Genomic DNA, 144,179 nt, shown 5'->3' on the forward strand with positions numbered 1-144,179 from the left:
CTGGAGCAACACCAAAAACGCCTGAACCTGCCCTGCCATCATCTGAAGCAAGAAGTGGTAACGAGGTGGAATTCAACCCTATATATGCTTCAGAGGTTGGAGGAGCAGCAAAAGGCCATTCAAGCCTATACAATTCAGCACGATATAGGAGGTGGAATGCACCTGTCTCAAGCGCAGTGGAGAATGATTTCAACGTTGTGCAAGGTTCTGCTGCCCTTTGAACTTGCCACACGTGAAGTCAGTTCAGACACTGCCAGCCTGAGTCAGGTCATTCCCCTCATCAGGCTTTGCAGAAGAAGCTGGAGACATTGAAGGAGGAGCTAACACGGAGCGATTCCGCTAGGCATGTGGGACTTGTGGATGGAGCCCTTAATTCGCTTAACAAGGATTCACGGGTGGTCAATCTGTTGAAATCAGAGCACTACATTTTGGCCACCGTGCTCGATCCTAGATTTAAAACCTACCTTGGATCTCTCTTTCCGGCACACACAAGTCTGCTGGGGTTCAAAGACCTGCTGGTGAGAAAATTGTCATGTCAAGCGGAACGCGACCTGTCAACATCTCCTCCTTCACATTCTCCCGCAACTGGGGGTGCGAGGAAAAGGCTCAGAATTCCGAGCCCACCCGCTGGCGGTGATGCAGGGCAGTCTGGAGCGACTGCTGATGCTGACATCTGGTCCGGACTGAAGGACCTGACAATGATTACGGACATGTCGTCTACTGTCACTGCATATGATTCTCTCCCCATTGAAAGAATGGTGGAGGATTATATGAGTGACCGCATCCAAGTAGGCACGTCAGACAGTCCGTACTTATACTGGCAGGAAAAAGAGGCAATTTGGAGGCCCTTGCACAAACTGGCTTTATTCTACCTAAGTTGCCCTCCCACAAGTGTGTACTCCGAAAGAGTGTTTAGTGCCGCCGCTCACCTTGTCAGCAATCGGCGTACAAGGTTACATCCAGAAAATGTGGAGAAGATGATGTTCATTAAAATTAATTATAATCAATTCCTCCGTGGAGACATTGACCAGCAGCAATTGCCTCCACAAAGTACACAGGGAGCTGAGATGGTGGATTCCAGTGGGGACGAATTGATAATCTGTGAGGAGGGGGATGTACACGGTGATATATCGGAGGATGATGATGAGGTGGACATCTTGCCTCTGTAGAGCCAGTTTGTGCAAGGAGAGATTAATTGCTTATTTTTTGGTGGGGGTCCAAACCAACCCGTCATTTCAGTCACAGTCGTGTGGCAGACCCTGTCACTGAAATGATGGGTTGGTTAAAGTGTGCATGTCCTGTTTATACAACATAAGGGTGGGTGGGAGGGCCCAAGGACAATTCCATCTTGCACCTCTTTTTTCTTTAATTTTTCTTTGCGTCATGTGCTGTTTGGGGAGTATTTTTTGGAAGGGCCATCCTGCGTGACACTGCAGTGCCACTCCTAGATGGGCCAGGTGTTTGTGTCGGCCACTAGGGTCGCTTATCTTACTCACACAGCTACCTCATTGCGCCTCTTTTTTTCTTTGCGTCATGTGCTGTTTGGGGAGTGTTTTTTGGAAGGGCCATCCTGCGTGACACTGCAGTGCCACTCCTAGATGGGCCAGGTGTTTGTGTCGGCCACTAGGGTCGCTTATCTTACTCACACAGCTACCTCATTGCGCCTCTTTTTTTCTTTGCATCATGTGCTGTTTGGGGAGTGTTTTTTGGAAGGGCCATCCTGCGTGATACTGCTGTGCCACTCCTAGATGGGCCAGGTGTTTGTGTCGGCCACTAGGGTCGCTTAGCTTACTCACACAGCTACCTCATTGCGCCTCTTTTTTTCTTTGCGTCATGTGCTGTTTGGGGAGTGTTTTTTGGAAGGGCCATCCTGCGTGACACTGCAGTGCCACTCCTAGATGGGCCAGGTGTTTGTGTCGGCCACTAGGGTCGCTTAGCTTACTCACACAGCTACCTCATTGCGCCTCTTTTTTTCTTTGCGTCATGTGCTGTTTGGGGAGTGTTTTTTGGAAGGGCCATCCTGCGTGACACTGCAGTGCCACTCCTAGATGGGCCAGGTGTTTGTGTTGGCCACTAGGGTCGTTTATCTTACTCACACAGCTACCTCATTGCGCCTCTTTTTTTCTTTGCGTCATGTGCTGTTTGGGGAGTGTTTTTTGGAAGGGCCATCCTGCGTGACACTGCAGTGCCACTCCTAGATGGGCCAGGTGTTTGTGTCGGCCACTAGGGTCGCTTATCTTACTCACACAGCTACCTCATTGCGCTTCTTTATTTCTTTGCGTCATGTGCTGTTTGGGGAGTGTTTTTTGGAAGGGCCATCCTGCGTGACACTGCAGTGCCACTCCTAGATGGGCCAGGTGTTTGTGTCGGCCACTAGGGTCGCTTAGCTTACTCACACAGCTACCTCATTGCGCCTCTTTTTTTCTTTGCGTCATGTGCTGTTTGGGGAGTGTTTTTTGGAAGGGCCATCCTGCGTGACACTGCAGTGCCACTCCTAGATGGGCCAGGTGTTTGTGTCGGCCACTAGGGTCGCTTAGCTTACTCACACAGCTACCTCATTGCGCCTCTTTTTTTCTTTGCGTCATGTGCTGTTTGGGGAGTATTTTTTGGAAGGGCCATCCTGCGTGACACTGCAGTGCCACTCCTAGATGGGCCAGGTGTTTGTGTCGGCCACTAGGGTCGCTTATCTTACTCACACAGCTACCTCATTGCGCCTCTTTTTTTCTTTGCGTCATGTGCTGTTTGGGGAGTGTTTTTTGGAAGGGCCATCCTGCGTGACACTGCAGTGCCACTCCTAGATGGGCCAGGTGTTTGTGTCGGCCACTAGGGTCGCTTAGCTTACTCACACAGCTACCTCATTGCGCCTCTTTTTTTCTTTGCATCATGTGCTGTTTGGGGAGTGTTTTTTGGAAGGGCCATCCTGCGTGACACTGCAGTGCCACTCCTAGATGGGCCAGGTGTTTGTGTCGGCCACTAGGGTCCCTTAGCTTACTCACACAGCTACCTCATTGCGCCTCTTTTTTTCTTTGCGTCATGTGCTGTTTGGGGAGTGTTTTTTGGAAGGGCCATCCTGCGTGACACTGCAGTGCCACTCCTAGATGGGCTAGGTGTTTGTGTCGGCCACTAGGGTCGCTTATCTTACTCACACAGCTACCTCATTGCGCCTCTTTTTTTCTTTGCGTCATGTGCTGTTTGGGGAGTGTTTTTTGGAAGGGCCATCCTGCGTGACACTGCAGTGCCACTCCTAGATGGGCCAGGTGTTTGTGTCGGCCACTAGGGTCGCTTAGCTTACTCACACAGCTACCTCATTGTGCCTCTTTTTTTCTTTGCGTCATGTGCTGTTTGGGGAGTGTTTTTTGGAAGGGCCATCCTGCGTGACACTGCAGTGCCACTCCTAGATGGGCCAGGTGTTTGTGTCGGCCACTAGGGTCGCTTATCTTACTCACACAGCTACCTCATTGCGCCTCTTTTTTTCTTTGCGTCATGTGCTGTTTGGGGAGTGTTTTTTGGAAGGGCCATCCTGCGTGACACTGCAGTGCCACTCCTAGATGGGCCAGGTGTTTGTGTCGGCCACTAGGGTCGCTTAGCTTAGTCATCCAGCGACCTCGGTGAAAATTTTAGGACTAAAAATAATATTGTGAGGTGTGTCGTATTCAGAATAGACTGAAAATGAGTGGAAATTATGTTTTTTGAGGTTAATAATACTTTGGGATCAAAATGACCCCCAAATTCTATGATTTAAGCTGTTTTTTAGTGTTTTTTGAAAAAAACACCCGAATCCAAAACACACCCGAATCCGACAAAAAAAATTCGGTGAGGTTTTGCCAAAACGCGGTCGAACCCAAAACACGGCCGCGGAACCGAACCCAAAACCAAAACACAAAACCCGAAAAATTTCAAGTGCACATCTCTAATTGCATGGACCCCAAATGTAGAGAATGTAAGAGATGGTTCTGGCGGTATAAGTTGGTATGTGTAGCTTGAGGGTAAAAGGATCCCAACACCACCAATTCTCCTCTAATGTACATGAACACCAGCCTGTAAAAAACCGTTTGGTAAAAAAAGGGGTTTGTTTGTTCCATCTGTTTTGTAAAATGTATTGTGAGTCTTTGTCTCAGATTGCAATTTGTTTAACAAATTTTTAATATGTTTATATGAATCGGTTACTGGATGCTATTTGAATTTTAACAGAACAATTACTTCAGTGTTACTTCAGAAATTGTTTTTCTTGTATTTATTTGAACCCTCTTCTAGCAAAAGGGTTATTCTAGAGGTGCAACCACAAAAATAGCGCATGATAAGGGTAAATTGTTTTATGTGTGTGTATATATATATATATATATATATTTCTCATACGTCCTAGAGGATGCTGGGGATGACATCAAGACCATGGGGTATAGACGGGATCCGCAGGAGACATGGGCACTCCAAAGACTTTTCATTGGGTGTGAACTGGCTCCTCCCTCTATGCTCCTCCAGACCTCAGTTTTAGAAATGTGCCCAGGTCGACTGGATGCACTCTGAGGAGCTCTACTGAGTTTCTCTGAAAAGACTTATGTTAGGTTTTTTATTTTCAGGGAGATCTGCTGGCATCAGACTCCCTGCTTCGTAGGACTTAGGGGGCAGAAGCAGAACCAACTTCCTCAGAGTTTCATGGCTCTGTTTATGGCTGACAGGACACCCTTAGCTCCTGAAGGGAACTGAACGCTAGCCATGTCTAGATGCTCATTCCCACAGCACGCCGTCACCCCCCTCGCAGAGCCAGAAGTCAGAAGACAGGTGAGTATGAGAAGAATGATCTTCAATCAAGTAAGTGATGGCTGAGGTGCGGCACAGCTGGCGGGAGTGCAGTGCGCCATTGCTGCCCACACACACAGGCACTGCAGGGTGCAGAGCGCGGGGGGGCACCCTGGGCAGCAAGAAAAATACCTCAAACTGGCTAAAAGGGGGCATAAGATGCCGCTGACACAGCCCTACCCCGCCATTATAAATATTGTCATGGATACTGAGGGGCGGAGCTTCTTCCTCAGGCAGCCAGCACACTACTCAGCACCATTTTCTCTCTCTCTCATCAGGCTGCAGAGAACACGCTGGTCCTCTCCTCCACTTCTGACAAGTACAGGGTGCTATAAAGGGGGGGCACAAAGCGATTGTGGTGCATTTGATAGTGTATATTACTATTTAAAAGCACTTTTGGGCTGTGGACATACTGTGTTCACAGGCAATACTGGCGCTGGGTTTGTGAACTGGCTGCTCCTATCCTGTGTCCCTCTGACAGATTTTATTGTGGGTCTGTCCCCAAAATAAGTCCCAGTGTGTCTGTGAGTGTGGTGTACACGTGTGAGGCATGTCTGAGGCAGGGAGTTCCTCCCCGGAGGAAGCCATTTTAGGGACACAGAGTTGTAATGTGGTGGCGCTACCGACACACCAAGAGCCTGCATGGGTGAAAGAGCTACGTGACAGTATGCATCTGATTAACCATAGATTAGATAAATCTAAATCTAAGGCTGCATGCTGGAGAAAATCTGTGGAAGATGTGATTTTTCAGGATGCTGTTATTCCTTATGCGGGTGGCCCCTCTGGGTCACATAAGAGACCATTTGCAAATGTTGTAAACACTGATACCAACACGGATTCTGATTCTTGTGTCGACAATAGTGAATCCAGAGAGATAGATCATAAATTGGCAAAAAGTATACAATATATGATTGTGGCTATAAGGGACGTGTTGGAGGTTACAGAAAGCACTCCTGTACCTCAGGAGAAGGCTTATTTATGTAAGGAAAAGAAATCCAAAGTCACGTTCCCTCCTTCTCACGAACTAAATGCTCTGTTTGAAGGGATGTGGGTGAATCCTGATAAAAAAATTTGTATTCCCAAAACGATTCACATAGCTTATCCTTTCCCGGTTGAAGACAGGAAAAAATGGGAGTCACCCCCTGTGTTAGACAGTGCACTTTCCAGGTTGACAAAGAAGGTAATTCTCCCTGCTCCTGGTATGGCTTCTCTTAAAGAGCCGGCAGACCGCAAAATGGAAACGACATTGAAATCCATTTATGTTACCAATGGTACACTGCTCAGGCCCACTATTGCCTGCGCATGGGTGAGTCGCGCTATTGAAAAATGGTCAGAAAGTGTGTCATCAAGAATTGACACGATTGATAAAGATGAGATACTCCTTAAGTTAGGGAATATCAAGGACGCTGCCGCCTACATGCTGGAAGAAATGAAGGATTTTGGAGTCTTGAGTTCACAAGCCGCTACCATGGCAGTATCGGCTAGGCGGGCGTTATGGATTCGCCAGTGGAACACGGATGCAGATTCCAAAAGAAACATGGAGGCTCTCCCATATAAAGGTGAGGCCTTATTTGGCGATGGCCTGGATGCATTAGTCTCGGCGGCTACCGCAGGTAAGTCAACATTTTTGCCCTCTGCGCCTGCACCGGCAAAAAAGACCTATCACCCGCAAAGGTAGTCCTTTCGGCCCAATAAATACAAAAAGGTGAGAGGTTCCCCCTTCTTTGCAGGTAGGGGAAGGGGAAGAGGAAAGAAGCCCATACTGGCTCCAGGTTCCCAAGAGCAGAAGTCTACCCCTAATTCTGCCAAATCCCCAGCATGATGCTGGAACTCCCTTGCGGGAGGCCGCTCGGGTGGGGGCACGTCTCAAACTCTTCAGCCAGGATTGGATTCTGTCTGGCCTGGATCCCTGGGTGTTGAAAATAGTATCCCAGGGATACAAACTAGAGTTTCAAGACGTTCCCCCATGCCGATTTTTCAAATCGACCGTGCCAGCTTCTCCACCAGAGAGAGAAGCAGTAACGGCGGTAATCCAAAAATTATGTCAAGACCAGGTTATAGTCCTGGCTCCGTTGTCACAGCAAGGGCTGGGTTTTTATTCAAGCCTCTTTGTTGTTCCGAAGCCAGACGGCTCGGTCAGACCGATCCTAAATCTAAAAGATCTGAATTTCTTCCTGAAAAGGTTCAAGTTCAAGATGGAATCACTTCGGGCGGTGATTGCCAGTCTGGAGGAGGGGGACTACTTAGTGTCGGTGGACATAAAGGATGCTTACCTGAATGTTCCCATTTATCCTCCTCACCAGGCTTATCTGAGATTCGCGATTCAGGATTACATAGTATCTGAGGTTGAAAAAAGACAATTGTCCATCGAGTTCAACCTATTTGTGGTGTCCTATGCATGATGATTTGACTAAAATTTCTGACTGATGCTGCTGTCAGCCATTGCATTTTATCCCTATTTATAGTAACTATAATGCATGACTATGCACCATACCCCTGGATATCCTTTTCCAATAGGAATTTATCTAACCCATTCTTAAAGGTGTTGACAGATTCCGCCATTACAACTCCCTCGGGCAGGGAATTCCAAACACGTATTGTCCTTACCGTGAAAAAGCCTTTACGCCGTATTGTGCGGAATCTCCTCTCCTCTAACCTGAGCGAGTGTCCACGAGTCCTCTGTGTTGATCTAACCAAAAACAGGTCCCGCGCAAGCTCTGTGTATTGTCCCCTTATATATTTGTAGATGTTGATCATATCCCCTCTTAGTCTCCGCTTTTGCAATGTAAACATGCCTAGTCTTTCAAGCCTTTCCTTGTATTCCATCGTCTACATGCCCTTAATTAGTTTGGTCGCCCTCTTCTGTACCTTTTCAAGCTCCAGGATATCCTTTTTGTAGTACGGTGCCCAGAACTGTACACAGTATTCAAGGTGTGGCCTCACTAGTGATTTATATAACGGGAGTATAATACTCTCGTCCCTAGCATCAATACCCCGTTTTATGCATGCTAATATCTTATTAGCCTTCTTTGCTGCAGTCCTACTTTGGATACTACTTCTTAGCTTGCTATCTATGAGGACACCTAAGTCCTTTTCCAGTACAGAATCCCCTAATTTTACCCCATTTAGTAGGTAGGTGTAATTTTTGTTCTTGTTACCACAGTGCATTACCTTACACTTGTCTGTGTTGAAGCGCATTCTCCATTTGGCTGCCCATGCTTCTAATTTAACTAAGTCGTTCTGAAGAGACTCGGCATCCTCCTCTGTATTTATAGCCTTACATAATTTGGTATCATCTGCAAAAATTGACACCATGCTCTCTAGACCTTCTGTTAGGTCGTTAATGAAAATATTGAACAATAGCGGTCCTAATACTGAGCCTTGCGGCACACCACTTAGCACTTCAGTCCAAGTTGAAAAAGATCCATTAACCACAACGCGCTGCTTCCTATTATCTAACCAGTTTTTGACCCAAGTGCATATTGTGCTTCCTAGCCCTGATTCTTGTAGCTTGTATATAAGTCTCATGTGTGGTACAGTATCGAACGCTTTGGCAAAGTCTAAAAAGATTACATCCACGTCTTTATCCTGATCTAGGTTTGCGCTTACTGTTTCATAAAAGCCAAGTAAGTTGGTTTGACAGGATCTGTCCTTCATAAACCCATGTTGATTCCTTTTAATGACCTTATTGGTTTCAAGGAACTTCTGAATACTATCTCTTAGAATACCTTCCAATACTTTCCCCACTATAGATGTAAGACTAACTGGTCTATAATTACCTGGTTCAGCTTTACTTCCCTTTTTGAATATAAGCACTACTTCCGCTATACGCCAGTCTTTGGGAACCATACCTGATATAACTGAATCCTCAAAGATCAAAGATAGCGGTTTTGCCAGTTCAGAGTGAAGCTCCATTAGAACCCTTGGATGAATACCATCGGGCCCTGGTGATTTATTAATCTTTAAATGTTTTAATCGGTCACAGACTACTTCCTCGCTTAAATAAGTACCTATCAGTGTGATATTGTCATTATTGAGATTGTGTGTCAGTCCCTGAATTGGGTCCTCTCTAGTGAATACTGTTGAAAAAAACTCATTTAGTGTGTCCGCTATGTCATTATCATTTTTGCTTAAGACTCCCAACTTGTCTTTCAAAGGGCCTATACTCTCCTTTTTTAATCTCTTGCTATTAATGTATTTAAAGATTTTTTTGGGATTCGCTTTGCTTTCCTTTGCTACTAGTTTTTCAGTTTCTACTTTAGCTGCTCTTATTTCCTTTTTGCAATTTTTGTTACATTCCTTATAGTGCTGAAATGACTCTGCATCCCCGTCAGATTTGTATTTTTTAAATGCTCGCCTTTTCTTGCCCATAAGTTCCTTAATCTTTTTGTTAAGCCACATCGGTTTATGATTTTTATTCCCTTTTTTGCTACTCATAGGAATATATTTGAGTGTATATTTAGCTAGCAGGAATTTTAGTACCTCCCATTTCTCCGTAGTATTTTTTCCTAAAAACAAACCTTCCCATTCAATATCCCTGAAAAATACCCTCATCATTTCAAAGTTGGCTTTGCTAAAGTTTAAAGTCCTAGTTGAGACAGTATAGGGCTGTTTGTAGAAACTGATATTGAATGTGACCATATTGTGGTCGCTGTTTCCTATGGGTTCCCCTACTATAATACCCGATACCAAATCCTGATTGTTTGTTAATACCAGGTCTAAGATTGCATTGTACCTAGTTGGTTCCTCAATTAGTTGGACTAGGTAGTTATCATTTAGTGTGTTTAAAAACATACTGCCCCTAGCAGTATCACATGAATCGTTTTTCCAGTTTATCTCTGGATAGTTAAAATCTCCCATCACTACTATGTCTCCTACTCCTGCTGCTTTTTCAATTTGCTTTAGTAACAATTCATCATCAGATGCGTTGATACCAGGCGGCCTATAGCATACACCCAATACTAACTTTTTTGTTCCTTTTTCCCCGCATGCAATTTCTACCCATAATGTCTCAACAGTGTCTACAGTCCCCTCCTGAAGATCTTCCCATATATTAGGTTTTAAAAACGGCTTTACGTACAGACACACCCCTCCACCCTTTTTATTTAGTCTGTCTCTCCTAAACAGTGTATAGCCCTCTAGATTGACTGTCCAATCATGAGATTCATCCCACCAAGTTTCAGTAATGCCTATAATATCATACTGTTTGCTTGCTGCAAGTATTTCTAGTTCACCCTTTTTACCAGTAATGCTTCTGGCGTTTACATACATACAACTAAGATAAGTATTTTCCCTTGCGTTAGGGACATCTTTCACCTTATGTGGCAAGGATGACCTGTAATCGTCATTGGTTAGTGCTTTGGTAAAATCCCTTTTAGTACCCATGTTAGTAACCTTACTGCCTGCTCTTACCCTCCCCCCAACTTCTCCCCCATTTCGTTTACTACCGCCGTCCCCACTATTCTCACTGCATGACCCGTAGTTTCTAGCTAAACCCTCCCCCCAGGCTCCTAGTTTAAAATCTCCTCCAACCTTCTAACCATCCTTCCCCCCAGCACCGCTGCCCCCTCCTCAGTCAGGTGCAATCCGTCACGACAAAAGAGATGGCGCCTGACTGAGAAGTCCGCCCAGTGTTCCAGGAACACAAACCCCTCTTTCCTGCACCAATCCCTAAGCCACACATTTACCTCCCTAATCTCCCTCTGCCTCCCTGGACTAGCGCGTGGCACGGGTAATAATTCTGAGAATATTACCTTAGATGTCCTTGCCTTCAGTTTCTTTCCTAAGTCCCTATAGTCTTTCTTAAGGACATCCAACCTTCCGCTAACTTTGTCATTGGTGCCAACGTGCACCAAGACCGCCGGGTCTTTGCCAGCCCCTCCCAACAATCTATCTACCCGGTCCGCGATGTGCCGTACCCGAGCACCCGGGAGACAACAGACTGTACGGCGATCACGGTCCCGGTAGCAGATTGCCCTATCTGCCTTCCTGATGATAGAATCCCCTACCACCACCATTTGACTAGGTACCTCTCTATCTTTTATCCCAACCGCGCCAGAGGGACCGCACCTCTGGATGCTAGAGGGAGCAGTCTCCTCCGGCACCGTCATTTCTTCACTATCATCCTCCGATTCTTCGTCCAATCGGGCAAATTTGTTCGGGTTTGATAGTTCGGAGATGTCGTGCCTCCCCCTCTTTTTCTTCCTTCTAACTGTGACCCAACTGGCTACCTGATCATCATCCTCTTCTACCAGTGACCCCTCCCGCAACTCCTCCACCGTTCTGTCTAAACTACGCTCGAGATTGTGAATCTCCCTCAGTCGCGTAACGGTTTGCTCTAGATCAGTTACCTGGGCTTCCAGGGCAACCGTTCGCACACACCTCGTGCAGATGTATTCACACTGGGCCGGTAGCTCCAGGTGTGCATACATCTTGCACGACATGCACTGAGTGAGGTCCTCAATCACAGCCCCTCCCATATTGTTTGCAAGGTCTAACTCCCTGTTACACTCAAAGAAAAAGCAGCAAAAATAAAAAATAGAAGACAAGCAATATCACTTATACAATAATTAAGCTGGCTTATACTTATCTATCTTTGTGCGGTTCTTGGTCCTTCACTTTTATGCAGCCGTAGTACTCTCTCCTGTGGCACCTATACTCCACTTAGCAGTTGCAGTTGTTCCAGCTCACTGCTCCTCCTTTTCACTCAGCTTCCAGCTCCTGCTAAGAAAAAAAAAAATGCCCCTCACACCCGCACAATCACAGCCCCTCTGCTACTCCAAGTAAGAGACCCTCTCACTCACTCACAAGGTCAGCCCCTTGCAGCCTCACCAGAAGTTTACTGGTACTGCAAATGTGTGTTCCTGATTGTGTATTATAAAACTCACCTTTTTACTGTTTCCAACTCACACTTAGAAATCCCAGCAGCACTTGGAAGAGACCAGCCCCACAGAGCAGGCTCAAAGAGTCCAGTCACTGCTTATATAGGCTCACCCAGCTGCTTCAATCAGCCCCTCCCCCTCCTGATTACTCCTGATTACTCACACCTGAGTTAACCCCTCTGGCTATCACCTCACACTTTATTTGTTTTTTTATTTTTTTCCCTCCAAAAGGAAAAAAAAACAAAAAAACCCAGTACAGATATATTAAAACAAAAAGAAACAGTATAGATACAAACAATCAATCAGAATCAGATTACTTTCTCTCACAAAATTACTATCTCTATATGGATAGACAGAGATTAATAAGAGTTCACCTTTTTACTGTTTCCAACTCACATTTAGAAATCCCAGCAGCACTTGGAAGAGACCAGCCCCACAGAGCCATTACCAATTCCAGACGTTACCTTTCGGTCTCTCCACGGCGCCGAGGGTATTCACCAAGGTGATGGCGGAGATGATGGTCCTCCTTTGTCAGAAAGGAGTCAATATAATCCCTTATGTGGACAACCTCTTGATAAAGGTGAGATCCAGGGAGCAGTTATTACAAAACATATCCCTCTCCCTGTCAATACTCCAACAACACGGGTGGATCATAAATTACCCAAAGTCACAGTTGGAACCGACGACAAGGTTGTCTTTCCTTGGGATGATTCTGGACACAGAAGTTCAGAGAGTATTTCTTCTGCTGGAAAAGGCTCTGGAAATCCAGAAAATGGTAAAACAGATATTGAAACCATCAAGTGTGTCGATCCATCAGTGCATTCGGTTGTTCGCGAAGATGGTGGTGGCCTATGAAGCCATACAGTTTGGCAGGTTCCATGCCAGAGTATTCCAGTGGGTCCTGTTGGACAAGTGGTCGGGGTCACACCTACACATGCACAGAAAGATAATCCTGTCATCAAAAACCAGGATTTCGCTCCTGTGGTGGTTGCACAGCTCTCACCTGCTAGAGGGACGCAGGCTTTTTTGTAGTGTGTACATACAAATATATGATTTTAGGGCATTGACGTCAGCGACCCTCCTCCTCCTACTTGTGCTCCCTTAAAAAATAGCTCCAGCCCCATACGATATCATTTCATCTTATCTTATTGTTTCATCGTATAGTGTGTATGCCTGATATCATAAATCTGGAAATTGTATACAATATCGCATGGGGAGCACATTGTACTAGTGTGTACTAGTGTGCACATAGTCCTAATTGACAGATAGACAGACAGAAAGACAGATAGATAGATAGATAGATAGATAGATTGATAAATAGTTATAAATAACTACTCTAGTGCTACTCAACAGTACTATGGATTCAGTATGACAAACCATCTGTCAGGATTCCGGCGATAAGGAGACCAATGCAGGAATACCAACAGCCAGAATACCGGCGGCAACTGCAGCATGTTCCCTCGCGGGCTCGCTGCGCTCGTCGCGCTACAGGCCGGTGGTGAACTTTGGTCACTACAGGATTATATTCCCACTCGGGTGGCAGCGTAGACCACCACCCGAGTGGGGATTCTGGGTGCCGGGATCCTGGCAGCCGGCAACTTGATTGCCCCCCAGTACTATTATAGCCTAAGAAGAAGAGAAAGACTCTTTTGTGCCACAGTTAAAATGTATATAAGTCCATTCATGGTGCAATATTTTGGATAGACTCACAAACTTAACAGCTATACATGTCTCAGATGTATCTGAGGAAAAGGAAGGTCTTACTGTCATATATAGTACATCTCAGGGGAGCCCTATAATCTGATTTAGGACAGGACTTCAGACACATAGAACAAGACTGACAGTACTAATTATCTGTGAACAGTAAAATCTCAGCAGCTTCTACTCTTGAGTCTTATCTTCCCATTAGTGTACCCCCCTCAAAGATGTGTATTTAGACCAATGGTACATGAACCTGTGGTACCAATAATCACCCAAAAGTTTTGCTTTGCTCATTACACAATATATACAGCAACTTGTTTTTGATCATGTAAAAGGGTATGTCATTCGCTGAGCTAACAATCTTATCGACCCCATAAACCTCTACCACATTTTTAAAGACATTTTCAAGAGTGTCACTGTTAAGTCTTTTTATGAAATACCTATTGGTAGTAGTGACTAGTCAGAGTCTTCACCAGGGCCTATAGAATCCTCATCCACTACGTCACTTATTAAAGATGCTGGGAGTTGGTTCATTCCCCAGAGCTGTTGACCCTAACACTTAGTAAACTGAACCTTTGTGATTGCAGGCAGGCTTGACATGATATTGTGACTGAAGAATGCAGAACTGGATATGCACTGGTAACTGAACAATGATAACTGAAGTAGCAAAGTGTTTGTTGTAGGTGAACACAGCCAGGTGGTGGTTAACTGCTGGGAAGCAAGTAGGTGCTGGGTATGTACTGTGATTGAAAGCAGAGTGCTGGTAGCATGAACCTAGTTGCAGAGAGAATTGCTGGATGAATAGTGACTCGGCCGCAGTCTGTAATAACACACAGTGGCTAAGCTGTGACTCGGGTACAGGTGTAGTGGAAATGGTGCAGACTTGCAACTACTGGCACTACTGTAGTGAATGCACTTTGCCACAATGGGTAACCATGGACACACAGGCTGGATGTACACAGAACTAGAACTGGGAGGATATATTCACAGAGACTTGGCAAGAACCTAGGCATGGATCAGAACCAGGCACGAGAGTAACTGGAGGGCCATGGCTAGACAAGGACAATGAGCAGGAATAGAAACTGGATAGCAGGTACAGGGCAGAATCCAATAGGGCACAGGTGCAGGACTGTCAAGGACAATACACAGAGGACTGAAGCAGGATACAGGAATGCAGGTACACAGAGGAAAGGAACCAGGACTCAGGAACAGACAGACTGGGGACTGTGCATGCTACAGGGACCATGTGATGAGCTCACTAGGTGCAGGAACTAGGGAATATCACTGGGCATGGCAGAACTGAACAGGATCCCTAATGAAAGGTAGACAGGCCAATCACAGGAGTCTTCAGACTGGGATCAGGTAATGAGTCATTCCAAACAAGTGTGATGCTGCACATAGCAGCCAGCATCCTAGTTGCTAGGAGACAGTCAGAATACAGACAGGAAAGAGCCACAGTGCCCACACAACAATTGCTCCTGTAGTCCCATTAGACAGGTTCCTACCTTGTTTCATTGAGTGTGTGGGCACCTACTGGCACTGTGATTGTACAGCATACTCTACAAATCTGCTGTGTATGAAAGAATGTGATGTAACCAATATCTTGGCGCTCAGGATTCCAATGGTAAATACTGGGGTTAATGTTAGGTTTAAGTACTAGGGAGAGAGTTAGGGCTAGGCTTCAGAAAAGGTTGGTTAGGGTTAGGCTGCGGGGGGGGGGGGGGTCAGGGCTAGGCTATGGGAGGGATGGATTAGGCAGTGGCGCAGAGAGTGGGGGAGCGGGTACAAATTACCTGGGTCCAGGCTGCCAGAGGGCCTCGGTGGGGGTCCATTACCAACCCCACCCACCACCCAGTAGTACACCGGTGACCAGCAGCAGCCATGCCATCTTCCCGGTAATCTCTTCGTGAAGATGGTGCCGCACAAAGACAGCAAAGACTCTGGCATTATCTTCCCAAATATGCCTGGGAAGATGGTGCTGGCCGGGGAGGAGGGACTCACTTCCTGTTCAAGTAAGGTAGGAAGTGGGTGCCCTCCCCCACACTTCTCCTCCCCCCCACCCCTGCCCTCCCATGTTAAAATTGTGCCCTCCAGTGGATTGCGCGGGCCACAATTATTTTATTATATATTGTTATAGTAATGGGCATCACCACACCCCCTTTTTTAAGCCATGCTCCGCTTTGCATCACCCCCGACCGTTCCAATCCTGCTTTATACATATTGTTACTAGCCAGGGAGCATCTCCTTCCTGCCTTAGGGCTGGCTGCCAGTTAAAGCCATAAACCATGTGTGAACAGACCAGTCCAAATTGTATAAACCCATCTGTCTGACTCCTGAAAACCACTTTACTGTAAAACAAAGGGATTTCATATAGTCTCAGTACCCAAGAAGTCCAAAGTTTTACTTGTGACATTTCTTGATGAATGTGCATAATTCTGTACAAATTGTGGTAGTTGCCAGTTTTGGGATTAACATTTCTTTTAATCTACTCTCCAGTGTCAAGTGGAAGAGGTTGGATCTTAGCAGTAATTATTAGAGATGAGCGGGTTCGGTTCCTCGGAATCCGAACCCGCCAGAACTTCAGTTTTTTTTACACGGGGCCGAGCGACTCGGATCTTCCCGCCTTGCTCGGTTAACCCGAGCGCGCCCGAACGTCATCATTCCGCTGTCGGATTCTCGCGAGGCTCGGATTCTATCGCGAGACTCGGATTCTATATAAGGAGCCGCGCGTCGCCGCCATTTTCACACGTGCATTGAGATTGATAGGGAGAGGACGTGGCTGGCGTCCTCTCCGTTTAGAGTGACTAGAGTACTAGAGAGAGACACAAATTTTGGGGAGCATATAGGAGGAGTACTACTTGCTGCTGATAGTGTGACCAGTGACCAGTGCCACCAGTTTAATTAATCCGTTCTCTGCCTGAAAAAAAACGATACACAGTGTGACACAGTCACACACACATACCATATCTGTGCTCAGCCCAGTGTGCTGCATCATATACTGTATATCATTATCTGACTGCACTTAAGTACAGTGCACACTTTTGCTGCCAGAGTGCCACTGCCAGTGTGACTGACCAGTGACCACTGACCACCAGTATTGTGATTGTCTGCTGACCACCAGTATATTGTGATTGTCTGCCTGAAAAAGTTAAACACTCGTCGTGTGGTGTTTTTATAAACGCATTCTGCAGACAGTGTCCAGCAGGTCCGTCATTACATAATATATACCTGTCCGGCTGCAGTACTAGTGTGATATATATATATATTTTAATTTTATCTCATTATCATCCAGTCTATATTAGCAGCAGACACAGTACGGTAGTCCACGGCTGTAGCTACCTCTGTGTCGGCAGTCGCTCGTCCATCCATAATTGTATACCACCTACCCGTGGTTTTTTTTTTTTCTATCTTCTTGATACTAGTAGCTTACTTTAGGAGTCTGCAGTGCTGAGTCTGACAGACAGTGTCCAGCAGGTCCGTCATTACATAATATATATACCTGTCCGGCTGCAGTACTTGTGTGATATATATATATATATTTAAATTTTATCTCATTATCATCCAGTCTATATTAGCAGCAGACACAGTACGGTAGTCCACGGCTGTAGCTACCTCTGTGTCGGCAGTCGCTCGTCCATCCATAATTGTATACCACCTACCCGTGGTTTTTTTTTTTTCTATCTTCTTGATACTAGTAGCTTACTTTAGGAGTCTGCAGTGCTGAGTCTGACAGACAGTGTCCAGCAGGTCCGTCATTACATAATATATATACCTGTCCGGCTGCAGTACTAGTGTGATATATATATATATTTTAATTTTATCTCATTATCATCCAGTCTATATTAGCAGCAGACACAGTACGGTAGTCCACGGCTGTAGCTACCTCTGTGTCGGCAGTCGCTCGTCCATCCATAATTGTATACCACCTACCCGTGGTTTTTTTTATTCTATCTTCTTGATACTAGTAGCTTACTTTAGGAGTCTGCAGTGCTGAGTCTGACAGACAGTGTCCAGCAGGTCCGTCATTACATAATATATATACCTGTCCGGCTGCAGTACTTGTGTGATATATATATATATATATATTTTAATTTTATCTCATTATCATCCAGTCTATATTAGCAGCAGACACAGTACGGTAGTCCACGGCTGTAGCTACCTCTGTGTCGGCAGTCGCTCGTCCATCCATAATTGTATACCACCTACCCGTGGTTTTTTTTTCTATCTTCTTGATACTAGTAGCTTACTTTAGGAGTCTGCAGTGCTGAGTCTGACAGACAGTGTCCAGCAGGTCCGTCATTACATAATATATATACCTGTCCGGCTGCAGTACTAGTGTGATATATATATATATATTTTAATTTTATCTCATTATCATCCAGTCTATATTAGCAGCAGACACAGTACGGTAGTCCACGGCTGTAGCTACCTCTGTGTCGGCAGTCGCTCGTCCATCCATAATTGTATACCACCTACCCGTGGTTTTTTTTTTTTCCTATCTTCTTGATACTAGTAGCTTACTTTAGGAGTCTGCAGTGCTGAGTCTGACAGACAGTGTCCAGCAGGTCCGTCATTACATAATATATATACCTGTCCGGCTGCAGTACTAGTGTGATATATATATATATTTTAATTTTATCTCATTATCATCCAGTCTATATTAGCAGCAGACACAGTACGGTAGTCCACGGCTGTAGTTACCTCTGTGTCGGCAGTCGCTCGTCCATCCATAATTGTATACCACCTACCCGTGGTTTTTTTTTTCTATCTTCTTGATACTAGTAGCTTACTTTAGGAGTCTGCAGTGCTGAGTCTGACAGACAGTGTCCAGCAGGTCCGTCATTACATAATATATATACCTGTCCGGCTGCAGTACTAGTGTGATATATATATATATATTTTAATTTTATCTCATTATCATCCAGTCTATATTAGCAGCAGACACAGTACGGTAGTCCACGGCTGTAGCTACCTCTGTGTCGGCAGTCGCTCGTCCATCCATAATTGTATACCACCTACCCGTGGTTTTTTTTTTTTTCTATCTTCTTGATACTAGTAGCTTACTTTAGGAGTCTGCAGTGCTGAGTCTGACAGACAGTGTCCAGCAGGTCCGTCATTACATAATATATATACCTGTCCGGCTGCAGTACTAGTGTGATATATATATATATTTTAATTTTATCTCATTATCATCCAGTCTATATTAGCAGCAGACACAGTACGGTAGTCCACGGCTGTAGCTACCTCTGTGTCGGCAGTCGCTCGTCCATCCATAAGTATACTAGTATCCATCCATCTCCATTGTTTACCTGAGGTGCCTTTTAGTTGTGCCTATTAAAATATGGAGAACAAAAATGTTGAGGTTCCAAAATTAGGGAAAGATCAAGATCGACTTCCACCTCGTGCTGAAGCTGCTGCCACTAGTCATGGCCGAGACGATGAAATGCCAGCAACGTCGTCTGCCAAGGCCGATGCCCAATGTCATAGTACAGAGCATGTAAAATCCAAAACACCAAATATCAGTAAAAAAAGGACTCAAAAATCTAAAATAAAATTGTCGGAGGAGAAGCGTAAACTTGCCAATATGCCATTTACCACACGGAGTGGCAAGGAACGGCTGAGGCCCTGGCCTATGTTCATGGCTAGTGGTTCAGCTTCATATGAGGATGGAAGCACTCAGCCTCTCGCTAGAAAAATGAAAAGACTCAAGCTGGCAAAAGCACCGCAAAGAACTGTGCGTTCTTCGAAATCCCAAATCCACAAGGAGAGTCCAATTGTGTCGGTTGCGATGCCTGACCTTCCCAACACTGGAAGTGAAGAGCATGCGCCTTCCACCATTTGCACGCCCCCTGCAAGTGCTGGAAGGAGCACCCGCAGTCCAGTTCCTGATAGTCAGATTGAAGATGTCTGTGTTGAAGTACACCAGGATGAGGAGGATATGGGTGTTGCTGGCGCTGGGGAGGAAATTGACAAGGAGGATTCTGATGGTGAGGTGGTTTGTTTAAGTCAGGCACCCGGGGAGACACCTGTTGTCCGTGGGAGGAATATGGCCATTGACATGCCTGGTCAAAATACCAAAAAAAAATCAGCTCTTCGGTGTGGAAGTATTTCAACAGAAATGCGGACAACATTTGTCAAGCCGTGTGTTGCCTTTGTCAAGCTGTAATAAGTAGGGGTAAGGACGTTAACCACCTCGGAACATCCTCCCTTATACGTCACCTGCAGCGCATTCATAATAAGTCAGTGACAAGTTCAAAAACTTTGGGCGACAGCGGAAGCAGTCCACTGACCAGTAAATCCCTTCCTCTTGTAACCAAGCTCACGCAAACCACCCCACCAACTCCCTCAGTGTCAATTTCCTCCTTCCCCAGGAATGCCAATAGTCCTGCAGGCCATGTCACTGGCAATTCTGACGAGTCCTCTCCTGCCTGGGATTCCTCCGATGCATCCTTGCGTGTAACGCCTACTGCTGCTGGCGCTGCTGTTGTTGCTGCTGGGAGTCGATGGTCATCCCAGAGGGGAAGTCGTAAGCCCACTTTTACTACTTCCACCAAGCAATTGACTGTCCAACAGTCCTTTGCGAGGAAGATGAAATATCACAGCAGTCATCCTGTTGCAAAGCGGATAACTGAGGCCTTGACAACTATGTTGGTGTTAGATGTGCGTCCGGTATCCGCCGTTAGTTCACAGGGAACTAGACAATTTCTTGAGGTAGTGTGCCCCCGTTACCAAATACCATCTAGGTTCCACTTCTCTAGGCAGGCGATACCGAGAATGTACACGGACGTCAGAAAAAGACTCACCAGTGTCCTAAAAAATGCAGTTATACCCAATGTCCACTTAACCACGGACATGTGGACAAGTGGAGCAGGGCAGGGTCAGGACTATATGACTGTGACAGCCCACTGGGTAGATGTATGGACTCCCGCCGCAAGAACAGCAGCGGCGGCACCAGTAGCAGCATCTCGCAAACACCAACTCTTTCCTAGGCAGGCTACGCTTTGTATCACCGGTTTCCAGAATACGCACACAGCTGAAAACCTCTTACGGCAACTGAGGAAGATCATCGCGGAATGGCTTACCCCAATTGGACTCTCCTGTGGATTTGTGGCATCAGACAACGCCAGCAATATTGTGTGTGCATTAAATATGGGCAAATTCCAGCACGTCCCATGTTTTGCACATACCTTGAATTTGGTGGTGCAGAATTTTTTTAAAAACGACAGGGGCGTGCAAGAGATGCTGTCAGTGGCCAGAAGAATTGCGGGACACTTTCGGCGTACAGGCACCACGTACAGAAGACTGGAGCAACACCAAAAACGCCTGAACCTGCCCTGCCATCATCTGAAGCAAGAAGTGGTAACGAGGTGGAATTCAACCCTATATATGCTTCAGAGGTTGCAGGAGCAGCAAAAGGCCATTCAAGCCTATACAATTGAGCACGATATAGGAGGTGGAATGCACCTGTCTCAAGCGCAGTGGAGAATGATTTCAACGTTGTGCAAGGTTCTGCTGCCCTTTGAACTTGCCACACGTGAAGTCAGTTCAGACACTGCCAGCCTGAGTCAGGTCATTCCCCTCATCAGGCTTTTGCAGAAGAAGCTGGAGACATTGAAGGAGGAGCTAACACAGAGCGATTCCGCTAGGCATGTGGGACTTGTGGATGGAGCCCTTAATTCGCTTAACAAGGATTCACGGGTGGTCAATCTGTTGAAATCAGAGCACTACATTTTGGCCACCGTGCTCGATCCTAGATTTAAAACCTACCTTGGATCTCTCTTTCCGGCAGACACAAGTCTGCTGGGGTTCAAAGACCTGCTGGTGAGAAAATTGTCAAGTCAAGCGGAACGCGACCTGTCAACATCTCCTCCTTCACATTCTCCCGCAACTGTAGGTGCGAGGAAAAGGCTCAGAATTCCGAGCCCACCCGCTGGCGGTGATGCAGGGCAGTCTGGAGCGACTGCTGATGCTGACATCTGGTCCGGACTGAAGGACCTGACAACGATTACGGACATGTCGTCTACTGTCACTGCATATGATTCTCTCCCCATTGAAAGAATGGTGGAGGATTATATGAGTGACCGCATCCAAGTAGGCACGTCAGACAGTCCGTACTTATACTGGCAGGAAAAAGAGGCAATTTGGAGGCCCTTGCACAAACTGGCTTTATTCTTCCTAAGTTGCCCTCCCACAAGTGTGTACTCCGAAAGAGTGTTTAGTGCCGCCGCTCACCTTGTCAGCAATCGGCGTACGAGGTTACTTCCAGAAAATGTGGAGAAGATGATGTTCATTAAAATGAATTATAATCAATTCCTCCGTGGAGACATTGACCAGCAGCAATTGCCTCCACAAAGTACACAGGGAGCTGAGATGGTGGATTCCAGTGGCGACGAATTGATAATCTGTGAGGAGGGGGATGTACACTGTGATATATCGGAGGATGATGATGAGGTGGACATCTTGCCTCTGTAGAGCCAGTTTGTGCAAGGAGAGATTAATTGCTTCTTTTTTGGTGGGGGTCCAAACCAACCCGTCATTTCAGTCATAGTCGTGTGGCAGACCCTGTCACTGAAATGATGGGTTGGTTAAAGTGTGCATGTCCTGTTTATACAACATAAGGGTGGGTGGGAGGGCCCAAGGACAATTCCATCTTGCACCTCTTTTTTCTTTAATTTTTCTTTGCGTCATGTGCTGTTTGGGGAGTATTTTTTTGGAAGGGCCATCCTGCGTGACACTGCAGTGCCACTCATAGATGGGCCAGGTGTTTGTGTCGGCCACTAGGGTCACTTAGCTTACTCACACAGCTACCTCATTGCGCCTCTTTTTTTCTTTGCGTCATGTGCTGTTTGGGGAGTGTTTTTTGGAAGGGCCATCCTGCGTGACACTGCAGTGCCACTCCTAGATGGGCCAGGTGTTTGTGTCGGCCACTAGGGTCGCTTAGCTTAGTCATCCAGTGACCTCGGTGCAAATTTTAGGACTAAAAATAATATTGTGAGGTGTGAGGTGTTCAGAATAGACTGAAAATGAGTGGAAATTATGGTTTTTGAGGTTAATAATACTTTGGGATCAAAATGACCCCCAAATTCTATGATTTAAGCTGTTTTTTAGTGTTTTTTTTAAAAAACACCCGAATCCAAAACACACCCGAATCCGACAAAAAAAATTCGGTGAGGTTTTGCCAAAACGCGGTCGAACCCAAAACACGGCCGTGGAACCGAACCCAAAACCAAAACACAAAACCCGAAAAATTTCAAGTGCACATCTCTAGTAATTATACATAATTCTCCAAATAACATATTCTGAAGTTTCTATGAATGCAATCTGATGTTAAAAACAATTCCCTAATCCATGCGCTATGTACTGTTACATTTCTACTGTATAGTGAAATACATGCTACATGTTATAATGACTACAAATCAGCTTTGGGAGTCTTGAAATAAACCAGGACTGACTCCATATGATAATTAAGATGTACGTGGGCATACTCCTCTGAGGAAGTCTTTATGATTAGTTATCTGAAAGAGTACTTGCCTGATAAGTAAAGCAAAAAGAAAACATTGTTTGGAAATCTTATAACAAAGAGACATTGGTAATATTATGTAGCTGAATATATTCTGCTAAATATCTTCAACTGTCTGCTAATATAGAATGACAGGATGCAGGAACATTGCCACACATAATGTTAATATCAGTATGTCTGTCCTCCATTCTGCACCTCTGCTAAACTGGGGGTGTTGGACATGTTGTAAACAATTCAAAATAACCTTAAATTGCCAATTCTCTAAAGATAATTTTAACATATATACAGAGTGTACTAATACTTAAAGAAACAATGGTCCTTGATCTGTTGAACTATTTTAGTATTTTATTGTTTCATTATTTCCTTTTATTACTAACATGCATTTGCATATATACAGTGTATTATACTATGTTGTACTTGGGAACAAAACAATAACAAAACAAGACTGGGTAATAATAGACAGACAGGTGTAAGAGGGCCCTGCTGGCAATGTTACAATATACTATATGTTGAAGTAGGATTTGATACACATGTGTACAATTGCTACATATTGCAAATTGGTGCAGCCAGAGGCAGAAGGTAGTGGACTATATAGTCCAGTCACACAGCAATGTTGTCTTGAGATCAGTGGCAGGGCCGGCTCCAGGCACATTCCAATAGAGTGGCCAAACAGGGCGCCACACTTAATGGGTGCCGCTAGCTCTGGCCGCCATATTTGAGGCTGGAGCCAGGTATGTCCCGCTGCCCGCCTCCAGAGACATGTGCGCACTGCTCAGAATAGGACAAGTACACCCCCTCCCTGCACATGATATGCCCTACAGTAGTGCCAGATATGCATTGGGGGCATATCTGGCACTGTGGGGACATGTGTATCTGGCACTGGGGCATATCTGGCACTGTGAGAACATGTGTATCTGGCACTGGGGGCATATATGTATCTGGAACTGGGGACATGTGTATCTGGCAATGCTGGGGGGAATATCATGTGTATCTGGCACTGGGGGGGGGGCATATCATGTGTATCTGACACTGCTGGGGGGCATATCGTGTGTATCTGGCACTCCTCGGGGGCATATCATGTGTATCTGGCACTGCTGCAGGGCATATCATGTGTATCTGGCACTGCTGTGGGGCATATCATGTGTATCTGGCACTGCTGGGGGGTATGTCATGTGTATTTGGCACTGCTGCGGGTCATATCATGTGTATCTAGCACTGCTGTGGGGCATATCATGTATATCTGACACTGCTGGGGGCATATCATGTGTATCTGGCACTGCTGGGGGCATATCATGTGTATCTGGCACTGCTGGGGGGCATATCATGTGTATCTGACACTGCTGGGGGGCATATCGTGTGTATCTGGCACTGCTGAGTGGCATATCATGTATTTGGCACTACTGTAGGGCATATCATGTGTATTTGGCACTACTGGGGGCGTATGTGTATCTGGCGCTGCACTACTGGGGTCATTATGTATATCTGACAATATACTAAAGACATTATGTGTAAGGAACACTACTGTGGCTGTTATGTGTAAGGCTGCTAATTGTGTGTGTGTAGAGGGGGTGAGAAAATATATGTATTTATAGTTTGATAATATGAAGTTGCGAGGTCACGCCCACTATTCCAGGAGCGCGGGGGGCGCTTCGAAATGTTTTCACTAAGGGTGCTAGTAGGCCTGGAGCCAGCCCTGATTAGTGGTATGTGTGAATGTAGAAAGAGGACATACTGTACTGTATGCAAAGTTATGTGGACTGTGCAGGGGGGAGGTAATTGGATAGAAAAAACACTTGTTTGTGATGTAGTTAGTGTTACGGATGCCAGATTAATACTTTATGGGGCCCTATGCAAGTTACTGGTCTGCCCCCCCACTCCACCCCCCTTCCATCAAAATATATAAATAAATCCAATCTTACATAAACTAAAAATGAAGGCAAAGATGAAAAAGGATAAAATTAATCTCTCTCTATATATAGTGGTCCATTTACTAAGCCTTAGATGGTCATAAAGTGGACAGAAATAAAGTATCAGCCAATCAGCTCCTAAGTGCCATATCACAAGCTGGGTTTGAAAAATGACAGGAGCTTGTTGGCTGGTACTTTATCTCCATCCACTTTACCTCTATCCAAGGCTAAGTAAATAGACCCCGCAGGGTGATCGTTGCCTGATGTGGTAAAGGTTAACTTGCTGCCTTACTATGGCAGTATTAAGGATTCATTTCCATATTGGAAACAAAACTATTTAAAACCTTTATACATTAAAAGTGACTTCAAGGTATAAAGCATTTGTTAAATGTTTTTAATCTGCTGAAAGGACAGGTATTGTGGTGAAGTAATAACACAATACTTGTGCTTGGGCTGAATAAGGGACAAGTAGATGAAGGAATATGGGTGGTAGAAGAAGGATCAGGGAAGAACAGTGGTTTGTGAGGTGCACAGACCCATCACCAATCTTCCCAACCCCAAGAGGACTGCTATGAGCGCCAGAGGCCACGGGCACCATTAGAGGCCCACCACTGGTGGGTGCGGGTCCCGCAGCCGCCGCATGGACGACCGGGGAACCCGCACCCTGCCCGCTAGTACCAAATGCGGCCAGGAATGCCCAGTCCACGGCACTCACATCGCTGTAGCGCTGCTCTCCCCCGTCTGTCCAAGGCTCTCCCCCGACCCCGTCTCTGCCTCTCCCTGTCCCCGCATCACAGTTACCGCACACGGCAGCATCCACCCGGCTCCAGCAAGGGAGGTCTCGCTTGCTGGAGCTGGGTGGACTCTGCTGTGAGCGGCTGCTGTGACACATCCTCCAGCGCTGCTCTCCCCAACTCCGGCGCTGCTCTCCCTGTCTCCGGCGCTGCTCACTCTGTCTCCGGCGTGGCTCTCCCCGTCTCTGCTCCCGCATCTCACTTCGACTTTTTTTAAAGTAAATTTGAGATGGTCGAAAAGGGGGCCAAAATCCGTTTTCGACACAAGCACGCGGATCGGCAGCCAGAGCCGGCCCTAACTAATATGATGCCCTAGGCAAGATTTTGGCTGGTGCCCCCTAGCACCACCGCTGGTTCCGCCTCTGACCTTGCACCTCTTTCCCAGCACCATCACCCCTCACCCATAACAGTCCTTATTTTGGTGTTTGTACCCCCTATATTTTAAATAGGAACAGTTTGCACATTTGGCGCACAGCCCAAAAAGGGGTGTGTTTTTACTGGCAAGGGGCATGGCCACACAATAGTACCCTCAATTCAAATTACGCCACACAGTACTGCACCTTTATTCACATTTGATCATGCGATAGTGTCCATAATTCACATTACATCCCACAGTAGTATCACTTTACCTTATAAATGTTACTCCTCGCTGTAGAGCTCCTTATTCACATTACATCACACTGAATTGCTCCTTATTTACATTACACCACACCCCATTGCTCTTTATTCACATTAGACGACGCAGTAGTGCCCTTTCTATACGCAATGCCACATAGTAGAGCACCTTATACACATAATGCCACACATTAGTAATGCATTTATACACATAATTCCACACAGTAATGCCCCTTACACATGAGACACATCATTAATGTCCTTAGAAACATAATGCACCTTGCACATTATGACAACCTTTATTAAATCCCTTTTACACATAATGTCCCTTACACATATGCCGCACGTTATTAATGCCCTTATACACATAATGACACACACAGTGCCCCCTACACATTTGCTGCACATTATTAGTGCCCCTATACACAAAATGACACACATACAGTAGTCACATATGCCGCACGTTATTAATGCCCTTATACATATAATGACACACATAGTGCCCCTTACACATATGTTGCACATTATTAATGCATTTTACATGACACACATAATGCTCCTTACACATATTCTGAACACTACTGCACAACCAACCCACTCACATGCACACAGCACTCACACTGCCACTAACACTGTGACCTCTGCCTCTGCTTGGATACAGATGTGTCCTCATAAATTTTGCCTCAATGCTAACATCGGGCACCTTTTTTTTAAATTAAAATGCATCTTATTTGCATTGCTATGTCGCTAGGATGCACAAGCAGATTCTGCTGATTAAAATCATATGCAGCATGCCTATATACTGTGTGATACTGTGGCTGTATCTGCAAATAAAATGCTACATACAGAATATAGGCATGCCGCATATCATTTTAATCAGCAGAAGCTGCTGATGCCACTAGGCATATCAAGTGCCCTAGGCAATTGCCTAGTTTGTCTATGCCTATGGCCGGCTCTGTCGGCAGCTATTCCCCCAATCCACGTGCTTTTCGACAAGTCGAATTCCTCGACTTCTCAAATATTTTGGGGATAGATTGAATAGGTCGGAACCCCTTCCAACCTAAAAAAGTTGAAAACTGCGGTCTTTTCGACAGACGGCAGCTTTCGATTTCAATTGAATATACCCCCAGAATGCAAGCCCTATGACACAATGGTACTCAGCCTTCCAAATGACAAGAGGATTATTTTCCCTCAAAACACTCCCTATAATGGCTGTCATAGCACTCCCATCCTCATCCTATTGATAGGCCGAGCCTAAACCAACGATAACACGCCAATACTTTTGATCTGCCTAGCAACAAGCCTAAACTAACCAATTACAAAAATCAAAGACCCTTATATGCTTCCGTGCCTATTTCTGCTCTCTCTCCTTTTTCTTCATCATACACATAAAAAAATTAAAAAAACAAATAAGAATAATTGTGGTGAGCTATAATCTAGCCCACCACAGCCACGTGACAATGTTATAGGATAAAAGTGCTCTTAAATTCATGAGGGACAGCGAGATGGGATAAAGGGAATTAAGAAAATATTGGGATGGCTACAAGAAGTATCTTCTTTCTTATATTATTGTCTTTATATGTAACATGAATCTTAATTGCTGAGTTCATGTTTGGGAGTTGCTGAGGCAGTAAATGCCCTGTCTCACTCAACGACTGTTACAGGGCTTGTAAAAAGTCCCTAATCCCAGAGCAGCTGTGCTCTGTTTTTACTAATATCTGACATGCCCTTTGGCCAGAAGCCAATTTAAACGGTACCCAAAATGTTGACGATATTTTTCACTTTATTTGTCACTGCTAGATGCTACTCATATATAATAAGGTGATTTGGCCATCCCTCAATTTAATACATACTTCCATCCTCATTATTTAATTAATATTGTACAGAGACTACAAGTTTGTTATTTCATTAATGTCCTAGACTCTTCCCACTCATTTGTCTAATACAGCGCACATTCCTAGCCGCAACACTCCCTTGTGTAAATGGCCATTATTGCATTGGCTTAAAACAGGCATTCCCAACCTCGGTCCTTTAAGGCTTACTAACAGTCAAGTTTTTAATGGGGCAGATGTATTAACCTGGAGAAGGGATAAAGAAGTGATAAAGCAGTGATAAGAGCAGGGGGATAATGCACCAGCCAATCATTACGGATTTGAGAAATGACAGAAGCTGACTGGTTGGTGCGTTATAACCTTGCACTTATCACTGCTTTATCACTTCTTTATCCCTTCTCCAGGCTTAATACATTTGCCCCAATGTTAGCCAGGCTTCAGCACAGATGGTTAAATCAAAATAACTGAGGTACTAATGAAGTCACCTGTGTTCAAGCATGGATATCACTAAAGCCTGGACTGTTAAGGTGCATACACACGGTGTGAGTTTACTGCAGTGTAATTTTTAAAATATTGCTACATTTTGGTTTGGCTCATATAGTGGTAATGTGTGTTTGGAGTGCCACATCACAGAGCAATTTATATATTGCATCTGTAATATTTATCCTTTCAATACAAAATGAAGATGTGTGTGTTTTTGGTTGGTAATGTTTTGTTTTTTTTTACTTGTGGCCTATGTCAGTGTCCTGTACATGTTTTCCTGTGTTGATTTAGGTATAGTGCATATGTCTATTGGACAATGTTTATTGTTTTTTGTTTTGTTTCCGGTCCTTATGTTTTTTTAACAAAAAAAACAAGCATTTCTTAAAGAACAATTGTTTATAAGCATAATGGGTGGATGTATCCACAATAGCATGAATAATTGTTTATTTTTTATTTAATACAGTGTTTGAAAAAAGCAGTACTACTCGTCGGCCAGTAACTCCTATCACATCTGATGATGATGACGCTGCGGAAGCAGGTAAAGTGTCCATTGTAGTATAGGGTATGTTTGTAAAGGAATGGCCATAACAAAATTGCACTTTCATTAAAAGGTCCATCAAAAGAAGTATGGAGCAGCAGAAGTGGCACTTCTGTAAGACATCACCACAAAAAACCTGTGGCCGAAAAGAAAGCAAGGTCGTATGTCCCGGGCCAACCACAGCAGGCTACCCCGCCACGAAGATTATCATCCATATCATCCCCCCACTCCAAATTTTGGACACACCTCCAAGACGTCATCCACACTCCCCTCATCTTGATTGTGAGTATCAAACTGAAATAAATGTTATAAATTTCAGAACGTAATCAAAAATTTTCATAACCACATTAAGGCAAAACACATCAAAAACTTAGATACTTACCTCAGTAAGTAAAAGCTGAAATGGAATCAAAGCTAAATGGCCTTGTCCACATCCAGTAAAGACATGTATGTCCACTTGAGCCATACAGTATGACATTGTGTGTAAGATGCTGCAACAAAAAAGCATGTTTTTTTTAATGAAAAAAGTAAGGTTGTTTTTCCAAATTTCACATGTGTGTTTGAGGTAACATTGCAAAATACATATAAAAACATTACTATGTTTGTTTGATAAAAGCTATAAGGTAACACATTATGGATTCCAATGTGTTTTTATGGTGGAGTATGTGTGAGCTACAATAAAACTAAAGTGTTTGCTTTCACAATTAAGTAACCAGACACATTTGCCACAAACAGGCATATGTATGTATTTAAGTTATGAGTGATGATGTTGCTAGGCAGAATAGTTGAAAGCAACAATGAATGACATGTGTTCCATGTGTAGTGATTTGTTTACATTTCTCAAACATATGGATAGCTAATGGAGATTTGTTTAACATTTCAGCTTCTAGTCCTGGGAACAGCATCCCTCTGCAACAAAAGCAACACAGTGACATGGAGGAGACAAACATCTTAGAAATGCAGCCATTAAGGCAAGGAATGAGCCCCCCAGCACCTGTGAGTACACCACCACAGCAAAGCACACCACCACCACAACACAGCCCAACAACACCAGTAACACAAGGCCCTGATCAGATGTTTTGGTCCATTTGGGCTAGACAGCAGGCCACTAATGAAGATTGCCTGCATAGGCAGACAAAAATGTTTGCAAGCCTACCATCTCACCTCAGGAGAATATCAAGAAATCTGAGTAGACAAAATAAACAAACAACCAGAATAGGCAATACCATGGAACTCATGCGTACAGACATTACACAGGTCATGGGCAACTTACAGCGCATAATGGAAGAACAGAACAGACTAATGGAAGAACAGCACAGACTAATGGAAGAACAGCACAGACAACAGCAAAGTTATATGAACATTTTTCAAAACAATCAAAAGATTAATGAAAGTTTGTTCCGAATTGCAGACAATCAAAATGCTGCTACATGTGAACTCAATGCCACCCTCACTAACCTGAATGAAACACTCAGATGCATGCACCAACAGCAAACAAGCAGCAGTTCTGGTACGACTACTCCAAATATCACGCCAGTCTCATCACCACCAAGACGCTCCACCAGAGCACGACAACATGACAGTGCTAAAGGCAAAGGGCAGGACAAGCAGCCACCAAAAAAAACGTGAAAATAATATAAGTTAGACATTTGTGATAAGTAACTCAAAATAGTTAGTAAGTGTATGTTTGGCAAAAAAATATATAACACTTAGCTCCTTGACAATTTTTACAACATCATTAATTATAAGTGGTACAAACAACAACATAAAATTTGTACGCACATTTATTCTTTACCATTTTTTTTGTATTGGATGAGGGAAATGTTGATGGAGCCACACATACATGTTAGCAGGAAGTAAACTGACCACTTGATTTTTTTCTAATCATTACTCTTTCTAGATTCCAATCATTCTCTTTTCCAGCAGACACAATAATTGGCAGCCAGGCAGAATGTCTTTAGCAGGAAGTAAACTGACCACTTGATTTTTTTCTAATCATTACTCTTTCTAGATTCCAATCATTCTCTTTTCCTGCAGACACAATAATTGGCAGCCAGGCAGAATGTCTTTAGCAGGAAGTAAACTGACCACTTGATTTTTTTCTAATCATTACTCTTTCTAGATTCCAATCATTCTCTTTTCCTGCAGACAATCCAAATTACAATGTTATTGATAACTATTTCACCTTTCTTCTTTATACAACATTACAAGAAGAACACAATTGAGTTGCGTAAAAAGCTTTTAATATGTTGCATTGAATTTTTTTAAAAACATTGACAAAATGAATGTCAGTATTGTTGGGACATGTTTGTGTGTGTTAAAAATTAGTAAGAATGTTATTACACATGATGCAGAAACCAACAAATAAGAACTTTTTAACCAAAAAACAAAGAATGTGTATAATAATGTATATATGTGCCAAACTGTGTATTTACTTACACATCATCAAGTTTACTGCATCAAACATTAGGAAATAAATTATTCCTGATTACAGTAAGTTTGTGTCTCTTAAATATGATGGAGCATCACACATAGGGACACATGTATTCCTCAAAGCTAACATATTATATGTTGAGGAGTGTTTTTGGGAACACAGGTTCTCAAACTCGGCCCTCAGGACCCCACACAGTGCATGTTTTGCAGGTCTACTCACAGAATCACAAGTGACATAATTAGCTCCACCTGTGAACCTTTTAACATATGTCTGTGAGTAATTCATACACCTGTGCTTCTACTGGGTTACGTGAAAAACATGCACTGTGTGTGGTCCTGAGGGCCAAGTTTGTGAACCTGTGCATTAGGACGTTACACACAATGATAAAGTGAAATACTAAATGGATTATGTGGGCTTGTAATAAATTAGCACTGCAAGTTTACGATCACTTTTCCAGACTTAATGCATGCCACTCATAATCTGTTGTTTTGAGTTTAAAAATACACACAATACACATGCGACATTTTTTTTGCATAAAGCGAGGGTATGTTTGTATGTGTCAAGGAGCCAGACACATTCTGAGTAATGGTTTTGCCAATAAAAATGGCAAAACATCTATTTATGATTACACAACAAATGAAATAAGCAAACCAAACTTACCTTAGAAATAGCGAGTGATGAGCTCTTGCCTAACCTGCCTCCCTACATCTGTACTCCAAGTATCACCAGATGTCTGTAATTCCTCTGCTTGCTGGCTGCTTTCTTCCTCCTCCTCCTCCTCCTCCTCCTCCTCAACATGTGGCAGATGTTGTTGCAAACACATGTTATGAAGAAAGCAGCAGCAGAACACAATTTGAGTCATCTTGGAGGGACTATACAACAAAAGGCCACCAGACTTATCCAAACACCGAAACCTAGATTTCAGCACACCAAAATATCTTTCTATCACATTCCGCATGGACTTATGTGCATGATTGTAATTGTGTTCAGCAGGGGTATCAGGTCGGGACAATGGAGTTAGAAGCCAAGAGAAACAGCCATATCCTCCATCACCTAAAAGACAGATATAGTAACGTGATACATGTTAAGATACAGCAACACATAAGTAACACACTGTGGGGCAAATGTATTAACCTGTAGAAGGCATAAGGAAGTGATAAACCAGTGATATGTGCAAGGTAATAAAGGCAGCAGACAATCTGTTCCTAAATGTTCATTTACATATTGGAGCTGATTGGCTGGTGCCTTTATCACCTTGCACAGATCACTGGTTTCTCACTTCCTTATGCCTTCTACAGGTTAATACATCTGCACCTGTATTTGGACAAAGTATACGCAGGCCTACACATATCAAATTACATACCCAGCAGCCATCCATCTGGCATTTGTCCGTCCTCAAACTTATCAAAGAGGGAGGACTGACTGAGGATGAAGGAGTCATGGCAGCCCCCAGGGTAACCAACAACAACACTCATTATTTTGAGATTTGCATCACAAACCACCAGCACATTTGTGGAGTGTTCGAAATGGCGATTAGTATATATGTGCTGCCTGCCCCTAGGTGGTCTCAGCTGAATGTGTGTGCAATCTATGGCTCCAAGCACATTGGGCATGCCAGCCAGCTCATAGAAATCTACCCTGACGGCATGCCACTGAGACTCTGGGTAGGGAAGCAGATTGAGGCCTCGATGTGGGGCTGCAAAACAGCCAACACCTGTGTGTATATTTTAAAGAACAATAAACATGAGATTTTAGGACAGAACTGGCCACCGAGAAATTAAAACAAACAAAAAACAGAAGAGGTAGTTAGGTATACATCACCTGTGTTAAGATTCTGGAAAATGAGGGCTGTGAGATTCCTATGACATCCCCAGACACAGCCTGAAAGCTGCCAGTAGCCAGACAGTGCAACACAGCCAGGAGTTTGTGCAGGCCTGAGACAGAGCGAGAGCGTGCTGTCTCAGGGTCTAAGCCCAGTTTGACAAGGTCATACAGATGGAAAATGTTGTTACGATTTAGACGGAACATCTGACCTTATCATCGGACAATGCGTTCAAGTTTAAACGCCCCCTAAAAAAACGAGGCCTGCGCAGCCTCCGCGGAACCTGTACAACCTGCTGACCATGTTCAGTTTCTTGGCCCTGGGTACTTACAGGCTGATGTCTGAGTCTGAGGAATCCCACAGCACACAAAATATCACTGGCCCACAGTCCTGCTGCCATTTCTGAGTGTAGGTGTATTGAAATGGGCCTAACATCCTTTTATAGGCATCCTAATTCAGGTGTGATTGATTTTTGAGTTGCAACACATGTAAACACGATTGAAAAAAGCAGGTCTATTTTTTTGCCGCTTTTTTTACCGATTCGCAAAAAAATACGACCGCAATTGAGCACTCAGAAACTAACACCCAAATACGAATGAATAGTAAATTCCCGTATTGTATGAAATAATAGCCGCGTTTGACCAATGGTCTATTCATTCATATTTCGGAACTTTGCAAATCAAACCATTACGAATAGTCCAAACACTGCCGAGATTGGTGCTTAGTGAATTCCCGGATTGGGACTTAGAAAAAAAAAACACAAAACGGACAAACTCGAATTCTTAGTAAATATTGGCCCAGGAGTGACAGTTAAGAGAGATCATCTATTAATTAATTATACAGCATTAAATTTAAGGACACAATAAATGTTTCTGTCACGTAATGTAACCCTTTATTAATATTTCACAACATGCAATATTTGCAGTATCATTTTCAATTTTGAACTACAGAATTAGGACTAGTGAGTTTTTATAAATCAGACTGTATGACATATCATTACACCCAAAAAAATAGTTAGCTCTTCCATATATATTCAGATGAAGATTGGAGTTTTTAATCTAGTTTGTCCTTAAGAATCTAGGATAAAATGGTTTAAACAGGCGTTATTATCTTACGTCATCTACACAGCATTTACACTTTTCTATTTGGGAAAACTCATCACAGCAGAATTAACTTTTTGGATGTGTCTTGCATAAAAGCTCTTCCAATGCATATTCCAAGTCAGCTATGAAAAAGATGTTATGGTATTTTTCCTTTAAACAAGTACTTCCACAGAACTGCATTATGTCATCACATCTGTTTAACCTTTAAACTCTGAAAACATTGCAGTTAATGCACGACAAGTCATCCAAAATGTATCATAAGGGCTACCAGATATAATTCTGGTCATCTGACATTGTTTGTAAACAAATTGTAATGCCACCACATATTGCTATAGATTTACCTCCAATGTCATTAAGAACTATCTTTAGCGTAAAGAAGAAGAACAAGGAGTCCTGGAAGTGCTGATATGGCCCCCACAGAGCCCTGATCTCAACATCATCAAGTCTGTCTTACATGAAGAGACAGAAGTATTTGAGCAAGCCTACATCCGCAGAAGCGCTGTGGTTAGATCTCCAAGATGTTTGGAGCAACCTCCCTGCAGAGTCCCTTCAAAAACTGTGTGCAAGTGTACCTAGAAGAATTAATGCCGTTTTGAAGGCAAAGGGTGATTTGTGTAAGATACTGAAATACTGATTGATTTAGATTACCTTTCTGTTCATTCACCTAGCTTCTATATTTGATAGCAAACTTTTCCTCAGTACTCCATAAATATATATATATTCAGTATATACTAGCTGTTTTACCCGTTCTTCGCATTTTCACGGGTTGGTAAATGTATAGAGATGTACATTTTAGACGTCTTAATGTAAGTAAATATTAATCCATGGTTCTTGGCGTTACCCAAGGAGCACCCATAGCAGAGACGGTAAAAAGTAACAGGACCATTTTTGTAGTTTATTACATTCTACACACTGGAGGAGCAATCCAAATTTTGGTCCATTTGGGCATTATTGTTCATGCAACCCAAGCCACACATCAGTAATGACGTCATTATGTCAACTCCTTTTCATCCCCTTAGGGGAGATTTATTAAAATTGTAATTATGTAGTTTTCCTATATCCCAACTGCAGAATACCTATGTTAAATTTCAGCTCCCTAACATATCGGGAAGTAGGAGAATTAGTGATTCAAGTGAGTGAGTGAGTGAGTGAGTGAGTGAGGGTCCATCTTCAAGTTTAATTTCACTACCCAACCCCTAAAAGAATTAGCGTGAAGATACATTACCTATATTTTAACGGACAGTCTAAGGAACGTATCAATTTTCAAAATGCGATCAGCTCAGCGACCCTGGCGGGGTCTGCAATGATGTCAAATGTGTGCGCGCCACACAGACTTCCCAGCTAACTCCCTGAAGGGTGTGCCACTACTATTGTATCCATCGCCAAGGCAACAGGCTGCAAAACAGAGCAGGCACAATTGTAGAAAAGCAATATATGAAAAGTATATTCCAACTGTCAGAGCGCATATCAGAGATATAGTTAAATAGTAGTGATGTGCACCGGAAATTTTTCGGGTTTTGTATTTTGGTTTTGGGTTCGGTTCCGCGGCCGTGTTTTGGGTTCGGACGCGTTTTGGCAAAACCTCACCGAAATTTTTTTGTCGGATTCGGGTGTGTTTTGGATTCGGGTGTTTTTTTAAAAAAACCCTAAAAAACAGCTTAAATCATAGAATTTGGGGGTCATTTTGATCCCATAGTATATTAACCTCAATAACCATAATTTCCACTCATTTTCAGTCTATTCTGAACACCTCACATCTCACAATATTATTTTTAGTCCTAAAATTTGCACCGAGGTCGCTGGATGGCTCAGCTAAGCGACCCTAGTGGCCGACACAAACACCTGGCCCATCTAGGAGTGGCACTGCAGTGTCACGCAGGATGGCCCTTCAAAAAAATACTCCCCAAACAGCACATGATGCAAAGAAAAATGAAAGAAAAAAGAGGAAGGTCAGGCATCGCAACCGACACAATTGGACTCTCCTTGGGGATTTGTGATTTCGAAGAACGCACAGTTCTTTGCTGTGCTTTTGCCAGCTTAAGTCTTTTCTTTTTTCTAGCGAGAGGATGAGTGCTTCCATCCTCATGTGAAGCTGAACCACTAGCCATGAACATAGGCCAGGGCCTCAGCCGTTCCTTGCCACTCCGTGTCGTAAATGGCATATTGGCAAGTTTACGCTTCTCCTCAGACGCTTTTAATTTTGATTTTTGGGTAATTTTACTGATCTTTTGTGTTTTGGATTTTACATGCTCTGTACTATGACATTGGGCATCGGCCTTGGCAGACGACGTTGATGGCATTTCATCGTCTCGGCCATGACTAGTGGCAGCAGCTTCAGCACGAGGTGGAAGTGGATCTTGATCTTTCCCTATTTTTTTAACCTCCACATTTTTGTTCTCAATATTTTAATGCGCACAACTAAAAGGCACCACAGGTATACAATGTAGATGGATGGATAGTATACTTATGGACGACGAGTGACGACACAGAGGTAGGTACAGCAGTGGCCTACCGTACTGCTATATACAGTATAATGGACCTGGTGGACACTGTCAGCAGACTGCTAAACTAGTACTACTAGTATAAAGAAAAAAAGCCACCACAGGTATACAATGTAGATGGATGGATAGTATACTTATGGACGAGTGACTGACGACACAGAGGTAGGTACAGTAGTGGCCTACCGTACTGCTATATACAGTAAAATGGACCTGGTGGACACTGTCAGCAGACTGCTAAACTAGTACTACTAGTATAAAGAAAAAAAGCCACCACAGGTATACAATGTAGATGGATGGATAGTATACTTATGGACGAGTGACTGACGACACAGAGGTAGGTACAGCAGTGGCCTACCGTACTGCTATATACAGTATAATGGACCTGGTGGACACTGTCAGCAGACTGCTAAACTAGTACTACTAGTATAAAGAAAAAAAGCCACCACAGGTATACAATGTAGATGGATGGATAGTATACTTATGGACGAGTGACTGACGACACAGAGGTAGGTACAGCGGTGGCCTACCGTACTGCTATATACAGTATAATGGACCAGGTGGATACTGTCAGCAGACTGCTAAACTAGTACTGCTAGTATAAAGAAAAAAAGCCACCACAGGTATACAATGTAGATGGATGGATAGTATACTTATGGACGATGAGTGACGACACAGAGGTAGGTACAGCAGTGGCCTACTGTACTGCTATATACAGTATAATGGACCTGATGGACACTGTCAGCAGACTGCTAAAATAGTACTACTAGTATAAAGAAAAAAAGCCACCACAGGTATACAATGTAGATGGATGGATAGTATACTTATTATTATTAATGGATGACAAGTGACTGACGACACAGAGGTAGGTACAGCAGTGGCCTACCGTACTGCTATATACAGTATAATGGACCTGGTGGGCACTGTCAGCAGACTGCTAAACTAGAACTACTAGTATAAAAAAAAGCCACCACAGGTATACAATGTAGATGGATGGTAGTATACTTATGGACGACGAGTGACGACACAGAGGTAGGTACAGCAGTGGCCTACCGTACTGCTATATACAGTATAATGGACCTGGTGGACACTGTCAGCAGACTGCTAAACTAGTACTACTAGTATAAAGAGAAAAAGCCACCACAGGTATACAATGTAGATGGATGGATAGTATACTTATGGACGAGTGACTGACGACACAGAGGTAGGTACAGCAGTGGCCTACCGTACTGCTATATACAGTATAATGGACCTGGTAGACACTGTCAGCAGACTGCTAAACTAGTACTACTAGTATAAAGAAAAAAAGCCACCACAGGTATACAATGTAGATGGATGGATAGTATACTTATTATTATTAATGGATGACGAGTGACTGACGACACAGAGGTAGGTACAGCAGTGGCCTACCGTACTGCTATATACAGTATAATGGACCTGGTGGACACTGTCAGCAGACTGCTAAACTAGTACTACTAGTATAAAAAAAAAAAGCCACCACAGGTATACAATGTAGATGGATGGTAGTATACTTATAGACGACGAGTGACGACACAGAGGTAGGTACAGCAGTGGCCTACCGTACTGCTATATACAGTATAATGGCCTGGTGGACACTGTCAGCAGACTGCTAAACTAGTACTACTAGTATTAAAAAAAAGCCACCACAGGTATACAATGTAGATGGATGGATAGTATACTTATGGACGATGAGTGACGACACAGAGGTAGGTACAGCAGTGGCCTACCGTACTGCTATATACAGTATAATGGACCTGGTGGACACTGTCAGCAGACTGCTAAACTAGTACTACTAGTATAAAGAAAAAAAGCGACCACAGGTATACAATGTAGATGGATGGATAGTATACTTATGGACGACGAGTGACGACACAGAGGTAGGTACAGCAGTGGCCTACCGTACTGCTATATACAGTATAATGGACCTGGTGGACACTGTCATCAGACTGCTAAACTAGTACTACTAGTATAAAGAAAAAAAGCCACCACAGGTATACAATGTAGATGGATGGATAGTATACTTATGGACGACGAGTGACGACACAGAGGCAGGTACAGCAGTGGCCTACCGTACTGCTATATACAGTATAATAAATGGACCTGGTGGACACTGTCAGCAAACTGCTAAACTAGTATAAAGAAAAAAAGCAACCACAGGTATACAATGTAGATGGATGGATAGTATACTTATTATTATTAATGGATGACGAGTGACTGACGACACAGAGGTAGGTACAGCAGTGGCCTACCGTACTGCTATATACAGTATAATGGACCTGGTGGACACTGTCAGCAGACTGCTAAACTAGTACTACTAGTATAAAGAAAAAAAGCCACCACAGGTATACAATGTAGATGGATGGATAGTATACTTATGGACGAGTGACTGACGACACAGAGGTAGGTACAGCAGTGGCCTACCGTACTGCTATATACAGTATAATGGACCTGGTGGACACTGTCAGCAGACTGCTAAACTAGTACTACTAGTATTAAGAAAAAAAGCCACCACAGGTATACAATGTAGATGGATGGATAGTATACTTATGGACGAGTGACTGACGACACAGAGGTAGGTACAGCAGTGGCCTACCGTACTGCTATATACAGTATAATGGACCTGGTGGACACTGTCAGCAGACTGCTAAACTAGTACTACTAGTATAAAGAAAAAAAGCCACCACAGGTATACAATGTAGATGGATGGATAGTATACTTATGGACGAGTGACTGACGACACAGAGGTAGGTACAGCAGTGGCCTACCGTACTGCTATATACAGTATAACGGACCTGGTGGACACTGTCAGCAGACTGCTAAACTAGTACTGCTAGTATAAAGAAAAAAAGCCACCACAGGTATACAATGTAGATGGATGGATAGTATACTTATGGACGACGAGTGACGACACAGAGGTAGGTACAGCAGTGGCCTACCGTACTGCTATATACAGTATAATGGACCTGGTGGACACTGTCAGCAGACTGCTAAAATAGTACTACTAGTATAAAGAAAAAAAGCCACCACAGGTATACAATGTAGATGGATGGATAGTATACTTATTATTATTAATGGATGACGAGTGACTGACGACACAGAGGTAGGTACAGCAGTGGCCTACCGTACTGCTATATACAGTATAATGGACCTGGTGGGCACTGTCAGCAGACTGCTAAACTAGAACTACTAGTATAAAAAAAAAGCCACCACAGGTATACAATGTAGATGGATGGTAGTATACTTATGGACGACGAGTGACGACACAGAGGTAGGTACAGCAGTGGCCTACCCTACTGCTATATACAGTATAATGGACCTGGTGGACACTGTCAGCAGACTGCTAAACTAGTACTACTAGTATAAAGAAAAAAAGCCACCACAGGTATACAATGTAGATGGATGGATAGTATACTTATGGACGCCGAGTGACGACACAGAGGTAGGTACAGCAGTGGCCTACCGTACTGCTATATACAGTATAATGGACCTGGTGGACACTGTCAGCAGACTGCTAAACTAGTACTACTAGTATAAAGAAAAAAAGCCACCACAGGTATACAATGTAGATGGATGGATAGTATACTTGTTATTATTAATGGATGACGAGTGACTGACGACACAGAGGTAGGTACAGCAGTGGCCTACCGTACTGCTATATACAGTATAATGGACCTGGTGGACACTGTCAGCAGACTGCTAAACTAGTACTACTAGTATAAAAAAAAAAGCCACCACAGGTATACAATGTAGATGGATGGTAGTATACTTATGGACGACGAGTGACGACACAGAGGTAGGTACAGCAGTGGCCTACCGTACTGCTATATACAGTATAATGGACTTAGTGGACACTGTCAGCAGACTGCTAAACTAGTACTACTAGTATAAAAAAAAAGCCACCACAGGTATACAATGTAGATGGATGGATAGTATACTTATGGACGACGAGTGACGACACAGAGGTAGGTACAGCAGTGGCCTACCGTACTGCTATATACAGTATAATGGACCTGGTGGACACTGTCAGCAGACTGCTAAACTAGTACTACTAGTATAAAGAAAAAAAGCCACCACAGGTATACAATGTAGATGGATGGATAGTATACTTATGGACGACGAGTGACGACACAGAGGTAGGTACAGCAGTGGCCTACCGTACTGCTATATACAGTATAATGGACCTGGTGGACACTGTCAGCAGACTGCTAAACTGGTACTACTAGTATAAAGAAAAAAAGCCACCACAGGTATACAATGTAGATGGATGGATAGTATACTTATGGACGACGAGTGACGACACAGAGGTAGGTACAGCAGTGGCCTACCGTACTGCTATATACAGTATAATAAATGGACCTGGTGGACACTGTCAGCAAACTGTTAAACTAGTATAAAGAAAAAAAGCCACCACAGGTATACAATGTAGATGGATGGATAGTATACTTATTATTATTAATGGATGACGAGTGACTGACGACACAGAGGTAGGTACAGCAGTGGCCTACCGTACTGCTATATACAGTATAATGGACCTGGTGGACACTGTCAGCAGACTGCTAAACTAGTATAAAAAAAGCCACCACAGGAGTGTTTTTCAGGCAGACAAACGTATACTGGTGGTCACTGTCAGCAAAACTGTGCACTGTACTCCTGCTATAGCTGCTCCCCAGTCCCCACAATTAAGCAGTGTGAGCACTCAGCACAGATATATCATGCAGCACACTGAGCACAGATATGGTATGGAGCGTTTTTTTCAGGCAGAGAACGGATAAAAAAAAACTGGTGGTCACTATCAGCAAAACTCTGCACTCTACTCCGAGTCCTAACAGCTGCTCCCCAATCCTCCCCACAATTAGTAATAAAACAAGCAATCAACTGTCTCTTCTACAATTATAAACGGAGAGGACGCCAGCCACGTCCTCTCCCTATCAATCTCAATGCACGTGTGAAAATGGCGGCGACGCGCGGCTGCTTATATAGAATCCGAATCTCGCGAGAATCCGACAGCGGGATGATGACGTTCGGGCGCGCTCGGGATAGCCGAGCAAGGCGGGAAGGTTCGAACCTGCCTCGGACCCGTGTAAAAAGGGTGAAGTTCGGGGGGGTTCGGTTTCTCGGAAACCGAACCCGCTCATCACTATTAAATAGGTGTTAGCATACTGTCTATTACAGAAAACTACCTCAGAGCATAAATGCAATAGCAAACATACAGCAAAACCAGAGATAATAAATTCACATATGTAAAATAAAGCGCTGCATCATATTAAAGATTCAGAGATAATATATATACTATGCAAAAATAACATTAGATGAGGCATGGACATTATAATAGACCAAACTATTAATCAAAAAGGTAAATGTTAAATATTAAATTGTCTAGGCAGGATAAATGAACATGGACTTCTTATAATAGAAAAGATATATACAGTATAACCCACTACGGGTCTCAACAGGGGTACCTAAATGAATTTTAAAAACAGTTAGAGCTATTAATTTCATTTAAACCCCAATGTTGTAGGGTTTGTAGTGTGTCTATCCACTTGGTCTCCCACTGTAGCAATATTTTATATCTGTTGACCTGTCTGATAGAGTGTGGGATCTTTATATAGATGCACCTTGATAAAGACTATACCCAAGTTGAAACACGTTGGTGTGACATGTGACAGCCTAAGGCAGACCTTATACCGATTATCCAAGACTGAATGGTGAGCTATCCTGGTTGTTTTTTTTGTGATCTCTCCCATTTTTTCTTTTTTGGTGTTTATATTTGTATAACCAGTATCTGTCAGATAAAGGAAATTGTCTTCTTTTTAATATTTTTATACATCTGAGCTTTTGTGTGTTTTTATGGAAAAAAATATTTTTATAATTTCACCAACCTCCATTTTTGTGCTTAATACCGAGTAGGCTACGGGAGTATGAAGGAGGGGATGAAAAAACCATTATATGAACAGGAGGCTTATGTGCTGTACAGGTAAGCATATACTGTATGTGAGCACCAATTGGTGTGGAAGTAATTTACGACCAGTAGGGTGATGAATGACTACTGACTGATTGAATCTCCATATAAAAGATACCTTGATAGAATTTTTTTTGTTTGTATGCATGTAAGCATACATGCGAGCAGGATTTGCAATACGAACACGAGGGTGATCCCATACTTATTAAAGATCTATGACCCATTTGTTGGAGGAATTTACATATCCCCCAGTGGATTGTTTTTGTTAGGACTATCTGACGCATTACCGACACAACCCCTCTTTCATTTGTTTGTTCTTATCTTTTATGAGAATGATAAGGGGCAGAATCAACATGGACTTCACTCCCAGGACTGAGGAATTCTGGTATTGTTGGTGACATCTTTAAGACTGAACCTTATGTGAATGCAATAGAGGGTTTTCTCCAAATTGTAAAGGACAAATGTATGTATGACTTGTGGCAGATATTCAGGGGGAATTGGTGTTTGATTCTGGCTATGTTTCTCAGATGAAAGAATAAAGATTTGATTGTGGTTGATATCTGATGTTTAAGTGTCAAGCCACCATCCAGGACAACGCTAAGATTCCGCACATGATCAGTGTTTTATAATTCTGAACCCCCAAGTGTCAGTCCAGTTGGTTGGCTATGCTGCAGTCTTTTCCTTTGATGATGAGGTTCTATCATAAGGACCTCTGTTTTATCAGTATTCAGTCTCAGCCAGCTGGCACTCATCCACTCCTGGAGCTCAACTAGACAGACATTTATGGTTGTTATTGGGTTCTCAGTATCCGGAACAAAGGACATGTACAGTTGTGTATCACTATATATTTCATGTAAAGCAATAAATACAGCCATGGCAAACTGTGATTAGTAGGATAGTACCTATACATAATTGAGACTTACAATATTGGCTGAAACATACCTTGCATTTTTACACATTTTTATGTATTGTTTACCCTTTTTCAATTGTGACACTGTCTGTATCTCTTGCACATATGTATTTTTGTAATCTTGCTTTTGTGTAAACTTTGGAATTTTTGCAACTTTGCACACTGTGGCCCTCATTCCGAGTTGTTCGCTCGGTAAAAATCTTTGCATCGCAGCGATTTTCCGCTTAATGCGCATGCGCAATGTTCGCAGTGCGACTGCGCCAAGTAAATTTGCTATGCAGTTAGGAATTTTACTCACGGCTTTTTCATCGTTCTGGCGATCGTAATGTGATTGACAGGAAATGGGTGTTACTGGGCGGAAACAGGCCGTTTTATGGGCGTGTGGGAAAAAACGCTACCGTTTCCGGAAAAAACGCAGGAGTGGCCGGAGAAACGGGGGAGTGTCTGGGCGAACGCTGGGTGTGTTTGTGACGTCAAACCAGGAACGACAAGCACTGAACTGATCGCAGATGCCGAGTAAGTCTGAAGCTACTCGGAAACTGCTACGAGGTGTGTAATCGCAATATTGCGAATACATCGTTCGCAATTTTAAGATGCTAAGATTCACTCCCAGTAGGCGGCGGCTTAGCATGAGCAAATCTGCTAAAATCCGCTTGCGAGCGAACAACTCGGAATGACCCCCTGTGTTCTTTTGTATTTTTGCACAGCTTATATACTCTTGCACATTCTGTTAAGAACTACTCTTTAGCAGGCAGAAAGAATGTTTTACTTTTAATGCATATCAATAAATATATTATGTCTTAATACCAATAAAATACTTTTTTAAGAGTATCCCAACAAAGGTTCTTCTTTTCTTCTCTTCCTTACATAACTCTCCACTACTGTACAGTTTGCCCATGCACTGACACCATTTTGCTCAAGAGTATAGGCAATGGGCAGTTGATGCTTTATTTTCATAAGAAATGTTCCACCTCTCGGTTGAGATATTGGGGATAATTCCAAGTTGATCACAGCAGGAAATTTTTTAGCAGATGGGCAAAACCATGGGGGTAATTCCAAGTTGATCGCAGCAGGAAATTTTTTAGCAGTTGGGCAAAACCATGTGCACTGCAGGGGGAGGGGGCAGATGTAACATGTGCAGAGAGAGTTAGATTTGGGTGTGGTGAGTTCAATCTGCAATCTAAATTGCAGTGTCAAAATAAAGCAGCCAGTATTTACCCTGCACAGAAACAAAATAATCCACCCAAATCTAACTCTCTCTGCACATGTTACATCTGCCCCACCTGCACTGCACATGGTTTTGCCCAACTGCTACAAAATTTCCTGCTGCGATCAACTTGGAATTACCCCCCATGTGCACTGCAGGTGTGGCAGATATAACATTTGCAGAGAGAGTTAGATTTGGGTGGGTTATTTTATTTCTGTGCAGGGTAAATACTGTCTGCTTTATTTTTACACTGCAAATTAGATTGCAGATTGAACATACCACACCCAAATCTAACTCTCTCTGCACATGTTATATCTGCCTCCCCTGCAGTGCACATGGTTTTGCCCAATTGCTAACAGAATTCCTGCTGCGATCAACTTGGAATTACCCCCATTATCCATTATCAGATCTTAGATTCTTGAGTCTGTGACTAGTTTGATTTTCTACAAGTCTCTTGTAATTTGCAATCTTTTTTGCCACTTCAGATTTCTCTCTGATTAAGTACACTTTTGTCATCCTCACAAAGTTTTTTTTATAAATGTCATAAAGTATCTACTCACTGACTTTTCAGACATACTATCTTGAGTATATGTATACGTATACTGTATGTATATATATATATATATATATATATAAAAATACATTTATCTGTCTATCTAGTGTGTGTGTGTGTGTGTGTGTGTGTGTGTGTGTGTGTGTGTGTGTGTGTGTGTGTGTGTGTGTGTGTGTGTGTGTGTGTGTGTGTGTGTGTGTGTGTGTGTGTGTGTGTGTGTGTGTGTGTGTGTGTGTGTGTGTGTGTGTGTGTGTGTTAAGAAATTCCCCAGGTGTTTTTAATGATATGCTTGGGTGTGGTTCCTGTCTCTTTAAAAGAGTGGGACAGGGCCTTAACACATGATATAAGCATGCTGTGTATTTAAAATCCAAAAGATGCCTGTGAGCATTGCTCAGATTTGTGACCAAATGGGAATGGCCGTGAAGGGGCTGGTCAGCTTAACAAACTATTGCAATATTTTGGAAAGAACATTCCCTGAATTCAGATGAATTACAGTTTGAAGTGTTTGAAGTGTTAATATTAGGTGAGTGCTGAATTTGTATGATTTTTTTATTTAAATAGTGTGGTCACAATACCATTGGCACTACGGATGTATGAGTGCTGTGGGTTCTTGCCTATTGTATACATACATACATACATACATACATACATACATACATACATACTCTCACCCAACACAGGTAATGGCTGGGGTGCCAATCAAAGCCTGGCCCAATAAAGAGTCAGACTCATAGTACAATACAGAGTTCCTCCACATACAGTGGAAGACAGATAGCACTCTCCAGACTTGCGTAATAAGTGAAAACATCAAAGTAATTTATTCAAGAATTGGTTCCATCAAACTTCAAATCACAAAAATGGAAAAATGGAAAGGGCTCACCTTTCCATTTTTGTGATTTGAAGTTTGATGGAACCAATTCTTGAGTAAATCACTTTGATGTTTTCACTTATTACGCATATATATATGAAAAGTGATTATCCAGCAATAGTTATGAAAAGAAAAGTTGCTTGCTCCGGTGCCCTCCAGGGGATGGCAGTCCCAATGTGTGTTATCAGAATGGTGGCCCTCAGAAACTTCCAATGATGCAAACGTGCACGTTTGCATCATTGGAAGTCTTGGAGTGCCACCATCTCGGAGTGCAGCATCACTTTACTGCATCGGGGTCACTTTGCAGCATATGGGGGACCCGGCGCCCGGCAGTGGACACCGGCTCCCTGGACAGGTGAGTATGGTTTTTGGGGTTTTTTTTTCTTTTTTTTTTTCTTTTCACACTGTGATCAGCTTGTGTGTCCATCGGACACACATAGCTGATCACTATGCCGAATCCCCGCTCAGCTTTCTCTGCCAGGGTCAGAGAAAGCTGGGCAAATGCCAAATTATCGCAGTGCTGCCCTGTGAACTCGCCAGCCTGAGCTGGCGAGATTATCACAGGGCACACTGTGGTATTTTTTCACATTTTTTTTTTTTAGTAAATTTGGCCACATCACATTTCCCATTATAAGTATGGGGAATGCGATGTGGGTTACTAAAAAAAAAAGTGAATTAAAGGGTTTGGAGCAGTTTTTCATGAAAACTGCTCCAAATGCCCTTTAATACATTCAGGTGATACTAAAATAATGTGAAAAGGGTGTGAAAACACCCTTTTTCACATTATTTTAGTAAAAATAATGTTAATAAATAGATCATTATGTGCTGCCTTCACTCTGTGTTCTATAGCAGTCTGCACTACACATGTGCTTAAGATGGTGTTTGTATGCTGCTCTGGGCATCCTAGTAGCTTCAGATTAGTGTACTTAAGCTTTGTATGCTTGGGCCGATAACATATTGGAAATAATGTGTTTGGGTGTTAAGTTATATAGGCACACCCCAGTGGATGTCCTAAACTATAAACAGCCATGTTGCTTAATCAGGGGTGTTGGTTTAATGATAGAGATCAGTTTCAGCCATACTCACTGTTACATGTACTGAACACTGATGATAGAGTGGTCTTTCATATAACTCACCAGCCTGTGAGTGTATACTGCAAATGGGTAGAAGTGCAGGAACACTTTAAAACACACAAAATTCTCTCTAGAGCAAAGTAGTAGACTTCTGCCCCCTTCATGTCACTGTACACAGACTCACAGTCTCAAGGCAATATGACCCCTGCACATGCTCAGTAGAAATCTTGGTGGCCATCAAGGAAGCCTCTATGGACAAAGGAAGATTGGAGTCTGCGCAGTTGCGTACTCCACTTTAAGAAAAAATGCAAGATCTGCTGGAACTACATTCTCAGCTGTAAGATACCATCTATAGCTAACTTACTTTTGCCCACACCAACACCCGGGCATAGAACTGTAGACCTATGCACGCAGTGGGCCGGGTAACATAAACAGGAAGACTACAAGGAGATAGTCAGTTAGTTCAAGGAGGTTACCAGAGCCAAGGTAAGCACCAGTGATTTGTGGGAACTATTGTGTAAATTCATTAACTTTAGAATTTGGTGAGCCAGTGCTGGCAGGGGGTCCAGTAGTGATATAAGCAGCTGTCCATAGGGATAGAGGTCAACAAGTTAGTAGCCAGCAGAACTAGCTCCCTCAATATACCCAGAAGCCTACAGCATGGGAATCATGGCCGTCGAGAGCTCCGGTGGGTCCAGGTGCTGGTGTTGTGGCCAAATCCATCAGGTGTGGCAACGTCCAATGCGTAAAAAAAGCCAAAACACTGCTATTGTGGCATTACACGCATTCTTAAGGGGCAGGATGCAATTGCCCCCACATATAAAACCCCGTAAAATCATCCAGATAAAGCAACAGCGTGAGCAAAGATTCCCCCCACACACACACACTACATGCTGCACACAGATGCTTCCCTACCAGGAAAGTTGCACAATCAATAAGTGTGTGGTGTGGGAGCAAGCATGCTGCATTTCCTTAGACTAACTGTCCATCAATAGCTGCAGGAACAGAGAACTGTGCCTCCAGCGTGTGGACATCACTACATGTGGGCTCACCTGATGCCAGTCACCACTGAGACTGCTCCAGGCAGCGTGACCAGAGCCGGCCCTAAACAATATGATGCCCTAGGCAAGATTTTGGCTGGTGCCCCCTATCACCACTGTTGGTTCCGCCTCTGACCCTGCACCCCTTTCCCAGCACCATCACCCCCAACACATAGCAAACACATAGCAGTCCTTTTTTTTTTTTCCTTCCCCCTGTAATTTAAATAAGAACAGTGTGCACATTCGGCGCACAGCCCAAAAAGGTATGTGTTTTTGCTGGCAAGGGGCATGACCACACAATAGTACCCCCAATTCAACTTATTCCTCACAGTAGTGCAACTTTATTTACAATTTATAATGCAATAGTGTTCCTTATTCACATTACATCACACAGTAGTACCACTTAACCATATATACGTTACCCCTCACAGTAGTGCCCCTTTTTCACATTACATCACACTGAATTGCTCCTTATTCACATTACACCACACAATATTGCTCTTTATTCACATTAGACCACACAGTAGTACCCTTTCTATACGTTACGCCACACAGTAGAGCACGTTATACACATAATGCCACACATTGTTAATGCATTTATACACATAATACCACACAGTAATGCCAGTTACACATATGACACACATTATTAATGTCCTTATAAACATAATGCACCTTACACGTTATGCCAACCCTTATTAATGCCTTTATACACATAATTTTCCTTACACATATGCCACACATTGTTAATGCCCTTATACACATAATGACACACATAGTGCTCCTTACACATATGTAACATTATTAATGCCCTTATACACATAATGACACATACAGTTCCTGGCGTGAGTCAACTGGCAGCTCTGCTAACGTCGGGTGCCTATTTTTTTAATGAAAATGCATCTTATTTGCATTGCTATGTGACTAGGATGCACAAGCAGCTTCTGCTGATTAAAATGATATGCGGCATGCCTATATACTGTGTGCGACTGTGGCTGTATCTGCATACGAAATGCTACACACAGAATATAGGCATGCTGCATATCATTTTAATCAACAGAAGTTGCTTGTGCCCCTAGGCATACCAGATGCCCTAGGCAATTGCCTAGTTTGCCTATGCCTAGGGCCGGCACTGAGCGTGACTTTCACAATCCAGCTACTAGCAAGCAGCAGAATGCTGTGTCTGGCTGCTGCCGCTGAGAAGTGCAACTGGTGGCTCTCCTCCCCTGGATCTGCCTCTACCTCAGCAAACAGCTCAGCACAGCAGCGGCTGCAGCAGCGCTGACCACATAGTGCCACGGGGAACTGCTTAGCTAGCACATATCAACATACATGTTATCATATATGTAATATAGGCTGGCTGGTTCCACCGGGGGTCGTATGCGCTGAGTGTATCTGGAGCTGTGCAGCTCCGTGAATCACCATAAGGCTTCACACACTACTTTTGAGTCTTCCCCCAGACTCCCATTGGCTAGTTTCACAGGCGTCTGGGGACGAGCTTATGCGTGTGTGAAACCTTATTCTGATTCCTGGGAGAACATTTTTTTCTGATTAACTGCGGGGACACCTTCCACCAGTCAGTGAAGGAGCCCTGCTATTGTGACATTTATTTATTTATTTATTTATTTATTCTCTACATCTCTGCTTTTCCTATTTTTAGCAGAATAAAGGGCAGTGCTGGGTGGTAGATGGTTAAACATATTCCGTTGCACTTTACAATTAGAATAACAGTAATAGAAGAAAACTGGGCAAAAAGAGACAGACATAGAGGTAGGAAGGCCCTGCTCGCAAGCTTACAATCTATAGATATTGATGCCGTGTGAAAGTGATCACAGTGCTTAATAAATAGGGATACAACAAAATTACGTACTTAATATCCACAGTATCGCAGGAGGTATTTTGTCTGATTTGCTTTGCAAAAAACTAGGATCCCTAGAAATAAATATTTTCATAAATAACTTTTCTTACATATACAGTTTTTGTAAATAATATATATGCCATCTAAATGTATACTTCTTTACTTTCATCTAAAGAATTGCACAATATGAACAATGTGATCAATCATATAAAACATGTCAAACCACAAAGACAACATAATAATCTCCAATGTGTTTAGAATTTTCAATAATACCCTGCGTCTAAATGATTATATTTCCTTAGTTATGGAAGAATACTACAACTTCTCCCTAAAAGAATTACAATCATTTGTTTCACCATTTCCTTGACTAAATCAAATTAGGTGTTTCCCATGATAAATCTAGAAATCATTTTCAGTGCAGTGAATATTCTAGGAAACATTATGATAAATACACAACGGCCATGTGTCTTGAGATTTGGCACTGTCATGTCCTCCCTGAGTTATAGTAATACTCCCCTTCACCCCCTTTCTATTTATTTACATGGGGATCCACTTTATAGTTACCACATCTAAGCAAAGAGTTCATCTTTGAATTGATGTCGCCTGCAAAAACAAACCCAGATCCCAGCTCTGTGTGTGAAACACTGGATGAACTGCACTTTGTTTAAAGAGCCAAAGTATGTTTGAAAGGTGTTGATAGCATTTCTTTGAAACTCGGGCACACTACATTATCAATTCATTTGTAAACTATTTAATAGGTTAGATGAAAGTGTGTTATACTTGAAAGAGTAAAGAAAGTATATGAAACCACCTTATTTACATAGTTACATTAAGAAAATAGAAGCTGTGACACAAAGTGAAGAACCAGTTTTATTCCCTAGGACGTGAAAATTGTATAAACCTCTTTTTAACTTTGTTTCAAGAAAGTATGGAAACAAATATGACTTATTTCACGAACGTACAATTATATTATATGAGTTGACATAAACTGATAATAAGATACTTACTGTAACATAATGTAAAGTTGAGCAGGTAAATGCCAGATAATTGCAACTTGGATACTATAAAGCAGGGATGGGGAACATTTTTTTCTACCAAGGGCCATTTGGATATTAATAAAATCCTTCGGGGGGCCATACAAAAATTATCAATTTAAAAATTAGCCTGCCCCCAGTAATTATGCCCCCAGTCAGTAGTTATGCCCCCAATAGATATGCCCCAGTAGTTAAGCCCCCAGTACATGTGCCCCCAGTAGATATGCTCCCAGTCAGTTGTTATGCCCCAGTACATATGCCCCAGTACATATACCCACAGTCAGTTGTTATGCCCCAGTAGACATGCCGCCAGTACATATGCCCCCAGTCAGTTGTTATACCCCAGTACATACGCCCCCAGTCAGTTGTTATGCGCCATTTGATATGCCACCAGTCAGTTGTTATACCCCATTAGATATGCTCCCAGTCAGTTGTTATTCCCAAATAGATATGCCCCCAGTCAGTTATTATGCCTCATTTGATATCCCCCAGTCACTTGTTATGCCCCATTAGATATGCCCGCAGTCAGTTGTTATGCTCCATTAGATATGCTCCCAGTCAGTTATTATGCCCCATTAGATATCCCTCCGTCACTTGTTATGCCCCATTAGATATGCCCTAAGTCAGTTGTTATGCCCCATTAGATATGCTCCCAGTCACTTGATATGCCCCATTAGATATGCCCTCAGTCACTTGTTGTGACCAATTAGATGTGCCCCCTCTAGTAGCGCGACTTACACACACACACATAAAAAATAAAACACAATACTCACCAGCCCCGCTCCTGCTTCCAGACTGCTGCACACCGCCTCACAGCCCGCTCCTCGGGACTATGTGAGAGACGTCATGGTGTCTCTCTCATAGCGCACAGCCACACACTGTCAGGCTTTCTGCTGCTGCTGAGGGGAAGGAGCCGGTGCCCGCTGGTAACACAATCCAGGGCCGAAACTAGGGGGGGGCTAGGGGGGCAGGCGACCTGGGCGCCGGATTGGAGGGGGCGCCGAGACCCCCTAACACCCGCCGCGGCACTTTTATAACGTTGAAACCCCCTTCTCCCGAGTGTCCAGCTCGGGGGGCGGGGTTTCGCGGAATGACGCGATTGCGTCGTGATGTCACGGCGCAAACGCGTCATTCCACGAAACCCCGCCGGAGGAGGGAGAAGGGGGAGCCGCGCAGACCGGACGAGGAGGGAGAGGCGGCTGAAGAGCGGCGAGAACCGCTTCAAATGTAAGTCAGCCCCTCTCCCTTCCTCTCTCTCTCTCTCCCTCCACCACCGTCCTGCCGCAATGTGTAAAATGGGGACCTGTGCCTGCCTCAATGTGTAAAATGGGGACACTTTTTCCTGCCACAATGTGTAAAATGGGGACACTTGCCAGCGTACTGTGTAAAATGGGGACCAGTGCCTGCCTCAATGTGTAAAATGGGGACACTTTTTCCTGCCACAATGTGTAAAATGGGGACACTTGCCAGCGTACTGTGTAAAATGGGGACCTGTGCCTGCCGCAATGTGTAAAATGGGGACACTTGCCAGCGTACTGTGTAAAATGGGGACCTGTGCCTGCCGCAATGTGTAAAATGGGGACACTTTTTCCTGCCGCAATGTATAAAATGGGGACCTGTGCCTGCCGCAATGTGTAAAATGGGGACACTTTTTCCTGCCGCAATGTGTAAAATGGTGACACTTTTTCCTGCCGCAATGTGTAAAATGGGGACACTTGCCAGCGTACTGTGTAAAATGGGGACACGTGCCTGCTGCAATGTGTCAAATGGGGACACTTTTTCCTGCCGCAATGTGTAAAATGGGGACACTTGCCAGCGTACTGTGTAAAATGGGGACACGTGCCTGCCGCAATGTGTAAAATGGGGACACTTTTTCCTGCCGCAATGTGTAAAATGGGGACACCTGTCTGCCGCAATGTGTAAAATGGGGTCACCTGTCTGCCGCAATGTGTAAAATGGGGACACTTTTTCCTGCCGCAATGTGTAAAATGGGGACACCTGTCTGCCGCAATGTGTAAAATGGGGTCACCTGTCTGCCGCAATGTGTAAAATGGGGAATGGGGACACTTGCCTGTCGTACTGTGTAAAATGGGGACACTTTTTCCTGGATATGAAATTCATGTTAGAAAAGGCAATTTTTCAGGTAAAAAAGTTCTGAAAGAGATATATATATATATATATATAATATTTTTATTCATGTATTTATTTATTTTAATTTTTATTATTATTATTTTTATTTATTTATTGTAAAATATTTTTTATTTTTTTTGCCGGGGGGGGGGGGGGGGTGTCAAATGACTACCTTGCCCTGGGTGACAAAAATCCTAGTTTCGGCCCTGCACAATCTCAAAGGGCGCCCAGCATCTCCCTTGGTTAGATCAATTGGCTTTGCGGGCCTTATATAGCCTGCGGGACGGACGTTCCCCTCCCCTGATATAAAGTAATGCATTATGGCTCTAGGCACATCTAAGCATAGTAAGCATGGAAGTAGCAAATAGCACCTGCAGCCGCAATTATAATAAATCCATATACAAATAATACTGGGCTAGAAATTAACTGTGCAACATTCTGCCTCTCAGATAGTTGTCTGCAGGCAAATGCCAGAGTTTGAGAAATTGTCATTTATTTCCACGTTTATACACTTTCTTCTAAATTCTTACTGATCCAAGGGCCTAATTCAGACCTGATCGCAGCAGCAAAATCTTTCGCTAATGGGCAAAACCTTGTGCATTGCAGGTGGGGCAAATATAACATGTGCAGAGAAAGTTAGATTTGGGTGGATTATTTTGTTTCTGTGCAGGGTAAATACTGGCTGCTTTATTGTTACACTGCAATTAAAATTTCAGTTTGAACACACCCCACCCAAATCTATCTCTCTATGCACATGTTACATCTGTTCCACCTGCAGTGCAACATGGATTTGCCCATTAGAGAAAAATGTTGCTGCTGCAATCAGGTCTGAATTAGGCCCCATGTACGTTGAACAACATGTGTTTGGACCTTTCATGTCTGACACATTTTCTCTCGAGGGGTTATGGACTCCTGATTGAACATATGTACATGTCCTTCAGATTGATTTAGCGGATGGTGATTGGACTAGGACCTTTCAGAATACAATTGTTGGTTTGGCTAGTTATTTTGTGACTGACACACAAATCAAAGTCCTATCACAATTTTATACATGTCCCCTTATTCTAGCTAGGATGTTTCCTGGGATGCCAGACACATGCTGGCGGTGTACTGTAGAGGTTGGCTCCCCACTGTCCATCTGGTGGAACTACCTGCTACTCTGCCCTTTCTGGGATCAAGTGATATCTATCCCCCGGTCAGTAGAGGGTGCAGGACTTCCCTCTGTCCCCACTTTCTGACTCCTTAATTCATACCCGGGACCTCTGGCTACCTTATTAAAGGTCCTCAATAAAGCTTTGAAAGCCGTGATCCCAGTTCGTTTGCAGTCTACTTCTCCTCCTACTCTGAAGGAATGATTCACCTGAACTGACATGTATATGTCTATGGAGGATCTTCAGACAACTACACAACTACTTGCCACCTATAGTTGTAATTTAAATCCCTACAATCGTACCTGTTGAATGCTACCAGAGGTCATTCTTTCCTCTAACTAAGCTTTTCTAGATGCCTCTGAAGAATGCTAGCCCTTCTTAGGTATCCTCGTATTCTGGGGCTCCACACTCTTCCTCACCCCCCCCCCCCCCCCCCACCTTTTCCTTCTTCACACATTTGACATTTCACAGAGTCACAGCACAGCTAAATTTTAAAAAACCCAAATATATACACAAAGCATGCACAATAATAATAAAATACAGAACATACAATATACTATGTTATATTCCACACTATTATGTACTGCAGTATCCAGACATCATTGAAAGCAACTATTCTTACATTTTGATTAATACAGGGATTATGGAGGAGGAGAGGGATGGCCTCCTGTGAAGAAATGAAACTTCAGATGCCAATTAAAGATTGCGAAAGATGACTAGAGTGGTATAGAAGGTATAATAAATAGGCACTGCTTGGGTGAAGGTCTTGCAGGTATACTGTAGATGGGCACTGTACTTCCCTAGATTCAGTAGTACTATAAGTAGTTTCTCCAAAGTCTATCTGAGTGACATTGCATCTCCAGACTCTGGACATGACTGAAGATGACTCATGAAAACAGAGGTTCTCTTTCTCTGGTATATTTATTAAGCAGGAATTAGGGACAAGTACAGTTAAAGTTCACTTAATTTCATTATTAATGCAGCAATGTGCATTTATTAGCGTTATAATGGGGCACTACCATTTATTATTTTACTAGTAAGGGCACTACTTTTCTACAGCTAAAATGCCTTTGCTGATATATATCTGCCCATTATTGGGAATATACGCAGTGGTGTTCAGTTTTGGTGCTCGTAGAATGTCCTTGGCTAAGTTGCTGTCTGGTAGCAGATAGGTAACATGAACCACATTTTGCTGAGTAGATATTGACTACTATATAGTAGTGAATTTAAATGAAGAGCTAAACTTTATGGGACTTAATGAAAGCTACAGTGTTGCAACACGTTTTAAAACAAAACTATTCTGTTACTATTCCATTACTGAACATGCTGGCAACATTATGCATGTTACGGAGTTGCCAATGTGTCTCTCTTCAGCTAATTCATCAATTCAGGGAAATGTGGGCAGGGCCAACAAGAATTTTTGGGTCCTGTTACTGGGGTGTCTGTGGCCAACTGTGTGTACTGCAGGTGTGTATATGTGTGTGGGAGTGATGGGTGTTAGACATGGTCATATCCTGTGTAAATGCTGAAAGGAGCATGATCATGCTTTATTGGATTTGTGGCTGCGCCTCTTTAACTGGCCTGGAGCCCAGACAGAGCTCCACTTGGGTGCTTTGGACCAGATTTCTCAAGCCTTGGAGAGTGATAAATTGCACGGTGATTATGGGGGACATGTACTAAGCAGTGATAAAAGTGGAGAAGTGAGCCAGTGGAGAAGTGGCCCATGGCAACCAATCAGCATTGGCGGAACATTTAGAATTTGCATACTATAAATGTATACAGTTCAGCGGATTGGTTGCCATGGGCAACTTCTCCACTGGCTCACTTCTCCACTTTTATCATGGCTTAGTACATATCCCCCAAAGTACCAGCCAATCAGCTCCTAACTGCTATGTTACAGGCTGTGTTGGGAAAATGACAGTTAGGAGCGGATTTGTTGGTACTTTGTCACCGTGCTATTTATCACTCTCCAAGGCATGATAAATTTGGGCCTTTGTACTTGTCCCCACCTTAGAACACACAATTGTCCACAAGTGCTGGAGGTTTATATGTGGTTCCAATATATCTGAGTAAATAATGCAAAAGGGTTTGTAATTATCTGGAGAAAATCCTGATAAATAATAATAGCCCCCTAATTTCTGTGTATAATAAAAGTGCATGGCTGCAAAGAAAGGAAAAGACACTTCACAAATAAAACAGTTAAACGCTTTTTATGCAAGCAGACCACAAATCTTATTAAGACTTCTGCATTAGTCACTACAGAAGGAAACATCATCTGATTTATATTTTATTAACATACATAGGGGAATATTTAAATGATCTATTACAGGCACAGGGAATGTAAATTAAACGCCTGCTAACATGTTAAATTAAGAAATGAAGCAACGAGGTGACATTACTACTTTATATTTCTAGTAAAAGGCTAAACTTTACAACTACATCTCATTCTCAAAGGAGATAGGCTTACAGTTTATAATAGAAAAAATGTGCATAAACAATACTAAAACATGATTTTGTCAGGTGGTCGGTAAGATCTCTTTGGTATTCCATTGAGTCTATTTATCATTGACATACTGACAAGGGAAAATGTGAGAGCTAGGATTTTTTGTTACTATATACAGAATATTTCTCTGTTATTGCATAGATTTTGTCCAAATATTCAAGCCTTAAAAGAAATATATAGATAAACCAAAAGTTGTTATGACAAATTACTATGTAATGTTTACAATTATCTAAGAAATTTGAAGCAAATACGTTTTTTCAACCATCTGTGTGTTGTGATCAGTACTTACATGCTGTATGAGAGATCTGCTTTGCTAAAGGGTACATTCCCATACAAACTTTTGGAGTGAATCTGAAGCATTTTGAAGTTTGACATTCACTAAAAAAAAAATGTATCCCAACACTGTATCTTAAGGCCCCCATACATCTGCAATATATTGGGGCAATCCTCCGTTCTGGAGAAGATTGCCCCAATAAATCAGTGATGTATGTGCTCCTCATATTGGTGATCCCAATCAAAAAAGTGATCTGGATCGCCAAATCAGATTTTTTAAAATGTTTTAAAATCTAGATTTATTGGGGCTTTGTTTCCTGGTGTATGGGCGAGGATCGTCAGACAGGCTGCCCATTTTGCCAACTGTGGGTAGGGCTTGTGGATCATGTAGGGAAAAGGGTGGGAGCAGAGGCGGTAGTGGGGTTCGGTCTTTGCAGGCACCTTTGTATAGTGGCAGCGGCAGTAGTGGGGTGTGCGGGGCCAGGCGTCGATAAGTGTGGGTACCTGTATACAGCATCTGCGGCATTCCCGGGATCATAATTACTGGAATTTCCTGATTGGCTGCTCTGCACACTTAAAAAATGGTCACGCGAGCCATCATTGGTTCACATGCAATGACATTCTTAAAATTCAACACACTCCAATGGTGGAGGAGTAGCTGAGAAGAGCTCCTGAAAGTGAAAATGCTGGTGGAAGCAATGTAAAAGAGCCTATAGTCCGCCGCTTTCCCCAGATGAAGATGCTGGAGAAAGCCCGAGGGAGGCAGTGGTCATGTAAAAGAGCTTAAAGGCTGTCGACATGTGACACTTGTATATCTGTGTGCAACTGAGTCTGCATATGTATCATAATGGAAGTTTCCACATTGAACTGCCAGGCATAAAATAACAGTACAATCAAGAGAGGTCATGGTCATACCAAGTTCAAGTCAAATGAATATTGATTAAGGTTCAGCTATGAAACAAAAAAAATCTTATTATTTGGGGCCTTCAGAAAATACATCACTAGATGCCTCTTTAGAATGAATGATAGCTTTAGACACACTGGTGTTCAACATTTTTTCTACATCACAGGAGTTTAAGTATTTATTGATTGCAAAAGGGTATGTTGATTTACCTTCATTCCCGACTGCCATCCGAAATACAGTAGAGTTTTGAATTATGTCCTGAAAGTAAAATAGGAAGTAACTAATTTTAAAAGGAAGGGGAGGGGGATTTTCTGCTGCATTTGACAAATAGATCTCTACTTATTAAAACTCAAGGATATTCACTGAAACTAGGGAGAGGGAAGTTTAGAGGAAATCTAAGGACAAATTACTTCACAGAAAGGGTAGTAGATAAATGGAATAGCCTCCCATCAGATGTAGTAGAGGCTAAGGCAGTAGAGCAATTTAAACATGCTTGGGATAGGCATATGAATATTCTTCCAAAGAACGCAGGATCAAAATGTGTTGAAATGATCTAAAGGATAAAAAAAAGGGGCAGACCAGATGGGCCAAGTGGTTCTTATCTGCCGTCAAATTCTATGTTTCTATGTTTTTACTGCTAAAAAGATATAAGAATATTATCTAACATGGTCAAAACAAATTTTGGCGTTTAGATCTGCTCAGAGCTTACGGATCGATGACTGCAGAAAAGTGTCTTGAAATACTGAAAACACGTTTGCATGAGTTTAAAGTGATTCTTGACAATAATATTGTTGCAATAGACACAGATGGTCCAATTGTAATGGTACAAGTTGGATAACTTATAGTTGCTTAACACCAATTGTGTAATCTAGTCATAAGCGCATCTAGGCACGGGCAAGCCGGGCTGGTGCCCGGGGTGCTGTGGGCCTGCGGGCATGGCCGCAGTCACACCTCAAGCGCCTGCCACCCATCCACATCCCGCACCCAGCACTCCGGCTGCAGCAGGCACCGCGGGGAGTGTGGGCGCCCGCTGCAGCCGGCGCTATTGTCAGACGCTAGAGGTCCTAATTGACCTCTAGTGTCTGTGCAGCGCTATGGGAGAGACGTCATGACGTCTCTCCCATAGATCCGAGGAGCGGGTTGCCAGAGACGGAGGGCGGCAGCGGTCGGGAAGCAGGAGCGGGGCTGGTGAGTATTGTTTTTTTGGGGGGGTTTGTGTGTAAGCGGCGCTACTAGGGGGCACATCTAATGGGGGCACATCTAATGGGGCAAATCTACATGGGGCACATCTACTGGGGGCACATCTACTGGGGGCACAACTACTGGGGGCACAACTACTGGGGGCACAACTACAGGGGACATAACTACTGGGGGCATAACTATGGGGGCATAACTACTGGGGGCATAACTACAGGGGGGATATCTACTAAGGGCTTAACTACCAGGGGCATTACTACAGGGGGCATAACTACAGGGGGCATAACTACTGGGGCATAACTACAGGGGGCACAACTATTGGGGGCACAACTACGGAGGCAAGTCTACTGGGGGCACAACTACAGGAGGCACAACTACTGGGGGCACATCTACCCAGGGCACAACTAAAGGGGGCATAACTATGGGGGCATAACTACTGGGGGTGTATCTAGTGGGGGGCATAACTACAGGGGGCATTACTACTGGGAGCATACCTACAGGGGGAATAACTATGGGGCAATACTAAATGGGGGCATAACCACAGGGGGCACTACTAATGAGGGCATAGGGGCACTTAATAAGTGCAATGTGTATAAGGGTCTACCTGGTGCAATGTGTATAAGGGAGCTACCTGTCACAGTGTGTATAAGGGGCTATCTGTCGTAGTGTGTATAAGGATCTACCTGGTGCAATGTGTATAAGGGTCTACCTGGTGCAACGTGTGTAAGGGGCTACCTGGCATAACACGTATAAGGGTCTACCTGGTGCAACGTGTGTAAGGGGCTACCTGGCGTAACACGTATAAGGGTCTACCTGGTGCAATGTGTGTAAGGGGCTACCTGGCGTAACGTGTATAAGGAGCTCTGCTCTACTGTAAGGAGCTCTAACATAGTATAAGGGGTACTACTGTGTGATGTAGTGTGACATAATGTGACTGACGGACACTACTGTATGGTGTAATGTGACTGATGGACACTACTGTGAGGTGTAATGTGAATCGGTACTATTCTGTGGCCACAACCCATCCCTATGAAGTCATGCCCTTATTCTTTGTTGCGCGCCTTCGACGCGCACTAACCCTATTTTGCCTTTCAGGGGGGTTGGCAAAGGAAACTTTCGCCCTGGACTCTATAAGGTCTAGAACCGGTCCTGAATCTAATGCACTGCCTTCAGTATGCAGTATGTGATGTTCTCTGCAAAAAGGACACTACTCAACCTTCACAACCTACAGAGACCTCTTCATCTATAACAATGGCAATGATCTTCATGTAATTCTGCCTAATATAGATGATGGTGATAAGTATGACACAGGCACAGCTGAAAATTGGCGGGTGGTATCACAGCTGAAGATATGGACATGGGCTTAACCATATTTAGTGCAGCGTCTGAACGTGTTTTCTCTGCACCAGGGTATATGGGAAATAAAATCCAAAAACAAATTAGAGATGAATGCCCTGCTTTTTCTTAGATCATACTTTCATCAAATGAAAAAAGTCTTGACATTTTTTTGAATATAGAGATTTTCATTACATCATCAGTCTAGTCAACCAACTTTCAATTTCCAGTTTAGAGATTTGAGAATTTTTACCATTTTGTGTTATTTTATTTTACCATTTTTATCTTACTCTCAATCCCAATTAGAATTCAGGTAATCCTGAAATCCTGGGACTTGTAAATATTTTCAGGATTGGAATCCCTGGTGGTTATTACTGGGTGGGCTACAGCCCTGTATCCCCTAGGTAAAATACACCACTGGTATTATGGTATGATGGTATTATCCACAGCCTGAAGGGTCATATACAAAAAGTGCACTAGATTCCTACTATATGTGTAGGTGAAGGATAAATTAATAGTGTTGGCAGTGCATTTCCCGAAGTTGCATAAACTTAGATCTAGTGATGAGCGGATTCGGTTTTACTCGGTTTTACTCGGTTCTCAAAACCGAATCTTATTGGCTCACTGATGTCACGTGTTTTGGATAGCCAATAAGATTCGGTTTTGAGAACCGAGTAAAACCGAGTAAAACCGAATCCGCTCATCACTACTTAGATCTTGAGTAAGAGCAGTGTGAGAACGCACAAGATATGTCTGGAAAACTGACTGTCTTTCAACGCATCATCCACCATATTGTGTTCTGAATAAAAGTTCATAGGGCGCCTAATAATAATGTGATTGGCATCTCTTTATTCTGCCAGTGTGGACATACTGTAGAATGGAGAAATAAAACCTGAAAAACTTAAAAAAGCAATAGTAAAATAAGGATTTAGGATGAGTGAAAAAATAAATAAAACTAAATCATATAAGAAAATCATAATAAATGTCTTTAATTTGCATTTCATATAGATATTAGATAATAAGACAAAAAAAACTGACAATAGATCTAAATTCTCCTAAAGGTTTTGGATCATATTAATGGGCGTATATTCTTAAATATTGTTATTTTTCAAGATCTGAGTGCAATCTTGTGTTTTTTTATTACCTGGATTATATCACAGATTTTTGCTTCTGTTGTCCAAATACTTTTGCTTAAATTCATCTTTACAGCTGTCCTAAAATGTACTAATATATAACACTCCAGCTCTTGAACAAAAAGAAAGCAGCCAGTTCTGAGGAGCAGGAAAACATTAATCTGCTGCTAAGAATGCGTAGCACATGTGTGCAGTCACTTAGAGCAACGTCTTAACATCCTTCATACCTCATACGTGTAATTAAACAGGCCTAGATATCCAAAGCGATCGAAGCAGGATGTGCAACAGAATTATTGCATGTTTATTAGGTCATAGAAACATAGCAGACCTTCAGTTTGACTGGAGATATTGTAGATAGGAGAGTATAGGGCCACCTGGTAATGTTGGTGTTTTTACTTGAAGTATCTTTAAACAAATTACTACTTCTTTATTAAAGTTTTTACTAGAATGTTTTTATTGTGTTTAGATGAATATTATTTTCTAATAATCAAACATCTATATTAAAATTAGCATTTGCCCACGGCTTTGCTCGAGTGGATGTCTGTTGTTGCTCAGCTGAACTAATTTTACGAAGACAGTAGTGCCATCTGATGAGCTGATTCGGTTTTACTCGGTTTTACTCGGTTCTCAAAACAGAATCTTATTGGCTATCCAAAACACGTGACATCAGTGAGTCAATAAGATTCTGTTTTGAGAACCGAGTAAAACCGAGTAAAACCGAATCCGCTCATCACATTGATCACAAAATTTCTTTGTAAACATTATTTGCAGTTTTTCCTTCAGGGATTAACACAAAAAAGATGCTTGAGACTACTAACTCATGAGCAAGCCACGTAAAGCTGCCCATGAGAGGAGCATCTGGTCCTGAGATCTAAGCTTGCAGTCCTGAACGTTTGCCCCTGTGACTTGTTGATCGTCATAGCGAAGCAGATGCTTACAGAAAACTGCAGGCACTTGAATTGAAAAGGAAAATTTTGGGTGGTAAGGCATACCTCCCAACTGTCCCGATTCCAGTGGCACAGTCCCTCAAATCGGACACTGTCCCACCCATGGGCCGCAGTGTCCCACAAGCGGGGAGGAAGTTGGGGGAGCCGTTGATCACCTGCTGCTCTGCAAAGCAGCAGGTCTGCTCAGGGAGAGCTGGGCATGCCACAAAAATGCTAAGAATGGGGTTGTGCCCTGAGGCCATGCCCCATTTATTCGAGATCATGCCCCCTCCCAACCTTCACTGTGCAGTATGTAAGCAAAAAGAACAAAAAGAAACATTTCAAAATACTTACTGAAATAGGTGATTCTAAAATGTAAAAACAGATTTTATACTCTGCGTATTTTTCTAACTGACAAACCATCTCATTACACTGGTGTAAAAACAAGGAGCACCTGAATGGTCCACTAAATGAGCTTCATAAATTTCCTTTACTGAGAACCAAACAGAAGTAGTCTGTATAACATTCTATTAGCAAAAATTGAGAAAGCACCTAATACCTCCTCTTATTTCTTTATTAAACAGGGTGTGTACACATGGTGAGATAAATCTGTGAGATTTTGACTATATCGTCAAAATCTTATGAAAAGTTAGTGCATATCTCATGGTGCTAGGCAGCTTGTGATACAGATTCGATCCCGATGCACGCTCCCGTGGGGTCGGTATCGTAAGGCTAGATAGACTGTGCAGGCATGTCAATCTTGACTATCTAGTGTACAATCTAGTACAAAGTATAGTCAAAATTGGCACTTAGTCAAAATCGTACATAGACAAAATCTCAAGCACAGAAAGTCAAAATCTGTACAATCTGTGCTATCTGGGCTCTGGGGGAGTTCAAGGGAAATCGCATAGTCAAAATCGAACATAGCAGGGATCTCACCGTGTGTACACACCCTTACACCCATTTAATACTAACTACGGCACAAGTGCTAGATGCAGAATCGGCCGGTACAGCATGTGTGTGTTCCTACAAAATGAATGTTTACATATGTGTGAATGCAGATTTGCTGACTGAGTGGAGAGGCGCAAAGGGGAAGGAAAGGGACATACAAACCCAGGTCGAGTATAGTAATTATGTAAACAGAGATGCAGTAGTTATGCCTGTCATAATCTTATCTGTTACAGGTGCCTGATGACTTTTACAAAGATCAACACCATAAGCACAAATCCTTGCAGTATATAAAGAAAAGAAAACACACACACACAAACAGAATGTTTACAGCACCGGGACTTACAGCCCGGTACAGCATCGGTTCTATCCAAAAAAACACAACACTAGTTTTTAACAGACTGGGCTTGTACCACTAGAACATTAAGACCTGCAGCATCAGGGTCCCTCCGTTCATACAGAGTGGTTACTGTAGTTAATTGTGAGACTGCACATTTGCGCTCATCACCACTAACTAATTCAGAGCGACTTTTTCCATGTTCTGACTAAGCAGAATGAAGCAGCTTTGATTTAAACCATATAAACACTCATGGGGGGTGATTCCGAGTTGTTCGCTCGCTAGCTGCTTTTAGCAGCATTGCACACGCTAAGCCGCCGCCCTCTGGGAGTGTATCTTAGCTTAGCAGAATTGCGAACGAAAGATTAGCAGAATTGCGAATAGAAATTTCTTAGCAGTTTCTGAGTAGCTCCAGACCTACTCACAAATAGCGATCAGTTCAGGCCGTTTCGTTCCTGGTTTGACGTTACACACACGCCCAGTGTTCGGCCAGCCACTCCCCTATTTCTCCAGACACTCCCGCGTTTTTCCCTGAAACGCCTGCGTTTTTCCGCACACTCCCAGAAAACGGCCAGTTTCCGCCCAGAAACACCCACTTCCTGTCAATCACACTCCGATCAGCAGAACGATGAAAAAACTTTGTTACGCCGTGAGTAAAATACCAAACTTTAGTGCTAATTTACTTGGCGCAGGCGCACTGCGTACATTGCGCATGCGCAGTTTGCGACTAATAGCTCCGTAGCGAAAAAAAATAACGAGCGAACAACTCGGAATGACCCCATTATCTCAGTCATATGACATGTGGACTGGATGGCACAGTCCTTTGCTGGTTTAAATCATTTCTTACTGGCAGATAAGAGAGTTTCGTCTGGAGTATACTCTTTCGTCACCAGTGCCATTGACTTGTGGTGTCCCACAGTGTTCTTTTCTATCTCCCATGCTTTTTGTAGTATACATGCTACCACTGGGTTGAAAAATCAGATGTCATGGCCTGGTCTACCACTGCTATGTGGATGATACACAACTGTACCTGACTTTTGCACCAGGTACGGCTTATCCAATAACATCCCTAAATGGCTGCCTAGCTGAGCTCCAGGAGTGAATGAGTGTCAGGTCACAGGACAAGTCTGCAGCATAGCCAACTGACAGGACTTACACTTGGGGGCTCAGAACTACAAAACACTGAACATGTGTGGAATCTTGGTTTTGTCCTGGATAGTGGCCTGACACTTAAACCTCAGGTATCAGTCACAATCAAATCCTCATTTTTCCTTCTGAGAAACATAGCCAAATCAAGCACTTACAGTAATTCCTTCAGAAGACCTGTGTAGATTTATGGAATCTTATATTATATTAATATCTTTATATATTAATGTCTGGGGTGCCAAATGCCAATTATTGAAAAGTGGACTCTTCAATAATAATACATGTATATTTTATACTATACGTTTATCATACATATCTGCAATATGTCAGTCTTACAGACTAGGTAGCTGATACATATATGCAGTTCTCATACATATGAATTATTAAATTATGATTCCAAAGTGAGTTCAAATATGGAATTCACAGCTCTTATCATCTGATTCTTTATTTACAGGAAAAAATCAAATCATACAGAATAGGATATTCACAGTAGTGATATATATACTAATTATATTTTATGCTTCCTTAATTATAGAACAAACATAACACTGTTTCACAAACTTAGACAATTATTAACGTAAAGTGTATACTTGCAAGTATAGTTACCATCCCAATATCATTTCTTATGGGTGGACATCCCTCCTCCTGCACTTAGGGGGTAATTCTGAGTTGATCGCAGCAGCAAGAAAGTTAGCAATTGGGCAAAACCATGTGCACTGCAGGTGTGGCAGATATAACATTTGCAGAGAGATTTAGATTTGGGTGGGTTATTTTATTTCTGTGCAGGGTCAATACTGGCTGCATTATTTTTACACTGCAAATTAGATTGCAGATTGAACACACCACACCCAAATCTAAGGGTGCATACACACGGTGAGATTCGGACTTATCCGATTCTCACCGTGCGACAGGGGGCCGGGTCGGCACTTAGCCAGTATCGCAAGCACATAATGAGTGTGCTTGCGATGCTGGCTATGTGCGATGTCAATCCTGACTTTATATCTGCCCCCCCTGCAGTGCACATGGTTTTGCCCAATTGCTAAAAAATTTCCTGCTGCGATCAACTTGGAATTACCCCTTTAGCTTCTTCTCAACTCTGTATCTTCTCTCCTTCTGACCTCTAACTCCTTCTCCTCCTCATGACTTCTTGACTACTCTACCACTGACTGAGCTCATGTATATATATTAGAGATGAGCGCCGGAAATTTTTCGGGTTTTGTGTTTTGGTTTTGGGTTCGGTTCCGCGGCCGTGTTTTGGGTTCGACCGCGTTTTGGCAAAACCTCACCGAATTTTTTTGTCGGATTCGGGTGTGTTTTGGATTCGGGTGTTTTTTTCAAAAAACCCTAAAAAACAGCTTAAATCATAGAATTTGGGGGTCATTTTGATCCCAAAGTATTATTAACCTCAAAAACCATAATTTCCACTCATTTTCAGTCTATTCTGAATACCTCACACCTCACAATATTATTTTTAGTCCTAAAATTTGCCCCGAGGTCGCTGTGTGAGTAAGATAAGCGACCCTAGTGGCCGACACAAACACCGGGCCCATCTAGGAGTGGCACTGCAGTGTCACGCAGGATGTCCCTTCCAAAAAACCCTCCCCAAACAGCACATGACGCAAAGAAAAAAAGAGGCGCAATGAGGTAGCTGACTGTGTGTGTAAGATAAGCGACCCTAGTGGCCGACACAAACACCGGGCCCATCTAGGAGTGGCACTGCAGTGTCACGCAGGATGGCCCTTCCAAAAAACCCTCCCCAAACAGCACATGACGCAAAGAAAAAAAGAGGCGCAATGAGGTAGCTGACTGTGTGAGTAAGATAAGCGACCCTAGTGGCCGACACAAACACCGGGCCCATCTAGGAGTGGCACTGCAGTGTCACGCAGGATGGCCCTTCCAAAAAACCCTCCCCAAACAGCACATGACGCAAAGAAAAAAAGAGGCGCAATGAGGTAGCTGTGTGAGTAAGATAAGCGACCCTAGTGGCCGACACAAACACCGGGCCCATCTAGGAGTGGCACTGCAGTGTCACGCAGGATGTCCCTTCCAAAAAACCCTCCCCAAACAGCACATGACGCAAAGAAAAAAAGAGGCGCAATGAGGTAGCTGACTGTGTGTGTAAGATAAGCGACCCTAGTGGCCGACACAAACACCGGGCCCATCTAGGAGTGGCACTGCAGTGTCACGCAGGATGGCCCTTCCAAAAAACCCTCCCCAAACAGCACATGACGCAAAGAAAAAAAGAGGCGCAATGAGGTAGCTGACTGTGTGAGTAAGATAAGCGACCCTAGTGGCCGACACAAACACCGGGCCCATCTAGGAGTGGCACTGCAGTGTCACGCAGGATGGCCCTTCCAAAAAACCCTCCCCAAACAGCACATGACGCAAAGAAAAATAAAAGAAAAAAGATGTGCAAGATGGAATTGTCCTTGGGCCCTCCCACCCACCCTTATGTTGTATAAACAGGACATGCACACTTTAACCAACCCATCATTTCAGTGACTGGGTCTGCCACACGACTGTGACTGATATGACGGGTTGGTTTGGACCCCCCCCAAAAAAGAAGCAATTAATCTCTCCTTGCACAAACTGGCTCTACAGAGGCAAGATGTCCACCTCATCATCATCCTCCGATATATCACCGTGTACATCCCCCTCCTCACAGATTATCAATTCGTCCCCACTGGAATCCACCATCTCAGCTCCCTGTGTACTTTGTGGAGGCAATTGCTGCTGGTCAATGTCTCCGCGGAGGAATTGATTATAATTCATTTTAATGAACATCATCTTCTCCACATTTTCTGGATGTAACCTCGTACGCCGATTGCTGACAAGGTGAGCGGCGGCACTAAACACTCTTTCGGAGTACACACTTGTGGGAGGGCAACTTAGGTAGAATAAAGCCAGTTTGTGCAAGGGCCTCCAAATTGCCTCTTTTTCCTGCCAGTATAAGTACGGACTGTGTGACGTGCCTACTTGGATGCGGTCACTCATATAATCCTCCACCATTCTTTCAATGTTGAGAGAATCATATGCAGTGACAGTAGACGACATGTCCGTAATCGTTGTCAGGTCCTTCAGTCCGGACCAGATGTCAGCATCAGCAGTCGCTCCAGACTGCCCTGCATCACCGCCAGCGGGTGGGCTCGGAATTCTGAGCCTTTTCCTCGCACCCCCAGTTGCGGGAGAATGTGAAGGAGGAGATGTTGACAGGTCGCGTTCCGCTTGACTTGACAATTTTGTCACCAGCAGGTCTTTGCACCCCAGCAGACTTGTGTCTGCCGGAAAGAGAGATCCAAGGTAGGTTTTAAATCTAGGATCGAGCACGGTGGCCAAAATGTAGTGCTCTGATTTCAACAGATTGACCACCCGTGAATCCTTGTTAAGCGAATTAAGGGCTGCATCCACAAGTCCCACATGCCTAGCGGAATCGCTCCCTTTTAGCTCCTTCTTCAATGCCTCCAGCTTCTTCTGCAAAAGCCTGATGAGGGGAATGACCTGACTCAGGCTGGCAGTGTCTGAACTGACTTCACGTGTGGCAAGTTCAAAGGGCATCAGAACCTTGCACAACGTTGAAATCATTCTCCACTGCACTTGAGACAGGTGCATTCCACCTCCTATATCGTGCTCAATTGTATAGGCTTGAATGGCCTTTTGCTGCTCCTCCAACCTCTGAAGCATATAGAGGGTTGAATTCCACCTCGTTACCACTTCTTGCTTCAGATGATGGCAGGGCAGGTTCAGTAGTTCTTGGTGGTGCTCCAGTCTTCTGTACGTGGTGCCTGTACGCCGAAAGTGTCCCGCAATTCTTCTGGCCACCAACAGCATCTCTTGCACGCCCCTGTCGTTTTTTAAAAAATTCTGCACCACCAAATTCAAGGTATGTGCAAAACATGGGACGTGCTGGAATTTGCCCATATTTAATGCACACACAATATTGCTGGCGTTGTCCGATGCCACAAATCCACAGGAGAGTCCAATTGGGGTAAGCCATTCTGCGATGATCTTCCTCAGTTGCCGTAAGAGGTTTTTAGCTGTGTGCGTATTCTGGAAACCGGTGATACAAAGCGTAGCCTGCCTAGGAAAGAGTTGGCGTTTGCGAGATGCTGCTACTGGTGCCGCCGCTGCTGTTCTTGCGGCGGGAGTCCATACATCTACCCAGTGGGCTGTCACAGTCATATAGTCCTGACCCTGCCCTGCTCCACTTGTCCACATGTCCGTGGTTAAGTGGACATTGGGTACAACTGCATTTTTTAGGACACTGGTGAGTCTTTTTCTGACGTCCGTGTACATTCTCGGTATCGCCTGCCTACAGAAGTGGAACCTAGATGGTATTTGGTAACGGGGGCACACTGCCTCAATAAATTGTCTAGTTCCCTGTGAACTAACGGCGGATACCGGACGCACGTCTAACACCAACATAGTTGTCAAGGCCTCAGTTATCCGCTTTGCAGCAGGATGACTGCTGTGATATTTCATATTCCTCGCAAAGGACTGTTGGACAGTCAATTGCTTACTGGAAGTAGTACAAGTGGGCTTACGACTTCCCCTCTGGGATGGCCATCGACTCCCAGCAGCAACAACAGCAGCGCCAGCAGCAGTAGGCGTTACACGCAAGGATGCATCGGAGGAATCCCAGGCAGGAGAGGACTCGTCAGAATTGCCAGTGATATGGCCTGCAGGACTATTGGCATTCCTGGGGAAGGAGGAAATTGACACTGAGGGAGTTGGTGGGGTGGTTTGCGTGAGCTTGGTTACAAGAGGAAGGGATTTACTGGTCAGTGGACTGCTTCCGCTGTCGCCCAAAGTTTTTGAACTTGTCACTGACTTATTATGAATGCGCTGCAGGTGACGTATAAGGGAGGATGTTCCGAGGTGGTTAACGTCCTTACCCCTACTTATTACAGCTTGACAAAGGGAACACACGGCTTGACAAATGTTGTCCGCATTTCTGGTGAAATACTTCCACACCGAAGAGCTGATTTTTTTGGTATTTTCACCAGGCATGTCAACGGCCATATTCCTCCCACGGACAACAGGTGTCTCCCCGGGTGCCTGACTTAAACAAACCACCTCACCATCAGAATCCTCCTGGTCAATTTCCTCCCCAGCGCCAGCAACACCCATATCCTCCTCATCCTGGTGTACTTCAACACTGACATCTTCAATCTGACTATCAGGAACTGGACTGCGGGTGCTCCTTCCAGCACTTGCAGGGGGCGTGCAAATGGTGGAAGGCGCATGCTCTTCACGTCCAGTGTTGGGAAGGTCAGGCATCGCAACCGACACAATTGGACTCTCCTTGTGGATTTGGGATTTCGAAGAACGCACAGTTCTTTGCGGTGCTTTTGCCAGCTTAAGTCTTTTCAGTTTTCTAGCGAGAGGCTGAGTGCTTCCATCCTCATGTGAAGCTGAACCACTAGCCATGAACATAGGCCAGGGCCTCAGCCGTTCCTTGCCACTCCGTGTGGTAAATGGCATATTGGCAAGTTTACGCTTCTCCTCCGACAATTTTATTTTAGGTTTTGGAGTCCTTTTTTTACTGATATTTGGTGTTTTGGATTTGACATGCTCTGTACTATGACATTGGGCATCGGCCTTGGCAGACGACGTTGCTGGCATTTCATCGTCTCGGCCATGACTAGTGGCAGCAGCTTCAGCACGAGGTGGAAGTGGATCTTGATCTTTCCCTAATTTTGGAACCTCAACATTTTTGTTCTCCATATTTTAATAGGCACAACTAAAAGGCACCTCAGGTAAACAATGGAGATGGATGGATACTAGTATACAATTATGGATGGACTGCCGAGTGCCGACACAGAGGTAGCTACAGCCGTGGACTATTGTACTGTACTGTGTCTGCTGCTAATATAGACTGGATGATAATGAGATGTAGTATGTATGTATAAAGAAGAAAGAAAAAAAAACCACGGGTAGGTGGTATACAATTATGGACGGACTGCCGAGTGCCGACACAGAGGTAGCTACAGCCGTGGACTACCGTACTGTACTGTGTCTGCTGCTAATATAGACTGGATGATAATGAGATGTAGTATGTATAAAGAAGAAAGAAAAAAAAACCACGGGTAGGTGGTATACAATTATGGATGGACTGCCGAGTGCCGACACAGAGGTAGCTACAGCCGTGGACTACCGTACTGTGTCTGCTGCTAATATAGACTGGATGATAATGAGATGTAGTATGTATAAAGAAGAAAGAAAAAAAAAACCACGGGTAGGTGGTATACAATTATGGACGGACTGCCGAGTGCCGACACAGAGGTAGCTACAGCCGTGGACTACCGTACTGTACTGTGTCTGCTGCTAATATAGACTGGATGATAATGAGATGTAGTATGTATAAAGAAGAAAGAAAAAAAAAACCACGGGTAGGTGGTATACAATTATGGATGGACTGCCGAGTGCCGACACAGAGGTAGCTACAGCCGTGAACTACCGTACTGTGTCTGCTGCGACTGGATGATAAATAATGATATAAAAAATATATATATATCACTACTGCAGCCGGACAGGTATATATTATATAATGACGGACCTGCTGGACACTGTCTGTCAGCAGAATGAGTTTTTTATTTTATAGAATAAAAAAACACCACACAAGTCACACGACGTGTGTTTGACTTTTACAGGCAGACATTCACAATACAATATAGTATACTATATACTGGTGGTCAGGTCACTGGTCAGTCACACTGGCAGTGGCACTCCTGCAGAAAAAAAGTGTGCACTGTTTAATTTTAATATGTACTCCTGGCTCCTGCTATAACCTAACTGCTCCCCAGTCTCCCCCACAATTAAGCTGTGTGAGCACAGTCAGATATTATACATAGATGATGCAGCAGCACACTGGGCTGAGCACAGATATGGTATGTGACTGAGTCACTGTGTATCGTTTTTTCAGGCAGAGAACGGATTATATTAAATAATATAAAACTGCACTGGTGGTCACTGGTCAGTCACTAGTATAACTAACTAATACTATCAGCAAAATTCTGCACTCTCTGTCTGAGTACTCCTCCTAAGCTCCAGTAAATGAAGTGTCACTGTCTCACTCTGTCACTAGTATAACTAACTAATACTATCAGCAAAATTCTGCACTCTCTGTCTGAGTACTCCTCCTAAGCTCCAGTAAATGAAGTGTCACTGTCTCACTCTCCTATCTATTTCTTCTCTAAACGGAGAGGACGCCAGCCACGTCCTCTCCCTATGAATCTCAATGCACGTGTAAAATGGCGGCGACGCGCGGCTCCTTATATAGAATCCGAGTCTCGCGATAGAATCCGAGCCTCGCGTGAATCCGACAGCGTCATGATGACGTTCGGGCGCGCTCGGGTTAACCGAGCAAGGCGGGAAGATCCGAGTCGCTCGGATCCGTGTAAAAAAAGCTGAAGTTCGGGCGGGTTCGGATTCCGAGGAACCGAACCCGCTCATCTCTAATATATATACCTATAAGTTAACATTTAGCTGGTATATTCTCATAGTGTTTTCAATGTAACAGCTAATTATAGGTTTTCCATTTACATTCTGAGGTGTCATTAAACATGCTCTGCTCCAAGTTGGATTATTCTGCTCAAGCAGGCATGGTGCCATAAAACGTGACATGCCCAACTTGGCCCACTCTGTCTCAAGCAAGCAGAGTATTGTAAAATCCGGAATGTCTTTTTATCCAAAGTTCTGTTGTATTGACAAGTTTTCCTGGGGTGGGTTACACAATGGCCCTCATTCCGAGTTGTTCGCTCGGTATTTTTCATCGCATCGCAGTGAAAATCCGCTTAGTACGCATGCGCAATGTTCGCACTGCGACTGCGCCAAGTAACTTTACTATGAAGAAAGTATTTTTACTCACGGCTTTTTCTTCGCTCCGGCGAACGTAATGTGATTGACAGGAAATGGGTGTTACTGGGCGGAAACACGGCGTTTCAGGGGCGTGTGGCTGAAAACGCTACCGTTTCCGGAAAAAACGCAGGAGTGGCCGGGGAAACGGTGGGAGTGCCTGGGCGAACGCTGGGTGTGTTTGTGACGTCAACCAGGAACGACAAGCACTGAAATGATCGCACAGGCAGAGTAAGTCTGGAGCTACTCTGAAACTGCTAAGTAGTTAGTAATCGCAATATTGCGAATACATCGGTCGCAATTTTAAGAAGCTAAGATTCACTCCCAGTAGGCGGCGGCTTAGCGTGTGTAACTCTGCTACATTCGCCTTGCGAGCGAACAACTCGGAATGAGGGCCAATGTTTTATCAATGGATATGATCTCTTTTCTTAGTAGCTAATTTATGGTCCCTAGCTTGGCCTATACTGGACAATAGACAAACCAGTTTTATGATTGCCAAAGGTATTGCAAATCTTGATTCTGATCTAAATGTAAGCACACCTGTGAATTCCAGTGTCCAAGTGACCAAAAGATTTCTCAGTCACATACCTAACTTCATTTATGGCCTAAAACCTGTTCAGACCACAATTACTCTTAATATTGCAGTAAAACACAAATATATACGATATATTTATATAAACACATATACAAATCATTATTTCCTGAATAATCTAAACATTACCTCATCTATTCAAACCTATTTCATATCTATTCCTTACTATATATATATATATATAGCCACCATGCTGCCCCGGCACTCCCAGTATCCACTGCGGGATATGTCCTGCTCCGGTGCCTTCCTCCGCAGAGGGCTTTGCTGGGGCCCCCTGAAATATTTCGACCAAAGAAAAGGCGGCACTCGGAGACTGTGAAAATAATCATATATTGGTGCAAAAAGCAATCATCAACGTTTCGGGGACCAGTTCCCCTTCTTCAGGATAAGTGTTAACAATGCACTACAAACATTTAAATACTTAGAGGTAGTACTTACCCCCCAACACACACCCATTCACCTGGCGTCTCCACTCGGTCACGCCGCCGGTCTCACCGCCCGGCGCCCCCGGGCGCGTCTGTCTCAGCCGGAAGTGACGTCGCGGGAGTCAGACGCGTTACCATGGAGACGCTGGCAACACAAACAGGAAAAACACAACCAACGTCATCTTAAAATACTGTGCAAAATAGAAACTGGTTAAAGTGCTAATACAGATCTACATACAATGCTAATACATATCTAAAAACAGTGCTTATTCACATTTTATATCAGTGCAAAAATAAACATGCAGCGTACTGCTGCTATTACCACATGCAGCTACTAGCCGTCCTGATTCTGATCCATGTCACAAATAAACATGCAATATAATACATATTCTGGAAAATATTGTGCTTAAAGGGAACTACTCTCTAACCATATGTCAGCACGGTCATCCGTTAGCTTCATCAATCCAGACCGATTGATCTATGTGGTCCCAACGACCTACAGCATAATCAGCTAAGGTCATATGACTCCTCCTCGCCTGTCCGTGCTGAGAAACAGCCAAAGTATACTAAACTCTGGACTCAATATCCATCACACCACGGACCTCATTACTCATCTATATTAGAGAAAATTAATGAGCCCCAAATTCTCATTAAGTCCCCCCGGTTTCAGGGTTTGCAGTCTATGTATCCACATGGATTCTAGCTGCAAAAGCTTTTTACCCCTATTCCGCGCCCCCCCCGGGCAGATTCTGGCACATGATCAATAATCCGATGTTTTAATGTCGCCATACTGTGTCTATACTCCACAAAATGTTTGGCAACCGGCTGTTTCCCACTACCGGCCGCCAAAGCGTTCCTGATTGCCTGTCTATGCTGTGCCATTCGTATTTTGAACTGGCACTCGGTCTTCCCGATGTAATAACGGCCGCATGGGCAAATGATGGCATATACAACAAACTTGGTGCTGCATGTCAAGGGCCACCTGATCTTAAAACTTTTTCCTGAATGGGGTGGGAAATGCTATCCCCTGGGGACATATGTGCACAGGTCGTGCAGCCAGTGCACTTGTAGTTGTAACACCCTTTTTTTCTACTCAAAAAATGATGAGTGGGGGCAACTTTTAACTTAGCCATATCAGTTTTGACAAGGAAATCTTTAATGCTACGCCCTTTGGTATAACTTGGCATGATCCGTTTATTCTTAAAGACTATTAACTCAGGGTCCGATGTTCCTAAGGGCCAAAGCCCCCGCAGTCTGTTCTTAACCTGTCCACTATTTACATCATATGCACTAACCCATAGTATACTGCTGGATGTATCCTTTGGTGGTACTGATTTGAGGGTCTCTTCTCCTCTAATGGCCGGGCTTACCGACAGTGTGGCGAGCCCAAATGAGCCCCTTGCGGGCTCGCTGCGCTCGCCACGCTACGGGCACGGTGGCGCGCGACGCGCGCCACACTATTTTATTCTCCTTCCAGGGGGGTCGTGGACCCCCACGAGGGAGAATAAGTGTCGGTATGCCGGCTGTCGGGCTCCCGGCGCCGGTATGCTGGTCGCCGGGAGCCCGACCTCCGGCATACTGAAGACCACCCATGCATTTGTATCATCACGCCTAGACTGCTACAATGCTCTCCAGCTTGGTCTCCCAGCAAAAGAATTGCACCACTTGCAGATGGAAAAATTTGCAGTTGCCAGACTATTAACCAACCAGCTCTGTTCCAGCCACATAACACCCAATCTCTACTCCCTTCACTGGCTGCCTGTAAAATGGCAAATTGTTTTCAAGATTGGCTCACTCACTGTCAAAGTCCTACATGACCAGGGCCCAAGGTAATTGAAACAGCTTCTGATTCGTTACTGTTCCACTTGATTACTACTATGATCTGTAGATGAAGGTCTATTAACAGTACCTAGAATCTCCCTGAATTAATATGGGGGTTGAGCTTTCAATTTTGTAGCTCCGACTCTATGGAACTCTCTTACCCAGGGCTGGTTCTACACCTTGTGGCGCCCAGTGTGAAAGTTTCCACTGGTGCCCCCCCACCCCGCGGCATAACAGTTAGTGTGCGGTGGAGGCGCGTGGCAAAAAAATAGGGGTGTGGCTTCATATGGGAGGGGTGTGGCCACAGTTATGCCCCAGTAGCTGTGCCCCCAGATTTGCCCCAAGTAGTTGTGCCCCCAGTTGATTTGCCCCCAGTAGATTTGCCGCCTTTAGCTATAGCTATGCCCCCAGTAGATTTGCCCCATTGCTGAGCCCCCTGTTGCTTTGCCCCCACTAGTTGTGCCCCCTGTCACTGTGCCCCCAGTAGTTGTGCCCCCGTAGCTATGCTCCCTGTAGGTTTGCCCCAGTAATTGTGCCCCCTGTTGCTTTGCCCCCAGTAGTTGTGCCCTCTGTTGCTGTGCCCCCTGTTGCTTTGCCCCCAGTAGTTGTGCCCCCTGTCGCTGTGCCCCTTAGTAGCCGCTTACAAACACACACAAAAATAAAAAAACAATACTTACCACTGCCCCGCTCCTGCCTCCCGCCCGCTGCTGCTACTGCTGCTGCTCCATCTGGCCTCCCGCGGCTCCTCTTAATGGGAGAGACATCATGACGTCTCTCCCATAGCAGCGTCGCACAGACACTAGAGGTCAATAATGACCTCTAGTGTCTGTCACTGGAACTGGATGCAGTGGACACCCACACAGCCCACGGCATCTGCTGCAGCTGGGGAGCAGGGTGCGGGTAGGCGGCAGTGCCTGCGGGGTGACTGCAGCCGCGATCCAAGGCCGCAGCGCCCCGAGCACAGGCACTGCTTGCCCGCACCAAGAACCGCTCCTGCTCTTACCCACACAGTTCGAGAAGTCTCCACTCTAGAATCCTTCAAGAATAGACTAAAGACTTACCTATTTACTCACGCATTTCACTAATATCTACTGGTAAACTTGTTTTGTATTTTAAGCTGTAAAGATAAATGTAAAGCACTTTGAGTCCTATTAGGAGAAAAGTGCTATATAAATAACATTATTATTATTATTATTATTATTATTATTATTATTATGTAATCGTTAGCATTACTGCCTTACAGCACTGAAAATATGAGTTTGATTGCCACCATGGCTGTAAATGTGTGGAGTTTGTACATTCTCCCCATACTTGCGTGGGTTTCCTCTGAGCACTCCGCTTTCCTCCCACATTCCAAAAATATACAGGTAGGTTATTGGGCTCCCAACAAAATAAACCCTAGTGTGTAAGTGTGTGCATGTAGATGGACCAAGTGTAATACGAATTACCGGAGGATATAAGACTGACACTGGCATCCCGATATTCAGAATCCCGACTCTCGTAAGTATGCTTCCCCCCCCAAACCCCCAGCCCTAACTCTTTTTCCCGCACCCTAACCCTCCCGCTGCAGCTTAAACTTTACCCTCCCCCCCCCCCTTCTCACAGCTAACATCTAAGAGACCCCGTCATGCTTACGTTCAGTATGCTGGCAGACAGGAATTCGACATCAGGATTCCAATTGGTGTTGGAGTTCTGGTGCAGGTATTTTGGCCACGTGTCAGGATTCCGCCACCGGCATTCTGACTGCATCTCCATGGGCCAAGTGGTTCTGTCAGTCATTGGTATTGCAGTGATTTTAGTTCTTCATGTGCCAACATACTAAAACAGTAAATGTAATCCTGAGGTTACTGAGACCTGTAGTGCTGATCTACCAATTTAATCTTCTTATATGAAGGACCCATGTGTTTTTGTGGTCATAATTCCACTACAGAAATTAGACCATTGCTTACACTCTAGGTGTGGTTGGCATTATGGGTAGGAACCCCATGCTGCATGTTTCCCTGTTACAGTGTCCAAAACAGAAACACAGTTGCTATTTGTGCTATTATTAATACTGTATATCTGTGTATATCTAGCAAGGAAAACATGTTGATTTTGTACATATTTTTACCAAAACATTTAAGCCTGTGATCAAGGAACCCCAATTTCTGAAGTCACAAAGTGGTTTTAATCTCAACTACACAATTATTATTACTATCTTTTATATGTGAATATACTGAAATCATTGAATTAACCATGTGAGACAATCGCTGGGCAGATTATCATAGAATTATGTTGCCAATGTCACTATTTTTTTTATTTTATTAATCCATCACTCTAATACTGTGAGTACTATACTGGGGAAAGTGGAATTAGATTGTCAGTCTCACAACATTAGTGGCAATTCTAGATAATATTATACTTAGTATTTAATGGTTATAGGCTTATCTTTCTTGAGTCTGCCCTATAGAAATCTATATGGGGGGTGGCCTGGCGCTGATCAGGGAAGAGGTGCCTTACTAGTGCTCCAGCCTATTGCCACCTCTAGAGCCCCTTATAGTGGTGTTCCCCTGGTCTTTTTCACCCCTGGAGACAGGTGCTGTGCTGGGGAGTGCTCTGTACTAGTGTTGCGGATCCGGGAGACCCGTAGCGGTCTCTGCGGGTTGCGGCCTATCCAGACCCCTGCAGCAGTGGCCTCACTTAGATCTCTGAACCCGCCGGTGGTGCTTAGCTGGTGCTGTAGTCGGCTTTTTGGAGCCGCGCTCTCACCTAGCGGTGCCCTGACAGCCTGTCAGACGTGGAGGCGCCGCTGGTTACTCTGCCCTCTCTTATACCTGCCCAGCCCTCTGGATGGACCTGCTTTGTGCCAGGACCCTCTGTGCTCCCCTGCTCTGTGGAGTGGCTGCACTTTTCATCTCCCAGCACCCTGGGCCTGCAGTGACTCATGGGAGGAGCCCTGCATGTACCTTCAAGTGCTGGGGACAGGTGTACCCCAAACAACCAGTGGCTACAGGATTTCCGACCCTGGATTGTCGCACCTGAAGGTAAATGCGGTGTAGTCCCCCCTTCACCCTACCTCCAAGTGTCAGTGGGAATCCACTGGGTCTCTGCTACGTGCTGCTGCAGGGACCAGAAGGTGAACCGTTGGACACGCGGGGAGGCAGCAGCTCTGTGTGACCAATGCCAGAGACTGCATTTCCCAGAGAGCGTGCTGTGGCCGCGGATCGTGTCCGGAGGTACTAATGCTGATACATAGTCTTATTGTATAGACATATCCAAGCGCTCTTCTACTCATAGATACATTCAGTCATTTTAAACTGGAGCAGCTACTATACCTATTGTCACAATCCCATGTAGTTTCTACTCCATGCCTGGGGTGGCGCTCTCTGCTCTGGTGTTCAGAGTTCTGCTCTGTATCTGCATCTTGATTAGTAGCTGCTACCACAGCTGTGAGCAGCACCTGTACTCACTACTTAGGCCAGCCACACAGGCTCCCTGGTGCCAGTTCATCAAGTCAAGATTGTTACAGCTCCTGGTCCTGGTCATGCTGATCTCTGCTGCTAAATCGACCAAAGAACTGCCAGTGCTCTTGTTCCCGGCGAGTTTCTCCGCAGTCTACCCCAGTGTCTCCGGTGCTTCCAGCATTAACTGCTGCACAGCTTCCAGCGTTCTCAAGCAGCTTCTGGACTTTAATGTGTCTCGGTCATCAGCGTGCTGGGAGTCAGTGTCTGCATCAGAGTCCTTAAGTGTTATTTTCAAGTTCCTGGAATCATCAGCGTCTTCAGTCACCGTGTACTACTCTGCAAACCATCAGTGTCTTTAATTGTTATTTTCAAGTTCCTACAATCATCATTTACAAGTTCCTTAACTCATCAGCATCTTCAGTCACCATTTACAAGTCTGCAAATCACCAGTGTCTTCAATCATCATTTACAAGTTCCTTAACTCATCAGCATCTTCAGTCACCATTTACAAGTCTGCAAATCACCAGTGTCTTAAATCATCATTCACAAGTTCCTTAACTCATCAGCACCTTTAGTCACCGTTCACAAGTTTACAAATCATCAGTGTCATCCTGTGTTCCAGTTACAGTGCAATCCTGCAACCCTGGTACGTGCATACTCTACCACAGTCTACATCATTCTCATGTACTCCCAGTTTCCTGGCATCCCATGTCCCCTCAGTTTTCCCTTTGTGTTCTCTAGTTATTCCTGCTTTATATTTATTGTTTACAGTTGTACGTTGCTTTAATAAACTAGTTATTATTCCGTGAACCTCAGTCCCTGCTAATATGTTTTCACACTGGGAGATCCAAACGAATTCTGACAGTATGAACTGGCACCCAAAAACAAACAGCAGGGGAGATAATTGCAGTCTGCCTGAGGGAGTTTTCTCACAGCTCGTTAACCCCTCAGCTCCCGTGACATCACCTTCTTTAGATTTGTTACAACTGGGGGTTTTAAAGGAGCAGTTAGACCAGCTACAGACTTTAGTGTCCGGTATTCTATGCGTTCTTCCTGAATTCCTGGGGAGACTGGTGGACCCCAGTAAAATAGCTCCAGAAAAGGAGTTTTCTTCTGACCCATGGACTAGGCATGATAGGGGCACCTCTCCTCCTCAGACAAGAGGCAAGTTCCAAAGTTTCCCTCGACCTAGCCTCTCTGAAACAGAACGCCAGTATCGAAGAGACTATAAACTTTGCCTGTATTGTGGGGGTCAAGGACATTTTATTTTAACCTGTCCCATTCGAAAACCAAGAAATGAGGGCAGAGTGTATCTCCAATCTTTAAATACCATCTGTCACAAAACTGGTCTTCCACCTAGAGTTTCCAAGCCTGTCGCCCCAGGAGGGGGTTCTTCAGAGTGTCCAGCCCCAGGAGGGGGTTCCGAGGGTCCAGCCCCAGGAAGGGGATCCGAGGGTCCAGAGCCAGAGGGTCTACAGAGTGCTGCCCAGCCAGAGGGTCTACAGAGGGCTGCCCAGCCAGAGGGTCTACAGAGGGCTGCCCAGCCAGAGGGTCTACAGAGTGCTGCCCAGCCAGAGGGTCTACAGAGTGCTGCCCAGCCAGAGGGTCTACAGAGTGCTGCCCAGCCAGAGGGTCTACAGAGTGCTGCCCAGCCAGAGGGTCTACAGAGTGCTGCCCAGCCAGAGGGTCTACAGAGTGCTGCCCAGCCAGAGGGTCTACAGAGTGCTGCCCAGCCAGAGGGTCTACAGAGTGCTGCCCAGCCAGAGAGCCTTCAGAGCGCTGCCCAGCCAGAGAGCCTTCAGAGCGCTGCCCAGCCAGAGAGCCTTCAGAGCGCTGCCCAGCCAGAGAGCCTTCAGAGCGCTGCCCAGCCAGAGAGCCTTCAGAGCGCTGCCCAGCCAGAGAGCCTTCAGAGCGCTGCCCAGCCAGAGAGCCTTCAGAGCGCTGCCCAGCAAGAGAGCCTTCAGAGCGCTGCCCAGCAAGAGAGCCTTCAGAGCGCTGCCCAGCAAGAGAGCCTTCAGAGCGCTGCCCAGCAAGAGAGCCTTCAGAGCGCTGCCCAGCAAGAGAGCCTTCAGAGCGCTGCCCAGCAAGAGAGCCTTCAGAGCGCAGCCCAGCCCCGTGAAGAGGGGGCTCTTGCCTCAGCCCAGCCCCGTGAAGTGGGGGCTCTTGCCTCAGCCCAGCCCCGTGAAGAGGGGGCTCTTGCCTCAGCCCAGCCCCGTGAAGAGGGGGCTCTTGCCTCAGCCCAGCCCCGTGAAGAGGGGGCTCTTGCCTCAGCCCAGCCCCGTGAAGAGGGGGCTCTTGCCTCAGTTCAACCCCGTGAAGAGGGGGCTCCTGCCTCAGTTCAGCCCCGTGAAGAGGGGGCTCCTACCTCAGTTCAGCCCCGTGAAGAGGGGGCTCCTGCCTTAGTTCAGCCCCGTGAAGAGGGGGCTCCTGCCTTAGTTCAGCCCCGTGAAGAGGGGGCTTCTGCCTTAGTTCAGCCCCGTGAAGAGGGGGCTTCTGCCGTAGTTCAGCCTCGTGACAAGGGGGCTTCTGCCTTAGTTCAGCCCCGTGACGAGGGGGCTTTGAGCATTATGTCAATTTCAGAAGAAGAATCTAGCACTCTCGTTTCTCACAACACAGGCCATATATCTAGACACATAGGCACTGTTGTAGTCCTGGGTTCCAATTCTACTACTAACTTGTTGGCTCACGATTTGGGTACAGCCCAGTCCCCCAGGACTTCCAGGAAGGACCAAATCCAAAAAGTACCATCCAAGCCTCTAATCCAAGTTCAGTTTGGATCATCATATATTTCTGACCAGTCTTCTGAAAGTCTGTCCCCTCATCAGTGTCCTGATGATCCATCTCCAGTGTTTCCAGAAAATCAAGTTTCCACTTCACAGAATTCATCCAACGCTCCATCTTTGGATTACTTTGATGGAGATTTAACGCAATACTACGCACTAGTTAATCGATATGTTTCTATGATGGAGACAGATCTTTCCCTCGGAATTACTCCATCCAACATAGTTAAACTTTTATTCCTGACCTTCAGAGGAGAAGCCGCGGCTTGGGCTAGTCCACTAATTGAGACCAATGACCCAGTTCTTCTTAATCTTGTGGCCTTCAGTGAAATGGTAATTAAGAAATTCAATTCATGGTCTTACCAGTCTTCAGTCCCAAATGAGGTTCCTGCCCAGCCGGGGTCATCCAAGGTTCCTATCTATCTTGATTCATCCGAGAATCCTGTTGCCAGCTTTGAGACTCCAGCAATCAGCTTACCTGTTGGTTTTCTTCAGCTCCAGTCTATTGTTCCTACTGGGAAATCCACTAAAAGGAGAAAGAAGAAAAAGGGAAAATCTAAGTTGAAAGCCTCTGTTGGACTTCCTTTGCAGCATGAGGATACCGTGATATGCCCTCTACCTTTTGATTCAGACTCTGACATGTGTTGAGCGTCTGGAATCCGCTCCTTAGGGAGGGGGTACTGTCACAATCCCATGTAGTTTCTACTCCATGCCTGGGGTGGCGCTCTCTGCTCTGGTGTTCAGAGTTCTGCTCTGTATCTGCATCTTGATTAGTAGCTGCTACCACAGCTGTGAGCAGCACCTGTACTCACTACTTAGGCCAGCCACACAGGCTCCCTGGTGCCAGTTCATCAAGTCAAGATTGTTACAGCTCCTGGTCCTGGTCATGCTGATCTCTGCTGCTAAATCGACCAAAGAACTGCCAGTGCTCTTGTTCCCGGCGAGTTTCTCCGCAGTCTACCCCAGTGTCTCCGGTGCTTCCAGCATTAACTGCTGCACAGCTTCCAGCGTTCTCAAGCAGCTTCTGGACTTTAATGTGTCTCGGTCATCAGCGTGCTGGGAGTCAGTGTCTGCATCAGAGTCCTTAAGTGTTATTTTCAAGTTCCTGGAATCATCAGCGTCTTCAGTCACCGTGTACTACTCTGCAAACCATCAGTGTCTTTAATTGTTATTTTCAAGTTCCTACAATCATCATTTACAAGTTCCTTAACTCATCAGCATCTTCAGTCACCATTTACAAGTCTGCAAATCACCAGTGTCTTCAATCATCATTTACAAGTTCCTTAACTCATCAGCATCTTCAGTCACCATTTACAAGTCTGCAAATCACCAGTGTCTTAAATCATCATTCACAAGTTCCTTAACTCATCAGCACCTTTAGTCACCGTTCACAAGTTTACAAATCATCAGTGTCATCCTGTGTTCCAGTTACAGTGCAATCCTGCAACCCTGGTATGTGCATACTCTACCACAATCTACATCATTCTCATGTACTCACAGTTTCCTGGCATCCCATGTCCCCTCAGTTTTCCCTTTGTGTTCTCTAGTTATTCCTGCTTTATATTTATTGTTTACAGTTGTACGTTGCTTTAATAAACTAGTTATTATTCCGTGAACCTCAGTCCCTGCTAATATGTTTTCACACTGGGAGATCCAAACGAATTCTGACACCTATAGTGCAGTGATTTTGTTTATTTTGTACATTGAAGCTACCGAGCAGTTTGGGACTCTGCTGGCTTGCTCCCAGTGGTCTCCTGTCAGCCCTTCTCTCTGATGCTCCATAGGTATGTGATCACTCCTTCCCCCATGTGTCTGCCTTCATGACGCCCGGGGACCTGGAGACCCCTCATATGCTCTCTCTACAATTAATCTGAACTTCAGCAAAGTGATTCATTTATGTATTTTTCCTGTGATTTACAGTCTCTGCTACTTTACCCTGGGACACAAGACCCCTTAAGGCGTTTTAGGCCCGCTATCTTGATTTCTTCATATACTCCTTCATACTCAACATGTCTAAAATCAAGAAGGCCTCCCAAGCCCCATCGGCTTCCTTTTTTTGCCCTAAAAACAAGCCGACTCCCCTGTCACCGGACCCCCACTCCTCTTCCAGTTTGCTGCCACCTACAGACGTTGAGATTGACCCACAAATACAAGCGGTTATGACTAATCTTCTGGAGGGAGTCAAAACGGCCTTTGCACAGGAACTTTCTAAAGCTGTCAACAACTTTAAATCGGAACTATCCTTGATAAAGAACTTTTGCGTTTACACAATGAGATCCAATCACTTAAGGAAAAGCAAAAGGACGAAGAGAATCATTCCCGACGGAATAATCTGGGGATACGCAATGTTACCGAGACCATTTCCACCTCTGAACTACAATCTTTTCTTGGTGGCCTCTTCCGACACATCCTCCCAGATCTGTCCGCAGCCCATTATTTGACGGATAGAGCCCACCGGGCCCTTAGAGCGAAACTCTCATCTGCTCAGCCTCCACATGACATCATTGTCCAACTGCACTATTACCGTACTAAGGAACGGTTACTCCAAGCCACCAGAGACACCCAGATCATAACTTATCAAGACATGAATAACCAGCTATATCAAGACTTGGCCCCCTCCACAATCCAGAAGTGTAGAGACCTCCAACCTATTACTCACCTTTTACAGCAACAAAATATCAGATATTGTTGGGGTTTTCCTTTCCAACTTCAAGTATTCACTGCCAATTCCCATACTCTGTAAAATCCATCCCCCAAAGCCAGGATCTCCTAGTGAAATTTAATTTATTACCTAAATCTTCGTCTCCACCCCCCTGCTTCACCCAAACCCCAACAATCACGCCCCCCTCCTCCGGAATGGTTTACCGTTAAAAGACGTCAGGATCGTGATGCTGCCCCTCCGTGAGACTGTGGGTTCCAACTCTTTGGCCTTCTCTAGGTACTGGATGCTTCCACCCACACCCTCCCCTTGGACGATGTCTTAGGTGGTTACCAACCTATGGCTGGGAAGTTAGATATTTTTTTACTGTTCTCTTAAGTTTCTCCTAGTCATGTTTAGTGCTTGGTGGACTTAATGTCCTTTTTTCAATATTTCAACTTCTGATGGTTTTTGTAGTTGTTATACACAAATGTATTGACATGTTTTCTTACCAAATATTTTTTGTTTTCTTTTTGCTGCTGTTCTATCTAGGGCCCCAGGTCCCAATGTGGGGTGTCTCATCACCCACTTTTCTATGACCAGCCTCCGACACACCCTGTACTTATTGTATGTTCTTTTCTATATCATTCTTCTCATTACACTGAGCCCTTCTCAGGTCACTAGGTTTAAGGGTTTATGCCCAACTGGGCTTCTTCCCCCTGTGAAAGTCGAAATTGCGTTTTACTCTCAGAATGCAATATTGCCTATATTAGCATGGGTACGTACGCATTTTTGCGTACTACGGTACTTTGCAGATTGCCGCATCTTACCCTTATTACGGTAGAACATGCAGTTGCTAATAAAAGCCATATTGTTACACATATTCATACTCCAAACTTACACATAATTTACACATAGTCATAAGATAACTTAATAACAGACTTTAGTATCTAGCAACATTAAGGTTAGATCAGGAGAAAGCATTTCACATAGCACAGGTTTAGAAGCATAATATCACAGCTTATTTTATATCATCATGTTCAGCTCTCCATTTGCTATACCCTGGTATGTGCGGACAGAATATTGCATATTGCGGGCGCACGCTATTGGGAGAAATGTATTATAGGTGAAATATTGTGCATTGTGAGGGGCGTGTAACTAGCCTGTTTGAGTTACCTTACCTTCACGGTGGGATCCTGAGGGCATCAACAGTCACATTCCTGAGAACAATACCTTTTAATGGACCAATGGACCACCGAGTTACGAAAATGTTTACATCACGGACCAATAACAACAGCGTGTTTATTATTGTATTGTGTGTGTTAGAAGCTACTGTATAAATACAGTTGCTTGGATCCATTCCAGAGATCTCCTATCTCAAAATTATCACGGTTATCTGCTGACGACTGTTGCCTGGATTCAGGGTGGCGCTTGTGTATTTATATCGGCTGTAACTTACTTTGATGGTGTGTATAATACTTGCTGTTTACGTGTATTTCTGTACTTGTGTTATTTTACCTTTTTTCTGTTAGTATTAAATCTGTATGTGCATTGGACCACATTACAAACATATATGGTTTCATATTGGGATTCCTTAAGGTAGTTGCGTGCGCATAACCGCTCTTAAGCTACGCTTCATATTTCAATGCTAAACGCATCCGCAACAATATACTTTGCTTTGTTATTAATATTTTTGAACTTAACACCCCTTTCCTCTTGTTTTTTCTCTTTTGTGGCTACTGTCCTTCTTTCTCTCTTTTCTGATTGTGTCTGGCTCGCTTTGCTCACAAAATGTTACTCTTGTTTCAGTATATGCTCCAAACCAGACTCAGGCATCTTTTTTTCTAAGCTGCCCATTACTCGCATTGAGCGACATGCACAGGGACATCTCCTTATAGCGGGCTAAGTTAATGTTATTCTTACTCCGAACCTTGACAGATCCACACCCTCCTCGCTTAAGTCATTGCCCCCTCGTTCAAAAGATGCAATAACTTTAACTTCCTTGCTTTAACAATATAATCTCTATGACTCCTGGTGTCTTAAAAACTTTACTGCTCGTGACTACGCCCTTTTTTCCCCACTGTACAATGGGGGTAATTCCAAGTTGATCGCAGCAGGACATTTTTCAGCAGTTTGGCAAAACCATGTGCACTGCAGGGGGGGGGGGGGGGGGGGGGGGGCAGATATAACATTTGCAGAGAGAGTTAGATTTGGGTGGGTTATTTTGTTTCTGTGCAGGGTAAATACTGGCTTTATTTTTACACTGCAATTTAGATTGCAGATTGAACTCACCACACCCAAATCTCTCTCTCTCTCTGCACATGTTATATCTGCCCCCCCCCCCCTGCAGTGCACATGGTTTTGCCCAAGTGCTAAAAAATTTCCTGCTGCGATCAACTTGGAATTACCCCCAATATGTATTCACGCATTGACCTGATTTTTGTCTCCCACTCGCTAACCTCCCTGACTACTCAGGCCAGAATTACCCCCCTTTCCTGAATGGATCATGCATGAGTCTTTATCCTCCTCGACCTTCTCAGACAGTATCCTTGACGACTCACTTTTATTACATCCGACTACCTTCTCAACAATCAAACAAGCTATCTCTGATTATTTTATGACGAATTCTACCTCGGATGTATCACCTGAAGTAGTTTGGGAGGCCCATAAGGCCACCATTTGCAGCCAACTTATTAGCTTCGCCTCTGCCATGCGTAAACGCGCTACCGGAGAAATTGCTCCTTTGGAGCATCGGCTTTCTGCCCTTCTAGACAGTCATAAATGCAACCCCACACCAACTCTACTGACTGAGATTACGTCCGTCAGAGGCCAAATTAATACCCTTCTTTCTAGAAGAGCTGCCATCACCCTGCAAAAACTCCAGCAGCACTTCTATGATAAGGCCGACAGGGCTGATTCTATGCTGGCCAAAAAACTCAGAAAGAAATGCTCCCTCAATTTAAATGAGAAAATTCGGTCTCCCCACACCAACTCCACCACATATGACCCGTACAAAATTGTCCATGAATTTAGAGAATTGTATTCCACTTTGTATAATCTCCCGAGCTCCCGTGCCGACCATTCCCTTCAATTTGACAGCTTGGAATCCTACCTTGTGAATTTTCCCCTTCCTAAACTTTCCCCAGAATCCTTTAAAAGCTCTTCTGCCCCTGGACTGGACGGTTTCTCAGGCCAATATTATATAAAATATACTGATGTCCCTATCTGATGGATTTCTTTAATAAAGTGTTAGACGGGGCATCCTTTGACAGTGCCACAACTACAGCTAATATAACCGTAATTCCGAAACCCGCAAAGGATCATTCACTTTGTTCTACTTATAGGCCGATTTCCCTTCTCAACGTCGATCTCAAATTCTATGCTAAAATCCTAGCTACTAGACTGAATCCCCTTCTACCTTCTTTAATTCATCCCGATAAGGTGGGATTTATCCCGGGTAGACAAGTCCCTGACAACACCAGGAGGACTATTGACCTGATACACTCCATTCATGAAGGAAAGATTACCTCATTGATTATGTCATTAGATGCCGAAAAGGCTTTCGACCACATATCCTGGCCGTTCATGTTTGTTGTTCTCGGGTCAATGGGCTTCTATGGCAAATTTCTGGAGTGAATAGTGGCCCTTTACTGCTCACCCTCTGCTACCGTCTCTGAAAACGGTCTGACCTCTATGTTTTTTTTATATTTCTAATGGCACACGTCAGGGATGCCACCTCTCTCCACTCATTTTCACTCTCATTATTGAGCCTATGGCTGCTAGAATCTGCCAATTCCAAAATATCTGGGGTCTGTGTTGGTTCCACAGAACATAGGGGGTAATTCTGAGTTGATCGCAGCAGGAACTTTGTTAGCAGTTGGGCAAAACCATGAGCACTCCAGGGGAGGCAGATATAACATGTGCAGAGAGAGTTAGATTTGGGTGTGATGTGTTCAATCTGCTATCTAAATTGCAGTGTAAAAATAAAGCAGCCAGTATTTACCCTGCACAGAAACAAAATAACCCACCCAAACCTAACTCTCTCTGCACATGTTATATCTGCTCCCCCTGCAGTACACATGGTTTTGCCCAACTGCTAACAAAGTTCCTGCTGCGATCAACTCAGAATTACCCCCATAATCTTGCACTGTATGCCGATGATGTTTTATTAACTCTCACTAATCCCCTCTCCTCACTCCCACCCACTCTAGCTGAATTGGATTTATATAGCCACTTCTCTGGTTACAAGATTACGCTAGATAAGACAGAAGTCCTTGATTTTTACATATCACAAATGGACAAGTCGTCCTTAGAACACCTTTTCCCATTCAACTGGGGTCTTCAGAAGATAAAATATCTGGGCTTTTTTATAACCAAAAAATACAACCTGCTGTTCCAGGCCAACTTCCCCTGCCTTCTTTGCCAAATAAAGTTAGATTTAGAGTACTGGTCTCATCAACTTATCTCCTAGATAGGCTGTATTAACACTGTAAAAATGACTGTTCTCCCTAAATTCCTTTATCTTTTTCGTACCCTCCCTATCTGTATCCCCCATATGTTTTTAAGTTTCTTCAGTTTCAGACTTCAAAGTTTATTTTGGCAGGCAAAAGGCCATGGGTTCATCTACGTACCCTCCAAAGGCCAATTTGGGAAAGGGGGGTCTGGATATTCCCAATTTTAAGCATTATTACCTCTCTGTGCAGCTCGCTCAATGTATTTTATGGAATCATGTTAATACCTCTAGAGTGTGGGTTCACCTTGATGCTGAGTCTCTGGCAGGGCCAGTGCAAGATTTTGCAACACCATAGACAAATCTTCAGTGCGACACCCCCACCACCCCAAATATCCAGCACCTCCGGTGAAAAAGTGTGGAGGTGGAGTCTTCTAAGTTCAACAGTCACTATATATTACACTCCTGTACGGATTTAGTATGGGATCCCGACGCCAGAATTCCGAAATGTGGGATCCCGACGGTGAGCACAGCGTGTCTTCTTGCGGGCTTTGGTCTTTGCTTGCCACACTAATTTATTCCCACTCAGGGGGTGGAGTGGGGATTCCGGGCCCCAGTCTGGACTCCAACCACCTGGTTCCTCTTGGCTGTCAGGATTCCGGCGTCGGTATCCTGACCGCCAGGATCCCGACAGCCCGGGAAACTAACTGCTTCCCTCTTGTACTTATGGGTGGCACTCCACAGATTTCAAAGAAGTATGCACATACGCTGAAATCACTTAACAACATTTCAGATGCTTTAATATTGCATCTTTGATACTGGATCTTTCATTGAAAGATGCAACATTAAAGCATCTGAAACGTTGATAAGCTATCTCTGCATATGTACACATTATACTTCTTTCAAATCTGTGGAGTACCGCCCATAAATACAGGAGAATGTTTGGAATTGGTAATTCCAAGGAAGGCACCCAGGTACATGCAAAAGATTAAGTGGAGTGCCAGTCTGTTCTGCTTTATTAGATAGATAGATAGATAGATAGATAGATAGTAAGTTTTATATATATATATATATATATATATATATATATATAGTCACACATCATTATTTTGGCAGCTTATTATGGCTATCTACAGGCAGCTGACACCTCTCAGGCACTAGAGAGGCACAGCTGCTGCAGAACCTCCTGCCGGTCACATGAATTTCAGCCAGCCGAGATGCGAGGAACTCACCGTAGTTGTCCTCCTGGCTGATGCTGTACTTTGTATGGGGGAGGACAGCCGGCGGATGTTGCCCTTGAATACCCTGTGCACGAGGTAGAGGCTGCTGGGCTTAGACTCCCTGTTTGCGCCCCCTGTCAGGCCCAGCTGGGATGGGGAGTACATCAGCCTGTGTTTGAGGAATGCCCCTGCTGCCCCCAGTCGTGGCCTCCAGTAGCTTCCTGCACAGGTCGTGATCCCGGCGATCCCTAGTTATCAGGTCGGGGCAAGGGTGGAAGAGAGCGAGAGACGCAGTAGGGGAGGCGGGGACAAGCCCCGGACATACGGCTCCAGACCTGGCAGATCCAACATGGGTGAGTATGGTGCGGGCACCTCACGGCGAGCGCAGCACACATCCTATCACAGCCTTTGTTTGTTGGTTCTACTTGGCTCCACCCTTCAAGTGCCAGCGCCCATAGGCAGCTGCCTAAAGCTGCCTAATGGTGGCGCCGGCCCTGGTATCTGGGATTGCTTTCCCCAGCTTCCCTTCTTGGGATTCCTTGAGCCCTTCGGCCAAAGCTGGTCCGCGATCATCCCATTGTTTCCCATTCTTTATCGATCTGGGACTTGTCCATTTGTAAGTTTGGTCTATCTCCACCGACAGTCTCGGTTATCCACCTATTCAAACTTGTCAGTTTGGTCCCTCTGGCATTTTTCCCATGGCTAAAAGGGGATATCAGATTTCTCAATGATATATCTCATGATCACGCATTTCCCCTTTTATCCGACAGCCTATCTAAATTTGATATCCCTTAAAAAAATTCTTCCAATACCTACAGCTACGTAATTTTCATAGTACCACCAAGCATCGTCTTGTTCCCCCCCCCCCCTTACATCTTTTGAGTTGCTTTTCATCCATCAGTCCTCCACATCTAGTCTTATTTCTTCCTTGTACTCAAAACTGTCATCTTCCTCACTGCCCACACATGACCCTTTTGAGCTGTCTTGGGAACGGGATTTGGGTGAGTCCTTAGATCCCGAAGATTGGGATGATATTAGAGGGGGAGCAGTGTCCAGCTCAATATGTGTTACAATAAAAGAAAACGTCTACAAAATTCTTTACAGATAGTATTAAGTTCCCCCCAGAATAGCTAGGATATTTCCTGAGGCCTCTAATCATGCTGGTGAGGTTGCAGGTTGGAAGGCTAATTTTTTTCATATTTGGTGGAGCTGCCCCAAGCTCTCCGGCTTTTGGTCGGATATTAGGAACCTTATCTCCTCACTCCTGCAACTCTTGCTTCCCCTAGATCCTAAATTTTTCCTTGTACCATTGCCTTTCCCAGAAGCAACCTATCATCATAATAAACTTATTAGGCATGTCCTTTCAGCGGCCACCTGTCATCTGGCAGCTGATGGAAGCAGCCCCTCCCACCCACTCTCTCATCACTTATTACCAGGGTTTGGTCAGTTCATCGCATGGAGTTTATAACCAGTGTCATTAAACATTCTTCTAAATCTTTTGACAAAAACTGGGGCCCCTGGCTGTCCTTCTTTAGAGCTAGTTCTTCTTTCACAAAAGCCCTTTTTTTTTTTCCTCAATTGTTCTCTCTTTCCTTTTTTCCTTTCTCTCTTTATGGTTCTAGCCACGCCATTTACTTTTACTTTTCTTTTCTTCCCCTCCTTTAGGGGTCTATTTACTAAGTCTTGGATGGAGATAAAGTACCAGCAAATGAGCTCCTAACTGGCATTTTTGAAAACACAGTATGGGACATAGCAGTTAGAAGCTGATTGGCTGGTACTTTATCTCAGTTGAATTTATCTCCATCCAAGGCTAAGTAAATAGACCCCTAAGTCTATTGTTTTATGCTGTTTTTGTTTCTATGTTTTTAGATGATTCTTTTGCTGATAAAATTTGAAAATTGGGTCTTGCAGTGGCACATATTATGGGGTATATGCAATTGCGGTCGAATTCCCGAAATTGTCGAATTTCGGGTCATTTTCGCCAAAAAAAAAAAATCGTCAATGCAATTCAGTGCTTTCCGTCAAAAAAACGGACTTTCAAAATTCGACTTTTTGCAAATTCGACTTTTCTGCAATGATACAAGTGCTGCAATTCGACAAAAGCATATTCAATTCAAGTTTGGAAATTCGACAGCAGTGCTTTTAGACAGTAAATTCGTCATTTTCAATCCGCCACACTTTGGAGGGTGAAAACAATAAAAAAAAATTTAAACATGTTTTTTTTGGATTTTTTTTTTTGGGAAATAGCATATCTATTTATATTAGAAGGGATTAGGTACTTTTTTTTTTTTTTTTTTGGAGGCACAAGTATTATTTATATATATTTTAAATATTTTTTTTTTTTTTTTTTAGTGCTGGAACGGTAAAATTAAAAAAAAAATGGCGTGGGGTCCCCCCTCCAAAGCATAACCAGCCTCGGGCTCTTCGAGCTGGTCCTGGTTCTAAAAATGCGGGGAAAAATTGGGCAGGGATCCCCCGTATTTTTAAAACCAGCACCGGGCTCTGCGCCTGGTGCTGGTGCAAAAAACACGGGGGACAAAACGAGCAGGGGTCCCCCGTATTTTTCACACCAGCATCGGGCTCCACTAGCTGGACAGATAATGCCACAGCCGGGGGTCACTTTTATACAGTGCCCTGCGGCCGTGGCATTAAATATCCAACTAGTCACCCCTGGCCGGGATACCCTGTGGGAGTGGGGACCCCTTCAATCAAGGGGTCCCCCCCCCAGCCACCCAAGGGCCAGGGGTGAAGCCCGAGGCTGTCCCCCCCATCCAAGGGCTGCGGATGGGAGGCTGATAGCCTTGAGTAAAATGACAAGAATATTGTTTTTTCCAGTAGTACTACAAGTCCCAGCAAGCCTCCCCCGCAAGCTGGTACTTGGAGAACCACAAATACCAGCATGCGGGAGAAAAACGGGCCCGCTGGTACCTGTAGTACTACTGGGAAAAAAATACCCAAATAAAAACAGGACACAGACACCGTGACAGTAAAACTTTATTACACACTGCCGACACACACATACTTACCTATGTTCACACGCCGACATCGGTCCTCTTCTCCATGTAGAATCCACGGATACCTGAAAAGAAAAGTTCAATATACTCACCTCAGCCAGGGTCCAGAGATAAATCCACGTACTTGGCAAAAAAAGAAAACGGACACACGGACCACCGGACTGAAAGGGGTCCCATGCTGACACATGAGACCCCTTACCCCGAATGCCGGGACACCACGTGACTCCTGTCACTGAAGTCCCTTCAGCCAATCAGGAAGCGCTACTTCCGTGGCGCTCACCTGATTGGCTGTGCGCTGTCTGTGCTGTGACAGCGCATCGCACAGCTCGGTCCATTAGTTTCAATGGTGGGAACTTTGCCGTCAGCGGTGGGGTTACCTGCGGTCAGCCGCTGACCGGCGGGTGACCTCACCGCTAGCCGCAAAGTTCCCACCATTGAATATAATGGACGGAGCTGTGCGATGCGCTGTCACAGCACAGACAGCGCACAGCCAATCAGGTGAGCGCCACAGAAGTAGCGCTTCCTGATTGGCTGAAGGGACTTCAGTGACAGGAGTCACGTGGTGTCCCGGCATTCGGTGTAAGGGGTCTCATGTGTCAGCATGGGACCCCTTTCAGTCCGGTGGTCCGTGTGTCCGTTTTCTTTTTTTGCCAAGTACGTGGATTTATCTCTGGACCCTGGCTGAGGTGAGTATATTGATCTTTTCTTTTCAGGTATCCGTGGATTCTACATGGAGAAGAGGACCGATGTCGGCGTGTGAACATAGGTAAGTATGTGTGTGTCGGCAGTGTGTAATAAAGTTTTACTGTCACGGTGTCTGTGTCCTGTTTTTATTTGGGTATTTTTTCCCCAGTAGTATTACAGGTACCAGCGGGCCCGTTTTTCTCCCGCATGCTGGTACTTGTGGTTCTCCAAGTACCAGCTTGCGGGGGAGGCTTGCTGGGACTTGTAGTTCTTCTGGAAAAAACAATATTCTTGTAATTTTACTCTAGGCTATCAGCCTCCCATCCGCAGCCATTGGATGGGGGGACAGCCTCGGGCTTCACCCCTGGCCCTAGGGTGGCTGGGGGGGACCCCTTGATTGAAGGGGTCCCCACTCCCCCAGGGTACCCCGGCCAGGGGTGACTAGTTGGATATTTAATGCCACGGCCGTAGGGCACTGCATAAAAGTGACCCCCGGCTGTGGCATTATCTGTCCAGCTAGTGGAGCCCGATGCTGGTGTAAAAAATACGGGGGACCCCTACTCTTTTTGTCCCCCGTATTTTTTGCACCAGCACCAGGCGCAGAGCCCGGTGCTGGTTTTAAAAATACGGGGGATCCCTGCCCAATTTCCCCCCCGCATTTTTGGAACCAGGACCAGCTCGAAGAGCCCGAGGCTGGTTATGCTTTGGAGGGGGGACCCCACGCCATTTTTTTTTCGTGTTTTTCCCGTTTTTCCCCGTTTTTTTAAATTGCGTCAAAATCCGGCAAATCGGCTGTTTTTCGCCCGCGGGACTGTCGAATCCGTTTTTCATTGAATATGGTGAATTCCGGCAGCCACCTGCCGGAATTCACCTGTCGAATTGTGTCGAATTTAAAAACGGCGATAATTTGCCGCGATTCGCCGTGAATTGCATATACCCCTATATGTTGTTGGCCGATCTAACCTTTGTCTCCACTATTCACTCAACTCTGCTGGTTTCAGACTTAATGCCTCAACATGTATTACCAGAAAGTGTGTTTTTTTATGTTGGACTGTGTTTTGCTTTGGCCTTCAATAAAGATATCCCCCCCCCCCCCACTCACCCCCACCCAATAAAAAAAAGAAATCCATACAGTGCTCATATAAATGCCTACAATAGATTGTATAAAATAATATTTTTGGGAGACATTCTACTGCAGCCTGCAATTAAACTGCCAAGCTTACTAATTCAATTATAAACAAATTAGTGTGACTATTATTTATATACACTATATATTAAAGAAAATATATTGACACCATCATTTGTAGGAGTCCAATTGCAGCAATAATGAAAAGATTGTTGTACCCAAGCAATTGTCATTGGTTTCTTTATACTTTATAATTACCATCTAAGCAGGAATCTGTATCATATTGTTTTCCAATCTTACGTATGGATAATAAAATGGGGAAAACTTTAATTTTACTAAGCCTCATATGATCAGGACACATTGTGTAGAAAATTAAAAATTTAATGTATATTATGACTACATTGTGTGTGTTGGATGTGTTTATTTCTCCCAATTGCAATTTTGTCATAAGGCTCATTTTAACATTCACAAATTATCTTTAATTTCCTCTTTATAACATCACTATATTTTTTATTTGCAGTATTATTATTATTATTATTATTATTATTATTATTATTATTATTAATAATAATAATAATAGTTAAGGGTACATATTGTTAAGTTTTATATCCTAATGTGTGTGCCCCAACATAAGAATACTAGTTTTTTCTTAGACAATCTTTCAATGAGAAACTTACACCATCTCACTAGGGCTTATGCAGTAAGGACCCTATGTACTAAGACTTGGAGAGAGATAAAGTACTAGCGAATCAGTTCCTGTCATTTTTCAAACACAGTCTGGAACATGACAGAAGCTGATTGGCTGTTACTTTATCGCTCTCCACGGCTTAATACATTTTCCCCTTAGTAACAAAAATGGAGGTGATATACTGTAGTGTATGCAAAATTAGCATGCTTCCACCCCCAGAGTCAGATCTTAAAGCATGTACTAGCCAACACATGTTACAGACACTTGCACATATGCTGTCAATCTTTTATTTTATGTGCACCAAGTGTACGCAACATTAGGCCTCAATTACACTGCTAAAACCTTACTAATAGAGCAGAAACAACCCCTGCCTCACATACAAATGAAACAAACAAAAGAAAAAATTGCTTAAACACAATCACAAAAAAATAATCTATTCTGAGTAATGAAGAAAGCAGCCACAAAGAAAGGAGTGCTCACAAACAGCCATGGTGGAGATTGTCATCATCATCATCCACTATTTGTACCTGTTCCTGACCACCTGCAAATAATACGGCTTTGCAAAGAAGATTACAGGCAAACTCGGGGGAGGGTCTGGTTGCCAGGAAACTCCCTTCTCTTAGCCAGCCACATTATATAATAGGATTACAAGAGTTGCCATCACCATACAGTTTAATGGACAGAGCAGAGCTGCTGCACATGCCCAGTGGTAACAGCTTTTTCTAGCAGGTTTGTTGTGTGTGTGTGTGTGTGTGTGTGTGTGTGTGTGTGCGTGTGTGAGCATTTAGTCAGTGCACTGGACCAGAGTGTAGCTGCCAGGGAGAAGTGTCAGCTGCTTTACAATGAGGTGTGAGAATGTGTGCTTATAAAAGTAGAGTTCTGTCTCCTACTGGTTCTATTATGTTATTGTATTAGTATGGGATGTTTAACCTTTTCCTGATCACTTTTATTGTTTATATTATTCATATATGTTTGATACAGACTATAGTATGGACCATATATAGGGTTAATAATTAATAGTGTATCCCATATACTATTCAGTGTGTAAAAAAAATGAATGAGAAGTATAAATAAATCCAGGGCCAGTGTTAGGTTCTTCTACTGCTTCCCCAGACTCCTACCCTTGCTCTAATGTTCCGCAGAGAGGGAGATTGCATTTGGAAACACCCCTCTAGAAATCCTGCATTTGCCACAGGGTGTAGGTGCCATTCTCTCAGTAGTTCTGTCTTAATTCTGCAAAAACAACTTTACTGTGTTTGGACCACATTTTAATTCTTTCCCAGGCAGGCGTATCTAAGGAGCAGTGTAATGGGAAAAATGTAAATATTAATTTTAATGATGGGGATGAGCCAAATGAAATTGTATACCACACTTTGGGGGTCATTCCGAGTTGTTTGCTCGCTAGCAGATTTTAGCAGCATTGCACACGCTAGGCCGCCGCCCTCTGGGAGTGTATCTTAGCTTAGCAGAATAGCGAACGAAAGATTAGCAGAATTGCGAATAGAAATTTTTTAGCAGTTTCTGAGTAGCTCCAGACCTACTTACAGATTGCGATCAGCTCAGGCCGTTTCGTTCCTGGTTTGACGCCACAAACACGCCCTGCGTTCGGCCAGCCACTCCCCCGTTTCTCCAGACACTCCCGCGTTTTTCCCTGACACGCCTGCGTTTTTCCGCACACTCCCAGAAAACGGCCAGTTTCCGCCCAGAAACACCCACTTCCTGTCAATCACACTCCGATCACTTCAACGATGAAAATTCTTAGTTCGGACATGAGTAAATCTACTAAGCTTTGTGTTAAAATACTTTGCGCATGCGCACTGCGTACCATGCGCATGCGCATGCGCATTTTAGCCTTAATTGCTCCGTTGCGAAAATCGGCAACGAGCGAACAACTCGGAATGACCCCCTTTATTGCAACACTTTCACTTGTGTATAACACTTTCACTTTTTTATAATAAGAGTGAACCCACACAAGAGTCTTCTTTTTTCTCCATCCATGTAATATAGGCAGTGCCAGATTAAGGTCCACATGGGTATGGAGCTTAAATTTAAGAAGGGCCTATTGTGTGCCGCAGGGGTAGTGACCAGTGTTGTCGGGGTGTGGTTCAACAACCTAAATCTTCCTCACATCTTCACATACATTATAAAAGGCCCTGTTGTCATCGTCCCCGTTCCCCACAAACACATACACAATTTTGTAGGCCATAGTTGTTTCCTATGGGGGTGGGCACATATCAAACCCCCTTTTCCATGCACATGTGTTGCTGCCTTTAATACACTACAGTACTTGTCTTTACCCACCACCCACTGAAATACCTCTTGTCCATCAATCAGTGATGTATTCAAAACTTTTGACCCACTACTGCTCACAGATACTGTACCATCTGTCAAACACTCCCTGATCCACTGAAATACACCTCACTAACCATCACTCCCTGACCCATATTTCACCCTCTGTATTCCTGCTCACTACTCTCTCTCCCACTGACGCACAGAAATGCCCTCACTCACATCCGTTTCATCAGTGTCCAGTATTGTTCAGTCTCTCCCACCTCCTCTTCATCTGTGTCGTTCTGTGTCCCACACCTCATCTGTATCCTTTATTGCCCCTCTCATCTGTGTCCTTTATTGCCCCTCTCATCTGTGTCCTTTATTGCCCATCTCATCTGTGTCCTTTATTGCCCACCCACTTACCTGTGTACATTATTGTTTTTTCTCCCCTTTCTTTTCCATTTTTATGTTCTGTCATCCTATACTCCTATTCTTTGTCCTTTATTATGTTCTCTCCCCCTCCTTTGTATCCATTACTCTATTATGATGTATTCCTCTTTCTCTGTGTCAATTATTACAACATCGCCCTCCCCTCTCTGTTTCCAAATCTGTGTTCTCTTCCCCCTTCTTCCTCATCTGTGTCCATTACCCCCTCCCCCTCTCCCAATCTGTGTCCATTACAAGTAGTTTACTTACCTTTTTGCTCCTCTGTCTTCTTCTGCCTCGGGACGGTTCCTTCCACTCTCCACGGGATGTGTCTTCTCTCCAATGCCATCAGTACAGTCTGGGCGCAGCGATAGTCAGGACTCAGGAGGATACAGGGCATGCTCTTCAGGATCTGCTCCCGGCAGTAACTGTGTGACATCAATGCGGTGCTGCGGGGCTGAGGCACAGCACACAGTGCAGGCCGAGCTATATAAGCCTTTAATTGCAATGCTCTTTGGAATTATTTTATGCAGTCTGGGACTTGGAAGATGAAGAGGTTGGTTGTCCTGGGCAGGCGGAGGATAGTGGTGGGGAGTGGGTTTGAGTGGGCATAGCCGCTGGTGATCACAGAACAAAAAACTTTGCTGTCTCCAGCGATCCTCCTTGTGGCTTATGCCTATTTTAATGCAGCTCCACCCACCCCATTGTTAATCCGGCCCTGCACATAAGTCTAATGCAGATCTGATCACAGCAGCAAATTTGATAGCAGTTGGGCAAAACCATGTGTAGTGCAGGTGGAGCAGATACAACATGTGCAGAGAGAGTTAGATTTGGGTGGGGTGTGTTCAATCTGAAATCTAAACTGCAGTCTAAAAATAAAGCAGCCAGTATTTACCCTGCACAGAAACAATATAACCCACCCAAATCTAACTCTCTCTGCAAATGTTATATCTGCCCCACCTGCAGTGCACATGGTTTTGACCAACTGCTAACAAATTAGCTGCTGCGATCAGATCTGAATTATCCACAGTTATACACACTTACTCTGGGTGCACCACCAACCTGACTACAATAGGGGATCTTCCCCCCTTTATGGTTTATTTTGGTTTCTATACTCAGTCCCATACTATCAACCCCAGACCGGTGCGGGATCACCCACTTATTTGATAACACTTGCACTATTGTGTCCTACATTCACAATTGCTATAATCATGCACATTGGATAATATGCACACTTGCGTTTATATAAATCCACAAAAGTCTTGAGACCACCTGATTCCCAAATAATGACTTACTACACATAGAGATGTGTGGTTCAATTCTTCAGAAATCCAAATCCACCTGAATTTTGTGCATCCGAACCAAGCCATAACCAGGTCTGGATCCCCCCTAAGAGATCCGATCCTAAACGAGTAGTGTATTCAATATTCCCACAGTTTTTAATTTGGATTTACATCCACATTTTGGGTGTTGGATTGCAAAAATTACATGATTTCAGCTGTTTTTATTGATTTTTATGAGAGCATAGTTTTTGAAAACAAACCAAAATCCGAATTCAAACCAAACCACTTGAGGGTGGCTTTGCCAAACCCAAAACATGATGATGAAATAGAACCAAAACATGGTGGACTGCGCACATCTGTAATTACACAATTGTAACTTCAAAGAAGCAGGGGCGTTGCTATAGAATATTTTATAATATTGTTCATCTGTAAATCATTCATGTATTTATGAAATATGCTAGCACTAGATAAATGGGGAAAAAATGTAATACTAATAATAATAATAATAATAATAATAATAATAATAATAATAATAATAATAATAAACATAATATAAAAACATAAATGAGCAGTGTTTACTGAAAAGTGATTGTTCACTTTGTATATGGCATAAAAATTGCAATCATAAATTCATTTTTTAATTTAATTTTCTTTCTTTAAGTATTTTCTTTCTATATTACTTTGAAAACACATTTTTTTCTGAGTTTAAAATGCTATTGTTTATTCTTTGCTAATACTTCAAATAGTGCAGGCTTTACTAAGGAATAAAATGAACAAATTGAACAGCCAAGTTTCACAAGTGGAAAAACGGCAAGAGCTGTGTAGCGCCATCTGGTGTCTACAATTATCTTCTCTCACAAGTATAAGAATACTTCATTCAATTATGAAAATTGTTGTCAAAATCATTTCGAAGAATAAAATTATGTCAACAACAATAAGTACAATATATATATAGAGAGAGAGAGAGAGAGAGAGAGAGAGAGAGAGATCTGTCTATCTATCGATATGTGTGTGTGTGTGTGTGTGTGTGTGTGTGTGTGTGTGTGTGTGTGTGTGTGTGTGTGTGTGTGTGTGTGTGTGTGTATTACCCTAGATATGGGACAAATTCCAGAATCTGCAAATACAGTATTTTTTTCTAATTGAAAAGAGAAGGATAGCATCAGTACATACTCCACTACAATCCTCTTATCACTATCACCAATTTGTTGCTAAAAATGTAACAGCCACTTGCCAAATTACTTAATAACACTGTATAGAATGCGTATCTGTTCTCAAAGATTGCATGTTTTAGCTTTATTTATGGCTTAAATTAATCATGTGAGTCAGAGGACATCGGAACCAGCTATATTACAAATAGCATAATTGTGTGTTTGGTGCTGTTTTTACATTGCTCAATTTGTTCCTAGATGGGGAATGCACAGAATGTGGCTCAGTGACCCAAGGTCAGATTTATTAAGCCTGGAGAAGTGATAAAGTGGAAGGTGATAAAGTACCAACCAATCAGCTCCTAACTTCTATGTTACAGGCTGGGTTTGAAAAATGACAGTTAGGAGCTGACTGGCTGGTGCATTATCAACTTACACTTTATCACTTCACCAGGCTTAATAAATCTGCCCCACAATTACAAGGGTGGTTCAGTAAGTAAGGTAACAAGACCTCTCACGTATGGCCGGAGCAGGTAGACCACTACTTCCCATTCACGGCCATTAGACTGCCCCTCATATCAGTCATACCCTCCTAACATCTGTTGTAAGATGGCAGGGCTGGTAAATACATGGGCAAACATTGAGGTGTGTAGTGTGATCAGATTTCTGCATTTAAAGGGCACATCAGCAGCTGAAATTCATTGGCAACTTGTCTACGTGTATGGACCCAGGTTTGGTTTTGGGCACTGCCTGTGGTGGATTGGCTTGGCCAGCCAGATCGCTGCTCATCTTGAACATTTGTCCTGCCATTATCAAAGGCAGCAATGCCACCTCCAACTGCATCTTTAATAGGCCCATAGGCAAATAAAGCTGCTAAGAATCTCAGAGCACTAATATATATATATATATATATATATATATATATATATATATATATATATATATATTACAGTGGCAAATGCAGGATTTCTAAAGGGGGTTTCTAAATGCAATCTCCAAATATCCCACTCTGTGGAACATTATAGATGATCTATAGTATAGGCTGTAATAAACATATTTAAATTATATAAATAATATAAGTGGTCAGGAAAAGGTTAAACATACTATAATAAAGGCACAAACATTATGGAACTAGTACTGCACTTTCTAAGCACACATTCTTCCACCTCATGGTAAGGCTCTTGTCTCTTCTTTCTGGTAGCTACTCTTTGGTCTAGTGCACTGAATGAGGGCTCAGAACCACACACACAGCAAACTTTGTAGAAAAAGCTGCAACTGGGCATGTGCAGCAGCTCTGCATGACACGGCAGAAGCTCTAGTAATCGTATTATATACCATTACTATTGTTGTCATAATTTGCCACTTGCCAAGGGGAGGGGGGTTTCTGGGCAACCAGAATCCCCCCCTGTGTTTGTCTACGATATATATATATATATATATATATATATATATATATATATATATATATATATACAGGTTGAGTCTCCCTTATCCAAAATGCTTGGGACCAGAGGTATTTTGGATATGGGATTTTTCCGTATTTTGGAATAATTGTATACCATAATGACATATCATGGTGATGGGACCTAAATCTAAGCACAGAATGCATTTATGTTACATATACACCTTATACACACAGCCTGAAGGTCATTTTAACCAATATTTTTTATAACTTTGTGCATTAAACAAAGTGTGTGTACATTCACACAATTCATTTATGTTTCATATACACCTTATACACAAAGCCTGAAGGTCATTTAATACATTATTTTTAATAACTCTGTGTATTAAACACAGTTTGTGTACATTGAGCCATCAAAAAACAAAGGTTTCACTATCTCACTCTCACTCAAAAAAGTCCGTATTTCGGAATATTCCGTATTTCGGAATATTTGGACATGGGATACTCAACCTGTATATATATATATATCTATATATATAGTTACGAGTATAGCGGCACTCTCAGGTCTTCATTCAAGAAAAACAGGACATCACCCCGTCAAGCAACGTTTCGGTTTTATTCCAAAAAACCGTCTTCAGGCTTACATAACAATACACAAACAAAATTCTTACCTATATAGCAGCATATCACCATGTGTGAATCGTGCCAGGTGTGCACAGCGTCCATTTCCGCCAAAGCGTCAATTTCCGCTGACATCACCTGGAACGCAAAACTAACACTGTGTATTAACCCTTCACCAAAAATCAATTTCAAGGGACAAAGACATGGACACATGTATCTCAAAAGTCAATAAACACATCAGTGCAGATTAACTAATTCATTATGACTATATACAAAGTCAGACATATAAAATTGCTTATGCAACTGTAATTGTTGTTTATAGTTGAAAACTAGAACATAAGTCATTACAACCAACTTTTAAAACAAAAAACTAGAGAAAGACAATGTTTCGTTTAATCCATGTGGGGCTATGGTATTTAGAGAATAGATCCACCTGGTTTCACAACGCAACAACGCTTTGTTACGATCACCCCCCCTGCGTCCTTCAGGGATGTGATCGATCATTTTATACCTTAAGCTGGATAAATTATGACCCTTAGCTTTGAAGTGCTTGGCAACAGGTTGTTCCGAAACCCTGCCTTCTAGGGCTAATTTAATGGCACTCCTGTGTTGTGCCATCCTCTCTTTAAAGGTACACGAGGTTTTACCTACATAAAGAAGTCCGCATGGACACTTTATGTAGTATACTACAAAACGAGTGGTACAAGTTAGACAGTGTGTTATTTTAATTGCTTTACCCGAATGCGGGTGATAACAAGTATCACCTGTTTCCAAGTAAATACATGTTGTGCAGCCTAGGCATCTATAATTGCCAGGCTTTTTGCTCAAAAAGTTACTGGATTGTGGAGATGAAAAATCTGAGATATCCGAATGAACAAGCATGTCACGCAGATTCCTACCCCTCCGATAACAAGGTAACAGCTTGGTATTGGATAAAGATTTTAAATCGGGGTCAGCTTGCAATATCGGCCAGATCCTTTTTGCCTTAGAGGTCAGCTTTTTGCTTGCAGTAGTAAATTTACTTACATATACTAATGCTTCTTGGTCACCCTTACTCTTACTTGTTGACTTACACTTGGGGGTAGCTAGTACCTTCATTTTAGCTTGTTGTAACAACTTATTTGGATAGCCCCGTTGTAAGAATCTCTGGATCATCAAATCCATTTGATTCAGCTTATCTTGTTCATTGCTACAGATGCGATGCACTCTGAGCAATTGAGAATAAGGAAGTCCCCTTTTTAGGGGTTCTGGGTGAAAACTGGAAGCTAGTAAATAATTGTTACAATCTGTTGGTTTTCTGAAAATAGAGGTGATAAAGCCAGTAGTAGATCTATTAATACTGACGTCAAGGAAATGGATATTGTCTTTCTGAATGTTAAATGTAAATTTAATGTTAGGATCTCTCATATTAATCTCTGTCATCATTAGAACAAAGGACTCCCGAGTGCCAGTCCATAGTAAAAACACGTCGTCTATGTACCTAAGAAAAAACGGAATGTACCTCTTATATTCCTCTTTAGCAAAAAAAAAAAAGTTGTTTCTCAAGGTCAAACATAAATGCGTTCGCATACGCGGGGGCCACAGGGGACCCCATCGCGCAGCCAAGCACTTGCAGGTAATAACACTTATTGAATAAAAAATAATTGCGTGTGAGAACCAAGTTAAGAAGGTCAATAAAGTGTCCATGCGGACTTCTTTATGTAGGTAAAACCTCGTGTACCTTTAAAGAGAGGATGGCACAACACAGGAGTGCCATTAAATTAGCCCTAGAAGGCAGGGTTTCGGAACAACCTGTTGCCAAGCACTTCAAAGCTAAGGGTCATAATTTATCCAGCTTAAGGTATAAAATGATCGATCACATCCCTGAAGGACGCAGGGGGGGTGATCGTAACAAAGCGTTGTTGCGTTGTGAAACCAGGTGGATCTATTCTCTAAATACCATAGCCCCACATGGATTAAACGAAACATTGTCTTTCTCTAGTTTTTTGTTTTAAAAGTTGGTTGTAATGACTTATGTTCTAGTTTTCAACTATAAACAACAATTACAGTTGCATAAGCAATTTTATATGTCTGACTTTGTATATAGTCATAATGAATTAGTTAATCTGCACTGATGTGTTTATTGACTTTTGAGATACATGTGTCCATGTCTTTGTCCCTTGAAATTGATTTTTGGTGAAGGGTTAATACACAGTGTTAGTTTTGCGTTCCAGGTGATGTCAGCGGAAATTGACGCTTTGGCGGAAATGGACGCTGTGCACACCTGGCACGATTCACACATGGTGATATGCTGCTATATAGGTAAGAATTTTGTTTGTGTATTGTTATGTAAGCCTGAAGACGGTTTTTTGGAATAAAACCGAAACGTTGCTTGACGGGGTGATGTCCTGTTTTTCTTGAATGAAGACCTGAGAGTGCCGCTATACTCGTAACTATACATGCAATTGATTTTGCTCTTGAAGGCACTGGGCGTTTATCTTGAAGTATCTTAGGAGTGCCGGGTCTGGAACTGTCTATCTATATATATATATATATATATATATATATATATATATGATGCAGTGGTAGACAAGAAAAAAAGTGCGGTAAAGAATGTTAATTTAAAGAAAGCAGTTCCACTAGGAAATAGACAAGAACCCCATGTCATACAAAGTTGCACTGCATTCAGTGTCTAGCACAATCTGTGTGTATTGATAAATTGTGTGCAAGGATCGCTGTGTCTTATTAAGTGCAGGCACATTTTTCACACATTCTATAGGAGAGACAGGTTTGTATTTGACATATTAAAAAAAAAAATTTGACCTCCATCACAGAGGCCATCTCCTGAGGAATTTATCTTATCAGTAATCACACTGGGCACTGATCTGTTTTACCTTAACTTCCTTAATACAGCCAGGTCAAGGAGAAATAAACACTAGGGTTGTCATTCCAACAGAAGAGTGCTTAATTATCTTCTGTAATTGGTTATGAACACACTTAAGATTGTATATTTGTCTCGTCTTTTGCCCATGTTAAGATGAATGTGTATACATTTCTCTATAACATTGGGTCAAACTGAAGTTAATGCACTATCACCTCATACTTAATAATGACATTGTAATCAGTAAATAATCAAGTCAGAAATTATGTTATGTTACTAAAAGAGACTAACTTACAGTATAGAATTTTAAATGTTATACTTGTGTCCAGCCCTGCCACAAGAATAAGGGGGATGCATTTTAATCACCCAAATCAGTTTTGTGTCATCTACACTTAAAAAAAACAACTTACATAAATGTAATTTATGACTTATTTGATAGCTCTGTTTGTATTGACTATTGTTTCCAATTTTTGTGGCATTTTTTATCGGATAAGGTTTTTCTCAGTGAGCTGTAATGCTGTGGGCAAAATCTACTAAAAACACATTTAAAATCAATAATTGGCCTCTGCATTTTACTATGTAGCAGTGCTGCTCACAGTAAGTGTAGGCTGATCATATAATACTGACTGCTGGCATCAATGCATGTTGTAGTTGTAGTAGTTGTTGTTGTTGTTGTTGTTGTTATTATATATAGGCACCACTGTACAGAGAATAAGGAATCATTCACATGTCCTTTTAGAACTTACCATTGAAATTTCCTGTCACACTGACAGATGTAATAGGGTCGTTATTTTTCAGAAATCAGTTAACCTTAATGGTAGGTAGGTAGGAGGATACCCACACTTAACGTGCTTTCAATGTTACTTTTATTACTTTTTAAATGATCTCAACTCTATGCGTCATAGTTATCACCACTGGCATTTCTATTATGGGTGCAGTGTGTGCGGTGCACACGGGCCCCCGAGTCCAGAGGGGGCCCCCACCGCACACACTGCACCCATTTGTAAAATACTTACCCCTCCGAAGTCCAGCGCCGGCATCCGCAGCGCCGCTAGAACACAGTGAAAATGGCCCAGCGGCCATTTTCACGGCGTACTGCGCATGCGCAGTAGAGAGATCTCAGGGGAAATGGCCGCCGCGCCATTTTCCCGGAGATCTGTGCATGCGCAGTAGAGTCTGAGCCCTCTAGTGCTCAGACTCTATGGCGCTCCGGGCAGAGAGGAGGGGGCCCGACGGAGGAGGCTGAACACGGGCCTCCTCCTCTCTTAAAACGCCCCTGGTTATCACATCCCTCATTTTAAACCATACAGCATTGCAACTTCCTGGTGTAAAAACAGGGCAAACATACCCACAGTCCTAATGGGTTGGGGCTGAAATGCCGGTGGGCTGGAATGCCGGAAAGCTGAAATGCCGGAGGGCAGTATGCCAGATGTCCGAATACTGAATATGTGGTTTCCCCCTATACCCACAGGGTCAATTGGTGATGACCCTTGTGCACTGGCGTTTCTATAATGGGTGCAGTGTGTGCAGTGCACACGAGTCCCTGAGTCCAGAGGGGGCCCCCACTGCACACGCTGCACCCATTTTTAAAATACTCACCCCTCTGGAGCCCAGTGCCGGCACCCGCAGTGCTGTGAAAACACAGTGAAAATGGCTCAGCGGCCATTTTCACAGAGTTTTGCGCATGCGTAGTAGAGGAATCTCAGGGAAAATGGCCGCCGCACCATTTTCCCGGAGATCTGCGCATACGCAGTAGAGTCTGAGCCCTCTAGTGCTCAGACTCTACAGCGCTCCGGGCAGAGAAGAGGGGGCCCGAACGGAGGAGGCTGAACACGGGCCTCCTCCTCTCTTAAAGCGCCCCTGCCCTTGTTGTTTTTCTAATTAATCGGTTCCCACCTTCGGAATGAATGGAGCCGAGTGTCTCCATTCACTCTTATGTGCAAACCCCGTTTGGCTGAGCCCTGGGAGAGCAAAGTCAATCAGGAAGCTGTTGCTATGGCAGTGGCTCCTGATTGGCTGGCGGGTCCGTCTAATGACTTTAGTCACGTGGAGGGCTCGCATTTACGTAGTAGAAGTGTATATGTAAGCATACACTTTTACATTTCCGTTATGGTCCGGGATTCTTTCAGTTTATTATTTTTAACCCAGTGGATGCCTACATGGACAGAAGAGAACCAATCTACACTGGAATAAGGGGAGTATATTTTTTTTATAATAGGTGATTTGTGGATTCTACATGGACAAGTGTACAGATTCTCTACGTGGGATGTAGTTAAGTATCTGTGAGTGTGAGCAGGGGCGGATTGGCAACTAAAAGTGGCCCTGGAAAAATTTAATGAAGTGGCCTCATGTGGGTGGCATCAAATCAATGATAGGTGGAACCAACACCAAAGTAGGTGAGATTAGTACATTTTGCCATAACTAGAGAGGTGTGATACGTGCCGTAGCGAAGGGTCCTGAGCGCAGCACACATTGTGGGTGTGTGACAGTGATATGCACCATGCATATCACTGTCATATGCCCCGCCTTCCCCCCCGTCACCTCCCATTAATCCAACCCTGAAATGGCCGGCATTAGGGTGTGCCTGTGCACATCCCATGCGCACTCCTATGGTCGCGGGTGCAGCGAATGGGGAGGAGTTGTGAGGGGAGAGAATACAGGAGAGGGTAGCCTGTGTATGCAGGACTACCATCAGAAATTGTGGGGCTCGGGACTGACAAAATAGACATGGCCCCCCTGTTGTTAGCCCAGGTAGCAATTCATACTTTGATTATGAATACTCTAGAATTGGTAAAGTGACTCCTCCCACTTAGCGCTAATCCAATGCTACACTTTTGGCAGGAACTTCTATTTTCTCAATAAAATGTAATGTACCGGCTTGATGTGAATAAAATAGGAATTTTAATACTACACAATGATTAAAAGTGAGACAAAAAACAGAACCCAACATGGGAAACAGAGTCCTACCAAGATGATAATCGGAGCCGCAGGTGTTATGAATAGTGATGAGCGGATTCGGTTTTACTCGGTTTTACTCGGTTTTACTCGGTTCTCAAAACGGCATCTTATTGGCTCACGGATGTCACGTGTTTTGGATAGCCAATAAGATGCCGTTTTGAGAACCGAGTAAAACCGAGTAAAACCGAGTAAAACCGAACCTCGCTCATCACTAGTTATGAATGCAAGATATTTCCCGGGAACAATACCCTGCATGTGGCTCCGTCAGGCGTGTTCCCCAGTGGTGCCTTTCACAGTCAAGGATGTCCAGAAGCACAGGAAAGTACTGGAAAGCAGGTGCAGACGTGTTTTGGGACATCAAAGTCCCTTTTTCAAGGCTGTATGCTTCCAGTGTGTCAGGAGGAGTTCTTATACTGTCAAAAAATGGAACTTCCGGTCTGCCGTCCACCGGAAACCGGAAGTGACCTCTGTTTGCGTTCCACCCGCAAAACCGGAAGTGGGGTGCGTTCCACTGACCCAGAGCCGGCCCTAACCAATATGATGCCCTAGACAAGATTTTGGCTGGTGCCCCCTAGCACTACCGCTGGTTCCGTCTCTGACCTTGTACCTCTTTCCCGACACCATCACCCCTCACCCATAGCAGTCCTTATTTTGGTGTTTGTACCCCCTATATTTTAAATAGGAACAGTTCGCACATTTGGCGCACAGCAGTAACCCCAATTCCAATTACACCACACAGTACTGCAACTTTATTCACATTTGATCATGCAATAGTGTCCATAAGTCATATTACATCCCACAGTAGTATCACTTTACCTTATAAACGTTACTCCTCACAGTAGAGCCCCTTATTCACATTACATTACACTGAATTGCTCCTTATTCACATTACACCATACCCTATTGCTCTTTATTCACATTAGATGACACAGTAGTGCCCTTTCTATACGCAACGCCACATAGTAGAGCACCTTATACACATAATTCTCACAGTAATGCCCCTTGCACATATGAGACACATTATTAATGTCCTTATAAACATAATGTGCCTTACACATTATGACAACCTTTATTAATGCCCTTTTACACATAATATCCCTTACACATATGCCGCACATTATTAATGCCCTTATACACATAATGACACACATAGTGCCCCCTACACATTTGCTGCACATTATTAGTGCCCTTATACACATAATGACACACATAGGCGCCCCTTTACACATATGTTGCACATTATTAATGCATTTTTACATGACACACATAATGCTCCTTACACATATTCTGAATACTACTGCACAACCAACCCACTCACATGCACACAGCACTCACACTGCCACTAACACTGTGACCTCTGCCTCTGCTTGGATACAGATGTGTCCTCATAATTCTTGCCTCAATGCTAATGTCGGGCACCTTTTTTTATGAAAATGCATATTATTTGCATTGAGATGAGGATGCACAAGCAGCTTCTGCTGATTAAAATGATATGCAGCATGCCTATATACTGTGTGAGACTGTGGCTGCATCTGCATATGAAATTCTACACACAGAATATAGGCATGCCACATATCATTTTAATCAGCAGAAGCTGCTGATGCCCCTATGCATATCAAATGCCCTAGGCCAGTGGTTCCCAAACTGTGTGCCGTGGCACCCTGGGGTGCCTCGGGACACTTTCAGGGGTGCCTCGGGTAGGTGGTCCAGAACAAATTAAAATTATGCATGGTCAATGTAAAAAGCAAAACCAGTGTTGTTGGCTGCCAATCAAAAAATATATAGACAATCAGAAGCAAATCTTGTCTTTCACCACATAAGTTACCCTAAGGATGATATATAAAGACAATTTACTTTATTTTATATTTATTTCTAAATTTTTCAGTAAGAAACTATTGTCTTAGGGAGCCATGAAAAAAAGTCTGATGCTCTAGGGTGCCGTGATTCAAAAAAGTTTGGGAACCACTGCCCTAGGCAATTGCCTAGTTTGCCTATGCCTATGGCCGGATCTGCACTGACCGGAAGTCAGTCACAATTCACTCCCTTTTTTTTTTTTTTTTTTTTAAACAGGTCCAATTTTAGATGTATTCCCGGCAGGTGGATTACATCTAAAATTGGACTTGGTTCAAAAAAAAAAAAAAAAGCAAAACAAAACGGGAGTGAATTGTGACTCGCTTCCGGTCAGTGGAATGCACCACAATTCCGGTTTTGCGGGTGGAACGCAAATAGAGGTCGCTTCCTGTTCCGGTGGACGGCGGACCGGAAGTTCCATTTTTGACAGTATAAGAACTCCTCCTGACACACTGGAAGCACACAGCCTTGAAAAAGGGACTTTGATATCCCGAAACGCGTCTGCACCTGCTTTCCAGTACTTTCCTGTGCTTTTGGACATCCTTGACTGTGAAAGGGACCACTGGGGAACACGCCTGATGGAGCCACATGCAGGGTATTGTTCCCGGGAAATACCTTGCATTCATAACACCTGCGGCTCCGATTATCATCTTGGTAGGACTCTGTTTCCCATGTTGGGTTCTGTTTTTGTCTCACTTTTAATCATTGCGTAGTATTAAAATTCATATTTTATTCACATCAAGCCGGTACATTACATTTTATTGAGAAAATAGAAGTTCCTGCCAAAAGTGTAGCATTGGATTTGCGCTAAGTGGGAGGAGTCACTTTACCAATTCTAGTGCATTTTTACCGTTTGGAGTTTGTAGGGAACTCCCAGACTACCCGCAGGCCTGCATAAATCCTTACAGCGCAACCATAAACCTCTATTATTCCTTTTTTGTTCTGATTATGAATACTGTCTCAATACAAAGCTTTTTCAGTGAATGCATGATAACTAGGAATAATAGCAAGTCACGCTGTGATATCAAACACTGGGCTCAATGTAAGTACATGGGACTCCTGGCCTGGGCTAGCAGTTTTACTATCCACGTGGACATCTATGGGGAATAGTAACCTGTGTTGAGCAGAGCGAGCCCGCTAGGGGACACGTTTTAATGTTCTTAACAAGTTTAATGATGGTTTGAAGTAGTTTAGTTATGCTAATCTAGGGGGTCTCATGTTCAGTACCTGAACCCCAACACTGTCCTACCACACAGTGTATTCAGTGACCGCACAATACTGTGATACCAAACAGAGCCCAGAGTGGAAATTTCCTTTGCACCCCCTCTACAAAAATCTAACATATCTCCATGTAAGCATAATGATACGTGGTGCTACACATGGCACATATTGCATCTCTAACCTTTTGCCTTTTTTACCCAGATTGTGTACTTAATTCAATAACAGTGTGCTAAGTACTTGGGATTAGTATTTTTTAGAGATGAGAGGGTTCGGTTCTCCGAGATCTGAACCCCCCCGAACTTCACCTATTTTACACGGTTCTGAGGCAGCCTCGGATCTTCCCGCCTTGCTCGGTTAACCCGAACGTGCCCGAACGTCATCATCCCGCTGTCGGATTCTCGCGAGATTCGTAGTCTATATAAAGAGCCGCGCGTCGCCGCCATTTTCACTCGTGCATTGGAGATTGAACGGAGAGGACGTGGCTGCGTTCTCTCTCTGAAAAGTTCCGTAATCTGTGCTCAGTGTGCTGCAAATATCTGTGCTCAGTGTGCTGCAAATATCTGTGCTCAGTGTGCTGAAAATATCTACTTTCTCTGCGTGAAAACGCTCCATATCTGTGCTCAGTGTGCTGCAAATATCTATGCTCAGTGTGCTGCATTGTGGGGACCACCAGTATATAATTATAGTAGTACAGTACAGTAGGCCATTGCTGTATCTTGCAGCTCTGTGTCAAGTATACTATCTCTGTGCTGCATTATTGTGAGCAGTAGATAGTAGGACAGTGCAGCATTTTGGTGACCAGCAGTATACATATAGTACAGTACAGTAGGCCATTGCTGTATCTTGCAGCTCTGTGTCACTTCTAGTATCCTGATCAGTGTTCAATATCTGCTGCATTGTAGTGACCAGTATGTATACTGTACTGTGCGACGTGTGTTATACACCTGGTGATTTTATATATCCTGTAATCTGTACTGAGCGATGTGTGAGATACACCTGGGATTATACACCCTATATACTGTACTGAGCGATGTGTGAGATACACCTGGGAATTATACACCCTGTATACTGTACTGTGCAGCGTGTGATACACCTGGTGATGATTATACACCCTATATACTGTATTGAGCGATGTGTGAGATACACCTGGGGATTATACACCCTATATACTGTACTGAGCGATGTGTGAGATACACCTGGGGATTATACACCCTGTATACTGTACTCAGGGCTGTTTCTAGCCAATTTGGCTCCCAGTGCAAGATTTCAAAATGCGCCCCCCCCCACCCATTGATATATATATATATGCCCCCCCATAGATGGAAAAAGAAAAAGCAAGTGCGCGCCGAAGGGTGTGTGGCCTCATTAAAATGGGCGTGGCCTCATCTGATCTCATCATCAAGGCCACCACAGGAAAAAAAGTCTCCATTTTACACAGTACTGCAGGCAAGAGTCCCCATTTTACACAGTATTTCAGGCAAGTGTCCCCATTTTACACAGTATTGCAGGCAAGTGTCCCCATTTTACACAGTACGGCAGGCAAGTGTCAAGTGGGGGGAGAGGGAGGGGGGGGAGAGAGAGAGAGACTACTTACATATAGTATGAAGAGGCTCTCCCCGCTCTTCGGCCCGCGCCGGCTGCCTCCTCCTTCCAGCTGGCTCCCCCTCCTCTTGTCATCGGTACTCCTGTTCGGGGGGCGGAGTTTCGCGGAATGACGCAATTGCGTCGTGACGTCACGATGAAACCCCTCATTCCGCGAAACTCTGCCCCCCGAACAGAAGTACTCGGGAAGGGGGAGGAGGGGGAAAAGGACCTGCAAAGTGCCGCGGCGGGCGCCCCGTGCGGTTGCACGGCTCGCCCGCCGCTAGAAACGGCACTGACTGTACTGTGCTGCATGTGATACACCTGGTGATTATACATCCTGTAATCTGTACTGAACGATGTGTGAGATACTCCTGGGGATTATACACCCTGTATACCGTACTGTGCGGCGTGTGATACACCTGGTGATTATACATCCTGTAATCTGTACTGAGCGATGTGTGAGATACACCTGGTAATCTCTGTGCTCAGTGTGCAGCATTGTGGTGACCACCAGTATATAGTAGTACAGTACAGTAGGCCATTGCTGTATCTTGCTGTATCTTGCAGCTCTGTGTCACTTCTAGTATCCTGATCAGTGCTTAATATCTGTGCTCAGTGTCAGTGCTGCATTGTGGTGACCAGTATACTACAGTACAATAGTCCAGTGCTGTTCTCGCTGTTTAGTGTCAGTTCTCCGTAGTATCATCAGTGATCAGTATAATCAGTTCTCGGTATAATCAGTGCGCTCTTAGATGTGTGCCCGTTTTCCGCCATTAGTGCATTGGGATTTAAACAACTGATGAAGTTATTGTGTCCCCGGTACAAAATCCCATCTAGATTCCACTTCACTAGGCAGGCAATAGCGAGATTTTACCAATTAATATCAGTGATTTATAATTATTAATTACAGTGATCTTGACAAATAATTCCAGTGATTTTGTCATTTTCCTATGCTACTGACCAATCTATACCGTACACTACTGACCCCTCTATACCCTACACTACTGACCACTCTATGCCCTACTGACCACTCTATACACTACACTACAGCTGCCTCTAGTACTGCCCATCAAAAACATTGTTACATTATTGCCATAGAGTGCTCCAAAGTAGGTGTTATAGTAAAGTACCACCTCTGTTGGGAATCACTGCATCCATCATGTAACCCCACCACCAACACCTATCCCCATTATATCCCAGACCACACGTAACCATTCAGGCATGGTGGAATTTGTGGCTGTAAATCAGTGGTACAACAAGCTCCAGCATTCTGGACTTGTGTGGTGCCACTATGTTAATATCACAATGCTTACATAGGACAAAGGCTCATTGCAACAGTATATCACACAATGTCACCTGCAATAGGGTTGTCACTATATGCACCCAATACTACAGTAGATACATAGATAGTGGGGACTCACCCTGCTGCTGCTGTACAGATGATGGAACTTGTAAGTAAGCATCGCTGCTGTTGCATGTAGAAGCAGTGAGTTGAGTTCCTCCTATACAGTGTACTCTCAGAGCTGCTCCAATTCAGTGAGGAAACAGCCAGGAGGAATGAGGATCTCCCGCCGAACCGCTTTCAACTTACACTGAAGTCAGAACGTGGCGGCAGTTGATAGAAACACGATGGACGCCGAGGTGCAGAGCTCCTCACCCTCTCTGACTCTGCTCATCCCAGAGAACCGGGTCGGAGCCTGAGAGAGGTCAGGCATGAGGGGCTTAATTGAGAGACTGAGCAGTACTAAAGCCATAGTCTCAGCTGGTACTGATCGGACCAGGCAGCTGGAGCTGCAGACAGAAAGAGGCGTAGGCTGCCTTGAAAATAACAAGCACAACCGCAACACTGAACAGATCCCCGGCCCAGCACTGACCTTGAGCCAATCGCAGCTCACGGACCGGCAACTAATCAAGGCGGCCACTCGGATTGGCTGCAGCTCTGTGAGATGCGATTGACTTACGGTCGGCTCCAAATTTGAAATGATGCCACTGACTGATTGTTCACGATCTGCTGTGGGGCCCTATCTCTGTCCGGGCCCGGGACAGAAGACCCCGCAGCCCCCCTTGATGGCAGCCCTGTGTGTGCGTGGCGGGAAGGGGGGGCGGTTGGTCATGGGTGCCACAAATGGGGGGAGGGGGGTTTGGGGCTATAAAGGGAGAGATACAGGAGAGCGTAGCCCTTGTGTGTGCACGTGTGGGGGAGAGTCACGATTGCCGCGAATGGAGAGGAGGGGGGTTTGGGGCTCTGACGGGAGATAAACAGAAGAGAGTAGCCTGTGTGGGAGGGGGGGGTCGCAGGTGCTCTGATTGGGGGGAGGGGTAGGATGGGGCTCTGAGGGGAGAGATACAGGAAACGGTGGCCTGTGGGGGGAGAGGTCGCGGGTGCTGCACAAGAGGGAAGGGGTGGTTTGGGGCTCTGAGGGGAGAGAAACTGAAGAGGGTAACCTGTTGGGGGAAGGGGGGGTTTCACAGGTGCCGCACAAGGGGGGAGGGGTGGTTTGGGATTCTGGGGGAAGAAACACTGAAGAGGGTAGCCTGTAGAGGGGAGGGGGGGGGGTCGCCGGTACCGCACAAGGGGGAGGGGTGGTTTGGGGCTCTGAGGGGAGAGAAACCGAAGAGGGTAGCCTGTGGGAGGAGGGGGGGTCGGGGGTGCCGTGAATGTGGGGTTTGGGGCTCTGAGGTCAGGGAAACAGAAGAGGGTAGCCTGTGGGGGCATGGGAGGGGTGGGGTTGCAGGTGCCGCGAATGGGGGGAGGGATGGGTTTGGGGCTCTGAAGGGAGAGAAACAGAATAGGGTAGCCTGTGGGGGGGGGGTTGCGGGTGCCGCGAATGGGGGGAGGGGTGGGTTTGGGGTTCTGAGGGGAGAGATACGGGGGGGGTAGCCTATGGGAGGGGAGGGTCGTGGGTGCCATGAATGGGGAGGAGGTTTGGAGCTGTGAGGGGAACCTGTTGGAGGGGGTGTCGCAGAGCTTTTGGTGCAGTGGGAGGAGGGAGGAAAGAGAGCAGAGCAGGAAAGGAGAATCGAGGGTGGAGGGGGAGGAAACAAGGGGCCCTGGACGAGAGTGACAGGAACAAGAGAGGGCGGCCACTCACTGCATGGCCATGTGTCAGTTTCTGCTGCGCTGTTCTGTCTGGGTAGGTGCCGGCCGGGTACTGGAGGAACTCTGTCTCCAGTGTCTCACGGCTGCAGAAGCACAGAGCTCCCCCATGCTGCTGTCGGGAATTATAGCGAGTGTGACTTACGAGCCACTGGGGGCGGGAACACATGTGGTATTCGGCCCCGTGCTGCAGCCGGCCTCTTGGGGAACTTCCCGGTGACTTTAAGGGACAATCCTGCCCTGAGTGTGAGTGTGTAAGTATGTTCTATTAAAGTATTGCTATCACAGTGTGTGTGTGTTATCTTTATTTGCCCCAGTCAGTGACAGTTCCACACTGCTCACCCGTACGATGTCCCAGCCAGCTCCTCACTGTGCAGCATGATCCCCAGGGTCTCCAGCTACTGTACAGCTGGAATGCGTTGGCAGCAAGGAAGGGTAACTGCCTCACACAAGCACTTCAGCGGCAGCCGGAGTGTGGAGGGAGTGAGAGATGCGGCCGCACCACAGCATGGAGTAAGCAGGAACTCAGACGCCGACAGCCTGGAGCAGGGACGTCAGCTCAGTGCAGGCCGCGTGTACAGCCTCCAGACCCTGGGCTACTCAGCCAGGCAGCACCTATGTATAAGGGACACCGATGTGTTCCTGGTGCATTCCGGTTTAGCCATGACCCACTTACATCGCCAGCTCCTCACTCTTGGTTGCTGTCGGATGTCACGTGATGTCTGCAGCCCAGAGCACAGCAGAGAGAGCACCGAGATAGTCACAGAGGAGAAACGAGAGCTGCTGCTGATGATAGACCCTGCACTTGGTGGCTCCTCTTCTACAGCAACTGCAGAATGGGTACAAATGGAACAGGGGACAACAGAGGAAGTGTCCCCTTCTGGGTTGGAACCCAGTGGCAACAGACTCCATTGTCTCCAGCAGTTCTGCCCCTGGACAGACACATAGATAGATAGATAGATAGATAGATAGATAGATAGATAGATAGATAGATAGATAGATAATAGATAGACACATAGGGGTATATTTACTAAGCTCCCGATTTTGACCGATTTGGTGTTTATTCGGCAAAGTGTCATCTCCGGAATTTACTAAACTAAAATCTCGGCAGTGATGAGGGCATTCGGATTTTTCCGAAAGAAAAAAAATACGAATGAATACACCATCGGTCAAATGAGCCTGTTATTTTATACAACTCGGAAAGTTACTAAAAATTGTAATTCACAAATACTGCCGGCAATAGCCAAACACTGCAGTGAAAAAATACAAATCGTAAAAAAAAGCAGTTTTAAAATAAACCTGCTTTTTTTTACCGTGTTCTGATAGGCATGCACGGATCCGTGAGATCCGTGCATGTTTATCAGTGGGAAGGGGTGTGAAAGGGTTAAAAATCAGAAAAAAATATTGTGTGGGGTCCCCCTCCTAAGCATAACCAGCCTCGGGCTCTTTGAGCCGATCCTGGTTGTAAAAATATGGGGGAAAAATTGACTGGGGATCCCCCATATTTGAACCACCAGCATCGGGCTCTGCGCCTGGTCCTGGTGCCAAAAATAAGGGGGACAAAAAGCGTAGGGGTCCCCCGTATTTTTAACACAAGCACCGGGCTCCACTAGTCAGAGAGATAATGCCACAGCCGGGGGACACTTTTATATAGGTCCCTGCGGCCCTGGCATTAAATCACTAACTAGTAGTGATGAGCGGGTTCGGTTTCTCGGAAACCGAACCCCCCCGAACTTCACACTTTTTACACGGGTCCGAGGCATACTCGGATTCTCCCGTATGGCTCGGTTAACTCGAGCGCGCCCGAACGTCATCATCCCGCTGTCGGATTCTCGCGAGATTCGGATTCTATATAAGCAGCCGCGCGTCGCCGCCATTTTCACTCGTGCATTGGAAATGTTAGGGAGAGGACGTGGCTGGCGTCCTCTCCGTGTATTGTTGATGCAAATATTTGTGCTTGCTTTACTTATTGCTTAATTGTGGGGACTGGGGAGCAGCTGTATATTAATATAGAGGAGTACAGTGCAGAGTTTTGCTGATCAGTGACCACCAGTTTTATCCATTCTCTGCATGAAAAAAAACTCTCCTTATCTGTGCTCAGTGTGCTGCATAATATATCTGTGCTCACACTGCTTAATTGTGGGGACTGGGGAGCAGCTGTATTATATAGCAGGAGTACAGTGCAGAGTTTTGCTGACAGTGACCACCAGTATACGTTGTCTGTCTGAAAAATACTCCATATCTGTGCTCAGTGTGCTGCTTTATTGTGGGGACTGGGGACCACCAGTATAATATTATATAGGAGGAGTACAGTGCAGAGTTTTGCTGACCAGTGACCACCAGTATACGTTGTCTGCCTGAAAAACACTCCATATCTGTGCTGCATTGTAGACAGTATATAGTAGGAGTACAGTGCATAATTTTGCTGACCACCAGTTTATAATATATAGCAGTACGGTACAGTAGGCCACTGCTGTACCTACCTCTGTGTCGTCAAGTATACTATCCATCCATACCTGTGGTGCATTTCAGTTTTGCACAGTTTGCTGACCACCAGTATATAATATATTGCAGTACGGTACAGTAGGCCACTGCTCTACTTACCTCTGTGTCGTCAAGTATACTATCCATCCATACCTGTGGTGCATTTCAGTTGTGCGCAGTATATATAGTAGTAGGCCATTGCTATTGATACTGGCATATAATTCCACACATTAAAAAATGGAGAACAAAAATGTGGAGGTTAAAATAGGGAAAGATGAAGATCCACTTCCACCTCGTGCTGAAGCTGCTGCCACTAGTCATGGCCGAGACGATGAAATGCCATCAACGTCGTCTGCCAAGGCCGATGCCCAATGTCATAGTAGAGAGCATGTAAAATCCAAAAAACAAAAGTTCAGTAAAATGACCCAAAAATCAAAATTGAAAGCGTCTGATGAGAAGCGTAAACTTGCCAAGATGCCATTTACGACACGGAGTGGCAAGGAACGGCTGAGGCCCTGGCCTATGTTCATGGCTAGTGGTTCAGATTCACATGAGGATGGAAGCACTCATCCTCTCGCTAGAAAAATGAAAAGACTTAAGCTGGCAAAAGCACAGCAAAGAACTGTGCGTTCTTCTAAATCACAAATCCCCAAGGAGAGTCCAATTGTGTCGGTTGCAATGCCTGACCTTCCCAACACTGGACGGGAAGAGCTTGCGCCTTCCACCATTTGCACACCCCCTGCAAGTGCTGGAAGGAGCACCCGCAGTACAGTTCCTGATAGTCAAATTGAAGATGTCACTGTTGAAGTACACCAGGATGAGGATATGGGTGTTACTGGTGCTGGGGAGGAAATTAACAAGGAGGATTCTGATGGTGAGGTGGTTTGTTTAAGTCAGGCACCCGGGGAGACACCTGTTGTCCGTGGGATGAATATGGCCATTGACATGCCTGGTCAAAATACAAAAAAAATCAGCTCTTCGGTGTGGAATTATTTCAACACAAATGCGGACAACAGGTGTCAAGCCGTGTGTTGCCTTTGTCAAGCTGTAATTAGTAGGGGTAAGGACGTTAACCACCTAGGAATATCCTTCCTTATACATCACCTGGACCGCATTAATCAGAAGTCAGTGACAAGTTCAAAATTTTTGTGTGACAGCGGAAGGAGTCCACTGACAACTAAATCCCTTCCTCTTGTAACCAAGCTTCTGCAAACCACACCACCAACTCCCTCAGTGTCAATTTCCTCCTTACCCAGGAAAGCCAATAGTCCTGCAGGCCATGTCACTGGCAAGTTTGACGAGTCCTCTCCTGCCTGGGATTCCTCTGATGCATCCTTGAGTGTAACGCATACTGCTGCTGGCGCTGCTGTTGTCGCTGCTGGGAGTCGATCGTCATCCCAGAGGGGAAGTCGGAAGACCACTTGTACTACTTCCAGTAAGCAATTGACTGTCCAACAGTCCTTTGCGAGGAAGATGAAATATCACAGCAGTCATCCTGCTGCAAAGCGGATAACTCAGGCCTTGGCAGCCTGGGCGGTGAGAAACGTGTTTCCGGCATCCACCGTTAATTCAGAGGCAACTACAGACTTGATTGAGGTACTGAGTCCCCGTTACCAAATACCATCTAGGTTCCATTTCTCTATAAAATGTACACAGACCTCAGAAAAAGAGTCACCAGTGTCCTAAAAAATGCAGTTGTACCCAATGTCCACTTATCCACGGACATGTGGACAAGTGGAGCAGGGCAGACTCACAGACTATATGACTGTGACAGCCCACTGGGTAGATGTATTGCCTCCCGCAGCAAGAACAGCAGCGGCGGCACCAGTAGCAGCATCTCGCAAACGCCAACTCGTTCCTAGGCAGGCTACGCTTTGTATCACCGCTTTCCAGAAGAGGCACACAGCTGACAACCTCTTATGGAAACTGAGGAACATCATTGCAGAATGGCTTACCCCAATTGGACTCTCCTGGGGATTTGTGACATCGGACAACGCCAGCAATATTGTGCGTGCATTACATCTGGGCAAATTCCAGCACGTCCCATGTTTTGCACATACATTGAATTTGGTGGTGCAGAATTATTTAAAAAACGACAGGGGCGTGCAAGAGATGCTGTTGGTGGCCTGAAGAATTGCGGGCCACTTTCGTCATTCAGCCACCGCGTGCCGAAGACTGGAGCCCCACCAAACATTCCTGAACCTGCCCTGCCATCATCTGAAGCAAGTGGTGGTAACGAGGTGGTATTCAACGCTCTATATGCTTCAGAGGATGGAGGAGCAGCAAAAGGCCATTCAAGCCTATACATCTGCCCACGATATAGGCAAAGGAGGGGGAATGCACCTGACTCAAGCGCAGTGGACAATGATTTCAACGTTGTGCAAGGTTCTGCAACCCTTTGAACTTGCTACACGTGAAGTCAGTTCAGACACTGCCAGCCTGAGTCAGGTCATTCCCCTCATCAGGCTATTGCAGAAGAAGCTGGAGACATTGAAAGAAGAGCTAAAACAGAGCGATTCTGCTAGGCATGTGGGACTTGTGGATGGAGCCCTTAATTCGCTTAACCAGGATTCACGGGTGGTCAATCTGTTGAAATCAGAGCACTACATTTTGGCCACCATGCTCGATCCTAGATTTAAAACCTACGTTGTATCTTTCTTTCCGGCAGACACAAGTCTGCAGAGGTTCAAAGACCTGCTGGTGAGAAAATTGTCAAGTCAAGCGGAACATGACCCGTCAACATCTCCTCCTTCACATTCTCCTGCAACTGGGGTTGCGAGGAAAAGGCTAAGAATTCCGAGCCCACCCACTGGCGGTGATGCAGGGCAGTCTGGAGCGAGTGCTGACATCTGGTCCGGACTGAAGGACCTGCCAACGATTACTGACATGTCGTCTACTGTCACTGCATATGATTCTCTCACCATTAAAAAATAGTCGAGGATTATATGAGTGACCGCATCCAAGTAGGCACGTCAGACAGTCCATATGTATACTGGCAGGAAAAAGAGGCAATTTGGAGGCCCTTGCACAAACTGGCTTTATTCTACCTAAGTTGCCCTCCCTCCAGTGTGTACTCCGAAAGAGTGTTTAGTGCAGCCGCTCACCTTGTCAGCAATCGGCGTACGAGGTTACTTCCAGAAAGTGTGGAGATGATGTTCATCAAAATTAATTATAATCAATTCCTCCGTGGAGACATTCACCAGCAGCAATTGCCTCCAGAAAGTACACAGGGACCTGAGATGGTGGATTCCAGTGGGGACAAATTAATAATCTGTGAGGAGGGGGATGTACACAGTGAAAGGGGTGAGGAATCGGAGGATGATGATGAGGTGGACATCTTGCCTCTGTAGAGCCAGTTTGTGCAAGGAGAGATTGATTGCTTCTTTTTTTGGTGGGGGCCCAAACCAACCAGTCATTTCAGTCACAGTCGTGTGGCAGACCCTGTCGCTGAAATGATGGGTTCGTTAAAGTGTGCATGTCCTGTTTATACAACATAAGGGTGGGTGGGAGGGCCCAAGGACAATTCCATCTTGCACCTCTTTTTTCTTTCATTTTTCTTTGCATCATGTGCTGTTTGGGGACTATTTTTTTGAAGTGCCATCCTGTCTGACACTGCAGTGCCACTCCTAGATGGGCCAGGTGTTTGTGTCGGCCACTTGTGTCGCTTAGCTTAGTCACACAGCGACCTTGGTGCGCCTCTTTTTTTCTTTGCATTATGTGCTGTTTGGGGACAATTTTTTTGAAGTGCCATCCTGTCTGACACTGCAGTGCCACTCCTAGATGGACCAGGTGTTTGTGTCGGCCACTTGTGTCGCTTAGCTTAGTCACACAGCGACCTTGGTGCGCCTCTTTTTTTCTTTGCATCATGTGCTGTTTGGGGACTATTTTTTTGAAGTGCCATCCTGTCTGACACTGCAGTGCCACTCCTAGATGGGCCAGGTGTTTGTGTCGGCCACTTGTGTCACTTAGCTTAGTCACACAGCGACCTTGGTGCGCCTCTTTTTTTCTTTGCATCATGTGCTGTTTGGGGACTATTTTTTTGAAGTGCCATCCTGTCTGACACTGCAGTGCCACTCCTAGATGGGCCAGGTGTTTGTGTCGGCCACTTGTGTCGCTTAGCTTAGCCATCCAGCGACCTCGGTGCAAATTTTAGGACTAAAAATTAGAGATGAGCGCCGGAAATTTTTCGGGTTTTGTGTTTTGGTTTTGGGTTCGGTTCCGCGGCCGTGTTTTGGGTTCGACCGCGTTTTGGCAAAACCTCACCGAATTTTTTTGTCGGATTCGGGTGTGTTTTGGATTCGGGTGTTTTTTTCAAAAAACCCTAAAAAACAGCTTAAATCATAGAATTTGGGGGTCATTTTGATCCCAAAGTATTATTAACCTCAAAAACCATAATTTCCACTCATTTTCAGTCTATTCTGAATACCTCACACCTCACAATATTATTTTTAGTCCTAAAATTTGCACCGAGGTCGCTGTGTGAGTAAGATAAGCGACCCTAGTGGCCGACACAAACACCGGGCCCATCTAGGAGTGGCACTGCAGTGTCACGCAGGATGTCCCTTCCAAAAAACCCTCCCCAAACAGCACATGACGCAAAGAAAAAAAGAGGCGCAATGAGGTAGCTGTGTGAGTAAGATAAGCGACCCTAGTGGCCGACACAAACACCGGGCCCATCTAGGAGTGGCACTGCAGTGTCACGCAGGATGTCCCTTCCAAAAAACCCTCCCCAAACAGCACATGACGCAAAGAAAAAAATAGGCGCAATGAGGTAGCTGACTGTGTGAGTAAGATAAGCGACCCTAGTGGCCGACACAAACACCGGGCCCATCTAGGAGTGGCACTGCAGTGTCACGCAGGATGGCCCTTCCAAAAAACCCTCCCCAAACAGCACATGACGCAAAGAAAAAAAGAGGCGCAATGAGGTAGCTGACTGTGTGAGTAAGATAAGCGACCCTAGTGGCCGACACAAACACCGGGCCCATCTAGGAGTGGCACTGCAGTGTCACGCAGGATGGCCCTTCCAAAAAACCCTCCCCAAACAGCACATGACGCAAAGAAAAAAAGAGGCGCAATGAGGTAGCTGACTGTGCGAGTAAGATAAGCGACCCTAGTGGCCGACACAAACACCGGGCCCATCTAGGAGTGGCACTGCAGTGTCACGCAGGATGGCCCTTCCAAAAAACCCTCCCCAAACAGCACATGACGCAAAGAAAAAGAAAAGAAAAAAGAGTTGCAAGATGGAATTGTCCTTGGGCCCTCCCACCCACCCTTATGTTGTATAAACAGGACATGCACACTTTAACCAACCCATCATTTCAGTGACAGGGTCTGCCACACGACTGTGACTGATATGACGGGTTGGTTTGGACCCCCCCCAAAAAAGAAGCAATTAATCTCTCCTTGCACAAACTGGCTCTACAGAGGCAAGATGTCCACCTCATCATCATCCTCCGATATATCACCGTGTACATCCCCCTCCTCACAGATTATCAATTCGTCCCCACTGGAATCCACCATCTCAGCTCCCTGTGTACTTTGTGGAGGCAATTGCTGCTGGTCAATGTCTCCGCGGAGGAATTGATTATAATTCATTTTAATGAACATCATCTTCTCCACATTTTCTTGATGTAACCTCGTACGCCGATTGCTGACAAGGTGAGCGGCGGCACTAAACACTCTTTCGGAGTACACACTTGTGGGAGGGCAACTTAGGTAGAATAAAGCCAGTTTGTGCAAGGGCCTCCAAATTGCCTCTTTTTCCTGCCAGTATAAGTACGGACTGTGTGACGTGCCTACTTGGATGCGGTCACTCATATAATCCTCCACCATTCTTTCAATGTTGAGAGAATCATATGCAGTGACAGTAGACGACATGTCCGTAATCGTTGTCAGGTCCTTCAGTCCGGACCAGATGTCAGCATCAGCAGTCGCTCCAGACTGCCCTGCATCACCGCCAGCGGGTGGGCTCGGAATTCTGAGCCTTTTCCTCGCACCCCCAGTTGCGGGAGAATGTGAAGGAGGAGATGTTGACAGGTCGCGTTCCGCTTGACTTGACAATTTTGTCACCAGCAGGTCTTTGCACCCCAGCAGACTTGTGTCTGCCGGAAAGAGAGATCCAAGGTAGGTTTTAAATCTAGGATCGAGCACGGTGGCCAAAATGTAGTGCTCTGATTTCAACAGATTGACCACCCGTGAATCCTTGTTAAGCGAATTAAGGGCTGCATCCACAAGTCCCACATGCCTAGCGGAATCGCTCCCTTTTAGCTCCTTCTTCAATGCCTCCAGCTTCTTCTGCAAAAGCCTGATGAGGGGAATGACCTGACTCAGGCTGGCAGTGTCTGAACTGACTTCACGTGTGGCAAGTTCAAAGGGCATCAGAACCTTGCACAACGTTGAAATCATTCTCCACTGCACTTGAGACAGGTGCATTCCACCTCCTATATCGTGCTCAATTGTATAGGCTTGAATGGCCTTTTGCTGCTCCTCCAACCTCTGAAGCATATAGAGGGTTGAATTCCACCTCGTTACCACTTCTTGCTTCAGATGATGGCAGGGCAGGTTCAGTAGTTTTTGGTGGTGCTCCAGTCTTCTGTACGTGGTGCCTGTACGCCGAAAGTGTCCCGCAATTCTTCTGGCCACCGACAGCATCTCTTGCACGCCCCTGTCGTTTTTTAAAAAATTCTGCACCACCAAATTCAAGGTATGTGCAAAACATGGGACGTGCTGGAATTTGCCCATATTTAATGCACACACAATATTGCTGGCGTTGTCCGATGCCACAAATCCACAGGAGAGTCCAATTGGGGTAAGCCATTCTGCGATGATCTTCCTCAGTTGCCGTAAGAGGTTTTTAGCTGTGTGCGTATTCTGGAAACCGGTGATACAAAGCGTAGCCTGCCTAGGAAAGAGTTGGCGTTTGCGAGATGCTGCTACTGGTGCCGCCGCTGCTGTTCTTGCGGCGGGAGTCCATACATCTACCCAGTGGGCTGTCACAGTCATATAGTCCTGACCCTGCCCTGCTCCACTTGTCCACATGTCCGTGGTTAAGTGGACATTGGGTACAGCTGCATTTTTTAGGACACTGGTGACTCTTTTTCTGAGGTCTGTGTACATTTTCGGTATCGCCTGCCTAGAGAAATGGAACCTAGATGGTATTTGGTACCGGGGACACAGTACCTCCAACAAGTCTCTAGTTGGCTCTGCAGTAATGATGGATACCGGAACCACGTTTCTCACCACCCAGGATGCCAAGGCCTCAGTTATCCGCTTTGCAGCAGGATGACTGCTGTGATATTTCATCTTCCTCGCAAAGGACTGTTGGACAGTCAATTGCTTGGTGGAAGTAGTAAAAGTGGGCTTACGAGTACGACTTCCCCTCTGGGATGACCATCGACTCCCAGCAGCAACAACAGCAGCGCCAGCAGCAGTAGGCGTTACACGCAAGGATGCATCGGAGGAATCCCAGGCAGGAGAGGACTCGTCAGAATTGCCAGTGACATGGCCTGCAGGACTATTGGCATTCCTGGGGAAGGAGGAAATTGACACTGAGGGAGTTGGTGGGGTGGTTTGCGTGAGCTTGGTTACAAGAGGAAGGGATTTACTGGTCAGTGGACTGCTTCCGCTGTCGCCCAAAGTTTTTGAACTTGTCACTGACTTATTATGAATGCGCTGCAGGTGACGTATAAGGGAGGATGTTCCGAGGTGGTTAACGTCCTTACCCCTACTTATTACAGCTTGACAAAGGGAACACACGGCTTGACAAATGTTGTCCGCATTTCTGGTGAAATACTTCCACACCGAAGAGCTGATTTTTTTGGTATTTTCACCAGGCATGTCAACGGCCATATTCCTCCCACGGACAACAGGTGTCTCCCCGGGTGCCTGACTTAAACAAACCACCTCACCATCAGAATCCTCCTGGTCAATTTCCTCCCCAGCGCCAGCAACACCCATATCCTCCTCATCCTGGTGTACTTCAACACTGACATCTTCAATCTGACTATCAGGAACTGGACTGCGGGTGCTCCTTCCAGCACTTGCAGGGGGCGTGCAAATGGTGGAAGGCGCATGCTCTTCACGTCCAGTGTTGGGAAGGTCAGGCATCGCAACCGACACAATTGGACTCTCCTTGTGGATTTGGGATTTCGAAGAACGCACAGTTCTTTGCGGTGCTTTTGCCAGCTTGAGTCTTTTCAGTTTTCTAGCGAGAGGCTGAGTGCCTCCATCCTCATGTGAAGCTGAACCACTAGCCATGAACATAGGCCAGGGCCTCAGCCGTTCCTTGCCACTCCGTGTGGTAAATGGCATATTGGCAAGTTTACGCTTCTCCTCCGACAATTTTATTTTAGGTTTTGGAGTCCTTTTTTTACTGATATTTGGTGTTTTGGATTTGACATGCTCTGTACTATGACATTGGGCATCGGCCTTGGCAGACGACGTTGCTGGCATTTCATCGTCTCGGCCATGACTAGTGGCAGCAGCTTCAGCACGAGGTGGAAGTGGATCTTGATCTTTCCCTAATTTTGGAACCTCAACATTTTTGTTCTCCATATTTTAATAGGCACAACTAAAAGGCACCTCAGGTAAACAATGGAGATGGATGGATACTAGTATACAATTATGGATGGACTGCCGAGTGCCGACACAGAGGTAGCTACAGCCGTGGACTACCGTACTGTACTGTGTCTGCTGCTAATATAGACTGGTTGATAAAGAGATGTAGTAGTAGTATGTATGTATAAAGAAGAAAGAAAAAAAAACCACGGGTAGGTGGTATACAATTATGGACGGACTGCCGAGTGCCGACACAGAGGTAGCTACAGCCGTGGACTACCGTAATGTACTGTGTCTGCTGCTAATATAGACTGGTTGATAAAGAGATGTAGTAGTAGTATGTATGTATAAAGAAGAAAGAAAGAAAAACCACGGGTAGGTAGTATACAATTATGGACGGACTGCCCAGTGCCGACACAGAGGTAGCTACAGCCGTGGACTACCGTACTGTACTGTGTCTGCTGCTAATATAGACTGGTTGATAAAGAGATGTAGTAGTAGTATGTATGTATAAAGAAGAAAGAAAAAAAAACCACGGGTAGGTGGTATACAATTATGGACGGACTGCCCAGTGCCGACACAGAGGTAGCTACAGCCGTGGACTACCGTACTGTACTGTGTCTGCTGCTAATATAGACTGGTTGATAAAGAGATGTAGTAGTAGTATGTATGTATAAAGAAGAAAGAAAGAAAAACCACGGGTAGGTGGTATACAATTATGGACGGACTGCCCAGTGCCGACACAGAGGTAGCTACAGCCGTGGACTACCGTACTGTACTGTGTCTGCTGCTAATATAGACTGGTTGATAAAGAGAAGAGTAGTATGTATGTATAAAGAAGAAAAGAAAAAAAAAACACGGGTAGGTGGTATACAATTATGGACGGACTGCCGAGTGCCGACACAGAGGTAGCTACAGCCGTGGACTACCGTACTGTACTGTGTCTGCTGCTAATATAGACTGGTTGATAAAGAGATGTAGTAGTAGTATGCATGTATAAAGAAGAAAGAAAAAAAAACCACGGGTAGGTGGTATACAATTATGGACGGACTGCCGAGTGCCGACACAGAGGTAGCTACAGCCGTGGACTACCGTACTGTACTGTGTCTGCTGCTAATATAGACTGGTTGATAAAGAGATGTAGTAGTAGTAGTATGTATGTATAAAGAAGAAAGAAAAAAAAACCACGGGTAGGTGGTATACAATTATGGACGGACTGCCGAGTGCCGACACAGAGGTAGCTACAGCCGTGAACTACCGTACTGTGTCTGCTGCGACTGGATGATAAATAATGATATAAAAAATATATATATATATCACTACTGCAGCCGGACAGGTATATATTATATAATGACGGACCTGCTGGACACTGTCTGTCAGCAGAATGAGTTTTTTATAGAATAAAAAAAAACACCACACAAGTGAAGTCACACGACGAGTGTTTAACTTTTTCAGGCAATCACAATATAGTATACTATACTACTAACTATACTGGTGGTCAGTGTGGTCAGGTCACTGGTCAGTCACACTGGCAGTGGCACTCCTGCAGCAAAAGTGTGCACTGTTTAATTTTAATAATAATATGTACTCCTGGCTCCTGCTATAACCTATAACTGGCACTGCAGTGCTCCCCAGTCTCCCCCACAATTATAAGATGTGTGAGCTGAGCACAGTCATATATATACATAGATGATGCAGCACACTGGGCTGAGCAGTGCACACAGATATGGTATGTGACTGAGTCACTGTGTATCGTTTTTTTCAGGCAGAGAACGGATATATTAACTGCACTGTCTGGTGGTCACTGTGGTCAGTCACTAGTAAACTCTGCACTCTCTACAGTTCTACAGTACTCCTAAGCTCCAGTAAATCAGGTCAATCTCTCTCTCTCTCTCTTCTAATCTAAATGGAGAGGACGCCAGCCACGTCCTCTCCCTATCAATCTCAATGCACGTGTGAAAATGGCGGCGACGCGCGGCTCCTTATATAGAATCCGAGTCTCGCGAGAATCCGACAGCGTCATGATGACGTTCGGGCGCGCTCGGGTTAACCGAGCAAGGCGGGAAGATCCGAGTCGCTCGGATCCGTGTAAAAAAAGCTGAAGTTCGGGCGGGTTCGGATTCTGAGGAACCGAACCCGCTCATCTCTACTAAAAATAATATTGTGAGGTGTGAGGTGTTCAGAATAGACTGAAAATGAGTGTAAATTATGGTTATTGAGGTTAATAATACTATGGGATCAAAATGACCCCCAAATTCTATTATGTAAGCTGTTTTTGAGGGTTTTTTGTAAAAAAAACACCCGAATCCAAAACACACCCGAATCCGACAAAACATTTTCAGAGAGGTTTTGCCAAAACGCGTCCGAATCCAAAACACGGCCACGGAACCGAATCCAAAACCAAAACACAAAACCCGAAAAATGTCCGGTGCACATCACTACTAACTAGTCACCCCTGGCCGGGGTACCCTGGAGGAGTGGGGACCCCTTAAATCAAGGGGTCCCCCCCTCCAGACACCCAAGGGCCAGGGGTGAAGCCCGAGGCTATCCCCCCATCCAAGGGCGGCGGATGGGGGGCTGATAGCCAAGTGTAAAAATGAAGAATATTGTTTTTGTAGTAAAACTACAAGTCCCAGCAAGCCTCCCCCGCAAGCTGGTACTTGGAGAACCACAAGTACCAGCATGCGGGGGAAGAAATGGGCCCGATGGTACCTGTAGTTCTACGGCAAAAAAAATACCCAAATAAAAACAGTACACACACATCGTGATAGTAAAACTTTATTACATACATGCATACCGACACACACATACCTATGTTGACACAAAGCAGTCGGTCCACTTCTCCATGTAGAATCCATAGGGTACCTGTGAATAAAATTATACTCACACAATCCACTGTAGCTTGTGTCCTCTTTGTAATCCACGTACTTGGCAAAAAAACAAACCGGAAAACCCGAACCACGCACTGAAAGGGGTCCCATGTTTACACATGGGACCCCTTTCCCCACTGGCGGGACCCCCCGTGACTCCTGTCAAAGAGGGTCCCTTCAGCCAATCAGGGAGTGCCACGTCTTGGCACTCTCCTGATTGGCTGTGCGCTCCTGAGCTGTCAGTCAGGCAGCGTACGGCAGAGATACAATGTAGCGCTTAGGCGCTAGAGATGAGCGGGTTCGGTTCCTCGGAATCCGAACCCCCCCGAACTTCACCCATTTTACACGGGTCCGAGGCATACTCGGATTCTCCCGTATGGCTCGGTTAACCCAAGCGCGCCCGAACATCATCATCCCGCTGTCGGATTCTCGCGAGATTCGGATTCTATATAAGGAGCCGCGCGTCGCCGCCATTTTTCACTCGTGCATTGGAAATGATAGTGAGAGGACGTGGCTGGCGTCCTCTCACTTTGTTTCAGGGGGCTGCATAACCACAAAAGAGGTGTTTTTCACACCCCAACTCCCGGCGCAATTAAACCAATTATATTCAATTAGACTTCAGCTGCACACATATGAAAGGATTAGCTAAATCCTCAAAAAATTATTAGAGAAAAAGGGAGAGAAACAATGGTGCGCTCGAATTAAAATATATACTGTTTATAGTAAAAAAGTAGGTGTCCACTTCTATTCACTGCTGAAATCAGTAACAAAGAGTCTGCTTTAATTTATATACAATTCTTTTACTCACATAAATTGACACACATACATATATAAAATGAACTTAAAATCTGTACGTTCCACACACTCTAATAGAGGACAGATAGTATTCACTAGCACTGTGAAGGATTAGCAGCAACAGTGTAGTTGTATTCTTAATAGTAACAATGTATTTCTGTGACACTAAACAGACTCGACCAATCTGTTACATCCAGTTATGTCACATCAAAATGTATCAAATCTGTAACAACTGCCCACACGCTGTATCACAAGTCTCTCAGATCCTCCTGCTACTGGCGTCCCAGTGCAGAGGAGTGCTGTTGTAATCTTACCCGAGCCTGCGGGAATGTCCAATATTGAGATGCACGCACCCAGAGAGATACGGATCCTGTACAGCTTCCAAGGGCAGCGCCTACCGCCGGTATTTAGTTGTTAATTTCAGTACTGGCGGGCACACAGATTAGTATGGCTCCAAAGTGCCGCTTATAATGTGACCGCTGGAGATAGCACACTCTCTGGTCCTAGTAGGAGCTCCGGTCAGCGTCTCAGTTAGGAACGCCGCTTGCAGTGTGACCGCTGGAGATAGCACACTCTCAGGTTCTGGTAAGCGGACAACGGGAGCTCCGGTCAGCGTCTCAGATGAAAACGCCGAAAGCGGCACGTGTGGATACTTCCGTCAGTGTGTGGTCAGACAGACAGGGAGATGACGTCAACGCGTTTCGTCCCGTCACAACTCGGGACTTCCTCAAGACTATAGGGCTCATTCTGTCATAGCCCTTATTTAACTCCCATACGGACCGCCTTTGATTACAATTGTTTGCACCTATGTGCTTAAAGGTAGTCCTACAAAGTGCATGTTTAGTAACAGCACTATAACCATAAATAAAACTCTAAGCAGACTCTTTATTGTCACTGCAAAGCAATTAACTATATAATAATATGTAACCAGACATTCTAATTTGCACATCCTAATAGTGACCATAGAACTTTCCACGGCTACCAAACTTAATTAAATTATATCCACATAAACCCAAAAAGTTATTTCTAAAATTATTAATGACAATGGTATTATCATTATCTATATCACCATAATTCATTTGTTACTCCAGTGTCATTTTAAGAATTTATTTGTCAAGATATACATTATATAAATAAACAGGATACTAAAAATAATAATGAGAAACTATGTATACACAAAACTAGTCCAAACAGGTGTAATCAATAGCCTCATTTAACCCCTTTGGACTCAGGGTATCTAATTTAAATATCCATGCGGATTCTCCAATGCAAAGCTGTCGATATCTATTTCCTCCCCTCCTAGTATTACAATATTGTTCCACTACTGTCAGAGATAATCCCTTAGGATCCCCATTATGATATTTAGTAAAATGTCTTGAAACATTATGTTTAATAGATCTATTCATAATGTTGCGTCTATGTTCTCTAAAGCGACTTTTTATTGTTCTTATGGTCCTGCCGACATATTGCAGTTGGCACGGACACTGTAAAACATATACAGAATAGATAGATTCGCAGTTCAGATATTGTTTAATCGGAAAGGAGACCCCACTACTATTTGAAGTGACACTAACTGACCAATTTTTCATATACCCACATGTTAGACAAATGGATTTATTGCACCTATAGCTTCCACATGGTCTATTTGGAAGCCAAGATTTATATTGATCTTCATTCGATAATTTTATTCTCCTCAGGTCACTTGGTGCCAATAGATTCCTTAAATTTGTATTTTTCTTATAAATTATCCTTGGCTTATCATTTAAATGCTTATTCAGTATGGGATCTTGTTTCAATATTCCAAAGTTCGTATTAATAATTTTCTTTATCTTATTTGATTTAGAATTAAACTTGGATATAAATGTTACTTCTTCTGGTAAATAATTATTAGTAGATTGAACTGTTCTCATAAAAGATCTAGTTTGAATATCTACATTCTCAGACCCTCCATGGTTAGGATCTATTTCCTCTACTGCTTTTTTTGTTGTTGTAGCTTCTTTTATAGAGGACAATGCCTCTTCCAGAAGCTTCTGTGGATAACCCCTTCTCCTAAAATTACTCATCATGATATCTGATTGTTTAACAAAATCCTCATCTCTTGTGCAGTTACGCCTTATACGCATTAGCTGATTCTTAGGTATATTTTTAATCCAAGGTTTGAAATGGGCACTTTCATAATGTAAATAATTATGCATCCCTACAGGTTTAGTATAATTGTTAGATACAATCACCTCATCTTGAATAGAGAAGGTCACATCAAGAAAATTAATCACATCAAAATCAAAAGTATGTGTAAATGTGAGATTATACGTGTTGTTATTAACAAAATCAACAAACTCTTGCGCTAGTGAGGGACCCCCATCCCAAATTATAAACAAATCATCAATAAAACGGCCATATAGGACCAGGTTATCTCTATATGGGCCGCTCCATATATACTCCTCCTCGAAGCAGCCCATATAGAGATTCGCAAAACTTGGTGCGAACCTGGTCCCCATGGCCGTCCCAAGTGCCTGCAAATAATAAGTGTCACCAAACAAAAAATAATTGTGAGTAAGAATATACCAAATGGATTGAGTAATAAAATTTTGTCGCTCCATTGTCAAACTGTGATCCTTATTTAGATAATAATTCACTGCATCAATACCAGCTGTATGCGGAATGTTAGTGTAGAGAGCTTGGACATCCAGGGTGAGAAAACCCCACCCCTTCTTCCAGCTCTTACCTACCACTCTTTGTAAAATGTGCTTAGTATCCTTAATATGTGACTGTAAATTAACAACGTGATTTTGTAAGTGTACGTCAACAAAATGGGTCTCTTTTAACTCTCTCAATGCTAACCTCTCTTTTTTAGATAGATTATGAGTGAAATCATGATGACAAAAGGTTTGACCTTTCCTAGGTTTATGACATAAAGACTTGAAGTCACTAAGAGTTTTATTGTAAAAAATAGTAATAGCTGAACTTTTGTGTTCTAACGGAAAAAATTGTGATTTCTTCTTAAATTTAGGTAAACAGGTCGAATCATTTGCTGCGTCTATATCAAGTATTTTAACCTCCTCCGTAGTTTCACTCAATAATTGTTCCAAACAATATACACCCTCTTTGTCAGACTCATCAAGAATGATGGGTGTTTCAATAAATTCCTGACAATCAGGATTTTTATTAAGTTTTTTTGCTGCAAAAAAACGCTTCCTGCATAAATCCCTAGTGAATTTATTTAAATCCAAAAAGAGTTCAAAAAGATTAGGCTCTTTAGTAGGGGCAAAATTTAACCCTAGTTAGCATTGAGAGAGTAAAAAGAGACCCTCTCCCTTGTTATTAGACCAGCGGACAAGGGAGGGGGGATAATTATAAAGAATAGAGAGGACTATATATTGGAGGCAAATAGACAATTGCAAGATACCAAATACTACACCTCTCTGTCATTCAACCCCACATCTAAATTTCAAAGAGATTATCAGATCCTGTTTGGCTAGGAATGAGAAGACCATATCAGAAGATGAATTTTACTTTTTGGTATGTGCACATCCTATCACCCCTATATTTTATCACCTTCCCAAAATTCACAAAACACTTATTTCACCTCCTGGGCGTCCCATAATTTCAGGTGTTGGTTCCCTCACTTCTAATTTGTCACATTTTGTTGACGTACACTTACAAAATCAGGTTGTTAATTTACAGTCACATATTAAGGATACTAAGCACATTTTACAAAGAGTGGTAGGTAAGAGCTGGAAGAAGGGGTGGGGTTTTCTCACCCTGGATGTCCAAGCTCTCTACACTAACATTCCGCATACAGCTGGTATTGATGCAGTGAATTATTATCTAAATAAGGATCACAGTTTGACAATGGAGCGACAAAATTTTATTACTCAATCCATTTGGTATATTCTTACTCACAATTATTTTTTGTTTGGTGACACTTATTATTTTCAGGCACTTGGGACGGCCATGGGGACCAGGTTCGCACCATGTTTTGCGAATCTCTATATGGGCCGCTTCGAGGAGGAGTATATATGGAGCGGCCCATATAGAGATAACCTGGTCCTCTATGGCCGTTTTATTGATGATTTGTTTATAATTTGGGATGGGGGTCCCTCACTAGCGCAAGAGTTTGTTGATTTTGTTAATAACAACACGTATAATCTCACATTTACACATACTTTTGATTTTGATGTGATTAATTTTCTTGATGTGACCTTCTCTATTCAAGATGAGGTGATTGTATCTAACAATTATACTAAACCTGTAGGGACGCATAATTATTTACATTATGAAAGTGCCCATTTCAAACCTTGGATTAAAAATATACCTAAGAATCAGCTAATGCGTATAAGGCGTAACTGCACAAGAGATGAGGATTTTGTTAAACAATCAGATATCATGATGAGTAATTTTAGGAGAAGGGGTTATCCACAGAAGCTTCTGGAAGAGGCATTGTCCTCTATAAAAGAAGCTACAACAACAAAAAAAGCAGTAGAGGAAATAGATCCTAACCATGGAGGGTCTGAGAATGTAGATATTCAAACTAGATCTTTTATGAGAACAGTTCAATCTACTAATAATTATTTACCAGAAGAAGTAACATTTATATCCAAGTTTAATTCTAAATCAAATAAGATAAAGAAAATTATTAATACGAACTTTGGAATATTGAAACAAGATCCCATACTGAATAAGCATTTAAATGATAAGCCAAGGATAATTTATAAGAAAAATACCAATTTAAGGAATCTATTGGCACCAAGTGATTTGAGGAGAATAAAATTATCGAATGAAGATCAAGATAAATCTTGGCTTCCAGATAGACCATGTGGAAGCTATAGGTGCAATAAATCCATTTGTCTAACATGTGGGTATATGAAAAATGGGTCAGTTAGTGTCACTTCAAATAGTAGTGGGGTGTCCCTTCCGATTAAACAATATCTGAACTGCGAATCTATCTATTCTGTATATGTTTTACAGTGTCCGTGCCGACTGCAATATGTCGGCAGGACCATAAGAACAATAAAAAGTCGCTTTAGAGAACATAGACGCAACATTATGAATAGATCTATTAAACATAATGTTTCAAGACATTTTACTAAATATCATAATGGGGATCCTAAGGGATTATCTCTGACAGTAGTGGAACAATATTGTAATACTAGGAGGGGAGGAAATAGATATCGACAGCTTTGCATTGGAGAATCCGCATGGATATTTAAATTAGATACCCTGAGTCCAAAGGGGTTAAATGAGGCTATTGATTACACCTGTTTGGACTAGTTTTGTGTATACATAGTTTCTCATTATTATTTTTAGTATCCTGTTTATTTATATAATGTATATCTTGACAAATAAATTCTTAAAATGACACTGGAGTAACAAATGAATTATACGTTGTCTGCCTGAAAAACGCTCCATATCTGTGCTCAGTGTGCTGCATATATCTGTGCTCACACTGCTTTATTGTGGGGACTGGGGACCAGCAGTATTATATAGGAGGAGTACAGTGCAGAGTTTTGCTGACCAGTGACCACCAGTATACGTTGTCTGCCTGAAAAACGCTCCATATCTGTGCTCAGTGTGCTGCATATATCTGTGCTCACACTGCTTTATTGTGGGGACTGGGGACCAGCAGTATTATATAGGAGGAGTACAGTGCAGAGTTTTGCTGACCAGTGAACACCAGTATACGTTGTCTGCCTGAAAAACGCTCCATATCTGTGCTCAGTGTTCTGCATATATCTGTGCTCACACTGCTTAATTGTGGGGACTGGGGAGCAGCTGTATTATATAGGAGGAGTACAGTGCAGAGTTTTGCTGACCAGTGACCACCAGTATACGTTGTCTGCCTGAAAAACGCTCCATATCTGTGCTCAGTGTGCTGCATATATCTGTGCTCACACTGCTTTATTGTGGGGACTGGGGACCAGCAGTATTATATAGGAGGAGTACAGTGCAGAGTTTTGCTGACCAGTGAACACCAGTATATGTTGTCTGCCTGAAAAACGCTCCATATCTGATTATCTGTGCTCAGTGTGCTGCATATATCTGTGCTCACACTGCTTTATTGTGGGGACTGGGGACCAGCAGTATTATATAGGAGGAGTACAGTGCAGAGTTTTGCTGACCAGTGACCACCAGTATACGTTGTCTGCCTGAAAAACGCTCCATATCTGTGCTCAGTGTGCTGCATATATCTGTGCTCACACTGCTTTATTGTGGGGACTGGGGACCAGCAGTATTATATAGGAGGAGTACAGTGCAGAGATTTGCTGACCAGTGACCACCAGTATTATACATTCTCGGCCTGAAAAACGCTCCATATCTGTGCTGCATTGTAGTATATAGTAGGAGTACAGTGCATAATTTTGCTGACCACCAGTATATAATATATATGAGTACGGTACAGAAGGCCACTGCTCTACCTACCTCTGTGTCGTCAAGTATACTATCCATCCATACCTGTGGTGCATTTCAGTTTTGCACAGTTTGCTGACCACCAGTATATAATATATAGCAGTACGGTACAGTAGGCCACTGCTCTACATACCTCTGTGTCATCAAGTATACTATCCATCCATACCTGTGGTGCATTTCAGTTGTGTGCAGTATATATAGTAGTAGGCCATTGCTATTGATACTGGCATATAATTCCACACATTAGAAAATGGAGAACAAAAATGTGGAGGGTAAAATAGGGAAAGATCAAGATCCACTTCCACCTCGTGCTGAAGCTGCTGCCACTAGTCATGGCCGAGACGATGAAATGCCATCAACGTCGTCTGCCAAGGCCAATGCCCAATGTCATAGTAGAGAGCATGTAAAATCCAAACACAAAAGTTCAGTAAAATGACCCAAAAATCAAAATTAAAAGCGTCTGAGGAGAAGCGTAAACTTGCCAATATGCCATTTACGACACGGAGTGGCAAGGAACGGCTGAGGCCCTGGCCTATGTTCATGGCTAGTGGTTCAGCTTCACATGAGGATGGAAGCACTCATCCTCTCGCTAGAAAAATGAAAAAACTTAAGCTGGCAAAAGCACAGCAAAGAACTGTGCGTTCTTCTAAATCACAAATCCCCAAGGAGAGTCCAATTGTGTCGGCTGCGATGCCTGACCTTCCCAACACTGGACGGGAAGAGGTGGCACCTTCCCCCATTTTGCACGCCCCCTGCAAGTGCTGGATGGAGCACCCGCAGTCCAGTACCTGATATTCAAATTGAAGATGTCACTGTTGAAGTACACCAGGATGAGGATATGGGTGTTGCTGGCGCTGAGGAGGAAATTGACAAGGAGGATTCTGATGGTGAGGTGGTTTGTTTAAGTCAGGCACCCGGGGAGACACCTGTTGTCCGTGGGACGAATCTGGCCATTGACATGCCTGGTCAAATTGCAAAAAAAATCACCTCTTCGGTGTGGAATTATTTTAACACAAATGCAGACAACAGGTGTCAAGCCGTGTGTTGCCTTTGTCAAGCTGTAATAAGTAGGGGTAAGGACGTTAACCACCTCGGAACATCCTCCCTTATACGTCACCTGCAGCGCATTCATTATAAGTCAGTGACAAGTTCAAAAACTTTGGATGACAGAGGAAGGAGTCCACTGACCACTAAATCCCTTCCTCTTGTAACCAAGCTCCTGCAAACCACACCACCAACTCCCTCAGTGTCAATTTCCTCCTTACCCAGGAAAGCCAATAGTCCTGCAGGCCATGTCACTGGCAAGTTTGACGAGTCCTCTCCTGCCTGGGATTCCTCCGATGCATCCTTGAGTGTAATGCCTACTACTGCTGGCGCAGCTGTTGTTGCTGCTGGGAGTCGATCGTCATCCCAGAGGGGAAGTTGGAAGACCACTTGTACTACTTTAAGTAAGCAATTGACTGTCCAACAGTCCTTTGCGAGGAAGATGAAATATCACAGCAGTCATCCTGCTGCAAAGCGGATAACTCAGGCCTTGGCAGCCTGGGCGGTGAGAAACGTGTTTCCGGTATCCACCGTTAATTCACAGGCAACTACAGACTTGATTGAGATACTGTGTCCCCGGTACCAAATACCATCTAGGTTCCATTTCTCTAGGCAGTCGATACCGAAAATGTACACAGACCTCAGAAAAAGAGTCACCAGTGTCCTAAAAAATGCAGTTGTACCCAATGTCCACTTAACCACGGACATGTGGACAAGTGGAGCAGGGCAGACTCAGGTCTATATGACTGTGACAGCCCACTGGGTAGATGTATTGCCTCCTGCAGCAAGAACAGCAGCGGCGGCACCAGTAGCAGCATCTCGCAAACGCCAACTCATTCCTAGGCAGGCTACGCTTTGTATCACCGCTTTCCAGAAGAGGCACACAGCTGACAACCTCTTACGGAAACTGAAGAACATCATCGCAGAATGGCTTACCCCAAATGGACTCTCCTGGGGATTTGTGACATCGGACAATGCCAGCAATATTGTGCGTGCATTACATCTGGGCAAATTCCAGCATGTCCCATGTTTTGCACAAACATTGAATTTGGTGGTGCAGAATTATTTAAAAAATGACAGGGGTGTGCAAGAGATGCTGTCGGTGGCCTGAAGAATTGCGGGCCACTTTCGTCATTCAGCCACCGCGTGCCGAAGACTGGAGCACCAGCAAACACTCCTGAACCTGCCCTGCCATCATCTGAAGCAAGAGGTGGTAACGAGGTGGAATTCAACCCTCTATATGCTTCAGAGGATGGAGGAGCAGCAAAAGGCCATTCAAGCCTATACATCTGCCTACGATATAGGCAAAGGAGGGGGAATGCACCTGACTCAAGCGCAGTGGAGAATGATTTCAACATTGTGCAAGGTTCTGCAACCCTTTGAACTTGCCACACGTGAAGTCAGTTCAGACACTGCCAGCCTGAGTCAGGTCGTTCCCCTCATCAGGCTTTTGCAGAAGAAGCTGGAGACATTGAAGGAGGAGCTAAAACAGAGCGATTCCGCTAGGCATGTGGGACTTGTGGATGGAGCCCTTAATTCGCTTAACCAGGATTCACGGGTGGTCAATCTGTTGATATCAGATCACTACATTTTGGCCACCGTGCTCGATCCTAGATTTAAAACCTACGTTGTATCTCTTTTTCTGGCAGACACAAGTCTGCAGAGGTTCAAAGACCTGCTGGTGAGAAAATTGTCAAGTCAAGCGGAACGTGACCCGTCAACAGCTCCTCCTTCACATTCTCCCGCATCTGGGGGTGCGAGGAAAAGGCTAAGAATTCCGAGCCCACCCACTGGCGGTGATGCAGGGCAGTCTGGAGCGAGTGCTGACATCTGGTCCGGACTGAAGGACCTGCCAACGATTACTGACATGTCGTCTACTGTCACTGCATATGATTCTCTCACCATTGAAAGAATGGTGGAGGATTATATGAGTGACCGCATCCAAGTAGGCACGTCAGACAGTCCGTACGTATACTGGCAGGAAAAAGAGGCAATTTGGAGGCCATTTGCAGAAACTGGCTTTATTTTACCTAAGTTGCCCACCCTCCAGTGTGTACTCCGAAAGAGTGTTTAGTGCAGCCGCTCACCTTGTCAGCAATCGGCGTACGAGGTTACTTCCAGAAAATGTGTAGAAGATGATGTTCATCAAAATTAATTATAATCAATTCCTCCGTGGAGACATTCACCAGCAATTGCCTCCAGAAAGTACACAGGGACCTGAGATGGTGGATTCCAGTGGGGATGAATTAATAATCTGTGAGGAGGGGGATGTACACAGTGAAAGGGGTGAGGAATCGGACGATGAGGAGGAGGTGGACATCTTGCCTCTTTAGAGCCAGTTTGTGCAAGGAGAGATTGATTGCTTCTTTTTTGGTGGGGGCCCAAACCAACCAGTCATTTCAGTCACAGTTGTGTGGCAGACCCTGTCGCTGAAATGATGGGTTTGTTAAAGTGTGCATGTCCTGTTTATACAACATTAGGGTGGGTGGGAGGGCCCAAGGACAATTCCATCTTGCACCTCTTTTTTTCTTTCATTTTTCTTTGCATCATGTGCTGTTTGGGGACTATTTTTTTGAAGTGCCATCCTGCCTGACACTGCAGTGCCACTCCTAGATGGGCCAGGTGTTTGTGTCGGCCACTTGTGTCGCTTAGCTTAGCCATCCAGCGACCTTGGTGCGCCTCTTTTTTTCTTTGCATCATGTGCTGTTTGGGGACTATTTTTTGGAAGTGCCATCCTGCCTGACACTGCAGTGCCACTTCTAGATGGGCCAGGTGTTTGTGTCGGCCACTTGGGTCGCTTAGCTTAGTCATCCAGCGACCTCGGTGCAAATTTTAGGATTAAAAATAATAATTGTGAGGTGTGAGGTGTTCAGTATAGACTGAAAATGAGTGGAAAATATGGTTATTGAGGTTAATAATACTATGGGATCAAAATGACCCCCAAATTCTATGATTTAAGCTGTTTTTGAGGGTTTTTTGTAAAAAACACCCGAATCCGACAAAAAATTTTCAGGGAGGTTTTGCCAAAACGCGTCCGAATCCAAAACACGGCCGCGGAACCGAATCCAAAACCAAAACACAAAACCCGAAAAATGTCCGGTGCACATCACTAAGCGCTCCATTGTATCCAATGGTGGGAACTTTGCGTTCAGCGGTTGAGATTACTCGCGGTCAACCGCTGACCGCAAAGTTCCCACCATTGGATACAATGGAGCGCCTGTGCGCTACATTGTGTCTCTGCCATGCGCTGCCTGACTGACAGCTCAGGAGCGCACAGCCAATCAGGTGAGTGCCAAAACGTGGCACTCCCTGATTGGCTGAAGAGACCCTCTTTGACAGGAGTCACGGGGGGCCCGCCAGTCGGGGAAAGGGGTCCCATGTGTAAACATGGGACCCCTTTCAGTGCGTGGTTCGGGTTTTCCGGTTTGTTTTTTTGCCAAGTACGTGGATTACAAAGAGGACACAAGCTACACTGGATTGTGTGAGTATAATTTTATTCACAGGTACCCCGTGGATTCTACATGGAGAAGTGGACCGACTGCTTCGTGTCAACATAGGTTAGTATGTGTGTGTCGGTATGCATGTATGTAATAAAGTTTTACTATCACGGTGTGTGTGTACTGTTTTCATTTGGGTATTTTTTTGCAGTAGAACTACAGATACCAGCGGGCCCGTTTCTTCCCCCGCATGCTGGTACTTGTGGTTCTCCAAGTACCAGCTTGCGGGGAGGCTTGCTGGGACTTGTAGTTCTACTACAAAAAACATTCTTCATTTTTACACTTGGCTATCAGCCCCCCATCCACCGCCCTTGGATGGGGGGACAGCCTCGGGCTTCACCCCTGGCCCTTGGGTGGCTGGAGGGGGGGACCCCTTGATTTAAGGGGTCCCCACTTCTCCAGGGTACCCCGGCCAGGGATGACTAGTTAGTGATTTAATGCCAGGGACGCAGGGACCTATATAAAAGTGACCCCTGGCTGTGGCATTATCTCTCTTACTAGTGGAGCCCGGTGCTGGTGTTAAAAATACGGGGGACCCCTACGCTTTTTGTCCCCCGTATTTTTGGCACCAGGACCAGGCGCAGAGCCCGGTGCTGGTTGTTCAAATATGGGTGATCCCCAGTCAATTTTTTCCCCATATTTTTTCAACCAGGACCGGCTCAAAGAGCCCGAGGCTGGTTTTGCTTAGGAGGGGGGACCCCACGCAAATTTTTTCTTGATTTTTAATACTTTCTTTTTTTTTTAAAGGTGCACAATGAAGCCCTGCACGGATCTCACTATTCACTCCCGTAAAACACTGGCCGAAAATACGAATGACTTCGACATCGGAAAACTCGAAGATGCAGAATACGACAGCATAGTAAATGAGGAGTACAAAATTCAAGAAGTTGCAAATTCACACATTCGATGTCATTCGTGTTTGAACTTTAACCTCATTCAGAAAAATATGAATTTTAGTAAATATACCCCACGGATAGATAGATAGATAGATAGATAGATACATGATTGATTGATTGATTGATTGATTGATTGATTGACTGACACATAGATAGACAGACAGATAGATAGATAGATAGATAGATAGATAGATACATAATAAATAGACACAGATAGATAGATAGATAGATAGATAATAGACAGATAGATGATTGATTGATTGATTGACACATAGATAGATAGATAGATAGATAGATACATACATAATAGATAGACACATAGATAGATAATAGATAGATAGATAGATAGATACATGATTGATTGATTGATTGATAGACACATAGATAGACAGACAGACAGATAGATAGATAGATAATAAATAGACAGATAGATGATTGATTGATTGATTGATTGATTGATAGACACATAGATAGATAGATAGATAGATAGATAGATAGATACATACATAATAGATAGACACATAGATAGATAATAAATAGATAGATAGACACATAGATAGATAGATAGATAGATAGATAGATAGATAGATAGATAGATAGATAGATAGATAGATAATAGAAAGAATAACAATCGCACATAAAAAGAAAACTCACTTAGTTCCTCTGTACTGGTCCCAGGCAGTCTCTGTTGAGTCCTGGCATGTGATGAGATGGCTCTGTCCATGGAGATGGGGGCATCTAGTG

This window comes from Pseudophryne corroboree, chromosome 4 (genome assembly GCF_028390025.1).
Source record: "Pseudophryne corroboree isolate aPseCor3 chromosome 4, aPseCor3.hap2, whole genome shotgun sequence".
Lineage (NCBI taxonomy): Eukaryota > Metazoa > Chordata > Amphibia > Anura > Myobatrachidae > Pseudophryne > Pseudophryne corroboree.